The sequence below is a fragment of the Malaya genurostris genome, chromosome 1, assembly GCF_030247185.1.
Source record: "Malaya genurostris strain Urasoe2022 chromosome 1, Malgen_1.1, whole genome shotgun sequence".
In the NCBI taxonomy this organism is placed as follows: domain Eukaryota; kingdom Metazoa; phylum Arthropoda; class Insecta; order Diptera; family Culicidae; genus Malaya; species Malaya genurostris.
In genome coordinates, this window is record NC_080570.1 from 137735870 (window position 1) to 137874587 (window position 138718).

Here is a 138718-nt window from a genome sequence, read left to right on the forward strand (position 1 = left end):
ACAAACAAGCGTCAAGGGTTTTTCTCTTTAATACTCGGTGATACCAAACATTTCAGATTATTTGTGATTGTTTCATACTGCTGAAAGTTTCATCATAAATTGCTGACCATACTTTCGATGATATGGATAAAAAAAATATTGTGCTGCAGTAAATACAACAAGAGATTTCCACGATTGAGTTCTACCCATTCTTGTGCAGGGTAAATTGAAAAGGCGTTTAGTAGGTCATATTCTCTGACATTTTGCGTACTCGACGAACTGAGTCGAATGGTATATGAAAAAAAAACTTTCTATATGAGAAAAACAAAAATCTATGCTCTCAAACGGGGTTATTTTTGCCAACGGTTTGAATAACTACTCGACAGTCAGATTTTAACCTAAAGTATATCTTCTTCTTCTTCTTTCTGGTTGGCGTCACCTCACTTGAGATGACGCCGAATTGATGGCACAGCAACTAAGGCTATATTGCCAGTTAATTTTCGTTTATAGTCCAGTGGACTTTATTTTCACTTGACTACAAGCGAAAATCTCGCTGTGTGGCTGCGTCGAATCGTCAAAGTACGGCTGAAAATCCTTTCTTTCTGCCGAAATACTCGAATTTTCTCCGGACTAACACGATGCAAAGTGCTCAACAGTTGAGAGTTGCACCGGAAGTGCTAAAGTATATCTGTTTGTATTTGTCTGTATGTGTCAAATAGCGTCACTCATTTTTCTTCGAGATTGCTTGATCGATTTTCATAAACTTAAGCTCAAATGAATGGTCTTATAGTCACACAGGTTGCTATTGAAATTCAATTTGAAGAAAATAATCCATTCCTGACTGTATCGCTACTAACGAATTTTACCAAGCGTGGTTGATAACTGTTGCTTCGGTGGTGTTCGTTACATTTGCGCGCGCGCGGCAAGAGATAGCGTGCAGAGAATGCCTTCCTAGTCCTTCTGAATCCGCTCTGAGAAGTAGCTAGAAGCTTAGTGTGTCACGCAACTACGGTGGCGAGCATGTCGCGCAACATACAATACAATCGTGCAACTGTTGCTGCTAAAGATCAGTGTCAAACCAGGCAACAATCGATTCCGATTCGGTTAACTGGGCACTTTCGAAATAAATTATAGGTGAAGTATGAAAAATAGAACACAAATTTTAACCCACACAAAGGAGAATACACTAAGGTCTTTTTTTATGCGGTCTTTTTTATGCTGTTTTTATACGAATTTTTGTATGCGAATTTTCAGAGTTATGCGGTTTTTTTTTAAAGCGAAGTTTCAGAGTTATGCCGTTTTTTATGCTGTATTTTTATGCAGTACGAAAACTCGATGGAAAAAAGACTTCAGTGTACTGTTTTCCTTCGTTCACCGTTAGCAACATCTCTCAGTGAGTGATAAATCTTTCGGAAACGTTCTCCATTAGCGAATTTCGGCTCCATTATCGAGCTTGTATGGGATTTAGTATGGGGAGACTGACTTTTTACAAACAAAAAATAGTCTGGAGACTCTTAACATCAGCCCATGTGTTAGGTTGGTAGGTAATTTAACAAAAAAGAAAAGCCTCAAAGGCCGCAAAACAATCCGACACCTGTAGAAAGAGTTATCGAAGGAAAATCGATACAAGGTCCGAACAAAGTCTTATTTCTTATTATATGTAGCACTACTGCTGCACCTAAATTCAGTTCCAGAACTCAGAGTCTGCATAGCGGAACTGAATCTGGATCTTTGATTCTGGAACTAGATTTTGGAACTGTATTCAGTTCTTTAATTCAGCATCGAAATTCAGTATTCAGTTCTAGAATTGAATTCGGAAATTCTGAAAAAAAAAATGAGTTAAGTTTCAGAAGCTAAATTCATGAACTGATTTGGATTTAGAGCCTGAGTTTTGCTACTGAATTGGGAGACAGTCGCAGGTTCCGAATTCAGTTTTTTTACAACCATTATAATATTACCAAAGAACTATGTGAAGTTTTTTGTTTTTTTTTTGTTGCATTGTTTTACTTTCATTTGCTTAGCGTTAATTGTGTGGTAGAATATGTCTGTCATCAATAAGTCATACTTTAGCATATATGCACCGTTGCAGCAAAATTCACACAATCTAGTTGATTGATTCGGGATTGTGGATGAAGCAGGTCAGTTATGTTCGTATTCACGTCCTCCAGTTATGTCTCTGACATCACCCACCCACCTTTTTCAAAATGTCAAACCATGTTCCAAACCTCAATGTAAGAACGCAAAATAGTCTTAATTTTTTGTAATATGACAGAAAAAAAGATTTCTGTTGTCTTCGTCAATGTTTTAGATAAATTCAAATCCAATAACTTTGTCGAAAACATAAGCTCTCTATCTCATATAGTTTCGATGATATGGACGATCCTATTTTATGCAAACAGAACCGGAAGTCGGATTTGAATGAAATTGGACAGTACCTTTTAAGCCAGTGAGAGCTTTAATTTGAATCATGATTTGTGAAAAATGGTTTTTTACCGGAGACTAGTAGTCCCAAAGTAGATTTATAAGCAAGTTTTATAAAAAATTGCACCTCGTTTCGTCATCACTTGTGGAGAATTATTATAATATTAAAGAAAAATAGAAATTTTCATTTATCGCACTGTAATACCGGAACCGGAAGTCGGATCTGGATCAACTTTTCCGGGACTCTTTAAAGAATTTCAAGAACTTGCGTTTGAGTATAAGTTTGTGAAATTCGATTCAGCCATCCCTGAGAAAATGGAGTGACATTATTCGTCACAAACACACAGACGCAGACATTTTTTACTGGGATTTTTACCTTTCTGTATTGAATTTCCATTACGAGCTAAGTGCAAATGACAGACTCTCTGTGTTTGTTCCTCTTTGCGGCTTGGAATTCATCATGCCAGTCAGGCCCGTACCCAGGATTTCTCTTCGGGAGGGGCCCAAAGCTTGAAAAGTAATGTTACTGAAGATTGCTTATGTACCTAATTCTCGGTGTGCCTTTTACGGCTGTTTTTAACATACACTTTAAACATTTCCACTGGAATTGATATTGTATTACATTTCATTACGTTTACTGTCTTGTTATTTCTGTAACACACGTCTGAGACATTCTAAATAATTATATGTTTTTGATTTCGGGAGGGGCCAGGGCCCCTCGGGCCCCCCCTCTGGGTACGTGACTGATGCCAGTGTTAAAACCATCATTAGAAAGTTTGTAGAAGACTATTCTTTGGATGAGCTACCAGGAAGAGGCTGAAAACCCGGTTCTTCCAACCCGAAACTGGGCCAGAAAGAGGTATCTTTAATCATGAAGAACAAATCAATGTCAATACTTGATTTGGCAAAAAAAAACAGTAACGAGTGTCGGAATGATCCAGCGTATCAAGAGGCGAAATCACCTGAATACCTACAAGAAGCAGAAAGTCTCGAAACAAAATGTAGAATAATGTAGAAGCGAGCAGCACAGAAATGGTATTCGCGTCTTTTGCAGTGACCGGATGCATGCGTTTTGATGCACGATGAGACTTATGTAAAGGAGGACTCGAAACCCCTTCCAGATCCTCAATACTTTACTGTCGTCGTTGGGGAAGATATGAGCGATGCGGATAGGTCGATTCAAGTGGAGAAATTCGGTCGAAAGGTACTGGTATGGCAAGCAATATGTTACTGTGGTTTGAAGTCAACCATTTTTTACACCACCGGAACTATAAATGCAGAAATCTATCGATCTGAGTGTCTCCAGAAGAGATTGCTGCCTTTATATAAGAAGCATAGTACAACTCCACTGTTTTGGCCGGATTTAGCGTCGGCTCACTATGCCAAAACCACTCTCAATTGGCTTGCGGAAAAGGGTAAGGATATAAATTTCGTTGAGAAAAATATCAATCCACCAAAGTGCCCTCAGCTTCGACCCATCGAACGTTGCTGGGCAATCGTGAAGAGAGTTTTCAAGAAGACTGGTAAAGCAGCTGCGAACATGCAGGAGTTCGAAAAAATTTGGGCTCAAGCGTCCAAAAAATGCGATGCAACACTTGTGCGGAACTAGATGAAGAGAGCGTTTGATCGATAGTTCGAAAATTCGTGAAGAAATAACTTAAATATCATCCGGTTTTCATTATGCTCGAGTTTAGCCTCGTACAATAAAGGATAAATTTTTAGTTTGAATAAAATATCGTTTTCTATCATAATTTGAAAGAAAAATTTGTGGATAGCTTATTTTCGATACACTCATTACGTATGACACAATTCATTAACACGTAATCCGCAAAAATGACTGATTTTTACATAAATGATTCAAATATGTGTCAAACATAACCCTCATTTCAAGCAGACGTGTCATGTTTTTGCCCTTAAAAAAATAGCAGAATTCATTAAACATGTGTTAAATCGACTGGGGAAATAAGTCATTCTTGACGTTCGTATATGTTGATCTCAGAAGACTTCAATTTACACGATTTTTTCTAGGTGTGTATGTTTGTGAAAATCGATTCAGCCGTCTCTGAGAAAGGTATGTGCACTTATTTTAAATTTGTTGCACATATCACCGTGTAGTTCCGGACCTAGAAGTCGGATTCGAATAAAATTTGGAAACTTTGTATGAGATTAGAACACCTCTCATTTGAACCTAAGTTCATCACGAAAATCGTTTCGGTCATCTCCGAGAAGAGAGGGTGCAAAAAAATGTTACATACATACATACATACATACATACATACATACATACATAAACAAACGTATAAACATTATGCGGACCTCGGTGATTGCATAACCTTTCTGTATGAGCAAGGTAAAAACATGTAATCAATGTAAAATAATTTATACGGATTTAAAGACTGTCCCAAAAAGTATGGACGCACTTTGATTTTGCTGTAAATAATTCACAAGTGTTAGATATTCCAATTTTATTCGATATACTGATAATATTAGACTACAACAACAGAATATTATTCTCAACATTTGCTACTTAGCCATTGTAGACTAGCTGGCGCACCTTCTTGCGAACGTTCCTCATTAAATTCCTAACAGACTTCTTGACGATGAGTTTTGACACTTTTTTCCAATCTTTTTCGAACTGTTGAATGGTTTCGGCTGCCGAGACATGTTTCCTTCGTTAATGCCCAAAATTCCTCAATTGGTCGAAGTTGTGGGCAATTTGGTGGATTCATGTCTTTTGGGACGAAAGTGACATTTTTTGTAGTGTACCATTCTACCGTTGATTTCGAGTAGTGACAAGAAGCAAGATCTGGCTAGAAGATAACAGGATCCTTGTGGCTTCGAATCATGGGTAGAAGTCGTTTTTGTAAACATTCCCTGATGTATATTTCGCTGTTCATTGAAGCAGTGGTGATGAAGGGTTTCGAAATCTTACCGCAGCTACAAATTGCTTGCCAGACCATAGTTTTCTTACCAAATTTTTCGACTTCAATCGATGTCTCGGACTGGTTTAACACTTGCCCTTCTCGCACCGTACAATATTGTGGTCCCGACAAGGATTTGTAATCGAGTTTCACGTAGGTTTCGTCGTCCATGATTATGCAGTTCAAATTTCCAGCAAGAATCATATTGTACATCTTTCGAACCCTCGACCTGATCGATGCTTCTTGTTTCGGGCTACGTTTTGGTTGTTTCTGCTTCTTATAGGTTCGAAGATTTAAACGTTCTTTAGCACGAAGAACATTTGACTTCGAAGTGTCCACTTTTTTGGTCACATCCCGAACTAAAACCTCCTTCTTTTGCTCGAACGCCTTCAGTATACGTTTATCCAACTGAGGGTTAGCAGGACCTTTTTTTCGACCCGTTTTCGGTTTATCCTCAAAGGTGTTATCCTCACCGAACTTCCTGATTGCATTTCGCACGGCTTTTTCACTTACTCCTTCCATTTTTGCTACCTTTTCAAGTGACAGTCCGCGTTCTGTGCACCATTTGTACACAATTTTTCGACGTTGTTCTGTTGAAAGTCCACGCATTTCGAAACAAACTAATGAAAACGAATAAACAACTGCACAAGTGGTTAGAGAAGAGTGTAAACAACAGGACGCAGCCAGAAAAATTGACAGATTCTGAACCATTGCGAAATGGCAGCGGTTTTTGGTTGCGTCCATACTTTCTGGGACAGTCTTTATACCCCGATTACTAGATGGAATCAGCGTTGCCAGGTTTCCAGATATATCTGACAAATACCAGATTTTTCTCGCTTCGCCAGACACTCTACCTAACCAGATCTTTTACCAGATTTTACAAATTTTCCCATATGTTACCAAATCTCACCAGATATTTACGGTTTTGGCCTCTAGTAGAGGCCCTCTACACGATAGGTGATGCGATCTTTTTTTTTGCTCACTGAAAATGAAGCACGGTCAAAATTTTTTTGTACATAGTTAGACACAGACAAATCCAGATAAATTTTTGAGTCAAAGACAGATTTTTGGAAAAATTACATGGCAGCTCTGGATGGAATACGGAAATTCAGCGCGCACGATCTTCTGGCATCGCTGATCCACTACTCGGCCTTTTACACGCAGCGACCACCGATAAGGTAAGTCACAGTGTGATCGCGGTTCTCCCCAGGCAAGTGCCAACCAATTTCCACTCAATTTGCTTCGAGTCGTGGTCAGCGTAACATGCTTTATTTGCAACAGTGAAATTTTAATGTAGTGCGTGGAGAAGAAAAGAGTGTTGTGCAAGTGGTAAGTGAACATTGGTAGTGTGCAAATTATGCGAAATATTTTTCGAAAAACTTTGATCTCTACTGTCGAATATTCCTTGAATATGAAGTGTGACGTTCGCCGAATCGAGGACACTAATCAGAAACCACGGCACGATCATTGCACTTTTGATTTTAACTCTTCGTATTCAAAGTGTAATCTGCTATAAGACCGTTTGTGATGGTGGTTTGAAGAAACAGAAAGACAATTCCATTCTGGCGTGATCGCTATCCGCTTATTCCAGGTGGCACGTCAGCAATCTCGCAGTTCACTCGTCTGAAATATGATTCCCAAATTCAGCATGATTTCCAAATGGATTCAGAATCAGGTGCGAACCGAACCAATCCGAGTCGGTTGTAGGTTGTTGCATCAGTTTCGGAATACAGTTGGAAATCATACTGAATTCCGAATCAAATTCCGGACGGATTAACTGCGATGTCCTTCGATCATCTGGCGCCGCCGCGCGTTTCTGACGGTATTTCGGTTTGGTGGGTGACAATCACTTCCGGGGAAACTCTCAACGGGTGAGCACGTTGTGTCGTGTTAGTGCAGTGAAAATTCCAATATTTCGCAAGAAACAAAGAATTTTCTACCGTACCTAGCTGGCAATAGAACTTAAGTTGTTGTGCCATCAATCGGCACGTCCTCTCAAGTGAGGTGACGCCAACCAGCAGAAAGGGAAAGAAGACGATGGGCAACTTTTCGACGACTTTTCGGGCGCACGTAGTGGGAAAAGAAATAAAGGAGAGATAGACATGATTTGAAATTACGTACGACGGTGTTCAATTGGATAGCGTTGTCGTATCTAATTCTAATCAAATTGCTTTTCTTTCTATCTCTCCCACACACGCACGCACAACTTTTTTGACCTTCGAATTCTCAGAATTCGTTTGCAATTTACTTGCGTCAGCTGGTTTGATGTACGTTTTCTGTAAGCTTGAATTATTTTTAATATTAGATTTATGTTTTATCTAATTTTGCTACATGTACCCTACAATGAAAGATATTTAGATCTAAACAGATCTTATTTTCAAAATCGAAAATATGTTCCATTTGGTGTCAGATGTGTTAGAAATGCATGATTCGAATCTTTCCTCTCAGCAGGCCGTCCTATTTTGTTGGTCCTTGAGCGCTTGTTGAACGACATACTGCACGAAATGTTCGTTCAACTTGCTGGAACGCGGTTTGTTGTTGTTTTTTCTCTTGCAAAAATAGTGTTAATAGTGTGTGTTACCTTCATATCGAAAGAAAATTTATTGTTATTCTACGTGAAGTAGAAGAACTGTGCAGGTATGTAGTGTTAGTTAAAAAAAAAATAAGTTCAATAAATTTTAGAAATTCTCCAGTAAAACTAATCCAACGGGGCTCCAACTCCTCATATTAAAAATGGCTCAACGATGGACCACTGTCTGCCGGATTTGTTGAACGAAAAGAATGGCAATCGGTTCAACGGTCTGTTTCAAAATCGGCAAACGAATGTACCGTGTTGGCCTCCCGTTGAACGATTGATTGGACTTTCATTGGACCATTGGTTTTGGACCAGCGAAGGACCACCGTTGAACGTTTTTTCTAAGAGGGTTGAAACAACGGAGAATATCAACAAATAGCGGCCCTTACACGAGCATTAAAAATGTCATTTTAAATGATGACTAAGTAATGATGTATTTCAAATTTGTTAGAAATCTCCTCATTAGTGCACCATTACACGATCATTAAAATGATATTATTTTTTTGTAATGACATTTTTAACGACTCGTGTAAGGGCCGCTAATCGGGCCGCCGAACAGTGGTCCAAAACTGGAAAAAAGACGGTCGAAAGTCTGTACTGATTTTCACTGATTTTGAAGAGCTAACGTGTCTTCGAAGAAGTTTTACAAGATTAGATTACGCTTCTTTTGAAAGTGGCACCTTAATTTTTGTTAAGGGGGTAGCACCAATTTCGAATAAACATAATTTTTTTTCACTAAATTTTTTTTCTATCTCATTTTGAAGAAAAAACATTTGAAGTATTTTTGCTGAAGATATAAATAGTGTGAAAAAGTTATTTTTTGAAATATATTCACTTTATTTTAAAAACAATTTTTTTTGGATATATCTACGTAGAATCTATCTCTATTACCTAAGTATCTACCACAAAGTGCGCGTAAACACGCATAAACATGCTTATGCTTGCACGCGCAACTTAAGCAAATTGTTGGGATTTTTATTTTGTTTACTAAGTAGAACTCGATGCAATTTTTTTAGGCCTTTTCAAAGTGGGTTTTAAATATTGAAAACCCGAAAAATTATCAAAAGTTCAACACATATTAAAAAAAATGGAAAAATGTTTCCCAATCAGAACATGACAAAGTATTGCAAAAGTACAAACCTTTACGAAGAGATTTCATTTTTAAACGTGTAAATACAGCAAGGTGTTCACGTTAATTGTTTTTATCCTGCTAACTTCTCAATTTTAAAGTGTATTATTGATCGCCCAGCGGTAAAAACTAAATCAATTTGTTGCTCGTGAAGTGTGTATCATTTTGTTCGTACGCATCTGATCAGTTCCAGCTTATTTTTCGCTATAAGTTGCGTTAAATATTTCAATTTCGGTACGTGCTCCGATGAACAAAGGCTATTGCAAGCAGTGCTGTTTACTTTGAAACCCCGCACTCGGGCGAATCAATAGGAGTGACGCAAGGTCGCAACAATAGCCATGGCTTCTGTACAGAGAGATGTCTCAATTACAGATGTTGCCACGAACCAGCTTTGTCCTTCCAGGAGAATTTGTTGGTACTCCTGAGTGTAACTTAGAAACCAGTGCCAACCCTGGTTTGCCATGTAAAAATCAAGAGCGTATATGTCTTCCCGAAGCTAGGCTTGATACTTCACATACATTGAATGGAATAATACCGTTTCAGACTACTTTTCAACTTGCTTCTCAACAACATCTCAACAGTATATGGTTGTACTATCAAAACGTCCGTGGCCTGCGCTCTAAAATAGATGCTGCTTTCGTAGCTATATGTGACTGCAATTTGGATATCATTGTGATGACGGAAACAGGACTTGACGATCGAATTCAGTCTATTCAATTATTTGGCAGCTCGTTCAACGTATTCCGCTGCGACCGGAATGAAAACAACAGCCGAAAAAAGAGCTTTGGAGGAGTTTTAATTGCAGTTCGGATCGCCATATTAGTTCACGCCACGGTTTATCTCAGCTATCACCTGCTAGTTCTGCCTTGATTGATGGAATGGATTTCTTAAATCTCAATCAGTTCAATTTACATGCTAACAACCTCGGGCGTGTCCTTGATTTGGTTTTCGGTTCAACTGAACAAAAATTGTGTATTGAGGAATCAACTGCTCCTCTCCTACCGATTGATATCCACCACCCTCCATTGGTTATTTCGATGCAACCACCCACTGTTGAACCTCCTGTAAGAGCCGTAGCTAGTAATGTCCGGTCTCTGAACTACCGAAAGATCGATTTTTCAGCGTTGACAAGTTATTTACTTTATTTTTACGTTTCGTCTTTGACTCATCAGTGCAGAGCAGTTCAAATTGAACTGCTTAGTGCTAAACTCGGCAGTTCAATTTGAACCGCTAAGCAGACGTAAAGTTTCTGCTACTTACAGAACACTTTTTGTTTTGCAACGAAGTGCAATGTCTTTTCTGACGTGCCGAACGAAAACGTGTTTTCGACTATTTCTGGCCGATGTAGGTATGGTCATTTAGGGGTTAGCCAAATTTTGTGCTAGGGCACATAACCGTTTTCATTATTTTTACGTTTCGTCTTTGACTCATCAGTGCACGTTCGGCACGTCAGAAAAGACATTGCACTTCGTTGCAAAACAAAAAGTGTTCTGTAAGTAGCAGAAACTTTACGTCTGCTTAGCGGTTCAAATTGAACTGCCGAGTTTAGCACTAAGCAGTTCAATTTGAACTGCTCTGCACTGATGAGTCAAAGACGAAACGTAAAAATAATGAAAACGGTTATGTGCCCTAGCACAAAATTTGGCTAACCCCTAAATGAAGTTATTTACTCCATCTTGATTGGCAAACATTGTTTGGACCATCTGATATTGACACAATGACATTTCAATTTTGTAATGTATTACAAGACTGGCTTGCTGCAAATCTTCCCGTTACACGTAGACCGATTTCCCCACCTTGGAGTAAACCACTACTGCGTTCTTTGCGCCGAAAACGAAATGCCTGTCAGCGTAAACTTCGCCGTAGACGTTCGACTGTCACTGCTCACGATTTCCATGCCACTAGCATTGCATATCGGAATCTTAATGCTGCCTTATATAGGTCTTATGTTCTTCGAGTTCAATCTGGATTGCGATGTAACCCCAAAGGGTTCTGGAACTTCGTTAATTCGAAAAGGAAAACATCTAATGTACCTCCTAATGTCTACCTTGAAGAAGTGACAGCATCTTCTACAGCCACTGCTTGTGAACTGTTTGCAAAACACTTTGCCTCTGTGTTTACTTCCTGCTCTGCATCTGACTCTGAGTTGACCTCAGTATTAACTACTGTGCCGCACAACGTTGCCGATTTAAGCACCTTCCATGTGTCACCTGATATGGTACTTAGCAGTGCCAGAAAGCTTAAAAGCTCATTCTCTCCTGGTCCTGATGGAATTCCTGCTGTTGTTTACCGCCGCTGTGCAGCTGCTTTATCGGTACCATTACCTCAAATCTTCAACCAATCGTTTAATGAGGCAAAGTTTCCCGATATTTGGAAACAACCCGAGCAAAGTCAAACATCAAAACGAGAGCAAATCGAAATCTTATTATGATAGCAACATCACATTGAAATCTTAATTTGATCTCAGCTCATTAATTTTTCAATTGATATCACATTATGTTATCATTTTGCTGTTAATTTTGGAAAAAAAACTTGGGAGGCAAAAATTTTGGGAAACTCCCAAAATGATTATTCAAAAGCAACACCATAATAACTGCATCAAAATAGGACTAATTTCATTAGGTGATACAAAAATACAAAAATAAATTTTAATGGAACAATTATTCCTTTAATTTTATGTTGCGTTTTACAAAAATGCTTCCTGTGGCAGTTGTCCGGAACCATAACCGTGATCAAGGAAAAGATTTTTGTCAACACTTTTGCAACCTTTACATCAATAATCCTCTATATTTTTACTTGCGAGATTATTGTTGTAACACCACATATCTGGAGGACATTGGATAGGTTGACGATCATGGGTGCCACGTCTATCTGAAGCTAGTTCATCTCCTTTAGCGATCTTCTGGCATACTGGACCTTCACCAGATCCGGCCAAAAGGGGCATTCTCATCTCTCTGATCGTCAGCCACAGAAAGACCTTCGTCAGGAACTTGATAAGAAAAATACATTTGACGTCCACGATTTCCTTCTGGTGGGGTACGTTAAATATCAGATTCTCTAACAGTTTTCGCGTTTAGTTAAAAAAAAATATGTTAAATGTCCTGACTATTATTTTCGGTTGTTGTTTTGACCGTAATTTGTGATTCAGAATTCGAGTATCGGCAGGCCCGTACCCAGGATTTCGTTTCGGGAGGGGCCCAAAGATAAAAAAATAATGTTACTGAAGATTGCTTATGTACCTAATTTTCGGAGTGCCTTTTACGGGTGTTTTTACCAGACACTTTAAACTTTTCCACTTGAACTGTTATTGTATTACATTTCTTTACGTTAACTGTCTTGTTATTTCTGTAACAAATGTCTGAGATCTTCTAAATAATTATATATCTGTTTTTGTTTTCGGGAGGGGCCAGGGTCCCTCGGGCCCCCCCTCTGGGTACGTGACTGAGTATCGGTATTGCCAAAGTGATTGTTTTTTCGTGCATCAACTAACAACTCCTTTGAATAATTTGAATAAGTTGAATAAGCTGAATTACCCGGCGTTGCTCGGCAATAAAGATTATTTGATAACGAAAGGCTGTTCATAACTACGTTAGATAATACTTTCGTTCTATAGAATAACGATTCAGTTAATTCAACTGTTGTCGTAAACTTATTTTCATGAGCTTGGGTCGACAGTTTTCTCAATTTACCTAAAAAATGCACATTTTTTTATGATTTCTTCAACAATTCAGATCAATTTTACCTCCCTTGGTTAAGAATATTTATTCCCCTGCCTCTTGATTTGATGTGAAGGTAGTATCTGTATTAATCAAGAAGTATCTTTTCTCGTTCGATGAGTTTTACATTGAACTCCTCTTTTGTTAGTGAATTTGCAACAGCTCTCTGCCCTCTGAGTAGTGTAGTGTAGTGTGCTCGTCAAAAAAGAGAGGGGGGATGAAAATTGATTTTCCAGACTCTTTTTCTCCTAGTCTATATCCTCCGACTTCCCTCGTTTGTCGATAAATAAGATAAATTCAACAATAAACCTCTTTTTCGAGGCACTTGCTACAAACTCCAACCTTTTGTTCACTTGTACAATGAATATCTGATCTCGACAAGAAAAAATAGTTTTATTACCACCTCTGAATTGCAAAATGTACCTCTGCCAAGTTTGGTGAGTTGTTATGTAATTATTCCGATATTTACAAACAATTGAGCTGAGATCTTCTTCAATTGACACTTGTTATCTTTTCACGCGTATAAATATCCTTACGATCATCTCTTAGTTGTAATAATATCTGTGCCTGTCGAGAAATTTCGATTTCGTAAAACTCGAAACATTTTGCCTCAAATTCCCCCTGTTAGCAAACACATACTGCAACCACCACCTCTCCCACCCCCTCCTCATTAAAATATCTCTTATAAGAACCTATGAACAGCAAGAACTACTTGTGCCAAGAAAGTTAATAATCTATTGAGTTGTTTTGGAGTTATGTTCGATCATATATACAATTTATCCTTTGCATGTTTGAGTTTGATCTCCTGTTGAAGACCCTAGCTAGGCCTCCTTTCCCATAAAAATACACTTATGACCATCTCTGAAGAGCAAGAAGTATCTGTGCCAAGTTTGGTGGCAATCCGTTCAGTAGTTTTGGAGTTATGCTGTTACTAACATTACACCCCCGTTTTGTAGGCATTTGCTACATCTACCCCTCGTCAATTCTAAGGTATGCAAAATGTTTCTATGATCTTCAAAACCTGTCGATTCTCGTCAAGTTATATGAATTTTTTCATAACCACACAGCCCTCCCCCCCATCCCTTCTTTTTGACCCAACCATTAAAAATTTTCCCAAGGACCATCTCTAAAAAGTTTGAATATTTGATTGCATTTTAGCGCCACCAAATGAAAGAATTTTATTAACTCCAATCAACGACGTTATAAATCATCACGTTTCAGAGATATAGCGTAATATGTCTTCTATCAGAAACTTTCGAGTGCTGTAGGAGCGCTTGGCGAATAAATTCCTAACTAACATATTTTTCATATTGTAGACCTTGACATCCCGCACAACTTTTCTTAGAAAAAAAAGCTTTGAAGATTTCAGGTTCTGAGCTAGATCATATTATAGTCAAATATAGTCCATATAGTACAGCGATTTTGCATTAATCTTTGAAAAATTTAGAAAACTAGTTTTAAACCCTATTCTCTAAATAATCAGATTTCCATGAATTATCTATGTTTAATCCATTTTATCTGAAGCAAGCAAATGAATTGCTTAATGTTCGCTCCGAAATTAATCTTCATCGAATGATCCCGAATTTAAGTCTACACAAGAATTAAAAACTTGCTAAATCAGTGTGATGCTGTCTGTGGGCAGAAGTGAGATACTCGTTCATTGTCCCAATTAGTCGAAATAGGTAAGATTTTTTTTTTTTAATCGAAATAACATATGATCTGGGATTACTTATTGTCAGATTCCTAATTCACGTCTCCAGTAAGCCTTTGCTGTAAAAGACTTCACTCTAAAGCGCTCGCTCTTCTGAGCCTAGAAATTCGTATTTCAAAGTGATTACATACTCGAGTAGTGTGAGATCAAATAAATAACTCAATTTGATATTATGATGTTCACATGCTACAGCTTCTGGATACGAGAAAGACAAAGACCACGATTTCATACCTGTCAAATAGCCGCACTGCCATTCACGATGGCTGCGGGACGGATGCGACGAAACGACTGTACATCGGCTAAAACTACCTGTATACAGCTTCGTGAATCAACACTGCTTGTCAACAGTCGGTGTTGAACAGTCGTTCGCACCGCACGCGTATAGCTCTTGGCTCCTGGAATTTTTTTTCTGGCTACCTAGAGTTTCATTGATTCAAGGCTTCAGTCTTTTTCAAGGCTACCTGAATCACTAACTAAGTGATACAAAGAGTGATATTAGAGTGACTAAGTGATACAAAGAGTGATATTAGAGTGACTAAGAAATTAATCAGCCTTTTTTAAGGCTAGCTAGGAGTCTAATCGAAGACTAATTTAGCCTAGTTAATTTAATTTAAAATTTCATTAATTTCAAAAATGCCTGCGTCCAACCGGAAAGGCAACAAGCCTAAGGCTAAAAATAATTCAATACGGAATAAATCACAATCCGTTATTCAACATTTTTCTAATAACATTCACGATCTTATAGAATCTGAATGTAAAAATAAGAGACAACGGACGGATTTCCCTTCCGTTGATTCTATGCCGTCTAAAAATATTTACGAGATTCTTCCTGAATCCGATTGTAGCGACATAGAAGAAAATTCTTCAAAAATTCCCAAAATGGACGCTTGTCGTTCTGGGAAGAAACATCAATCTATGCCACCAGTGACGGTGATGATTTCCGACTTCAAAGCATTCCGTACTGATCTTTCTACTTTTCTCCCGGAAGTAAAAGTCTCATTTCAAATCGGACGAAGAGGAGAATGTCGAGTCTTGGTGGATGGATTGGAAGATTACGAACGTCTTATTCGATATTTGTCCGAGAAACTTCATAAATTTTATTCATATGATATAAAAACAGACAGACCCTTCAAGGCTGTCTTGAAAGGATTATCAAATGATCAAAGTATTGATGAAATTAAAAATGAACTAAAAGAATTGCTTGGTTTTGCCCCTTCCCAAGTAATACTTATGAAAAAAAGAGCGAATGGTACTTCTAAACCACGCTCTGGAATTTCCCATGAACTTTACCTAATACACTTCAATCGAAGTGATGTAAACAATTTGAAAACTTTAGAAAAAGTACGTTTCATTTCCCACATTAAAATTCATTGGGAACATTATAAACGGCATAATCGTATTGCAAACTTAACGCAATGTCGTCGTTGCCAAGGCTTCGGTCATGGAACCAAAAATTGTCATATGGATATACGGTGTTTGAATTGTGGTAAATCGCATTCGAAAGACGATTGTCCAACGAATGAAACCACTGATAAATTTTCATGTTCAAATTGCAATGGAAATCATAAATCCAATTATTTGAAATGTCCTGTCAGGGAAAAAATTTTAAACGCTCGTTCGCTTCGACAACAAGAATCAACGACCTTAAATTTACAGAACATACCTGAAAATCAGAAAACCGTTACAAATGCCACGCCTAATTCGGCACTGATTTCTTCGAAACAAAAAACAGGTACGCCTGCCAATTCGTCTTCTAACGAAAACAATTTATTGACAGGTAGATCGACCTCGTCATCATCTTCTTCTAATGTCAGTTATGCTGGTATATTAGGTAGAAATCTATCACCTATTTCTTCTAATGTAAATAATCAAAACACAGGACCGCCTTGCAGTTCTTCTTCTAACGAAAACAATTTATTAATAGGTAGACCGGCCAAATCATCTTCTTCTAATGGCAGTCTACCTACAAATATTCCTTCAATGCCATTCGCTTCTTTAAATGAAGTCGATTTAGGCGATATAACTGAAAATAAAATGATCTACCTACAAGATCAACTTTTTCAAATGATCATCCAAATGAATTCGACTTCATCACTTTTTGAAGCATTTCAAATCGGATGGAAATTTGCAAATAATATTATAATGAATTTAAAATTTAACAGTGATGTTAAATAATTATTTGAATATTTTAAATTGGAATGCTCGATCTTTGAAATCGAGTGAAGATGAATTTTATAATTTTCTCAAAGTTCACAAAATTCATATTGCCATTGTGACAGAAACTTTTCTTAAACCAAATGTAAAATTGAAAAGTAATCCACATTATGTGGTTCATCGATTTGACAGGTTTACTGGAATTGGTGGTGGAGTTGCCATTTTTGTCCAACGGCAAATTAAACATCGAATTTTACCTTCTTTCAATACTAAAGTTATTGAAAGCTTGGGAATCGAAGTTGAAACCATTCATGGAATTTATTTCATCGCTGGAGCATATTTGCCATTCCAATGCACCGGCGAACAATTAAATTTCTTTAAAGGCGATTTGCAAAAACTTACAAGATATCGATCGAAATTTTTCGTAATAGGGGACTTAAATGCTAAGCATGTCCAGTGGAATTGTAGGCAAAATAACAGTAATGGTAAAATACTTCATAATCAACTCTCAGCTGGTTACTTCACAGTTCTTCATCCCAGTAATCCGACTTGTTTCTCTTCCGTGAAAAACCCGTCTACAATTGATCTGGTTCTAACAGATCAAAGTCACATTTGTAGTGAACCGATTACTCATGCTGACTTTGACTCAGATCATCTTCCAGTAACATTCAGACTTTCCAACGAAGCTATAATTAATCCAATTAGTTCTATTTTCAACTATCATAGAGCTAATTGGTTGGATTACAGATCTCACATTGAAAATCATGTGGATCATGAAACTATTTTAGAAAATTCTGCGAACATCGACACAGCAATTGACAATTTGAATCATTATATTATCGAAGCTAGAAATCTTTCAGTTCCCAAAGCTCAAACTAAATTAAATTCTCCTATCATCGATGACAATCTTCAACTGCTCATTCGGTTGAAGAATGTTCGTCGACGACAATATCAACGTTCTCGTGATCCTGCTATGAAAAACATAGTTAAGGATTTACAAAAAGAAATTAAACATAGATTTTCTCTTTTGCGAAATGAAAATTTCGCTAAAGAAGTTGAACAAATTAAACCATATTCTAAACCTTTCTGGAAACTTTCTAAGGTTCTTAAGAAACCTCAGAAACCAATTCCTGCTCTCAAGGAAGGAAATCAAATACTTCTTACAAATGGTGAAAAAGCTCAAAAGCTAGCTCAGCAGTTCGAGAGTGTCCACAATTTTAATTTAAACGTTGTGAGTCCTATTGAAAATGAAGTCTCACTGAAGTATGATCATATTTCAACCCAAGTGTTATCACACGATGACATTATTGAGACGAATTTTGATGAAATTAAATCAATTATTAGGAAACTCAAAAACATGAAGGCTCCTGGTAATGATGGAATTTTTAATATTCTTATTAAAAATCTTCCCGATGTTGCCTTGAGACTCCTGGTTAAAATTTTCAACAAGTGTTTTTCATTAGCTTACTTCCCAAAAAGATGGAAAAACGCTAAAGTAATTCCTATCCTAAAACCTGATAAAAACCCAGCAGAAACATCAAGTTATCGCCCAATTAGCTTACTTTCTTCTATCAGTAAACTTTTTGAAAAAATTATCTTGTTGAGAATGATGACTCATATAAATGAGAATTCAATTTTTTTACCAGAGCAGTTTGGATTTCGTCATGAACATTCAACTACTCATCAACTTGTCAGAGTAACGAACATGCTAAAATCAAATAAATCTTCTGGATTATCCACTGGAGTTGCTCTTCTAGACATAGAAAAAGCATTCGACAGTGTTTGGCACAAAGGTTTAATAGCAAAAATGTCCGATTTCCAGTTTCCTATTTATTTGATCAAAATGATTCAAAATTATTTAACTGATCGTACTCTTCAGGTTAGCTATCAGAACTGTAAATCTGAATTGCTACCCGTACGAGCCGGTGTTCCGCAGGGTTCGAGCGTAGCTCCAATCTTGTATAATATTTTCACTTCTGATCTTCCAAATCTACCCGTTGGTTGTCAGAAATCGCTATTCTGTGACGACACAAGTCTGTTAGCCACAGGTAGAAATCTAAGAGTGATCTGCAGTCGCCTACAAAGAAGTTTAAATATTTTCAGTGATTATCTGTCAAAATGGAAAATTAAACCAAATGCAGCAAAAACGCAATTAATTATCTTTCCTCACAAGCCAAGAGCTTCTTTTCTTAAACCAAACAATAATCACATTCTTAAATTGAATGGCTTGGAATTGACATGGTCTGATCAAGCTAAATACTTAGGTTTAACGTATGACAAAAAACTCACTTTCAAGGATCACATTGAAGGAATCCAGGCAAAGTGTAATAAATATATTAAATGTTTATATCCTCTTATAAACAGAAGTTCTAAGCTCTGTCTAAAAAACAAACTGTTAATTTATAAACAAATTTTCAGACCAGCCATGCTTTATGCGGTACCAATTTGGTCAAGTTGTTGTTCCACCAGGAAGAAAATGCTTCAAAGGATTCAGAATAAAATTCTGAAAATGATTTTGAAGCGTCCTCCCTGGTTTAGCACAAATGAGTTACACAGACTCACAAATATAGAACCATTAGATGTAATGTCACATAATATTATAAGCAAATTCCGACAAAAATCGATGCAATCTTCAATTGAATCGATTCGCTCTCTGTATTAGTTAGTAAGTTAGTATATAAGTTCCTTTTCCCCATTACACAATACAAGTAGGTTTAGAATTTTCCCTACACAAAAATCTCAGAATTGCGGAAGCAAATAATGTCTTCATGGTAATAACCAAATCATATATATATATATATATATATATATATATATATATATATATATATATATATATATATATATATATATATATATATATATATATATATATATATATATATATATATATATATATATATATATATATATATATATATATATATATATATATATATATATATATATAACAGGGCTGAAAAGTCACCACTTGTGGCTGAACACCCAATTTAAATCTTAATAATTTAATTTTAACTCATATTCCAATGAATAGTTATTTAAAAAAAAAAAAAAAAAAAAAACACTGCTTGTCATATGATAGAAAATTCTCCATCTACTTACAGCTTAACGTCACAGTCCATAGCATTCGCAGAGAGTTCGAAATCCAAATCACCTAGGTTCGAAACCCAAGTCTCTCTCTGTGGAGGTGTTGTGCTTTTTGACGCTTTTTTATTATTGCAAGTAATATCGCCTAAAGGTATACTATCCCGGGTCTTTTGCCCGATTTATTTTTAGCTTATGCTCGCGACTTGTTTGTTTTCAGTAATGTCTTTTTAAAGCAAATCAATAACTGATTATGCATTCCAGGTTTGTTTTCGTTGTTTGAAAATAACTTCAAATTGAAAACTAGTTTTGCTATCAACAAGAAAAAATCTATATCTTATTTAGATTTCAGTTTGCTTTCGCTGTTAGCAAAAATAGTTTTCGTTTTGCTATCATCGGAATTTCTTTTTGCTTTCGATTTTGATGTTTTGCCACTTAAAACGACCAAAACAACAGCAAATTGAGTAATCGATAAATGCGAACATCACAACATCAAAATGAGTTTTCTATTTGATCTCACACTCTGCTCGGGTAATGACTTTTCATAGGAAGACCAATCCGATCATCTTCAGTTACAGCATTGATGGTATACCGTTACGTAGAGTCAATGAAATCAGTGATCTTGGCATTATATTGGACCACAAACTGAGCTTTAGCTCCCACATGGCTCATATAACTAAAAAAGCGAATCGACAACTGGGATTCATATCTAAAATATCCCGTGACTTTACGAATCCATATTGCTTAATATCTCTTTATTGCTCCTTAGTTCGTCCAATTCTTGAGTTTTCATCGCCAGTTTGGAATCCGTATCAGTTAACTTGGTGCCTAAAACTAGAAAGATTTCAGAAAAGATTCATACGATTAGCTCTCAGGAATCTACCTTGGCGTGACCCGCAGAACCTACCGCCATATCAAGATCGTTGTCAGCTATTAAATCTTGAATCCTTGGAACGTCGTCGTCGTATCCAACAAGCCTTAACAGTTGCGAAAATTCTAAATGGTGAAATTGATGCACCTGAACTACTATCCCGTTTGGATCTTCGAGCCACTAGAAGAACCCGCGATGTGTCGTTATTATCAACGAGGTTTCATCGGACGAGCTATGGATATCACGAACCAGTATCTTCAATGATACGTACTTTTTCACGAGCAGAGTGTACCTTCGAGTTTGGCGACTCATAAAAAAAATTGCATCCTCTATACCAGGGGTTCCCAAAGTGGTCGATATGGACCCCTTAGGGTCGTTGTCCAATTTGCGGGGGTCGACGTAAACGAAAACTGACTATGGGGGTCGACGAGATCTAAAGAACGACCAACTATTATTTGAAATAAGTTGTTATTTGAAATATTTACGCTAAAAAGTTGTGTTTATTGGACCATCTGCAGAAATTGGTAAGTTTTTACATCAATATTAAAAAAGCAAGAAATTGAAATTTCAGAGGAATTTGTTGATGGGGGTCTGAGGCCTAAGTTATTTTAGTAAAGGGGACCATGACCCATAATAGTTGGGGAACCCCTGCTCTATACGAAGACTACAATTACTGTGATATTTATGTATACTATTTATAGGTGTTTGCATGATTAACGTATGATGTTTGTACAGTTTTATTTATTAACAACGACAATTTTGTATGTATTATGTGTAAATTTTGGTGTATTGGAAAAGATAGTGGTTTTCATGCCTCTTTGAGAATAGTGCCATTGAAATGTTTTGGTACACTCAAACTGGCTTTTCCCCACTCATATCATTTAGACTGTAATGTCCGATGATAATAAATAAATAAATAAATTGAGCTATCGCGAAGCAACACGTTTTTTAAGATGATATATTCAAATACATATATCATCTTAAAAAACGTCAATGAAAGTCAATTCGAATGGAATATATTGGCATTGAATGTATTCGATAAGTAAATTCGACCGCGCTCTATCATGCGAGTCCAGTAAATACTTTTACGTAAATTCTATCTCATCGGCCTGGTGAACGACTGGCAAAGATATCGAAAATACTTGAATGTTATCTCGTCTTCAATCGTTCTTTTGAAGTAGAATCCATGCTTGCTACTAAACTCAGCCATATACATGGTTGGCAAGTTGGTCAATACATATACATATAGCCCCATGTTAGTCCAAGTCCCTGCTAGGCCGCCATGTTTTCGTGACCATCATCTTTTCCGCAAAAACGAAAACAACGAAGAAGTATATAAGTTCGTTGTTGCTAAATATCTGTGTTATTTAGCTGTGAAAGTTGATTTTTTTATGCTAGATTATAAATGTGATATCGTTATGAAACGTGCGCTGCCAAATTGTAATACTGACTTTCACAATCAATGAAGTGTTGTATTTTACTTCATTTTGTTTACTTTGCTCTCACTGACTTGCTAGCTTTGATGGCCCCGAAGGACTGAGATGATGGTTACGATAGCACTAGCTGGAGCGCCTTATTGTTGCCACCGGGCTGTGTTAGTCATTCATAATTACTCATGATTTATAGATCTAGGGTAAGAGTAATCACTAACAATAACGATTGAATTAGCATATATTCAAAGTGTGAAAGATTCAAAAATCCATTACGCCCAGTCATTTTTACAAGCCAATATAACGAGAGGTAAACCCACTGCGCTCAATCATTGAAAAGAGTTCTTGTTTCTATTGCCGTTTTTCATTGAAAAACACTGGTGGCGTGGATTGCTCTGATTTTGCACTTTCGAGCAGAAATGCAACATTTTGACGGTGTTTGTTGTTTTTTTTGTCCTTTGCCTCAAAATAGGCCTCAGTTTCAGCGATTACCTCTTCATTGCTTCTAAATTTTTTACCAGCGAGCATTCTCTTGAGGTCTGAGAACAGGAAAAAGTCACTGGGGGTCAAATCTGGAGAATACGGTGGATGAGGGAGCAATTCAACAGCTCCAAACACTGCTCAGAATCATCAATTCGTTGTTGTTTTTGATCGATTGTGAGCTCACGCGGCACCCATTTTGCACAAAGCTTTCTCATATCCAAATATTCGTGAATAATATGTCCAACACGTTCCTTTGATATCTTTAGGGTGTCAGCTATCTCGATCAACTTCACTTTACGGTCATTGAAAATCATTCTGTGGATTTTTTTCACGTTTTCATCGGTAACAGCCTCTTTTGGACGTCCACTGCGTTCATCGTCTTCGGTGCTCATATGACCAGTACGAAATTTTTCAAACCACTTACGAATTGTTGCTTCGCCCGGTGCAGAGTCTGGATAACACTCATCAAGCCATTTTTTGGTATCGGCGGCACTTTTTTTCATCAAAAAGTAGTGTTTCATCAACACACGAAATTCCTTTTTTTCCATTTTTTTCACAATAACTAAAGTAGCTTCACTTAAAATGCAATATATCACAAACTAATAATCAGACAGCTGTCAAATTTATACACGTATCTTTTGAAGGTTGGTACTAACTGAAAATGGTATGGATTTAATTCTAGTGGCGCCCTCTCATAGAAACGATACGAACTTTTCAGCCGATCTGTTACGTATCTGTGATGTAACGTTTATTATACACTTTCGAAGTGTTGTTGTGTATAGTGACGGTGTTAAAATATTATTCTAATAAAAAAATTTATGATTTGTTACCTTTTCAGATACCAAACCATCCAAATTCGTTGGAACCGAACCTAACGGAAGGACACTGACACAACATGGATGAGCTCACGGTAGACGGGCCGGTAGGAGGGTCAAGTGAACATCAAGTTTTAATTGCTTGTAAAAACAACGATCTTAAATCGTTGAAAAATCTTGAATCCAGAATACTACAAAACTTTAAACCGGCCAGCTGCGACCACGAGAATCATACCGCATTTTACTATGCTATCCGATCAGGAAATGATGAACTGCTCAAAACGTTGATTGAAATATGTTCGAGCGAACCAAATTATAGTCGGACGATGGACGATTTGCTTTCAGGTGCATACGAAGATTTAAAGCTAAAACAGATTCCGCTTACCTGCGAAATGGAGTATTCTGTGGTGAAGAAACTGATTGACTTGCGTTGTCAACCAATGGCAAATGAATCTAAATCAGGGCTGGATAAACCTGCACGTCGAATTGCTATGCTCAAAAATCATCCAGAACAATTGTTCGAACACTATTCCTCGGACGATGTGGAAGTAGATGGCAAGTTTCTATACCTGTGCAGGATCATCATGCAGAATATTCAGGTTTTACAGGTGGAGAAGTTGGAATCACCATGCAATCTGGTGCCATGGGAACAACTGAAATTTCTATTGTACGCTTTTAAATCATCTTGTACTGAAAAGGACGAAATTAGTTTTGTTTACAATGCAGTGCTAGATAAGAAAAGATTACTGGAACATTTGAAAAATAGCTACCAAATTTTGTGTCTTACTGGCCTACCAGCAAACAAAAGCGAAGGAACAGAGTTTGGTGAGTTGTGTACCGACTATACACAAATGAAAGATATTTACTCATTGGAGCGAATTGCATACTACATCAGGCAAGCGCTAACGGACAGCGAGAACAGCTACTTTGCTACCAAGAGAGCTCTGCAGGTCATGGGAGAATACGTGAAAGATAGCAAGGCGACACCGCATCTATCGGCCTCAGTGCACATCACGCTGTTTGATACTTTTGATAAGGACTTGAAAAAATGCATCGAAAGTCTACGTGATAAACTGTCACATGCCGCTAATATCTATGTACTAGAAAAACGTCAAAGTCAGTCTAGGTCAGATTTCAAGAATAGTCTGAACAAACTGTTGAGCGTCGTTCAAGATGTCCTTGTCGAAAGAAAACTTCAAATGGTAATGATGGTACTTAACAAAGTGATCACCGGATCGATGCGGCAGAGCGAGTTAGCTCGAATTATAAAATACGTACGTTTTGAGAACATAGATTTCACACAATATGCTTCCAGAACGAAACGTTTGGCTAGGGAATTCTTAGCTGACGTAGATGTTTTAGAGTTAAACAAAAAGCAACGAGAACAGTTCGAAGATATATCGAAAATTGTCAAATCCGATGAAAGCACATTTAGTCTTACTCATGGGAAATATAGTTTTGGGATGCGTTCGTTAAAAAGTTTACTTCCACACGCAATGGATTCCGGATGCCCTACACTAGCGAACCTCTTGTTGAAAACGATTCAGGAAAACAAAGACTCGTGCGATCCAATTTTAGCGAATTTTAGTGCGATGTACAAATTATTCGAGGAACTACGTCCAAGCCTTCCGAACAGCGACCGACAGAAATTGTTGCGTACATTGCTGAGTATTTTAAATATTACAGTTCTGAAAAATGATAACATTGATTGTATGGAGAAGTTTCAAATAACATCAAAACATGCATTGATGAAACATACACGGAAATCGCCATCGACTCGATATTCGTTCGAATCGCAGAGATAGCAGACTTTAGTCCAGCAGAGAACGAACAATTTTTGAAACAAAAAACGGCATTCAAGTATGAAGATAAAAGAAACTATGATAAAAAATTCAATTTGAAACCACTTTATAGTGCTGTTCAAAAAAAATTTTCTGATGAAACAAGAACTATTTCTAGAAAGGTTAGAGATGCTCTGGCTAAAATCGAGAAAGAAAATACTGAAATGTGGAAGAAATATTTTGATGAAAATTTAGAAAGGTTGAAAAATATAATTTCTACTAACAGTAACCTTTCCGATGGATTCATGCAGTCTGTACTCGAGATGCTAATGCTGGATATATTAACCTACATGGAAGCAAACTTGTCTCTGTTCGATTCCGGTGCTCGTAGTGTCATATCTTGCCTGGACCGAAATGCACCATTGTTAATTGCCAAACAGATGCGCAATCATTTGGCGCACGGCAATGTGCTGTTTCAAATTTTACCAACCGCTCCTTCACTGGCACTGATTGGCAATGCTCGTAAAATCATGGAACTCAAACCGAAGGATCTCAAACCCGGTGGTGGCAAAATTACTCAACCTTTAAAACCGTTCGACGAATGGGAAAAAGACGTCATGAAATGCCTGGCTGCACTTGATAATCAGCAAAACATGTTCACAAATGCCGAACAGGGTAATCTCGAAGAAGTCCTGAAATGCATCGAAAACGGGGCAGACAAAACCGCAAGAGATTTCAAACTGTGGAACATCCTTCACTATGCGGCCAAAGGCGGTAGGGCAAATATTTTCGAACATTTCGAAGACGACGACCGACCGGTCCACTTCCTTGAGTCCAAAGACCGGGACGGAAACCGACCAATACACATCGCAGCTCAATTTGGACACGGCCACCTCTTAGAATTTTTCGTACCATATGATTTGATTGAAGTAAAACAGAACGACGGTTGCACGCCGATGCACGTCGCAGCCCAAAACAAGCACCCGAATCTTGTAGAGAATTTAGTGAAAAAAGGTGCAAAAATTGATACTCCTACAAACGACGGATGGCTGCCCATACATTTTGCAGCACAAAACGGTGCTGTCGAGGTGATTAAAACTTTGCTAAACGAATGTGCCGATTTGAAAAAATATGTCAATGCTAAGGACAATTACGAATGGGCCCCCTTGCATCTGGCAGTGCTCGGTGAATGGACCTCAGCGGTCAGTGTTTTATTAAAGAATGGAGCGGAAATTAACGATACAGGACCGGACACTTGGACCAGTTTACATCTGGCAGTCCACAATGGACACGGCGAGATGATCAAAATTCTATTGGAAAATAATGCTGATATTAATGCTACGATAGACGAACATTTTACTGCATTGCACGTCGCTGCACAAAACGGGCACACGGAAGTGGTTACTATTTTGTTGAATCTGGGAGCCTATAATAAAGCGGCGGAAAGTTCCAATTTCACCCCACTGTGTTTCGCAGCCCAAAATGGGCACGCAGAAGTGGTACGACTTTTATTGGACAAAGATCCTGAACAAATCAATAGTGTGACAGCATTCCGATCCGCAGTAAAAAACGGTCACGAAACAGTGGTAACTATTATGATAGGAGATGGCGCTGATTTTAACGCTCTCGAAAACGACAAATCCACAGCATTGCACGTTGCAGCAGAAAATGGCCAAGAAGGAGTGGTTCGGATTTTGCTGGACAACAAGGCTCTCGTCGATGCTGAAACAGATGATGGAACAACACCTTTATATTTGGCAGCTCTAAATGGACATTGCGGAGTTGTCGAATTCTTACTAAGCAAACAAGCTAAAGTAGATGTTTCGAGAACTAATAATTACACGGCATTATCAGCTGCTGTAGAAGATGGGCACGAAGATGTGGTAGAAGTATTGTTGAAAAATAAAGCCTCCGTTGATGCTGTTCATCTTGTTCCAGCTTTGCACTTTGCCGTAGCAAGAGGGTACAAGGTTGTAATCAAATATTTGTTGGAAAAAGGAGCTGATATCGAGTCTAAGTATATTATGAATAACACACCGCTGCACTACGCATTAATGTATCGTCAAACAGCAGTCGTTAAAATGTTGTTAGAGAATAAAGCCAATGTAAATGCAGTAAACGACAAGCATTTTTCCCCATTGTTCATCGCAATCAGACACCGTCTAACAGAAGTCGTTACAGATTTACTGAACCGTGGCGCCGATGTCAACGCCCGGCTACCGGACAATTCCACACCATTGCACTACGCAGCGTTTCTAGGTTATACAGATGGCGTCGTGGCTTTGCTGAATGGAAAAGCCGATATTGAAGCAATAAATTGTGATGAATACACTCCATTGCATGTAGCTACCCAGTATAAGCACATCGAAGTTGTAGAATTATTACTGAACCGTGATGCTAACGTTAATTCAGAAACAATAAACAAACGCACTCCACTGCATGTGGCAGCAGGATACGATTTCAAAGAAGTGGTCGACATGTTGCTGGATAAGGGGGCTGAAATAAATGCGAAGGATAAACATAAATGGACAGCACTCAACATCGCCCAGCACTATGGTCACATAGAGGTAATGTCTAAATTACTAGAAAAAAATGCTGACCGCAGTACAAAGAGCAAACTTACACAGACACCGTTCGGCTTCGACGATGAACAAAACCATGGAATCAGGTTCACGTCGCGAAAAAAAATGTGAAGATAACCAAACTTGGGTTTTACACAACGATTTTTTTTATTGAGATAGTGACAAATGAAAATCTGGTTTGATATAGCAAACATCACTGCTTTAACCTACAAAATATGATATTTAATTTTTATCAGTGGATTAGTTTGTTTCGATAAATATTTTGATATAAAAACAAATATTTTACTTTTGCGTTCCTTTCAAATTCTTGACAAACGATTTCACAGTAAATTCAATTTGTAAAATTTGTTTTAAAGAAACGAACTCCAATTAAAATTGATAGTTGTAGCGCTTTAAATTTAAATTTGATTTTTTTATTTCGATTATTATTCGTTTTACAATTCTTAAAACTCAATACCCGCTTGTAAGGAATTCTGGCAACCGTCAGAGGGCTGGCTACATTCCGGCAGCTGTCATCATCGTCTAGACGAAATTACGTCATGACCTCGCCGCACGTGTCTTGTTTATTTCTCTCTTCCTTCTTTTTTCTTTTTTTTTATTCGACTTCATTTGATATTCGTAAATCCCGCATGTCCATACAAAAAACGAATCTTGAGACGAGGTAAATGAGATTGGAATATGGGTATGTTTGGTAGTGAGAAAGCAATGTTATTGGCAATAACATTTTATATAATTAGTATATATGAAGGGCAATAACTGATTGTACTTTTTATTGAAAAAATAAAATCAATACGCTAAAAATGTAGAACCGATTTAAAACGGTTCTGCCAATCTTGTATGGCAAGAATCCGACAGAAAAGAACCGTTAATAACCGCTAAGCGAAATTCTTTGCCGGAAACGGTTGTTGCATTGTTGCCAGACTTTTGCCATTTCTCTGCGTGTTCTTAACAGATCGGCTGAAAAGTTCGTATCGTTCCTATGAGAGGGCGCCACTAGAATTAAATCCATACCATTTTCAGTTAGTACCAACCTTCAAAAGATATGTGTATAAATTTGACAGCTGTCTGACTATTAGTTTGTGAGATATTGCATTTTGAGTGAAGCTACTTTTGTTATTGTGAAAAAAATGGAAAAAAAAGGAATTTCGTGTGTTGATGAAACACTACTTTTTGATGAAAAAAAGTGCCGCCGATACCAAAAAATGACTTGATGAGTGTTATCCAGACTCTGCACCGGGCGAAGCAACAATTCGTAAGTGGTTTGCAAAATTTCGTACTGGTCATATGAGCACCGAAGACGATGAACGCAGTGGACGTCCAAAAGAGGCTGTTACCGATGAAAACGTGAAAAAAATCCACAAAATGATTTTCAATGACCGTAAAGTGAGGTTGATCGAGATAGCTGACACCCTAAAGATATCAAAGGAACGTGTTGGACATATTATTCACGAATATTTGGATATGAGAAAGCTTTGTGCAAAATGGGTGCCGCGTGAGCTTACAATCGATCAAAAACACCAACGAATTGATGATTCTGAGCAGTGTTTGGAGCTGTTATATCGAAATAAAACCGATTTTTTTCGTCGATATATAACAATGGACGAAACATGGCTCCATCACTTCACTCCGGAGTCCAATCGACAGCTGATTGGACTGCACGCGATGAACCGAACCCAAAGCGTGGAAAGACTCAACAATCGGCCGGTAAGGTTATGGCGTCTGTATTTTGGGATTCGCTGGTATAATTTTCATCGACTACCTTGAAAAGGGAAAAACCATCAACAGTGACTATTATATAGCGTTATTAGAGCGTTTGAAGGACGAAATTTAAAAAAAACGGCCTCATTTAAAGAAGAACAAAGTTTTGTTTCATCAAGACAATGCACCGTGTCACAAGTCGATGAAAACCATGCTGAAATTGAACGAATTGGGCTTCGAATTGCTCCCTCATCCACCGTATTCTCTAGATTTGGCCCCCAGTGACTTTTTCCTGTTCTCAGACCTCAAGAGAATGCTCGCAGGTAAAAAAATTTAGAAGCAATGAAGAGGTAATCGCTGCAACTGAGGCCTATTTTGAAGCAAAGGACAAATCGTACCACAAAAATGGTATCGAAAAGTTGGAAGATCGCTATAATCGCTGTATCGCCTCTGATGGCATTTATGTTGAATAATAAAAACGAATTTTGGCAAAAAATGTGTGTTTCTATTAAACGATACGAACTTTTCAGCCGAACTGTTATGAACAAAATTTTTATTTCAGTGTAAAAAGAACTGGTTATTCACTAGTTCTGTATATCTGAAAAGCATGAAGATTTAAATTTGTATATTCAGTTATGTGCTGTTTTCATTTAAAAATAAGCTGAAAATCAGCACGAAAACGTGCAAAATCGGAAAAGAAGAAGAAGAAGAAGAAGAAGAAGATGAATTGACAATTCAGTCCGCATCTTCTCACTCAATTCCGACAGATTTCCGAATCAACCGGTTGTAGGCGAAATTCATACGGAATCGGTTGTTGCACTGGAGTTGGAAATGATTCGGAATTTTACATGATCTCCACATGGAATTCCGAATGAAAATTTCTCGCCGATTCGGAATCCATTCGGATTTTATAATGTGGGTTATAGCTACTCTACAGTTGACTCGTAATGCCGGTTGATACGGTTTACTTGTTTAACAGTTTGCGTTTAGCGTGCACCCAGAAGTGAAATCGCGCGTTTTGCCTTTCTCATATAGAAATGCTATGCAATCACTGTGAAAACCGACTTTACAACCGAGGCCCGGAGGGCCCAGTGTCATATACAATTCGACTCAGTTCGTCGAGATCACAAAATGTATGTGTGTGTGTGTGACAAATAATGTCAATTTTCTCAGAGATGGCTGTTCCGATTATCACAAACTCAGATTCAGATTTTAGTCTCATCCAATTTTCTTGCATTTCATTTGGATCCGACTTTCGGTTCCGGAATTACAAGGAAATATGTGCAAATTTATTAAAAAATGTGTACTCATTTTTTTAGAAAATTTCTTACCCGTTTTTTACAAACTAAGGAGCAAATAAAAGGTCTTAACATTTTTTATAAAGTCCCAAAAAAAAAACGATCCTGATCCGGCTCCGGAATTACAGTGCGATTAGTTAAAATTTTCAATTGAATGTGTATTTTTTCACAAGCGATGGCGAAACGAGGTGCACATTTTTATAAAACTTACTGCTAAATTCATCTATTTGGCACAAGGATGGCTTTTATCGTATCAAAGAACGTTCACTGGCAACTCTTCAACGATTTAATCAGTGCCATCAAAGAGAGACTAATATCATCGCAACAACAAAAACCCGGCATGGCTCATTTAACATAGAATCGACACCAGTGCGAGAGCGAATTTCTCTCGATGACATTTCTGAGAATCAAAGGTTAGCACGCTGCTGTGGGGATCTTCTCTGAAGCAACAAACGGTCGCTTATTCTCGTTTCGCGATCCGATTCTTTGTGGACAGTTGATAATTGCGATAGAATCATTTTACTATTGCCGCTTATTCTAACTATGTGCAACTAACCTTTGTATTAGTGGTGTCTATGAAAATGTATGTGAATGCTCCATACAAGGGTTTCGAAATATTGCAACCTAGTATGAGAATCATCATTTTCTGCGATAATTGTCAACTTGCGATTCTCTCTTGGGATTATCAGACTGTAATTTTTTATGGGCCGTGAAATACTCAGAGTATGAAGTGGAGCGAAGGAATGTACAAAAATTCTCTCGCGGTTCATGCATTGAGAGACTCGAGTTCTTGTAGCATCTTCTACCGGATTGAAAATGTTGTATACCATATAGATAGCAATATAGCAGCTTCTGTCAAATTTTCGGCAATCACCAACACTGATTTGGCATACCTTGTTAGTTGGTGGGTATTTAAATCTACTTTGGGACTACTAATGCCCGGTTTCTGCTTCCAAACGCACCGGTACTAGTGAAGAAAAGGTCCAAAACTGGAATTCGCTTCGTTACAAATTTCTCAGTAATGATTAAATTGATTTTCACAAATCATAATTCAAATTAAAGCTCTCAGTGTCATAAAGGATACTGTGCAATTTCATCCAGATCCGACTTCCGGTTCCGAAATTATAGGGCTTATTATAGTATCAAAACTTTTAAACTGTTAAAAAAAATATGCAAAATCGGTACGTGCTGGTACGAAAGAAGAAGAAAACGCATACGCCTGCAACACAGTGTGCTTTGTTCAATTTTGTATAGCGTGCAGGGTTGCCACATTTAAATCTATATTAACTTGACATAGCTGTTTATAAATCGAGAAGGTGATGTTAGTTTTAACCAAAGAAAGATTTCGATTTTATTCAAGTTTGAAAAAAAATCTTGACAGAATATTCTAGTGATGTTTTTGGAAACATAGGTAATATGGGAAAGGTCATTACACCACTGGGTTGATTAAAAAAGTTTTTTTTCAATATGGTACATGAAGTTTTCAAGATATGAATTTTTTTTTAGCTTTCAAATCAACGATTCCATAAAACAACCTTTATAGTTTATTTAATGAAAAAAGTTCAAAACTAACAAACAAATAAAATGATTTCAATCAGTTCGTGCTCGCATCTCACCCAACACAGTCGAAAATCGTTTGCGGTCGAAGCAAAAGAAACAAAGACAATACAGTGCAGTGAACAATAGAGTGTACGAAATGGTCAAATAGGATTTAACAAAGCCTGGAACTTGGCCTGCAAGACCGAATTCAATTTGTATAGATTTCAAGCGTTGCTAAGTTAGACCAGCAGCAAATGAAATTGAAATCTTACTTAAAGAACGAATACATCTAGACGCTAATAATGTAAGTGAGATTCAATTCAACAAGGCGTCTAACTGTGTGTACATTATGTTTAAACGTGAAAGCGATGCAATTTCATTCGCTTCGGTTAACAATGAGGTGCACAGCGTTGAGTGTGGTATTATTAAATATAAAATCCCTGTGCACATGGTGGACAATGCCATAGAAGTACGCGTGCATGATCTTCATCCGCATGCCAGCGATAAGTTCGTTCGGGATAATATGACGCAGTATGGTGAAATCCTTTCCATCGAAAGGGAAGTTTGGCGGAACTTTTTCCCCGGCATCCGGAATGGCATGCGAGTGGTACGTATGCAACTACGTAAGGCAATTCCATCTTACATCATTTGTGGTCAAGGTGGGACACATCCGTGTAAAACGCTGATTACCTATGAAAATCAGCTGGTTACATGTCAGGTTTGTGAACAACCTGCACACTACGGTAAACCTCGCACTGAAACTGCGAAAAGAACATCTTCAACCAAAACAAGGTCAACCGTTCAACAACGAAAACTAGTGAGCGCAGTACTCCTGTTTCACCATCAAACCAACCAGCAACTGCAACCAATGTACAACAAGGCGCATCTACAGCAACTAACAACGAGCCCAAGACTGCGAATTACAAGGAAAACGAAGAAAAAACGGAAATCAACAACGATACCACCGATGCGGCAATGGATGACGAGACGAGTCACGAACAAAGTGCCCCTCAACCCTCGCAGGAGGGAAATGGAAGCTCCTCTCCTCCTAGAAAAAGAGTGACAACGAGATCCACTTCAAAAAACACATTATTTAAAAAATCGGCTAATTCGGCCACGTAAAGCTTGTACGCAAATAGGCCTGAATAAAAATATCTTTTAAATAAAAAAAAACGATTTCAAACTTGGGCCCAATTTTTTTTCTGTTTTCAATTGAAAAAAGAAGCCTTAGGGGTTTAACTCAATCTTGGCAAAGTTTCAGTGAATTTGTCAATCACGACCCGCACGCGCGGAGCGTACCGCTGCGCAATTCGCTCGGATACGGCCCAGGGATGCCAGGTCATTTTTTCAACAATCTGTGATCAAGCCAAAAACCTGTTTGTGAAAATCTGTGCCCGTTTCCCGTACCATAATAGCAGATCGAAATCAATTTGGTGACCAAAAAAAACAGGTCTCACTACCAACACGCTCTGTACTTTTTGGTACTAAACTGTGCTCGATTTAAAAAATCGGTGATTTATTCTAGAATCTGTAATCATTTTCAAAAATCTGTGGAAATCTGTGTCATTTTTAAAATCTGTGCAAAAAATTGAAAATCTGAGAAACACAGATTAATCTGTGAACCTGGCATCCCTGATACGGGCTTAACTTGTCGGCACTTGAAGTTTTGAGCATTGAAACCAAATCATAGAAAAATTGCAACTGTTTAAAAACTGTATGTCATCACTATTTTATTACTTACGCAAATCCTTTGTACCCATTTTACTCGCTTTCTGTCTGAAACGTTGCTAACAATGAACTGACAAAGTTAGGATTCAATCCGTGGCGCGACATGTGTCGAAAAGTTAAGCCCACATCCGAGCGAGTTGCGCTGCGGTACGCTCCGCGCGTGCGGAAAAAATCATTGCTTCGAAAGTATTGATCTTTCCACTCTGAAACTTTGCCAAGATTGGTGACCAAAAAAAACAGGTCTCACTACCAACACGCTCTGTACTTTTTGGTACTAAACTGTGCTCGATTTAAAAAATCGGTGATTTATTCTAGAATCTGTAATCATTTTCAAAAATCTGTGGAAATCTGTGTCATTTTTAAAATCTGTGCAAAAAATTGAAAATCTGTGAAACACAGATTAATCTGTGAACCTGGCATCCCTGATACGGGCTTAACTTGTCGGCACTTGAAGTTTTGAGCATTGAAACCAAATCATAGAAAAATTGCAACTGTTTAAAAACTGTATGTCATCACTATTTTATTACTTACGCAAATCCTTTGTACCCATTTTACTCGCTTTCTGTCTGAAACGTTGCTAACAATGAACTGATAAAGTTAGGATTCAATCCGTGGCGCGACATGTGTCGAAAAGTTAAGCCCACATCCGAGCGAGTTGCGCTGCGGTACGCTCCGCGCGTGCGGAAAAAATCATTGCTTCGAAAGTATTGATCTTTCCACTCTGAAACTTTGCCAAGATTGAGTTAAACCCGTAAGGCTTCTTTTTTCAACTAAAAAAAAAAAATATGCAAAAGTATTAAACTTTTTTCTTTGTTTATTATTTTGATTTTTTTTTCATTCAATAAACTATAAGAGTTGTTTTATGGAATCGGTTATTTGAAAGCTAAGGGAAATACGCACATTTCTAGTCTTGGACGAATTTTTACATCTCTTTTAGATTTTACAGTTTAGGCTATTGAAAAAAGGCTCTTTGTTTTAAGCGCAAAACTATAAAAAATCATATCTCGAAAATTTCACCTACCATATTGAAATAAAAAAATACGTGTTAAATATTTTCGAGTTCTTTACCGAAAAAAAAATTTTGGGTGCTGACTTTGCGTGGAATGCTTCATATACATTTAAATCTTCAAGTTTTCCGGATATGCAGAACTAGTAAAAAACCAGTTTTTCTTAGAATTCCAGCAGAGTAAGTCACATAAATTTTATACTAACACATTCATCAAATTAGCGAGATATCAATGACATTTATAATGTCACTGTCAATCGGGTTGATCGAGCACCAATTAATTCATTACTAAATCCGTAGCTGCAAATGTGAACAGAAAAGGAGTTTCTCACTGATAAAAACAAAAAAAAATCACTTCTTATTGTTCGACGTTGTTTATATCATACTAACATATATTTTTACTGATTGATTATCGCTCTAGTTTTCTTCTTGGTTTCAGTGTATTTTTTCAACTGTCGTTTCTCAAACTCAGATCTGAACGTTGCATACGGTAAACTAATAAACAATAACTTATTGCTCGTAAAAAAATAGTATTTTTTGCCTTTTACAAGACAATATTTAACAAATTAAAACATCCATCGAAATATTCAACACACTCATCCGATTCAGTCGGTCACCTTTAATATAAGGGTGATCATATTTTTGGTTTTCGTAAGTTGCACAAACCAACTCGAACATTCACAGATAGCCACTGACAGTAAACTATTTACAATTATTTCAAACCGAAGCTCTACCAGAGGTCTATAAGTCAAGCTATGTACAGGAAAACTCTGCTAGCAAATAATCTAAGTAGGAAAATTTTACCAAAGCTTCCTGTTCGAATAGCTCCCTTAGCCACCCATCTCTCATCCCGGATGACACGAACTCTAAGGGATCGAACGGAAGCGTTAGTTTCTTTTTGGCGACGAGAACACTGACATTTGGAACATTTGGATTTCATCTTAACCTATTACTTTTGTTGATTGTGGTTTGCTGTTGCAGGAAATTTGACCTAGCTATGTACAATTGGAACCTAGAACTTACAGCTATCTATCTATCTATCTGCCTACTGAAAGTCGTTCGTTAACTGCCTTGTGAGCATCTTACCACTACTAACTAGCTGCTATGATTCTTTGGAATGTTTCTAACATTTGTCGACTGTCGGAGTACGGCTTACATCATTGTCTTACATTCGTCGACCACCGCAAGCTGTTCCCTGATAATACTATCACTTTCATCGTACCGCTGCGACGGTTCAGCGATCGGAGTTCCGCTGTTCCCGTTGTAGTCTGTCGGAAGCTCTTCTGGTAGCTTGACGGTGAGAATCGAACTCATCGGTAACAAAGCTTCCAGACTTGAACAGTCGTCTAGTCGTTCTTGATGGAGCTGCTGTTGTTGTTGTTGTTGGTGACAAACTCCCGAACCGGATGCAATCGTAGACGCTGCCATAACCGACGGCACTGTACTAAGGTTGCTCACCGTCGACGAGCTGGAAAATGTACGTCCCTTATTGCTATTGCTACAGCTAGCGGTCTGCTGCCGTTGGAGGATCTCGTTTATCGGGATCTCATATCCATTATCGGTTAAAGCTGACGGCGATAGACTACCATTCACCAAACCCACCGTCAGCGGAACTTCCTCACCGGTCGAGCACTTGCTGTTGTTACTGTTGCTATCGTCGTACACCAGCTCTAGATACTTGGGTATTGTTGTGGTCATCACCGTAGCTCCGCTGCTGCTGGAGGAAGTCGCCGGAGTAATGATGAAAGCTCCGCCACTACCACTGTTTCCGAATTTAATATCTTTGATTGCCGGGACGAAATGAATAAGGGAGTTCTGGTTATTCGGGTATTCTAGCGAGTTTTGTCTAGCAAGTGCAAATGAAATGAAGCTTGATATGTACCTGCCATGAACGGGTTGTGATTGATGTCGGAAAGCAGATAGGATCGGTTAAATACCGCACCTAGAAAAATGCAGAACAAAGCGAATTGGTTTAGTGATGCATTTGACAAGCGGAGATGAGTGGTTGGTTAGTTGACGAGCTCGAAGCAAACTGTATAGAACCGAACGACTCACCATTCTGCACCTTACACGGGAACTGTGATGTGATTAGTATTGAGTCACTAGTTCGCTCCTGTAGTGATTTCAGTTCTTCCAGGCAGTACCGGAAGGTCGGCCGATCCTCCGGCGAGTAGCTCCAACATTTAAGCATCAGTTGATAGCTGAAACGAATACAGTTTTGCTTTACCTCCCGGACCAGGGTTTAGCATAAACTAGACAAACTTACAGCTCCTCGGGACAATCCTGCGGTCGAGTGAGCCGACCACCGTCCCGCACGTAGTGCAGAACCTCCAGGTTATTCCTGGCTGGATATGGCTGCTGTCCCAGTGTCATAATTTCCCACAGTAGAACGCCAAAGGCCCAGATATCCGATTGCGAGGTAAACACTCCATCCACCAAACTTTCCGGAGACATCCATCGCACCGGAAGCAATCCTTCACCTTCCTTTCGATAGTAGTCGTTGTTGTAAATGTCTCGCGCCAAACCGAAATCGCCAATTTTGACGACTCGTTCTCGGGGATCCGGAGAGGATACCAAACAGTTTCGACACGCTAAATCGCGATGGACAAAGTGCATCTCTTCCAGATAGCGACAGCCCGTAGCCACATCCACACACATCGTAATCAGATCCAGTAGCGTCAACGGCGAAGGATTACCCGGTGACGGGCGATTGGAGCGCAGGTAACTCAACAGGTCACCACCTCTCATCAGCTCCATGATTATGTACAGCGAATCCAAGTCCAAACAGATACCGATCAGCTTCAGAATGTGTTTGTGTTTGAAGTTGCTCATCAGATGTGCCTCTTGGAGGAACTCGGCCTTCTCCTGTTCGGTAGCTCCCTTTCGTAAGGTCTACAAACAAAAAAGTAACTTTACCCGCATTGGAAATCATCCGTCATAAGCTCACCTTGATAGCCACTCTTGTCTCCGCTTCACCACCGACTCCTTTGACGATTCCTTCGTAAACCTCGCCGAACGCACCGCTACCCAGGAAGGGTGAACTGGTCATAGTAATCTACGAATGAAGAAACGAACGAATTCAGTTCCATTGTTTCTCATTTTGTAAAACTTAACCCCCCCCCCTTTTCCCGCTTGATTTCGATCAGTTACCTGTTCACGGCGAATTTGCGGCAACAGTGCTATCTCCGAATCCGTGAGCGGCCCCGAAATGTACAGGATGTTATTGCTGTGAATGAAATTGCCACGCCGGGGCAGCTCGCGGAGGTTCGCTAGCTCCACATCTGGAATGCGAGTAGTGGTTGCATCAATAAAAATTTTCTTTTCTATCTCTGCTCGACGGCACGCTGCAAAAAGACACAAATGATGCGCTGATATCGGTTGCGTATGATGGTAGATTCGAGGTGTGAGGTGTGAATTCAGACATGCAGAGATAGATTTAGAGAGAGAGAAAGAAAGAAAGAAAGCAACGAGTATCAGCTGTACTTACCACACACGAAGATCAGGACGACGAAAATGATGAAGATGGCCATGACAAACATGACGGCGATGATTACGTAGTTTCCGGTTTGTCCGGAAAGTAGCGGTTGACTGATGGGCTCACTTTCGCCACTGAACGGACCCCAACCGCAGCTGTTCCGTGCCCTCACTCGGAAGGTGTGCTTGTGGATAGGCTGCTTCTCCGGGATGATCCAATAGACGTCCGTTCCGTTGTAAACGAGATCCCAATGTTCGTCAAAGGTTAAGTACTCCTGGCTATCGGTGGAACCGACATCGGCTCGAGTCGGGATTGTATTGTTCATTTCCTCCGAACTATCTTCTTCCAGTTCTTCGACACTGGCCGATACGGCGGCACGCTCAACCCGATTGGTGCTGCGGGGTGATCGCACCAGTGCTTCGAGTGCGTACTCTAGAATTGCGGCTCCGTTATCTCGCGACGGTTCCCAGGAAACCTTATAGACATCCTGCCGAATCTGTGTCACCAACGGTCGCCCGGGAGCACTCGGCCGATCCGCTTCCGTTTCGTAGATGAATCGGGCGTCCGGAGGCCATACGTACGGATTTTTGCGATTCGGATAGAACAGCAGTACGATAAACCGGTATTGGGTCTTCGGTTGAAGTCCAGTTACTTGAAACAGACCCTTCTCCGGGGCCGTACTGTTGACGCCAGTTTCAAAGACAGTTGTCCACGTTTTACTACCCACGGCCGAGTACTGCAGTTTGTACCTGTTGAACAAAAAAAGTTGATGTAGAATTGTTTTATTGCACTAGGAAACAGGGAAACATGGTCATGAACGGTACGTCAAGAAATGATAAGAAAAATAAAGCTATTAAAATCAAATGGCTGAACGTCTTTCTGCTGGACTATGCCGGTAACGTTGTTCAAGAGATATTTTCAAACTTGCGAGGAGAGGCTGAGATGGAAATTCCAGAGGGATCGGATATTTATCAAGAGTCGGTAAAACTACTCGACGACTAGACGACGATCTTCTTCCACTCAAGTGCTTACCGAGAAAACGTCACATATTCCGGAATTTAGAACCCAGAGGCACAGAGGAATCAATCGGAAAAATTGTTCTGCAACTACGGGAGCAAGACAAAATTTGACAGCTCTATCAGTCGAATTCTAACTGTGATGTCAAATACAGTGAAGCAGAAGTGTGCGCGTTCAAAGAATGAAACCCCGCCGCGTCGAAAACGGCCACCATGCGGCTCTTTGTGGATACCGGACACGCCCGTTCCGGCAGCTGTAACATCCTGGCCCTGTTAGACAACAAACAGAGCATCCAAAGAAAGTCCGGCTCTGGACGGCCTGAGCAAAAAGAAGCTCCAAATAAAGAAAAACCGAGGGAAAAGTGGTTAAATCGCTTCGTAAGCTTGGCCGGAAGGTCGGTGAATCAGGCCAAACAGTAAAGAAGTACCTGGCGAATATGTACAAACACTTCATGAAGCAGAAGTCGCGTCCACTGATTTCGGAGCTGCAGGCAGCGACTGAATAAGATGGGCAACTCGATTTTCCCGGCAAATCGCGATGTGGTGGTGGTGATGATGGACGAAGAGATCTATCTCACCCTGAATGGCAACGACTGCCCGGACACTTCGTATTTTACTTCCCCCACGAAGGCAGTGAGCTCCGAGGTGAAGCTCATTTCACACACCGAATTCCCCAAGGTGGATCAGCTGAGGCTGACAATCAGCGAGAAGGGGCCGTCAAGCTGGTTTTCTTTCGCTTGAAACTTTATAGTACGAAATGCCTGTCGGAAATCTCATGTCTCATCCAAAAATACGGCGAATACGCGGTGTTCTGGCCGGATCTGGTGTCGGCCCACTATTCGAAGCGATCGTTGGAGGAGATGGAGCGATTGAATATGACGATGCGGTACTCAAGTTGGCGAACCCGCACAACGTCCAAGAAGTTGCGTTTCATCGAGAACTCGTGGGCCAACCTTAACAATTTTGTCGCGAAAGCTGGGGAGTAATTGCCCTACACGCATGTTTTGTTCCGGTTAACTGCCGGAAAGCTGCTCGCTATGGCTGCTCCTGTCCGGAATTTAGATCTAGATTGCAGTTTCAGAATTCAGGGCTTCAGACCGAAATCCAGAACCAATTTAGATCTAGATTACAGTTTCAGAATTCAGGGCTTCAGACCGAAATCCAGAACCAGAATCCAGATCCAAAATCAAGTTGTATTTCATTAATTCAACTATAAACTGCATTCCTGAGTTCAGATTCAAAGATCTAGACCAGAATGCAAGTTTAGATTTTGTTTCCTAAGTTCAGTTCTACAATTCTAGAAGAGAGCCTGAATTCCGGATCTTCTGAGATGAATTCTGGATCTGAATTTGAAAACGGAATTCTGAACTGGTATTCTGTTGGTCGGCAAAGCTGTATAACGTGCAACTTGAGACCCCACTATGCGGTCATTAACCTCTTATACAGAACTCCTATATTTCCTCCCCGCGGCGCCGGCTGGGGTACGAGCAACCATAGTGAAGATCGGGTAACCAACCCCGGTGGGAGCTATGGTCGTAAGCTGACAGGGAAGGGGAAATCGAGCGTCTGTTTCCCCATGTTAGGGGCGGCTCAAAACAGCGTCTGACCCGGAGCGGACGTCTGAAGATGAAACGTGGTGTCTCGTCAGCTATAACTGAGGGGGCAGCCCCATCACGAGGCTAGGTATCGCAGCCCTGGTAAGGTGGCATACCGAAATAAAACAAACACCAAGAAAAACGAAATACAGGATGGATAAATCGACAACCGACACGGTAACGTTTAAAGGAATCTGATTGGAAACTCGGTACTTGGAACGTCAGGACACTGTTTGAACCTGCGCGAGCCAACCTTCTTGCTCGAGAACTGCAAAAGGTTAATGTAGATATTATTCACGAATATTTGGATATAAGAAAGCTTTGTGCAAATTGGGTGCCGCGTGAGCTCACAATCGATCAAAAACAACAACGAATTGATGATTCTGAGCTGTTATATCGAAATAAAACCGATTTTTTTCGTCGACATATAACAATGGACGAAACATGGCTCCATCACTTCACTCCGGAGTCCAATCGACAGTCAGCTGAGTGGACTGCACGCGATGAACCGAACCCAAAGCGTGGAAAGACTCAACAATCGGCCGGTAAGGTTATGGCGTCTGTATTTTGGGATTCGCATGGTATAATTTTCATCGACTACCTTGAAAAGGGAAAAACCATCAACAGTGACTATTATATAGCGTTATTAGAGCGTTTGAAGGACGAAATTTCAAAAAGTCAGGTGGGTAATACCAGAGACATAACTGGATGACGTGAATACGAATAAAATGGATCTTTCAGTTTCTTTGACGTTAGAGATTCTGAATTCTTTAACTGGAATTCGGGAACCGAATTTTTTATCGAAACGCTAGAATTGAATTCTTAAACTCGATTTCGATGCTACATTCAGGAATTGAACTCTGAACCTGAACTCGGTAACTGAGTTCTGAATAGTTAAACTCATCACTGAACCTGTGTTGTGGAACTAAATTCAAGACCAGGATTCTTTTTCGGCTCCGAGTTCTGAACCTGAATACTATCACTGAACTCTGGATCTGGATCTGGTCCGCAGCTGAATTTTAGTTACAGAATTCCGGTTCAGGATTTCGTTTTCAAATTCGGATCTAGAATTCAGCTCAGAAGATCCAGAAGTTAGTTCAAAGTTCTTCCTAATCTAGTTTCTAAATTTAGAGTCTAGAACCTCTAGAGTTGCCGAACTGAACTTTGGAACTAAATTCTAGTGAAACAATATTTTAACACCATTCAATTCTACTATATATATTAGTGACAACTTACTGACAAAATTCTAGACTTGCATTCTGGTCTAGAACTCCGAACCTGGACTGTGGAATGCAGTTTCGAACTCAATTAATGAAATACAATCTAATTTTGGATATGAATTCTGTTCCTGGATTTCGGTCTAAAGATGCAGATTTTCAGGTTCAGAATTCCGAACCTGAATTCTGAAACTATATTCGAAATCTAAATTCCGATCAGAAATTTATGAACTGAATTCTGATCCGAACCTCTATTTCAGTTCCAGAATTCAGTTTCAAAACTGATTCAAAGTCCAGGTCTCGATTCAATCCTGATTTCTGATCCAGAATTCGGTTCCAAAATCCTGGCTTAGAATTAAGTTCAGAAATTTGGTTTCAGTTCCAGAATTATGGCACTTGATTCTGGTCTTGGATTTTGGGCGAGGAACCGAATTTTAGATCTGGCTTCTAGAAATGAAAAAAATATCCGGTATTTCATTCTGAAACTGAATTTCAGAACTAAACCCTAGAATTGGATTCTGATCTGAACTAAACGAGACAACTACGTAGGCAAAGAAGTATCAATTAGAAGGGCTGGTTTTGTATAATGCTCCCCATCGTTTTTCACTTTTTGTTGTATTAAACTCCAATGCAAACGACCAGCAGCAGGATGGTGCAATAGCTCTTGTTTGAAACGAAAGTGGCTCTGCGAACGTCCCGCAAGTGATACGAGACTGAACTGAGTTCCTAATACTAGAACTGGAACTGAGTTCTGGACCTGAACCAACCGGAATGATGCACTTGTTTTACTTCCTGCTCAGTCAACTGCGTAGGCTAGAATGGACGAAATATATCAAGTCTTAACCTTTTATACCTACCCAGGTAGGAGAAAGGCGTCATACTTTCGTTGATACCAAACGTTACAGAAAACTTTTTTTTATTGTTTGTGATTATGTCATACAACTGAAAATGTTATCATAAATTGCTGATCATATTTTCGAAGGCATGTAGCAACAATTATGTTGATACGTTAAATAAAGGGTGATTTTTTAAGAGCTTGAGAACTTTTTTAAACAATAAAACGCATAAAATTTGCAAAATCTCATCGGTTCTTTATTTTAAACGTTAGATTGGTACATGACATTTACTTTTTGAAGATAATTTCATTTAAATGTTGACCGCGGCTGCGTCTTAGGTGGTCCATTCGGAAAGTCCAATTTTGGGCAACTTTTTCGAGCATTTCGGCCGGCATAGCCCGAATTTCTTCGGAAATGTTGTCTTCCAAAGCTGGAATAGTTACTGGCTTATTTCTGTAGACTTTAGACTTGACGTAGCCCCACAAAAAATAGTCTAAAGGCGTCAAATCGCATGATCTTGGTGGCCAACTTACCGGTCCATTTCTTGAGATGAATTGTTCTCCGAAGTTTTCCCTCAAAATGGCCATAGAATCGCGAGCTGTGTGGCATGTAGCGCCATCTTGTTGAAACCACATGTCTACCAAGTTCAGTTCTTCCATTTTTGGCAACAAAAAGTTTGTTAGCATCGAACGATAGCGATCGCCATTCACTGTAACGTTGCGTCCAACAGCATCTTTGAAAAAATACGGTCCAATGATTCCACCAGCGTACAAACCACACCAAACAGTGCATTTTTCGGGATGCATGGGCAGTTCTTGAACGGCTTCTGGTTGCTCTTCACTCCAAATGCGGCAATTTTGCTTATTTACGTAGCCGTTCAACCAGAAATGAGCCTCATCGCTGAACAAAATTTGTCGATAAAAAAGCGGATTTTCCGAATGGACCACCTAAGACGCAGCCGCGGTCAACATTTAAATGAAATTATCTTCAAAAAGTAAATGTCATGTACCAATCTAACGTTTAAAATAAAGAACCGATGAGATTTTGCAAATTTTATGCGTTTTATTGTTTAAAAAAGTTCTCAAGCTCTTAAAAAATCACCCTTTACAACAAGAGATATTCGCGATCAAAAACTTATCACTCTCTCAGAAGGTAAATTTTGAAAAGGTGCCCCATAGTAAAGTAAGTCGTATTCACGACAAAAAACGGCCTCATTTGAAGAAGAAAAAAGTTTTGTTTCATCAAGACAATGCACCGTGTCACAAGTCGATGAAAACCATGCTGAAATTGAACGAATTGGGCTTCGAATTGCTCCCTCATCCACCGTATTCTCCAGATTTGGCCCCCAGTGACTTTTTCCTGTTCTCAGACCTCAAGAGAATGCTCGCTGGTAAAAAATTTAGAAGCAATGAAGAGGTAATCGCTGAAACTGAGGCCTATTTTGAGGCAAAGGACAAATCGTACTACAAAAATGGTATCGAAAAGTTGGAAGATCGCTATAATCGCTGTATCGCCTCTGATGGCAATTATGTTGAATAATAAAAACGAATTTTGGCAAAAAAATGTGTGTTTCTATTAAACGATACGAACTTTTCAGCCGAACTGTTAGCTGTGTGTTGAGGATGAAGGGCATATTTTGCAGCTACAGTTTAATCAACGCATACGCACCAACCAACGACAAACCCGACGATGTGAAAGACGAATTCTATGAGCGTCTAGACAAGACCTACGATGAGTGCCCTAAACACGACGTTAAAATCATCATCGGGGATGTAAACGCCCAGGTCGGAAGAGAAGTATTCTTTCGCTCAGTTTTTGGTAAGGAGAGCCTCCACTCATCTACCAACGACAACGGCCTAAGATTGATGAACCTCGCCGCAGTCAGAGGAATGGCGATCTGTAGCACCTATTTTGCGCGTAGGGATATTCGTAAACACACCTGGAGACACCCAAATGGTGAAACATGCTCCCAAATCGACCATGTTTTGATAGACGGCCGTCATTTCTCCGATGTTATCGATGTTAGGACTTTTCGAGGGCCAAACATAGATTCCGATCACTATCTGGTGGTATGCAAGATTCGAGCACGATTGCCCAGCGTCACAGGTCCCAAACGGGAGAGAGCCATGCGTCTGAGCATACAACAGCTTTCGAGTTCGGCTGTATCTGAAGAATCTAGAAACGACGCTCAGAGGTTCTATAAAACGGTCAACAGCATGAGAAAAACGGGTACACCCGTACCAGTTATGATCAACGACCGAAACGGAAATCTGTTGACCGATCACACATCAGTGGCTACCAGGTGAAAGGATCACTTCGAGCGACTATTGAATGAACAATCAATGAAAGAAAGCATGAATAGAATAAGGATTGAGGATGATGGACAAGTTGTGGACCCACCAACGCTAGACGAAATACGAAAAGCGGTTAGACAGCTTAAAAATGGAAAGGCCGCTGGGAAGGACGGCATCCCGGCTGAACATCTCAAAGTCGAAAGCGAGGTACATTCTAGAGTTCTGTTCGGCAGACTGCGTCCATTGGCAGAATCCTTCGTCAGCGAATACCAATGCGGCTTTCGAGAAGGACGTTCAACGACGGACCAGATATTCACCTTACGACAAATTCTCGATAAGTTTCGAGAGTACAACTTGCGGACTCATCATCTGTTTGTAGATTTCAAAGCTGCGTACGACTCAGTGAAACGTAACGAATTGTGGCAGGTCATGTTAGAACATGGCTTTCCGACAAAGCTAATGAAACTGATTCGTGCGACGCTCGATGGATCGAAATCAAGCGTCAAGGTAGCTGGTACGACATCCGATGCTTTCGTGACATTAGATGGATTGAAGCAGGGCAACGCACTCTCAAATCTGTTGTTCAATATAGCGCTCGAAGGTGCCATACGAAGATCCGGTGTGCAAAGAAACGGTACCATCGTCAATAAGTCTCACATGCTTCTTGGTTTTGCGGACGAAATTGATTTTATTGGTGTGGATCGTAGAGCTGTGGAAGAGGCTTTTGTGCCCTTCAAGAAAGAAGCTGCGAGAATAGGGTTGACGATAAACTCTACCAAGACTAAGTACATGGTGGCTGGTAGAGAAAGAGGCAGCCCAAACGGCGTAGGATCCGAGATGGAGATAGATGGGGTACAATACGAGGTTGTTGACGAGTTCATATATCTTGGAACACTAGTGACATGCGAGTGCCGCGAGATAAAATGGCGTGTTGCAGCTGCTAATATGGCTTTCTACGCGCTCCGTAACCAGCTGAGTTTGCACACACGCACCAAACTTGATCTATACAAGTCATTGATACTACCTGTTGTCATATACGGGAACGAAGCATGGTCGTTGAAGGAAACAGATGTTCGAGTACTCGGCGCCTTTGAAAGAAAAATCCTGCGCTCATAACTCGGCGGCAAAGAAGAGAATGGAGAATGGCGCAGACGTTTGAACCATGAGCTGTACCAAGTATACAAAGATGCGGAAGGCTTATTAAACACGGCAGACTACAGTGGCTGTGCGCAATCGAAGAGGATGCACGCGCAGCGGGAGTACAGAACGACTGGTAAACGGCGGCTCAAGATCGAGTATCCTGGAAATCTACAATTCGTTTGGTTATGTTCCGAACACGGAATGCGCACCATTTAAGGAACGTAAAGTAAGTAAGTATTCTGTACCTAAAACTCAGCTGTGGATCAGAGTCCAGGTCCAGAGTTCAGAGCTAGGATTCACGTTCAGAATTTATAGTCGAACAATAATCCTCGTCTCGAATTGAGTTTCACAACACAGGTTTAGTGATCAGTTTAACAATTCAGGTTCAGAATTCAGTTCCCGAATCCATCTTCAAAATTGAGGTTTAAGAATGCAGTTCGGCCCAAATACTCGACTCCTGAATTCCAGCTTCAGGAATTCTTTGACTGAAAAACTGAATGATCCACTCTATTCGTATTCACGTCACATCCAGCTATGTCTCTGACATTACCCCACCCACCTTTTCTGCAAGTAAGTTTAAATAATAACTACCTTCTAGGGGAAAATTTCCTTTTTTATCATCGCCTTCACACGCACAGAACAAAGGAAAGACGCTGGCGCTTGTTTGGGCAAGATAACGACGCATGAGATTCGAAGAATGCTCCAACTCCGATCCAAATGGTTTCGGACTTGGTTATGCCATCAGCATTGCGAGTTGAAGCGATCGTTGAGGTTACAGTGCAAGATAGTGAGCTAGTTGAAGTCGAAGAGGCGTTGATTACAGGTCGATGGAAGGACAAACTGAAACATGTTTGCCGTTTCAAGAGTTAACAGTCAACGTAATTGTTATGAGGAATGATCGGACAGTAGCACCGACCAATCTTCGAAAGGGAGTAATGAAATTGGCTTGGCGTTGGTCATTTAGGGATCGAGAGAACGAAGCAACGCATCCGAAGCAAAGTTTGGTGGCCGAACGTTGATAGAGGAATCGGAAAGATAGTGAAAGACGGAGCTCTTGGAATCCCAGTCCAGTTGGTTAGCCGTTCGGTACGCTGTTTTCCAGAACTTCCAAATCAACCGTGGCAGATTCCCGCGATGGACAGATTAGGACCACTTCATTCAGGTGATCTCTATATCTTGATCTCTACAGCCGTTACCGTAGTACTCATGGAAAGGCTTGATAAAGTGTTCAGAAGAAGCTAGTCGAAAACCGGGAAGAAGAGAGCAGCTCCAAAATGCGAAATAAAACAACCATTGCGCTTTGAAGACTTCGACCTAGCAGGATGAAGGGATGTAACAAATATGAAAATGAACGTCGTATAACATCGATCACTTACGTTGTGATATTCCGGTGTGGTTTCCAACTGACGCCCAGCTCATCGGACGAGATGGTAACCAGGTGAATGTCTTCTGGTTCCGGGAAGGTTACGATATTGACGTGATCGCTTTCACTGAAGGTCGCCTCGGTGGAATACGCCATTATCCATATGGCGTAGGCTTGATTGGGCTGCAGTTTAGTTAGGTTGATCGAAAGATTGTTTGAAGTTTCGTTGAAATCTACACATAAAAGACAACTAGAAAAATCATAAACAGAAATCGTTTCACTTCCACCTACCAGTAACCAACTGCTGCTGTCGATTTTTGGACCCATCGTGAATGTACTCCGTCTGCCAATGTATCTCGTACCACACACGATCACTGTTCTTAATCAACGGAGGAGACCAATGAACCACGGCCTCCGTGGGGCTAATCGCTAGCACACTGACATTGCGAGGCTTCGAAGGGGCACCGGCAGCAGTCGAGAATATCGCCAGTGAACCAAGCTGGGGGCTATCCATCGAGTCCCTAGCTACTCCAAACAGAAGTTCCTGATAGTAGTTCATCAGCAGTACCTGTAACCGATACTTGGTGAACGGTCGCAAACCTCGAATGGTTTTACTTCGATCATAGGAAGTCACGTAGCTGCAGCTAGTAGCATCACAATCTTCCGTAGCATTCGAATCAGTTTCGTTGAGTACGTCATAATAGATGACGTATCGAATTCCACTCGGTTCCGTCGAACAGTTCGGATGAACTTCCGGTTTCGGTAGCAACAGTGTCAGCGAATTCTCCGTTCTCTGTAGCATCTTTGCCTGGTAATTTTGATTCCTCTGCAACGGAATCAAACATCGTCTTTCCGGATAGTACTGCAACTGAAGCGGAAGCAAGATCCGTGCACCGGCAACCGTTTTCGATATGATTTCACCCTTTTCATCCGTTCGAACGATCGCTTCATCATCCTCCAACCAATAGAAGTGATCGCTATCCTTCGCAACACTCTTCATCTTCGGGTAGTACTCGAAACCAAAGTTCATACAGACCCTACTGCTCAATCCCACACTTCGGAACCCGGTCTCGGCCCAGAACAGCCTCGCCTCCTCGTCGACCGATGTTTGCAACGCTAACAACGGATACACCGTAATTCCCGCCGTTCTATTCGGGCACTCCTCGAAACTATCATCGAAAAACTCCTCCGTTCGGTTCTCATCGAAATCGTGCACGTAAATAACATCCTCGGGAACCTTTTCCGTCCAGAAAAGCTTCCGGTTGAACGGTGCCACCACCAGGTTCGTTATGTTGCTGGCACTGTAAACGATCTTCTCCAGGTGTACTCCTTCATCCTCGAATCGGTTCAGATCGAAAGCGTAGATCGCACTTCCGATCACCTCCTGCTGTGACCAGTACAGTATTCTTCGGATCCAGTCGACGGACAGTGACAGCACAGGGCCCCCGATCGAGTAGAGCTTCGTTTTCGCTGAACCGTCAAACTGAAACAGTTCATTGTTTTCGTCCACCCAAATTAGTTTTCGTTCTCTTGCCAACCGAACCATGAAACTAACTGGCGTTGAAGTACCCACAATCTGATGGGATTCTCCCGAATCGAAATCCACCTTTATGATGTGATCAGCCGTAGCAACCAACGCCTGCGGAATTGGGTGATCTTCGGCGGTGTTCACGGTTAGCACTGCCGTCATATCGCCCTCTCGAGCCTTCGTGAGTGCCTGAACCCGGAAGAAGTAACTCACATTGTGTACCATGTTCGGAACGATGAGCTCGGTACGATTTATCAGTTCATTCTGCAGCACTTGGTTATTGATGCCATCCTCTTCGTACCAGCAGTGAACTTTGTACCCGATGATTGGTCCATTCGGAGTTTTAGGCGTCGACCAGCGGAAGGTAGCCTCTACGGTATGCGTATCCTCGATTGGATCTTGGCTATGTCTGATAAATACTCGAGGCCTCGTTGGCTGCGATGGTTTACCGGACGGACTAAATAGTCTGGCAGCGGAGAACACCGACGATCTCCAATAGGTAAAGGCATTGATGGTTATGTTGATTTCCGTATGCGGTGGAAGCAAGTTGGCTCCCGAGCTGTTGTACGGATGGAAAGGCTTGGACAGTTCGTGAATTTCGTCTTTCTTACCCTTTACTTTTATGGTAAGTTTATAGAATACTTTGCCGTAGTTGACGTTCGTTACCGGATCCCACACGATGCTGAACTTCTTCCAGGTTCCCTGAATGCGGATCGAGGTGTCGTTGATCTGCGTTGGAAGTACATTCACATTCTGGTTATCCTCCGGATAGACGTGGTGCGCCGGATCTACTATCGTGAAAGCCCGCGTTCCGTTGAGCTTTTGGTTCCGGATGTGAGCCAAGTTTTCGCCTCGCAAATCACCGACCACCACCTCGTCCTGTTGAAGCCACAGTAATCGATCACTGAAGTGCGACAGAGGACCACGAGGCGACTGTTCGGATAATCTCGTAACCAGGGAGGTGATTTTTGCCGAACCCGTACCGGCCATATGCGCACTGAATAACTCCGAGTTGCTGATACTCCTCACGATCCAGTACACCTTTTCGCTGTTCATATCCAGTGTCAACCCAATCACTCCCTTCCCGGTGAACCGATCATTCTCCAGGTAGTAGCTGTGTTTATCCTTCCCGTTCAACCGAAACGCTTCCATTGCAAACTCCGACGTGTAGTAGATGTACCCACGTAGGGCATCGAACTTGATCTCCCGAACGTTCTTCACGTTATGGATCGGTTCGTGCTGTTCCCCGTGCAGGCTGCTCCTCATGATCATCTGTTGCGAGGGATTGTAGAAATACAACCTTCGTCCGATCCAGTCGACCGTCACACACTCCACCGATTCCAGCTCCCGCAGCTTGCTGATCTGTCCTTCGCTCTGATTGTAAAACATCAGTGTCGAATTGCTAACCACATACAGGACACTTTCGAACCAGGTAATATCCGTGACCACTCCGTCTTCCAGGTCTGTTCGGGATATCAACATCTCGACACTGTCGCCAATGACATCGCTTCGCATGATCCCTTCACTGCCGGACCAGAGCAAATGCCGTTCGTGAGCGTCCTTCAGGGTGCGCGCGTGGAACTCCGTACTCCATGGCCCACGGCCCGCATTGGTATAGGCAGCGGCCTTTATTACGTACTGTTTACCAGGTGCTAGCAGCTCTCCATCTATCGAGGTAAACGATGTGCCGCTAATTTCCGGAAATGTCAGTACAGTTCCACTGTTTTCCTCACTCAATGCCAACTCGTATATCCACTCCTGCCAAGCGCCTTTGCCTTTAATTCCCAGTAGGTGCGGTTCGTTCCAGAAGATTTTGATTTTATTATTAGTCAGCAAGGCCTGAACGTTTCTCGGTGGATTAACCGGTATCGGCACTGGCTGAGCTGACGAAAGGTTCACGCATATGCTGAAATAGGTGTTGTTGGAGGCGATCGGAAACGCATTATGGTAGTAGCTATCCTGCCTTCGGTGATAGTCTTCGGCGAGGACTTCCTTGCCGTTGGTCCAGTAGAACAAACCATTGGCTAAGGCAATGGAGTTGACCTTTTCGAATCGAGGCCGTTGCGTATTGCTACGAATATTTTCGGTCGTTTTCCCATCCAACGAGACGGCTAGGACCGTGTTGGCGTCCTGGTCGGGAACCAACACCCGAAAGCTAGTGTGATCGATGGAGAACGCTCCCAGGTTGTGGTGATTGTTTAATTGCAATGGTTTTATCTCGTGCTTTACGCCATTGGAAATATCACCGAGATCAAGCCGAAAGAGCCCGGCATCCGGAGTGCGACTGCTAATCACCCAGAACAGATATCCATTGAAGGGGTCTACTTCGAAGTGTTCCGGTTGCCGCTGTAGACCGGCAATAGCAACTGTCATACGATCGCCACTGAAATCGCATCGAGAAATCTGCCACAACCCAGTTGTTTTGGCTTGTCCCAATATGTACAAATGGTCGTTCAGCCAATCCACGGACAACAAGGTCGGTCTGAAGTTATGGCCAGCCTCCGGAGTCAAGATGGCAATACGACCTTTTTCCGCTCCCGATCGTAAAGGAGCCTTGTAGACGAACCCGGCTTCATCGGAAACGAAGATTAGACTTTTTCGGATATGAATAGCCGTTCCCCGAATTCTGTGGTTGGGACTACGATAGAAGTTAGTCGGGGGGTCCGAAAGGAGATCCGATCCTTGCGAAAGCACGGAGTGTTCCGCACCGAGGATAAGCGTCGGTTGAATGTCCTCCTCCAGATCCAGTGGTTGAGTGGGAGTTTGCACGTAGGTCACCGAAGGTGGACCTTCTCCTTCCGGGTTGCGCATCGTTACCGAAACGGAGTAGTTCCGTTCGGCGGTTAGCTTCTCGAAGATGTAATACCGGGAGGAATTGGACTCCGGGATATCCTGCAAGTGGAAGTTAGGAATTAATTTTTGTTTGATCAATCAGTCTAAGCGATTGGTGTTAAGAGTGCGACATTTAGATGGAAAGTGCATGCAGTGGGCGGGTGCGAAAGCTTTGCCTGTGTCTCTATTTACAAGGGCCGGGATGTTGCAAAAGCATAGCGAAAGAAGAAGTATTCGAAGAAAGCAAACGAGTGACAATTAAGGGTGGGAACCTTGAGGGCACTGTAGCCTATGGGGTCGAGATCTTTGATCTGTAGCACGTATGACAGGACGGGACCGTTCGGGAACGGACCAGGTTCCCATGAGATGGATATTCGTGAATGATCTACCGCAACGGCGCGTACAATTTTCGGTTCGGATATCGGTGGACCTTGGGCCAAGGTAAGAATGATGACACTCTGCTCCGAGATGAGTACTTCGTCGTGCCGTGGTGACAGTAGCAGAGCTACGCGAAACTGAAAAGAAAACGGATTCATTAGCTGGCATGTTGACAGCGCATCTGTCTGAATATGAAGCTTACCCGATATTTGGTGTATGGTTGAAGATTATCCACTCGTATCGTGGAATTATCGCCCATACTCTGGTTTCGACAGAACTTCCAATCCCCGGCAACTTCCTCGTAGCGCCACTGGACTAGGTAACTGCGTGGACCATGGCTCTTGTGCTGCGACAGCTGCACCAATCGCTCCGGTACTTCCCACTCCAGGGAGAGTGATGTGGCCGTGAGACTGTCGGCCACCAGAGCCGGAGCCGACGGTGTACCGATTTCGGTTTTGAGCCACCTGAAGTACCGATTGAGAGCATCGTTGCAACCCATCACACAGTACAGTTCTTTGGGCTCCAGCAACTCCTGATCGGTTTTGTTCTGTAGAAAAGAAAGTGTTTGAGTTGTGATTATTTTGAGAAGATTAATTTCGTAAGTTCTGAATACTCACGCAAACATTTTGGCAGGAAGATTCCAGTCCTAGCTCCCACAGGCGACAACCGACAGCGCACTGAAAAGAAGCGATGAGTTTTTGTTAGTTTGATTTTTCCGAACAGTTGAGATATCTAATAAAAAGTTGAACCGATGACGGTAAAATCAAACAGAAGGATTTGATTTGATAATCAATTTACGACTAAGGAACAACATCATCTAAAACAAACCTGTTTTAATCCACCTAGTGTTGTAATGATGCCTTCCTCATAGCCATCTTACTATCGATTCTTGAAAGAATAACTGGAATCGGTTTGTTTGGCCGTATATTGATAATGGCCACCGATTGGAGTTTCTATTGAGGCCGGTCAGAAAATATTTTGTGTTTTTTGCCCGTTTAAGTAATGGTATGAAAATTTTTACACACTTCACTCTGTTATTCCGGAATCGGGAGTCGGATCCGGATGAAATTCAGGAATTGAATTGAACCTAAATTATTTGACAACAAACATTCATACACAGATATTGTTTAACTAGATGAACTGAGTCGAATGGTATATGACAATTTATACCTTTCTATGTGAGATAGACTTAAAAACAGAGCCCCGAAGAACAAGTTGCGAGGAAAATTATGACCCAATTCATTCGGAATCGGTTGTTGCACTGGATTCCGCATTGATTCGGAGTTCATACTGAATTCCATATGGAATACTGAATAAAAATTTTTCGCCCCGATTTGATTCGGAATTCATTCCGAACTGGTAATGTGGGGTAGTTTTACTGTGCCGCGTAGGTTTATCGGTCCGATAATCGGGTCAATGTGGTTTAACAAAATCAACTGGGTAGCTTCTTAATAAAAAAAAACGTCATTCGACGTCCTTCGTGTAATTTAGGTAATTTAGGAAAAAAATCAATCTATACATTTAGAAAAAGTTCTTTCAAATAACAGATTATTTCGGGTTAAATTGAGTTTATTAGTCTAATATAGTTTAGAATGATTCAGAGGGAACTGAAATTAAATACTTCTGAAAAACTGCCAGTGAGCCTAAACAAAAATACTAGGTGAACTGCAAACAAAGCAGGCCCTGTCAGCTTAGAGAAAAACTAACATCTCGGACCGAGATTGTCGATTGATTTTTCAAATGGCCGTATGAACAAGTGACAGTTTCTCTTTGTTCACTTTCTGTTCCGATTATTGTGACGAGATTATAATTTTTTCTAGGATGTTAAGTAACCCATGTAGCATCAATTTGAAGCTAATCACATTAAATTACCGAAGCGGAAGAGTTTTTCAAAGATATTACAACATTTGTTGGATATTTTCACAAAGTGGGCCAAAATAAAATCAATCCTAAAGTGGGCCAAAATACCTCTATTACCCCAAATGTTGGCAACAATTCAAAACAATTAATCCGAAATGTTGGTAGCAGAGATGCCAGATATTTTCATAGAAAATCTGTATTGATTCGTATAAAATATCTGTATTTATCTGTATTCTCTAATAAAATGAAATTTCTACAATACAATTATGTTAAAAGGTGTTATTCCAATAGATTATGGTTATAGAGTGGTAGATTAAATTTCATATCTTATATTATATTCATCGACGAAATTTTATAGTTTTTTCCTATCAACAACAATTGAATTATGGTGCCATATACTTGTCTAATTTGAAAATGTTCACTTCATAAGTTGAGATGGATTTCCAAAACCCAATATGCAACGTCAAGTCAGGTAATACAACTGTCAGTCTGGCAATAGTGTTTCATGATGCCACGACCTGTCTAACTTTTGTTCAATTTAGTTACAAATTTTAATATAATATAGTTTAATTTTTTCCTTAATACTTTTGGTGAAATCTGTATAAATCTGTATTAAATTTAAGAAATCTGTACTCTGTATTAAATCTGTATGCGCATGTAAAAATCTGTATAGAACAGATAAATCTGTATAAATGGCATCTCTGGTTGGTAGTGTCATTAACTTTATAATGTAATTGACAGGTCGTTTGCTAGTTTGGAACTGAAAGCTGTCATTCCCAACGAACATCTGTCGTCACTCTGGTTATATGTACTCTACGAACGAAATAAACGAAAGTTAAAATAACAAATTTTTATTTTCAGACGGGAATTAAAATGCTTTCGGGACGCTCAAACGCAAAAATTACGTCCAACGTTTTTCCTTATACATAATAAAATTCGAAGACGAAGAAAAATGTTTGTGTTTTTAAATTTGAGTTCTAGAAGCTATTTCATTTTGTTTTGCTTCGATTTCTTATCATTTCGATATACAGATCTACGATTTCTCGAAACAGATTTCAATGTGGCAGCCCTATATTATAGATGTTTGACAGATTCTAGGTTGGACAAATGCGATGCACAGTTCAACAAGTCCTTCAATTCGGAACTTGTATGGAATCAATAGCGGTGGTGGTTGGTGGTTCTTTCTCTTATGTTTCCAGAATTAAAGCGTTTCTGATTCTCAATATTGCTACTGAATTTTGAAACATTGTCGAATTGATGAGCAGTTTCGATTTTTTGACAACATTTTCGTCAATCCGATGAAGTTTTCACTACACTATCAATAGTATTGTCTCGTTTGAGGGTCGCTTTTGTCTAGAAAAAACACATTCGACACTCAATTAATTTCAACAAATCTCTATGGCTTGATTGAGCGGATAACAAAACCATTATTTGTCTGTCGAAATAAAATAAATTCATATATTATATATCGATATGGATCATTCTGGCTATTCACGTGGGAGATCACAGTAACCAGGGATGCCAGGTCATTTCTTCAAAAATCTGTGATCAAACCCCAAACCTGTCTGTGAAAATCTGTGCCCGTTTTCACAATAGCAGTTAAAAATCAATTTGGTGAGTAAAAAAGGTCTCACTACCAACCAACCGCTCTGAACTTTTTGGTGCTAAACTGTGCTCGATTTCCAAAATCTGTGAAAATCTGTGATTTATTCCAGAATCTGTGAAAATCTGTGATCATTTTCAGAAATCTGTGAAAATCTGTGTCATTTTTAAAATCTGTGCAGAAAATTGAAAATCTGTGAAACACAGATTAACCTGACATCCCGGACAGTAACATTGCGGTGACAAACAAGGTTTTTAATGCACAACAATTTTTTTTTTTTACACATATGACAAATTTTCCTATCAGTACACTGAATCAAACAACGCAAACTGTTAAACAATATTGAATTAGTAACCTTTTCCGTCAAGAGATGGTGTAACCGCGACATCTTTTTCGATTTGTATTGGATTCCCTGGAGTGATCAATTTTGATATCAGTGGCGCACCGAGGAAATTTGGCGCCCGGGGCAAAATAAGATTTGCCACCCCCATCGGAATTGAGTGAGAAGATATGGACTGAATTGTCAATTCGTTTTCTTCTTATTTTTCCCGATTTTTCACGTTTTCGTGCTAAATAAGTTTGTTTCTAACTGACGATATAAATTTAAATCTTCAAGTTTTTCGGATATACAGTACAAGCAAATAACCAGTTCTTCTTAGAATTTCAGCATAAACTGTTGAAATTTGCTGGAAATTAACAAAAAGGCCTACCTTAGTCTGCATAATCCATTCCTCTAGATGGAGTGTAATGAAATGGCGTGAGTCACCCAGCTTTAACACTAACACATTCATACAATGAGCGGAATATCAATAGCAGCCCTTACACGTGACAATATTATTGTCAATCCAAAGTATTGTCAATACCGTCAATCCAATTGACTTGGTAACTTGAGTCCGCATTTTTCGAGAAAATCAAGCGTTTGGAGCTTCAAATATTGCAAATGAATATTAAAATATAGAAAGAAGAGATTATTGCACATATTTAACAGTTTCTCTCTGGAGAGAAAGTATTGTTGGATTGATGAGCAGTTTTGATTTTTTTGACAATATTTTCGTCAATCCAATGAAGTTTTCATTACACGATCAAAAGTATTGTCAATACTCCTTGTATTGACAATAATATTGTCTCGTGTAAGGGCTGCTAATGACATTTATAATGTCACTGTCAATCGGGTTGATCGAGCACCCAGAAACGAACAGTCGTCTAAGAATTCATTGCTCATTCCGTCATTTCGATAATGTGGGAATTCATTAGAACTATTCAGGTTTATTTTATTTTGTTTCCGTGTGGTACACACTGAATTAAACAGAAATTGGGAAATTATCAAATAATTTTACGCCATTTTTATCTGTCGCGTCAACCATCGAACTTGTGACACGCAGTGTCACTATCGGGTATGTTCACGTAATCGGACTTATATTTGTCAAACTTATTGATTTGGGTGATCCGAACGTCCGAGCTTCCTTAGATTGATTCAAATTAGATAAATATTTAAGATTATCGATTTCTCAAAACTGCATCCAGTTCAGTGTTAAATGCATAGAAAATATCCCTTTCTAATTCGTTGAAAAAGTGTGCTTGATACATTGAGAATAAATCCTCGCAAACACAAATATTCTGTTGTCGAATTATTCCACATAACAGTAATTTGATTTAATTGCCCCTAATTGTAAGTGTCCTTGTCAGTGGCAGTAGCGCCATACACGCGCACCGGTCCTCGCGAGTGTCAAAATTCGGCAGGAGATAACCTTGTTGGCATCGGTCCGTATCAGGCACTTGTCGGTGTGCCGGATTCCGTGACTGAGATTTTATTTTGAGCGTTGAATGTCGTGCCTTAATACACAATCACTAACTGCACGGGTCCGTAAGTCCAACACTCGCCGCATGAAACATCACCCGAAAGCTCGGCAAGCATGCCGTTTGATAATCCGTATGCAACGGGAACTATCTAAATTATTCCCGTTAATAGACCTAACGATCCGAGCGCTGATTACACACGGGCAGTCGCTTCAATATAACAGCAGTCTCTACTCTCGAGACGACGATGACAAGAGCCGGAAGGCGTGGGTAGCCCAAGATATACGTGATAACTCGATTCATCCCCGTGTGTGTGTGCCTAATCTTTGTCAGAGTTAACTGATGACAAGTCAATTGTTTTAGTCGCATCACAAACAGACACAGAGGACTTCTCAGTTAAACCGTTCCGAAATTTGATTTGGAATTTGTTTCAGATTCCGATCAACACTATCATCCATTCAAATTGGAAACAATTGAACAGGGGTTTCGGTCCGAAATTTAATAGGACCCATTTAAAATCCATATTCTGTCAAAATCGAGTTGTATTTGTGGTGACAAACTAGAAACATTTGTCAAATCTGCGACGCAACTCTTTCATTGCGCAATACGAAAAAAACAGCCTACTTGATAGCCGCCATATAGCATAGACAACTGGGTACAGTGTGTGCGGAACATGTGATCGGCCGCTGGAATAGATAATGACATCTGGCTATTGTAGTAGCCTGGGAATTTTGCTACCGGACTTACTGACCGGGTCGCTGTACGTACAAAGACCTCGATCAGTTGTTTTTTTTTTTCATTTCTGCCATAATCTTTTCACTAGTATATGCGACTTACGTCAAGTTCACTCTCGTAGTAAATCCAAGCATGGCGTCTGAGTCTGGTAGGCAAAACAATGCTTGATCGGAGAAATAGGTATAAAGCGAGAGGACTAGTGTTTGATGAACAGAGAAGATGTTTGGATGTGAGATATCGGTCGGGTGAGACGGCCAGGATGTAGACCATGTTCGATGTACGTTGCTACTGTGTCTGTTTCGAGTTTTGCAGTGGCTAAAACAAGATCAGAGTGGCGAAATGGTAGCGCGTATGCACGGAATGCATAAGAACGCAGGTTCGAGTCCTGTCTCTGAGCGTATCTTTTTCCAAAAATTCATCTTTTCTGTTAGTTTTTCTTTCACTTGGCTTCTCCAATATATATTTCCGCTCAGTCATTGCAAAAACAAAACAAAAATGATCCAGAACCGAATTATTTCTGGTCCAACGATACTATCTGAAACACCAAAATTCATGACTTGTTAACATACGCGATTGTGACAAAACGGATCGTAACAGACGAAAAAGAAAATACCAAATTAGTATTTTTTGTTATAAAAATTTCAACTGAGTTGACCACCGCAACTTGATTCAGTTTTCCTCGCTGCAGAAACCTAATCCTACATAAAAGATACAAACAAATGTGTGTTTATATACGAGTTTGGCCAAAAGCAGAAACATGTGTCCTACGGCAAAGTGACTGGAAGCCACTTGTCATGTTAAACATAACCCTTTTCTTCGTCACTCCGTCGCATTAGATTGTAAACAACCGCACTCACTCGTTTGGCTACTGCAAACTACTCGCCAGTCACGAACTGAAAACCCAGAAGCGATGGGACAAAAACGGTTTTCTTATCTTCCTCGGAATGTGTCCTAAAATATGGGAAAAATCTCCTCTTGCATAACGAACGAAACCAATTTTTTCCCGCGCTAAACGCAGACGCGCTTGCGGCACGTTGACATTCCTATGCGTTGCTGTTTGAACGTCATTCCCCGGAGAGAATTTCCCACCAGCAAACCATGCTCCGGTAGAGTCAAGTGGATTTCAAGAGCCTCGGGAGAAAACTCTGCTCTGCGAGACGATAAGAAACAGATACCGCTTGTATCGATCGAGTCGATCAGTGGCTGTAATTAGCGCTGTGTCGAGTCGGGACTCAAGCAGTTGTAAATAAACCGCATCGGTGATGTGGCGTCACGGATTACCGCAGTAGTTGACAGAAGACCGAACAAGCATGTTTAAGTTGTTTGTTTATTTCATTGAACATGCCATTGTTTACGTGAAGTTTAGTCGACTGAAAGTTACACTTCTGGTGTGTTTGATGACAATCTAAAATGAAAAGCATTTGGCCCGTTGAGAAATAATTCAATTAATTTTTCCTGAATACATAATTTATATCTTGCTTTTATATCTTCGCTGTATAGTGATTTTCACTGGTGGTTAACAAAGATTGAGATGCGACAAGATAGCGACAAAATGCCGCAAAGATAGCAAAACTGTCATTCGCATCTATTCAACCCCTTCGAGATCACAGATCACTCAAATATTTTTTTTAATGGCCGTTAAATGACAATTGATTTTATAACCAGAGAATATACAATGGTACTTTGTATTAATTGACGTCTTTGTCTTTAAAACCTTGTGCTTCACTCAAAACATTATTAATATTAACCATAAAAAAGTTACAAAAAATGTTAATCGTCTACTTTAAAAATTCAATCGTCTTTGACAGATGCATACTTGTTGATGCCTTTATTCAACAAACAAATAACTCTTGTTGCTAGAAAATATTACCTTTTAAATCTGCAATTGCCTTTAATCCATCAGACGATTTATTTCTCTATTCGCTCTAATTCTTGATTTGAAAGTGCTGTAAACTCCGGTACAATAGACAGTAGTTAAAATAACTGTTCAACTCCTGGCAGAGATGCCAGGTAAAATTTTCACGACTGCATACTAAAAATCCTCCAATGTAAGTATTAAAGCTTATAAGTATGAACTAACGAGAGAAACTAAACAAGAAGCCCGACGCAATTTCGAAAGTCTATAAATTGGACGGCTGTATATAAAAGTTTTGAAAACCCTGTAAAAAGTCTGCAAAATTGCTTACAAAAGAAATCGGCAAATTTACATGCAAATCAGTAACCTGGCACCTGTGATTCTCATTATTTCGGTATTCTGCGGCGATTCCGTCGCATTCTATGCAACGCTGAAAACCACAATAGTTCCAAATTGTAAAAGACTGGCCGGACAATCGGCCGCTGAATGTCATCAAATCAAGATTCCATTGATAGACAATGTGAAAATTGCCGATAGAATTGCAAGGAATCACTTCGCATTTCAGGTCCAGGGCCGCCGAGAGAAAAAACGGGCCCAGGGGATTGCAATACGGGCCCGTTTCTTCACGCAGAGAAATTAGGCATGTTTAAAATAACAAAACAGTTAGTAGTTAGTAGTTTTGATTTATATTCATTTCAAGCTAGAATATGATTGTTACAAACCAATTTCTCCCTTCAACAAAAACAATGATCTTTGTTTGATTTGAATCAAAATTTTGGTCCAACCAAACCAAAAATATATTTGTTCCCGCTGAGTTTATTGTTGACATAAACTAACAATTTTTTACATGTCAACCAAAGTTGAGTTAATGTTATCGGCAATGTTCTCGTTGACTCAATCCTGCTATACCTTCATATCAAGAAAAAACTTGGTTCTATTTATCTATGATATTATTTGTGTAATAATACAACTAAGTTTACTGTTTAAATGAACCGCGTTATTTCATATAAACCAGAAAATGTTTTTTCTCGCGCGTATAAACCACTGCATTTTTGTCTCCCGCGTAAGAAGTTTGCTTCTTTCATTTCCTAGGAGGTTTTCAACAATTCAAGTGTATGTATTGATGATAAAGTATATTTTAAAAATTTGCATCGTATTACATAACACATTTTCTTTACAAAAAATATTTGATGCAGGTTCGCTGTTTTGGCCGGACTGATGGAGCACCGAGCACCGGATGCTATAAAAATAAAAAACATTGCTTTACAGCGGCATGTAAATAATTCGATCGTGTAGCAACGGAATGATCGAAACGATCAAATGTCTTAAAAATATTCTAAATTAAAGATAAAGTTTTCTAGAAATTTTCGAACCAATATAAATCGAAATAAAAGTAGTATAAAATATAACCCTGTAAATTAGTTTGAAAGAAATCATTTTATTTTTTAAAACAAACAAAAATGTATGATTTCAACAAAGAAAAGCGTTTGTTGAAATAGCTAAATTTAAGGTAATTTATTTCAACTAAATAGTTTGTAAATTCAAAGCGCAACAATTCCTAACTTTATCTAAAGTTTGTTCATTCATAACAAATTTTTCAAATTGAATTCACTGTAAAATTGTTTGTCAAGAAATTGACAGGAACGCACAAGTGAAATATTTGTTGTTTTTATCAAAATGTCGTTTGAAACAAGCTAACACACTGAGTAAAATTGATTATCATGTTTTGTAGTTTCAAGCAGCAATATTTTCTATATCAAACCAGATTTTCTTTTGTCACTATTTCAACAAAATCGTTGCGTGAAACCCAAATTTGGTTATATTTAAAAAAAATTTCTCTGCGTGTTTAGTGAGCAAGAAAAATACTTCACTCCATCTCCAGAACAAAAACAAAAAGATCTCAAGGAATGATTTGATAAAGAAGAATAACAAATCTTATTAAACCTTGGATCTTCGAATATTGGTGGATTTACGTACTGACACTGACGTAGCTGTCAAGTATGAAACATTTCGTACACACTTAGATTTTTTTCTCGATATTTAAACAGCCGAGTGCTCGGCAGTTATCTTGGCAAAATTTTAAAACAACTAAAATTCACGTTTTTTTTTATCGGGCAAGTAATTTGTGTTACCGAGATTTTCGGTTTCGGGAAGACTATAAATTACCGAGATTTCCGTCGTTTTTGGAAAGAAATTACCGAAATTGTCGTTGTTCATGGAAGCGAGTTATTGCCGAAATTTTAAGCAATCAATTAAAATGAACTTCTAAATATGAAATTTGCATTGCAGTAAAAACTCTTTATCATAGATTTATTGATTTCAACATTATGTTAGCGATTGTACCGATAAGCTCGGAAATGTAAAAAAAATGCATCAGATGAAGAAAATACTGTAAAACATTTACACTGTAGATTGGATGCCTCTTCATGTCATTTCTAGTAGGGAGCACAATTTGATTTCCCGCAGAAAATCAGATTCCGGCTACAACGAAACTAATGGCTTAATAAACCATTGAATATATAAGCAAATATAACATGCCGGACTCCAATTAATAATTTCCTGCAGTAGATTAGCGTTACAATCGATTCCGAATCAGATGCATCAACCAATTCCGACTCGGATCGGTTCGGAATCGGTTATTGTGTCGGATTCGGAATTCATTTGGAAATCATACTGAATTCCGAATCAAATTCCAGACCCGTACTTTTCTTAACTATCTTCATCCTGCACAATACTTCATTGAATCCACTAGTGATACAAAGTACTTCAAAAAACTTACCTTAGCCGAGAAAAAATTGGACATGACGACGTTTAGAGTAACGTTTCCATTGGTAACATACGTTTTCCTATAAGTTCAGCTTAAAAATCGGTCAGTTTTTTAGAACATTCTTTGAAAGTGTATGATCAATGATCGATTTTCAAACGTTGGAAAACCAACGCTCTTTGACATAAACACCTTGAAAAAATAGTGTAAATTTTCGTCATCTGAGACCGACAAAAACGAGCATCAAAAATGACTTTTAGATCGAACACATATTCAATACATTCTGCTATACTTTTATGTACTGAAACTTAAAAATTTGCACGTCTGCCGGTAAATCGGGGTATGTTTGACACATATTTAAACCATTCTTGTAAAATTCATTCATTTTACGAACTACGTTCTTTAGAATTGTGTAATATGTGGATTTGCGCCTGCTGTAAATTTAATAATTTTTTGGTGTGTAGAATCTGTGTAGCAATGGGGACTTAAAAATCTGAGATTTTGCTGGAATAATTGTAAATAGAAGACGAATATTAGAAAAGGTTAGCGCAAGTGCAAATGACAGTTTCTCTTTGTTTACTTTCTTCTCTTTCGAGTATTACGGTCCAATCAGCAATCCTTTCATCTAACATTTCACCTAGGATAATAGATAAAATCATCAACTTTCGATATGCACTGTAGAATTTTTTGTAAATAACTGGAATTTATCGTAATAGTTGAAAGAGAAAGTAAACCAAGAGAAACTGTCATTTTCACTTGGGATTTTTTCTAATGTTCATCGAGAAAAGGATAATCCTTGGCTACATTCGTCAAGTTCTCATTTTAAAGTGCTTTTTCTCTCGCGCTGTCACAGTCATGGATAACTGACCGTCGACATAAGTTTTACGCATTTCTGAAGTAGATATTCGCGCACAACGTCAACGGTACCTACACCCTCATTCAACATAACTCAAAATTGAGTGACACACCTCTCAAATTCACAAAAAGTGCAACTTGAGTTACCACCTATCTACTCATTTTTGAGTTAAGAGACGAAGCTTTCAAAATTTGAGTATTTTTTACTCAAAATATGGAAAAAATATTGTTTTCAAAAATTGAGTGAGTTTTACTCAAAACTTGAGTTCCTTGCACTCAAAATAAAGACATTCTTATTCATAAATGTTTATATACAAAGTCATTCTTCATTTTTTTAATGGAAAGCCCAGAAGAGTGATTCAAAACCTTTTGACCGGTTTGGAATCGAAATTGAACGATGTTGATATCCTTATGTTGTACTTCTCACTTAGCATAATTCAAACCACAAAATTTATATTGAAAATGAAAAACGACGTATTCTTGCATCCTTAAAGTATTTTTTTTTCACTCAAACGCTTACTCTATTGTATGAATAAATGCGAGAGAACTCATGGCCTGAGCAAATTTTACTCAAATCCATACTCAAATTTTGACATATTGTTCCAGTTTATGAATTTGAGTGATCGAAACTCAAACCATGAGTTATGTTCAAAGAGCGTGTAGTCGAATTGCAATCGCACCCGCTTGTGAGGAATTCTGGCAACAGGCAGAAGCCTGGCTGCATTCCGGCTGCTGTCAAAATTGCCCTGGCGAAATAACGTTATTCTCTCGCCGTACGTGTCTTGCTTATTTCGCACTTCCTTATTTTTTTGTTCGATTTTATTTGATACTCGTCAATCCCGTATGACCATACAAGAAATAAAACGAATCTTGTGACGAAGAAAATGAGATTGAAGTGTGGGTATGTGTGGTAGCGAGAAAGCAATGTTGTTCACAATAACATTTTCCATAGTAAAATGAAAATTAAAGTATCTCCTTTCATATTCATTTTCTATTGAAAAAATAAAACCAAAGCGCTAAAAACGCAGAACCGATTCAAAGCGAATCTACCCGCTGCGTACAAGTGGGTAAGTTTGGCGCAAGGTTATCTGGGGCGGAATCACTGAGTAGAACGTTGACATTTCATCCGTAATACTGACAACAAATCGAAAATTTCAGCCGATATGATGGTAATTCCATACGGGGCAATTTTCTATCGTAGAACAGCCATTGTTGCAAAAAATAGAAGCAGTTTTCTTCGCTGAAATTCAAAAATGAATCAATTTATGTGGTTTCGTACATTTTCATAATAGACTAATGATTTTATCGTGAAGATTCATTTTTTTAATTCGCATGACCCAAATTAAAAATCGTGGTTCGAAATTTGAATGGTTTTTGAATGAGAAATAAACTCTCCAGAATTGTTTGACATTGGGGTGTTGCGAGAATTATTTTATTCTTTTCATAAAAATGTATGGAGTAAGAACGATGTTTTAGAGTTTAACAATAAACAGGAAACGGCTTTAACTATTCATTGATAATTGATTTAGCGTGATCATGCGCCAGGTTTAAAGCTAAGTGGATGAAAAATCATGCCGATATAGACTGTACTTAGACATATCATAGTAATTGTGCTGGTTATTTTGATTAAATTTCAAATGTAGAATGGAAAAATTTGAGCAGTTTTGTAAAAACATCGAACATATTATCGAAAAATTTTTGTCATAGCTATTTGATTGTATTGCAAAATTTTCACGAACATTTCCAACGAGGTATCCTATATTGTTAATGTGTCTCGAATGTAATTATTCTTACATAAATGTGCGTATTGTATTTAACAGTGAGATGAGATTTTTTTGACGAGAATACGCCTTACTTTACTATGAGGCGCCTTTTTAAAATTCAAAATTAACGTGCCAACATGATTTTTTCTCCTCGTCATCCAAGATATGATCTGCAATTTGTGATAGAATTTTCAATAGTATGAGATTACCACAAATAACCCGAAATTGATGTTTGATAAGTAAAGTAAAGAAAGTAAAAATTTTATGCTTCATTCATTCTTGCCTACGTAGCTCAGACCAGAATCCAGATCCAGAATCCTATTCTAGAGTTCAGTTCCGAAATTTACTTCCAGAATTCTAAGCTAGATTTTTTTCTCATGTCCGGTTCCAACCTTCCTTTCTGGATGTTAGGTTTAGAATTCAGGTTCAGAATTCTGAAAACGAGGGACAATTCAGGACCTGAATTCGAATTAAAAATTCAGTTGTTTTTCAAGAATTCAGTTCTAGAAGGCATTCCAAAATCCATTCAGTTCCAGAATGCAGGTCTAGAATTTGGTTCCAAGATTCAGTGAATTCAAGTGTAACTGAATTCAAGAACTAGCTTCTGGCGTTTCTTGTACCAAACTCCGGAATCATGATTCTAGAATCAAATCTCGAAGGTAAGTTTTGGATCCGAATTTGAGAACTGAATCCTGGACCTGAATTCTGTAACTAAAATCCAACTGCAAAGCAGAATTCAGATCCAGAGTCAGTGCTAGCACTCAGATTTGGAATTCAGTTCCGAACCAGAACCTTCTTTCAGAATGATCACTGATTTAATGATCAGTACTACAATCCAGAATCAGTTTTCGAGTTCAGGTTCGGAATTCACTTCCTGAATCTAGCATCAAATTTGAGTTTGAGAATTCATGCCCAAAATTCAGTTCTAGTATTCGACTCATTAAATCAGTTTTAGAACTCCAGAATTCAGATTTTTTTACACATCACAAAATATTTTAATTGATGCTAGAAATGTTTCTAATCAGGAAGTCAAGAAAAAGTATTCATGCTTCATGTTTCAAATACAAACAATATCGGCGTTAAACGGATTCCAACAAATGTCGCTGAGCTAGGTTTTAACAACTTCGGTCGTTCTGCCCTGAAGATGAAATTGAATAAGACTCAGATTGGCGAAAAACTGTTTGGCCGCAACAAAAGTTTCCGAGTAAATTGATTTCGGAATCAATACACAAATCATTGTGAAGTACAATCAACTTCAAAATGTTTTACATGTTTTCCTTCCCTATCGATATGTACTTGTAGGGTGGTCTTCGCTAGAAACAAGAAACCACTTCCAAAGAATCATATCAATGGCAAGAACCAAAACAAAAACAAACGAAGACATACGGCACAAAAAATAAACCACCGAAAAACCGACACACTGCAATTTGTTTTTGCTGGTTGGCATTGTCTCTCTGCCATAAACCAAACATGGTCAAAGTGCAACAGCAAGATGCAACACATCCCCGACACAGCCTCTTGACTTTATGGAAGGTGGTTCTTTTATGACTTTTTGAGAGCGTATTTATTTATACTGCGAGCGCATCGATGCGATGCAATGTGGACGCGGCACACGCATCCGATGCCTTCCGATGTCCGCCGGACTTCGGATCGTGCGCGCATCGAAATTTTTTCCGAAGGATGTAACTAATTCAGCCTAAATTGAGCACAATTAATGTGCAATTAAAATACACATAAACACAGACAGCGCCGCCGTGGTGGGAGACGACTCTGTACATCGAATGACAGCTGTCAGAAAGCTGTGTTTTGTTTATGTATTGCGATAAAATTATGATATTCTCAGTTACAGTCAGGCTAGATTTTATGTGGCGCAATCAAACGGGTAAGGCACAATAAAACGAGCACAACATTGAAGCTATGACGATTCCGTCGGAAGCTCTGTCAACCATTCGCATGCAGCCTTCAATTCCATTGTTAATTGTCCGACTGACAGACTGATGTGCACTATATTCACTGGGAAAAGATTAAGTGCATTCGTTGGTCATATCATAAAGGCAAGTTGTGTTTCAAATATGAATGAATATGCACAAATGCACAACCCCTTGCTGGCCAGCAGGCGGGGCAGCTGGCGATGATGGAGGTGTTTACAGATGTCGACGGGATGACGTACGCAAAGCGCATCGCAGTTTAATTGCGCGCTTTGCTTCCTTCTGACAATTACAATGTTCGAATCATCGCCACCGCTCAGACAATGTCCGTTGAGTTGGGTTCCATGTTTTTTTTTTATTTTGTTTTTTCGAGGAATGCAATAGCTTACATTTGATTGTGGATGACATCCCGAAAAAAAAAGAAGTACAAAGACAAACAATGTCATTCGTCGATCCGATTTGGTTCTGAAAAGCAAATCGGTTGAAAGTTTTATAGGGTACCTTTGAAAGTTCGCGACCCAGTAAGAAATTCGGAAACTGTGTCGAAATCGCTCAATGGGCCGTATGAATAAAACGTAGCATGCTTGAATTTCGGTAGTAAATGCTACATGTGGATCACGTTCCTGTCAAAAGCAGAGACTTTACTACACAACAACGTTCGAACATGTAGTATTTACTACAATTTTTCGGTAGGTAGCTCCAGAGGTTGCTACTTGTGTGTTTGCTGATGAAGTGAAGTAGAATAATTAAAACCAAACCAAACGTGTTTTACTCTGTGGACTTTGTTTTTGAGAGGATACTACAAACAACAGACTTTACTACATTTTATTCATACGGCCCAATGTCGCGGGTGTTGGGCATTGGACAGCTTTCGTTTGAATGTCTAAAATTTGTTCACTATTCCGAACCGATTACAGACCTATTTACATGGAAATCTGTCAAACTGACAAATCACACCATTTCTCTAATAGCCAAGGCCACAGCTAGCAACCTTCAGCAAACTTTCTTTGATTGATTTAGATGAGGTCAATATTCGAATGAATTAGCAATTCCCAACAATCATCTTTGCCGTATTCATATTCGCCAGAGTAGTATAAACAAATGAAATATGATCTGGCGAATGTAAAACGCAAGCTGCGGTCCGGCTGTGCGGCAGTCTTAATTACGTTTGGAAGGCGGCAGAAGGGAACAAAACGCTCTTCGATCTCTGATCACCATTTACTTTTCAGTTTCACTAGATTTTGGTACAACAATAGCAGAGTGGTATTTTTTACACCAGTGCGCCCTTCTAAACTTTTTCAAAGGTTAGAATGCCGCCAAACAACACAGAACTGCCCCCGGAACGGGATCAATTAATTTACGATCATTTGATGGTTGATAAAACGTTCCGGTTTAGAACTTCAGCAAATAATCGAAGCCGGCTTTGTTTCGAAAGCATCTCGCTTTGCTCGATCTACAGTCGCAGAATTAGCCTTACAACATCCAGTTCCCACCGGATCTGACTAATTAAGCACGTGTCCACCAAGTTAACTGCCGAGAACCGAACGATCGCCACCCCCACGAAACCAGCTTAATAGTTGTTCAAATCTATTCTAAATTTAACGAATCCATTTTCGGAGTCTTTGTTTTCGTTTCCTCCCGAAACGAGTTGAACTTCAGGACGGGTCGGGCCGGGCCGACTAGACCATGCCGAGATTCAATTAGGTTACAGAACCAAACATGCGTTAATTGAGCTTAATTTGTTCCACAACTAATCTGGCCTCTTTCGTCACCAACACGGATGTGCGGTGACATTCACTGAAACCCCCTTTTTTCAGTTCAGAACGAGAGAAAAAAAACATTCATTTCAAAACTAATCACTTCTGAATGCGATCATACCAGCCAGCCGACAGGTTGATGTTTTGATAATCTGTCAAGAATGGTGCGTTTGTTTTTCAGCCAACGACGTTTTGTTTTCATTTGTATTTGATATCGGTTTTAAACTCCCTTTGCTTAATCTACCGATCTGGTCTCGAACGCTGTGGGATGTTTTGGGACCCTTCCTTTCTGACTCTCGCCAGTTGACTTCCTAATTATCAGCATTCGTCTACCCTATTCCGGATGTCGTGGCCTTCTAGATTAAACTTTCGATGTTGATTTACTATCAGTTAGCTTCAACGACAAACGAAAGTAACTCGATGTTGTTAATTCAGTCCCGAAACGTTTTTCGCAAGGGTTTTATCGATCACAATCTAGCTACCCCTCAGAATCTTGTAATGTCGAAACGAAATCGCTGGAAAAATGTTAGAAACTGGCAACTCAGCCTGAAAAACTGTTGTTTTTAGAATAACAGTTAACGTTACCCTATAATTACAGTGATTTACCTTAATCTTTTCACAGCAGTTGAATCTAAATATTTTATTCAACAGTGAAACTTTCACTGTGAAAAAAGTTGTTTCACTACAGAGCAGCTCTACCATCTTTACAGAAAAGCCATTCATTTGAGGATTGTACAAGAATTCCGAACCTGAGTTATATAGTTCCAAAATCTAGTTCGAGAACCCAAGATCCGAGTTCAGTTCCAGCATGCAGATTCTGAAACTGAATTTATGGAGTGTATCGAAAATAAGCTATCCACATACATTTGAGTTGTACGCATGTATTTGTGATGGTGTTTTATGCTCAGATCACAGCATGCTGAGCGTTTGGCTGTCAGCTTCGTTTGTTTACTTGTTTGTGTGGTTGAATTTCTGCGTTTTCAAAATGTCGTATTGAAAAGGAAGTGAAAATTAAGGTTCTGGCCACATGGCTAATTGATAAGGGTATTACTATGCGAAAATTGGCGAAGCGGTTTGGAATTCATCATGTCAGTGATAAAACCATCAATAATAAATTTGGGGAACACTTTTCTTTGGATGAGCTACCAGGAAGAAGCAGAAAACCCGATTCTTCCAACCCGAAACTTGACCAGAAAGTGGTATCTCTATTCATGAAGAAGAAATCCATGTCAATACGCGATTGGCCCTAAAAAGTAGGAACGAGTGTCGGTATGGTCCAGAAATAACCTGAAGACCTACAAGAAGCAGAAAATCTTGAAACAAAGCGTAAACAGCAACAAGGGCCCGGAAATTGTATTCGCGTCTTTTGCAGTGTCCGGATGCATGCGTTTTGATGGACAATGAAACTTTTGTAAAGGAGGACTTAAAAACCTTTCCAGGTCCACAATACTTTACTGTTGTTGTTGTGGAGGATGTGAGCGATGCGGACAGGTCGATTCAAGTTGAGGAATACGGTCGAAAGATACTGGTATAGCAAGCAATATGTTCCTGTGGTTTGAAGTCAACCATTGTTTACACTGCCGGAACTCTAAATGCAGAAATCTATCGATCTGAGTGTCTCCAGAAGAGATTGCTGCCTTTATATAAAAAGCATAGTACACCTCCACTATTTTGGCCGGATTTAGCATCGGCTCACTGTGCCAAAACCACTCTCAATTGGCTTGTGTATACAATTCGTTGAGAAAAATATCAACCCACCAAATTGCTTTCAGCTTCGACCCATCGAATGTTACTGGGCCATCGTGGAGAGGGTCTTCAAGAAGACTGGTAAGGCAGCTGGAAATTTGCAGGAGTTAAAAAAATTTGGGCTCAAGCGTCCAAAAAATGCGATGCAACACTTGTCCGGAACTTGATGAAGAGCGTCCGATCAAAAGCTCGAAAATTCGCAAAGGAGTTACATAAATTTCATCCGGTTTTCATTATGCTCAAGTTTGACTCATCAATTTTCAGTTTGAATAAAATATCGTTTTTTATCATAATTTGAAAGAAAAATGTGTAAGCTATTTTCGATATACTCCTTAGGAATTGAATTCTAAAACTGAATTCAAGAATAAAATTCTGAATCATAAGACAGTTAAAAAATTATAGTGCGGAGTTCAGATATCAAAATTTTGTTCCAGAATCCAGATCTAGAACAAATATCTTGAATTTTGTTCCAAAATTGTTGCTGATTCAGAATTTTGGATACGTATTCCGGACTTAAATAAAGGTACTAAATTCAGTTCGAAAATCTAGTCACGAGCAGTGGTGGTAAAGCAACGATTCCGAACACGCAAAACGTGTTCGTTCCGAACCAAAAAGCGAACCACCATCGCGAGTATGAATTTGCCGATACCATCGTTCGAGCAAGCATCGCCGAACCAAGAAGCGATGCTGATGGTGACAGAACCGATGCTTTAGTTTGTGAGCCTATCGTTACTAGTATGTTCATGAACATCCGATTCGAGTACTATAGGCTGTTGCTTCGGATGAACCGAACTTTGTCAGCTGCGGCTGGACGTTTCAGTTTTTGGGTAGCTTAGCAGAGTATGGTAATTTTGTACATTTCCAGCGAGCGTAGGGTGGCTCAATATGATAAATTGAAAATGTTTTAACATTTGCAAATTCGATATTGAATAAATTGGTGAGTCAATAGTTATTAAAATTGAGTAATTTTGGTCATTTACAACGAGCGTAGGGTGCCTGTATATGGAAAATAGGAAATTTTTTGACTAATCTCATTTCGATGCTCTATTGATTAGTGGATAAATAACAGTTCGAATTGGATAATTTTTTACATTTTCAGCGAGCGGGGGTGGCGCAATATGAAAATTTGTAAATTTTTTGATTTTTACTAATTTGATGTTTTATTAATTAATTGATTCAAAAGCAATTAAAATTTAACAATTTTGGACATTTTCAGCGACCGTAGGGTGTTTCTATTTGAAAAATCGACAAAAATTGTATCTTAGACTAATTCGATGGTCTGTTGATTCTGGAAATAATTTTTTACATTTTTATCGAGCGTAGGGTGGTGCAATATGAAAATTTGCATATATTTAGACTTTTGCTGATTTCATGTTCCATTTAATAGTGAATCAAGAGCAATGTAAATTTGATAATTTTGGACATTTTCTACGAGCGTAGGGTGGTGCTATTTGGAAAATTTTAAAATTTTTGACTAATGTCGATTCAATGTGCTATTAATTGGTGAATCAATAGCAGTTCCAATAGGATTTCCAATTTACAGCGAGCGTAGTGTGGTCCTATTTCAAAAATGTTAGTATTTGAATTTGCAGATCCGAAGCTTTATTGATTGATGAATGAATTAAATTCGAATAGAATAATTTTATAATTATCTTGTGGGCGTGGAATGGCTTAATATAAAACCTTTTGCTAATTCAATGTTTAATAGATAGCAATTGGAATATTAGAATTTTAAGCATTTTATTCGGTGGTAAGGCTGCTTTATATGAGAAATTGTGAACTATCTTTCCAAATCGGATGCTGTATTGATTAATATATAAATAATAGTGGTGGTTAACCATCGGATTTAAACATGCAAATCTTCGAAGTGCCTGTGATTTTGATTGTAATTTTTAACGCGCTATTGCTTTGCTCATCAACTGAAATAGAATTTAGTTTTGATGCTGTAGGTAAGCATTTCATCGAACCATAAATAATAAAACTACGCATCGAATAGAGCTCAATTGACCTTCGCCGATGGTCTGCCAACTGAATGGTTTGGTACATATTGCTCCACCGAACAGCAAGCGAACTTGACCATAAACCGAATGAACAGCTTTTGCATATTTTTGTTAGGAAAACATTTTTAAACGAATATGTATAAAGCATTGGTGCTCGGTTCCCGCTTTACCGCTGGCATGAAATTGTAAATAGTTTAAAAATTATAATTTCTATATTAAGCCATCCAGCGCTTACTGAGAATATTCAAAATTAACAAACATCGCTCGCTCGCTAGAAACGTCCAAAATCATCCAATTCTACCTGGTACTGATTCGCTCATCTATTGAACATTAAAATACCAAAAATCAAAATATTTTCAAATTTTTATATTAAACCCCCCTACGATCGCTGAAAATGTTCATCATGAAAATCATCTTATTTGAACTGCTATTAATTCATCAATCAATAGAGCATCCAATTGACATTAGTCAAAAACTTTACCATTATACAGATAGAACCATCCTATGGTCCCTGAAAATCTCAAAAATGAGCAATTTGTAATTGTTATTAATTCACTATTAAATGAAACATTTTAGCAGTAACAGTCAAAAAACTTACATGTTTTCATATGTCGCCATCCTACACTCACCGAAAATGCCCAAAATTATTCAATTCGAACTGCTATTGATCCAACAATCAATAAACCGTCGAATTAGTATTAGTCAAAATTTTTACAATTTTTCAAATAGAAAAACCCTACGATGGCAGATAATTTCCAAAGATTTTTTACTATTTAATAAATCATCGAATTAGTAAAAAAATCCAAATTTTCAAATTTCGCCACTCTACGCTCTCTGAAAATGTCTAAAATTATCCAAGTTGAACTGCTATTGATTCAACAATCAATAGAATATCAAATTTAAATACGCTCGTTGAAAATACCTGAAATTACTTAATTGTCTTTGCTATTGACTCACCAGTTTATTAAACATCGAATTTGCAAGAGTAAAAAAAATCCCTTTTCATATTGAGCCACTCTACGATTGCTGAAATGTTCCAAAATATTCAATTCTTATTGTTATAGATTCTATAACCAAAACCATAAAATTTGCAAAAGATCCAAAATTTACTATTTTCCATATCGAGCCACCCTACGCACACTGATAATGTCCAAAATAATACCATTTGAATTGCTATTGATCGATTTATCAATCGAACAAAAGATTTTTTTTGTGCTGATCACGTGTGCATTGGTAATTTCAAAACCAGGATGCGAGACTTGAAATCAACAAAGCATCGTATCGAACGCAGTTTACTCGACCCTCGCCGATGGCCCACCAACCGAACGGTTCGAAACAGATTGCTTCGGCAAACACCGAGCACAGAACACCTTCGCATTAAACGAGGGAATAGTTTTCGAACCTATCGCATGCTTATGCTCGGTGAACATTTTTGAGTAAATTTGCAGAAGCATCGGCGTTCGGTTCGCAATTTACCACCACTGGTCACGAGACGATTTCCAGTATCTATTGAGCTAGGATTCAGTTTTAGAATCTTTGTTTTAAATTTTAAACCTGAAACTAATTTCAAAAGTCAGGTGGAACAGAATCCAGCATCTGAATTCAGTTCCAAAATTATCTGTTGGAAGGTACTCACCTAGACGTCCAGTTCCGTCTAACGAAATGAACGGTTTTTGAAATGGTTTTTGAACCATTTTGAAAACATTCTTTTGTTTATTTATGGTTTTCTCACACTATTGAAAATTGAATCATAAATTGCTGACCATATTTTGGATGGCATGAAGAAAGAATTCTACTGTTGCGTTTCGTACAACTCGAGGTATTCACGATTAATTTCTGACCCATTCTGTCACTGGGCGAATTTTGAAAATGTTTCCATAGTCAGATTGTCAAATTACACAAAGTATTCACTAAAAATTCATGATAACAAAGAATCAACAGACAAAGAAATGCAGCGAATCAAAGAGAATATCTCATTGTGATTAACCTTCATTAAGATGATAACAGCTAGATTTTCTATAAGTCACTCATTTCAAAACGATTACAAGAGTTTTATTTCTGATTTCATTGTTTCGTACATCTTTTTCAGGAGGATTTGAAATTTCAGGAAGTACTTCTATACATCCGAAAAACGAAGATTTATGTTGAGGCTGTGAACCATTTCGCGGTTAATTTTAACTTTTGGTTAAAATTTGACACTCAAGTGGTTAATTTGATGTTGTCAAAAGTAATCCTGCTCGATAGCATGGTTATTTTTGACAGATCGATGGTTATTTTCCGACACTGAAAACATCTTGCAATGAAAATTCTAATATTAATTCTTTAGTTCAAATCATTTCCAGTGAAAAATAAACCCAAATAACTTTCCGTCCGTCAAATTTTGAAACGGACCGCAGTTTTAGTTAAATTTAACTACTCGACACAAAATAACCGTGCAAAATCAGAAATGAAAAATAACGAATTGACAGTTCAATTTTTCTCACTCAATTTCAACAAATTTCCGAACCAATCGGTTGAAGGTCCGCATTGATTCGGAATTCATAAGCGGCCCTTACACGAGAATTATGTTTGTCATTTTTAATGATGATTAAGTAATGATGTATTTACAATTTGATAGAATACTCGTCATTACTGCACCTTACACGTTCATTAAAATGATATTATTTTTTAGTAATGATATTTCTAAGGACTCGTGTAAGGGCCGCTATACTGAGCAACGTTACAAGGTATACCGATTTCTCGGTATTTATATAGATATTTGACCTCTATACCGCAATACAGATATGTATTCCCAAAATACCGATAATTCACGGATCGTACAGATAAATACCGATTTTCGGTTTTAGCTTGGATAGACATGAGAAAAGGTTGCTGTGGGACCTTTTTTTTACTCGCCAAAATCAGCTTTGTTGACATTTTCCTGATACTTATGTTACGGGATTCTGATACCGATATGGTACAGATAGATTTTTGCGCCAAATACAGATTTTTGGAAAAATGACCTGGTAACGCTGACACTGAGTTCCACATGGAATTCTGAGTTCCACATGGAATTCTGAAAATCTTCCCGAATTGTACCCAGTGAACTTTATCGAGCCACGTCGGTTCGATTATCGAACCGATTGTGCACACAGAGAAAAATATTGTTACAGTAACGAAATTTTGGTTTCACGCAACGATTCATTTTATTGAAATGGTGGCATAAGAAAATCTGATTTGAAATTGCAAATATTTCTGCTTGAAGCTGAAGATATTTGATTTTGCTCAGTGGATTAGTTTGTTTCGGTCAATATTTTGTTAAAAACAACAAATATTTTACTTGCGCGTTTCTGTCAATTTCATTTTAAATGAAGCTAGCAAAACAGGTTCAAAATGAACTAACTTTGAACTTATAAACTTATCAGTTGAAATGAATGATGAGATTGAAACCTAAAATAAATAATAGTATTTCGACATACGCTTTTGTTTGTTAAAATCATTCATATTTGTTTGTCATTATTCTTAAAAAGAGATTCCATTCAAACTAATTCTCAAGGTCATTTTTCAAACTAACTTTTTTTCGATTTTTATCAATCACGCAGAGAAATTGAGCTTGTTTAAAGTAACAAAACAGTCAGTAGATTTTAAGATATGATTGCTGTTGTTTTCAAGCTAGAATAGATTGTTTGTGTAAAGGCAACTAAGTTTATTGTTTGAATTAACCGTATCAGTTTTGTTTCTTATAAGTCAGACAATTTTGCTCCCGTGGATGATCAAAAAAGTTAGCACGTGTTTTAGAAGAAAAAATTTAAGTGTTTCTTTCGTTTCCTTGGGGTAGTTGAAGTGTATGTTTGGATAATTCAAAATATTTCTAAACTTGCATTACATTACATAACACGTTTTTTACAGAATATATTTGATGCAGGAATTCTATCTTGACCAGATTAATGGAGCACCGAATCATTGATTGTTACATGTGAAAAATTTGATCGTCCCACTACAAAAGGGCCCAACAGCTATTGAAAGCAATTAACGATTTGAAAATTGATAAAAATCTAAATAATATTAGTTTAAAAAATTACCTTGAAAATTAGTTTGAAAGAAATCTCCATTTAAGAATAATGACAAACAAAAATGTATGATTTTAACGAACAAAAGCGTTTGTTGAAATACTAATTGTTTTAGGTTTGAATCTTATCATTCATTTCAACTGCCAAGTTTATAAATTCAAAGAACTAATGATATTATCTTTGTCTACAGCTAGTTCATTTTAAACTTATTTTGAAAGTTAAATTTACATTGAAATTGTTTGTCAAGAAATTGACAGGAATGCGTAAGTAAAATATTTGTTATTTTAAACAAAATATTTCTTGAAACAAACTAATGCACTGAACAAAATCAAATATTTTATTTTGTAGCTTCAAACAACAATTTTTGCAATTTTAAACCAGATTTTCTTTTGTCACTATTTCAACAGAATAAATCGTTGCGTGAAACCAAAATTTAGTTATTTTTACAATATTTTTCTCTGCGTGATTGTCAAACGGTTAATTGCTTTCAATAGCAGTTGGGCCCTTTTGTCGTGAGACATCAGTCTTGTCAAGATAGAATTTCTGCATCAGATATTTTCTGTAAAAACGTGTTATGTAATGTTATGCAGGTTTAGTAATATTTTGAATTACACGCAGAGAAATTGGGCATGTTTAAAATAACAAAACAGTTAGTAGTTAGTAGTTTTGATTTATATTCATTTCAAGCTAGAATATGATTGTTACAAACCAATTTCTCCCTTCAACAAAAACAATGATCTTTGTTTGATTTGAATCAAAATTTTGGTCCAACCAAACCAAAAATATATTTGTTCCCGCTGAGTTTATTGTTGACATAAACTAACAATTTTTTACATGTCAACCAAAGTTGAGTTAATGTTATCGGCAATGTTCTCGTTGACTCAATCCTGCTATACCTTCATATCAAGAAAAAACTTGGTTCTATTTATCTATGATATTATTTGTGTAATAATACAACTAAGTTTACTGTTTAAATGAACCGCGTTATTTCATATAAACCAGAAAATGTTTTTTCTCGCGCGTATAAACCACTGCATTTTTGTCTCCCGCGTAAGAAGTTTGCTTCTTTCATTTCCTAGGAGGTTTTCAACAATTCAAGTGTATGTATTGATGATAAAGTATATTTTAAAAATTTGCATCGTATTACATAACACATTTTCTTTACAAAAAAATATTTGATGCAGGTTCGCTGTTTTGGCCGGACTGATGGAGCACCGAGCACCGGATGCTATAAAAATAAAAAACATTGCTTTACAGCGGCATGTAAATAATTCGATCGTGTAGCAACGGAATGATCGAAACGATCAAATGTCTTAAAAATATTCTAAATTAAAGATAAAGTTTTCTAGAAATTTTCGAACCAATATAAATCGAAATAAAAGTAGTATAAAATATAACCCTGTAAATTAGTTTGAAAGAAATCATTTTATTTTTTAAAACAAACAAAAATGTATGATTTCAACAAAGAAAAGCGTTTGTTGAAATAGCTAAATTTAAGGTAATTTATTTCAACTAAATAGTTTGTAAATTCAAAGCGCAACAATTCCTAACTTTATCTAAAGTTCGTTCATTCATAACAAATTTTTCAAATTGAATTCACTGTAAAATTGTTTGTCAAGAAATTGACAGGAACGCACAAGTGAAATATTTGTTGTTTTTATCAAAATGTCGTTTGAAACAAGCTAACACACTGAGTAAAATTGATTATCATGTTTTGTAGTTTCAAGCAGCAATATTTTCTATATCAAACCAGATTTTCTTTTGTCACTATTTTAACAAAATAAAACGTTGCGTGAAACCCAAATTTGGTTATATTTAAAAAAAATTTCTCTGCGTGTAGCCATGCATGCACGCAGAGAAATTTTTTTAAAAATTAACCAAATTTGGGTTTCACCCAACGAATATTTTTGTTGAAATAGTGACAAAAGAAAAACTGGTTTGATATTGCAAATATTGTTACTTGAAACTACAAAACATGATCGTTTATATTTCTCGGTGGATTAGTTTTTCTCAATCAATAGTTTGATAAGAATAACAAGTATTTTACTTGTGTGTTCCTGTCAATCTTTTGACAAACAATTTCACAGATAATTCAATTCAGAAAATAGTTTTAAATGAAACGAACTCTAGTTATAGTCAATAATTGTAACGCTTTAAATACACAAAACCTTCCAGTTGAAATAAATTTCAAAGAAAATAAGTTATTGCAACTAACGCTTTTGATTGTTGAAATCATACATTTTTGTTTGATTTTAGGAATAAAATGATTTCTTTCAAAACAAATTTACAAAGTAATGTTTGATACTATGTTTATTTGTTTTCAATTTCCTAATATAAAATTTTTTTAAATTTTGGATTTTTTGTCGCTAGATGATCGAATTATTTACATACAACAATTCTATATAGCATCCAACGATTCGGTGCTCCATCAGTCAAAATAGAAATCCTGCATGAAATATTTTATGCAAAGAAAATGTGTTATGTAATGTTATGCAATTTTCAATATATTCCCAATTATCGATACATACGCTTGAATTATTTGAAATACCTAGGAAATTAAAGAAGCAAATAAACGTTACTTCTAAAAAGCTTGGATTATTTTCGCGGGGAAAAATGCTCTTGTTTATTAGAAATAAAACTGTTACGGTTCATTTGAACAGTAAACTTAGTTAAATCAGGAAACAAATAAGATCATAGATAAATTGAACCTATTTCTTTCTTGAAATAAAGATACACAGGGGACGGGTATAGCGTGATGGGATTATCGATGCCTTTCACGCAGCCCGCCTGGGTTCGATTCTCAACCCCGCACATAGGGTCAGAAAGATTTTCTGGTCCGAAGAGGCGAATGACACAGATACACAGGATTGAGTCAACACGGATATTTCTTTGGTTGACATGTAATAAATAGTTAGTTTATTTCAACAACAAAATTCATCGGGAGCAAAAAAAAATTTTTCGTTTAGTTAAACCAAAGTTTAGATTCAAATCAAGCAGTAAGTACTTTTTTTATATTCAAGGGAGAAATTGGTTCAAAACAATCATATTCTAGCTTGAAATGAACATACGTCGTTTTAAAAATTCTACTAACTGTTTTGTTATTTTAAACATGCTCAATTTCTCTGCGTGTACAATTGAAATGATAAAGACAGCTCAAGTAAAACAAAGAAGCACATAAATTTCCTTTCTAAAACACGTGCAAGATTTTTTGATTATCCACGGACGAGAAAAATTCTCTGGTTTATAAGAAACAAAACTGATACGGTTAACTCAAACAATAAACTTAGTTGTCTCATTACACAAATAAGATCATAGATAACATGAACTAATTTTTTCTTGATGTAAATGTAAAACACGATTGAATCAACAAATACGTTACCAATAACACCAACTAAAGTTTTGTTGACCAGTAATAAATGGCTGATTCATTTCAACAATAAAATCTGTCGAAACACACCATTTTTTTTTCGTTAGCCAGGATGAGAATATTGCTTCAAATCAAATAGATAGAATTGTTGATGTAGAAGGGAAAAATTAACATGAAATTAACAGAAGTCATATTTAAAAATCTGCAAACATGCTCAATTTCTCTGCGTGTACATGAGGCCGATGGATCCACGATGGAAAATGGACAGGTGGCGAAATATTTCTATGCGTGAGAACGGATGTCAGTTTTTTTTTTGGAAAAACGAATTCAGGAATTAAAATCTGGCACTGAATTCAGGAAATCATTTTTAAAACTGAACTTACTTACTTTCTGGCTCAGAAGTCAAATCCAAAAGTTAGGTTCAGAGTTCATAACTGACATTTAGATCTAGAATCGAGATCTAAGATGCTGAGTTTTGTCCCGTAATTCTGATGTTGAAATCTAAATCTATGTTCTGGACTCCAGTGCCGAACATAAATTAACAATTCCGAACAAAAATGTAGTTCCCGAATCCAGAATTAGGATTCACTCCCAGAGTCTTTGTTTTAAATTCTGAATCTGCAATTTAGAACTAAATTTTTGAACTTGAGTTCTGAAACTAAATTTTAACCCTAAACTTGAGTTTAGGATTCAAGCGGACCAGAATCCCAGTTCTAAATTCACCTTTATGCCCCGTTTACACTTCTGCTGGCTGCCAGCATGCTGGTGTCAGTGTACTGCCCTCTGAGGAAAAAAACGTTTAACGGTGGTCCTTCGTTGGTCTAATACTTTGGATCATTGGACCACAGTTGAACGTTTTTTCCTAAGAGGGCAGTACACTGACACCATCATGCTGGCAGCCAGCAGAAGTGTAAACGGGCCATTAGAATTAGCCCGTTGTAATTCCATGCGAAAAATGATCCAGTTTTTTTTATAAAATGATGCATAATTGGAATCAAGTAAGTCATATTCACGACAAAAACAAAAATACATTCCATCGCATCACGCACTTCACCACCTACATGCGCAGGGCCGCTGGGCTTTCGATTGCTGTTACCCATCCAAAATCGTCCCTCGGCTTGTACGGTTGCCGGTACAATGGTGGTGATTACTATAGCAACGATTCGAACGAAATACAGAAAAAAAAAACATGAATGACCGACGACGACGGGTGATGACTTATAAAATCACTCGACCGTAAGTCCGGACCGGAAGGTTCTGCGCTCTTGCCTGCGCGATTCTGGCCGGGTTTGTTCTGTCTGTTTGCTTGCGCGCTTTGGGGTTTTGCCGTCGTTTCGCCGGATGAATCGCTGATCGGGAGGAAGAGTGTCCCCTTTATTATTGGTATTATTATGTGCTTTTCTATTTCGGTTGGATTGACTGTAATTGACGGACATTTGGAGCGGTCTTGCACCTGATCAACTGCCGTTTATTTTTTGTATGCTGTCGACTATGCGATAAGCAATGAAAAAAATTCGAAGCAAAGGGAATTCGAAATCTGTTGTACGGTAGGAAATAAGCGATATTTTTTAAATAATAAATACGGCTGATATCGGGTTATTGTTTCTACACACTTAAAAAATCATGTGGAGTTCGGTAAAACAAATTACCGAATATAACCAGTAATACGAAAAACACCGAAGGGTCCGCGATTCTTTTAACAACGTCTATCGATTTAACGAATTCAAATGTAAATTTCATTGCCGAACTAGTCGGTATTGGAACATATTCCTGAAATCTATAATCATATTTACCAAAAGTGTTGTACTTGAAAAAATATTTTATTTTCCCGCGGAAAAAGTTGTTAGTCTCAGTGCAAACCAAAGTTGTCAAACTCAGTCTTTTAAATCATTTGACGCATGATATAACAGGAGTTATACTATCTAAGTTAGTTATGTATTAAACTACATATATAAAAATGAGTCTGTGTTATTTATTTCACAGGCAAAAGACGAATTACCAAATGAAGAATTTCCCCCTAAACTGTCTGTACGAGGCTCCTTATTGCAGGATTCAAACGATTGCACAATATGCATTGGAATGTACAGAAATCCTGTTCTGTTAGAGTTGAGATCTACCTTCAAAATATTAATGGAAGCATACATTGTTTTCAATATTCCACCGGCGCCATCCGATTAACAATTTTTTTTATTTTTATTCAAAGTGTTGTACTGAGAGTAGATGAAGTTGGTACCACTGGAACAACATTTTTACATGGAACACATAATTAAGCGCTATGGCTTACTTATTTTGTTGTTAGTTTGTGAAGCATTTACAAAAACAACGAAGGTTTATTTATTCAGTTTACAAAAAATCATGTTTACAGTATATTTAATATATGTACAAAAATACAGATATATTTTACAGAGCGATTCGGTTATTTCTGGCGTTCATTTCAACTGAAATGTTCGGTAACATTTGACAGCTTCTCATCTATCGAACTACAGATTTAACTGTATTATTTACAGAGCACTTCGGTACATTTGACGTTTAATATGACACTTAATTTTACTGAAATGTTCGGTATTCATGACAGCTTAGCTATTTTCGGATTACGAATTAATTCGGTAAGCACATTTTTACCGAAATCATTACCGAACGTTCAACTGTTGAAATTTCGGTAAAAAAGGTAATAATATATCTCATTACTAGATTGATCATGTTATTTTACCGATTTCTAGACTTTCAATCAACGAATTGTGATAAAATGGAATAGAATATCTTTGCTTCGACTCTAAAAAGCGTTACCGCAGGAAAAATAGTTCGAAAATTGTGCACAATACTGCTGTTATAGCGATGCTTAGATTTGAGGCGAATGTAGGGTAAGGGCTCCCTATTTCATCTCATTTGTAAGGACGTCGCCTCAAAACCCCGATTTAGCCACTAAAATCACAATAACAATTTCATATTACTGCTTCATTCGCCTTGCTCCACGTTGAGAATTGATTCACATTTCTTGAAAATTTAACTAATATCCATAAAAAAGCAAAAAACACTTATGAAATGTTCACTACTCTGCTCCTAATTCCATCTCAATGGATTTTTATCCATCCTATCGTTGATCCTTTATTCATCCTATAAATTAGCAATGGCGACAGCAATCAAAACAAAATATTCCACTATTACACTCTCAGGTTCAAAATGTCAGAATTCTTCTTAAAAACGGCCTAATGCTAACTATGTTACGAGACAGCACACGATATTTTTAGAGCCAGTTTGAAATCATTTCAACGTTTAAAAATTTTTCGGTCGTTTCCGTTACCTTTCGCTTTGAATTTAAAACTTTATTGTAAAGTTCATTTGGTGAACTTTAAACAACAACCCAAATGTAATTGTTACTATTCATTCATTAGCCCTTCTTAAAACAAAGTGTAGAGCCAGAGATGCCATTTATACATATTTATTTGTTTTGTATAGATTTTTGCGTTCGCATACTGATTGAAATCAAAGTGCAGATTTTATACAGATTTCCTAAATTGAATATTCTCGTGAGCGGGGCAATGACTTACGGAGATATAAAGAACTATCTGTTAACATCATTTCATTAGTGAAAACAGATAGCAGATATCGACTTTCTATGCAACGGAATACATATTTTCTATGAAAATATCTGGCATCTCTGTGCACAGCCGATGAAACACACACACTTCACAGCCCTATGTTGACGTATAGCGGAATGAAACCAGTGCTACTAGATTTCCCACAATGGTTATTTCATTAGTATTTAACACGCTCTTTCTGGTAATATTCGAAGCCAAAACAGTTCTATTGAAATATTAATATCAATAATCTAATTAAACTAATGACACGGATACCAAAAACATACTTTTTGATAATAATTTGAAGAAGAAAAACAATTTATTTTTTGTAACAAGATGAGATAACTTGGCAACTTTGCGAAACCAAATGAGATGAAAACAAAGCGCAATCAAGTGAACTAAGTGAAAAGTTTTCATCTCATATTTTTGAAGACTTTTATTGTTTGTCGGGTAATTTTTTACGTTTTAAATCGTTAATTAAACAAGTGGCAAGTGAACATTATTAATTATAAAGCCACCCAGCATTCAATGGTAGTGTAATTGTGCGAAATAGTGATCATGTTTTGAGACGAATCGATTAGTAGATTTTTAGAAACATGACGAACTGTAAACCTTGAGACGAAAATGTGTCCTAAATTGAAAAGTGAGTTCATTTTAACTAAAAAAAACGATAACCGAAGAACTTAAACCCATTTCTTTCAATGGGAAAGTGTGACAATAGCATTTATAATCATTTTAAAACATTTCACAGTTTGGTTCAGGTAGGTTGTAAAACATTATTCGTGTTCAAAGTAATGAGGTGAAGGGATGAGATGGAAATAGGAGCTCAGATGAATTAGGGAGCCCTTACCCTATTTATTTTCATTTTTTATTAGAGACAGCTGATCTCACGAACTGTGTAGTCTTGTAAACCATGAGTATTTTCATTTGACTGTTGAGGATGACGCATTTGTGCATGTTGTGAAAGATCATCAATTTTTACCCACAATGCTCTTATTATAGATTTCTCGTCTATTGCGAAATTGTTCATTTCTCGTTTAAAATCAAAACTGAGCAATGTTTTACCATTTTTCATGATTTTTTGGAGGAATAATGAATTATTGTTGTCCACGTCAAAAATTTATATTTTAGAAATCCTAAATTCAATTTGTGGATAGTCCTTCAATTCGCTATACAGTTTGTCATTTCAAGACGGGTTTGACATCTCACATCTTAAATTTAGAGATCCTAGATGGCAAGAAAACGATTTGTTGTGGATTTTTCAATTTATGAATGAAATTGAACATTGGATTTTTGATTTAATCGGTATTGTCCCCTACACAACCCCGTAACTTTTTGCTTTCCTGTGTTGCGCCTCATAAGTGTAACGTTGCAATCATGCAATTTAGAGTTTGCAAAACTCACACAATCAATCAACTAGTATATGCGATTATCGGTGCGATTCTAAAGAGTTGAAAAACCATATCAGTTTCACTCGTATCCACGTAATCCAGTTATATCGCTGACATGACCCTCCCGCCTCATTTATCAGTGTGATTCACTGATGTTGAACTTTCACACTCAAATAAAAATTCACGCTAGAATTACTTGAACAGTTTCAAGTGACAAATTGAATTTATTTACATGACTAAAATGAATGTTACTCGAACATCCCCTAAAATGAATAGAATCCTCACATACATTTTACGTGAATTGACCAATCGTCAGATAATCTACTTAAGTTTCCAGAGTGAAAAATTATATCTTGAAAATGGTAAGCAATGGTTTTCAGTATGCCGAGCTCGAGAATCGGTTTTAAGTGTGTAGAAAACTGCACAATCTCCGTTGAGTCCGCTCGAGATTGCTCTCGAACGTTAAGTGTTGACAACATGTGAACACTGTAATAAGTGATTATTTACTGGTTCTTAGTATACACGCAAATTGAGTTCTTCTGTTTTAAAAATATATGCATATGTACCTCAATCTCTTCGAAGATTTTCTATTCCTGCTTCGTTTGTCCTCGATCTTATACTAGAGTTTTCAGTGATTGGCAGTGTGTTTTTTATTAATTGTCATATTTACCGAATATTTGTATGTTTATATCGTACTCGGCGAATATTCATATTTACCGAGTCCATTGTATATTTATTTACAGTATTATGTAACAAAACTTGCGTTTAATGAATAGTCGGTAAAAAAGCCTAATTTTTGTAAAATAAAATGCATATACTGAAATATCGGTTATTTCTAATGATTACCGTAAATTTTAGTCTATAAAATTACCGAATAACGGAATCAAATCTTAGTGTGAGGAACGTGAATAGTACGTAAATTACATGTTCATTGCATGTAGCTTTTACCAATGTAAAAAATAACAATTTCCTATCTAAACTTTTACCGGATTCTTCATTAAATAGGTCAGCCTATTAAAAGCTACGTAAAAAGTAGGGTGTAAAATATTCACATCGCTTTTTACGTAACTATAATGTAATCATTTTGTTTAGTGTCGGTAAAGAAGCGCAATAAATTCAAAGGATGCAAAACTTATGCCCTGTATACACTTCTGCTGGCTGCCAGCATGCTGGTGCCAGTGTACTGCCCTCTTAGGAAAAAAACGTTCAACTGTGGTCCAAGGATCCAACGTATTAGACCAACGAAGGACCACCGTTGAACGTTTTTTTTTTCTAAGAGGGCAGTACACTGGCACCAGCATGCTGGCAGCCAGCAGAAGTGTAAGTGCCAATTCAGCAGCTAGAAGTTCTATATGGAAGATCTATAATAGAACAGAAACTGGAACAAACATATCCCCAGCAAGCCGTTCTAGTTTTATTTATTCGACCAGTTCTTCTGTCAAACTGGTCAACGATGCACTCAGAAAAATATTATGGTAACAGTTACTATATAGAGGGCCAACCTGACCATGCGAGTATAGTGGTTTTCAGCCGACTATTAAATCAGATGATTTCAACAATAGTCAAGTTCATGTTTACTATAAATGCACGGAGAACCCTTCGATCATAAAATTGCGATATCGCAGTTTTTGATTTTTGCGATACTTGATTTAACTAATTTCTTTTTGATTCAACCAATATGGTTTTTGATTTGCATATATTCAAGTAGTTGAAAAATATGTTATTTTGAATGCTGTCAAATGCCGGAGACAGTTGAAAGCAAAACAATAATCGCAATGCAAAATCTACAACATTTTTAATTGAAATCTGTTCGCGTCGCTTCAAAATGTCAATGAAAACAACATCGATGGTTAAAGCGTTTGGTAAAATTGTGTTTATTCGATTTGAGAAATTTATGATAACAAGTGTTTATCTAACAGCGGTGTTGTGATAAAGTTAACCTTGTTTAAGATGAAAAAGATTTGGTGACAAATTAGAAAATGTTAATGAATGATCATCTCGTAATCTTTCAGGTATGCGCACAAATTTTATGCTTCAAATTCGATCATTGATTTACTTCCAGCAGACTGTTTTACTTCCTGCTGTTTGATACCGATGATGATGTTCACGCATGAGCAATAAAACGCTTTTTGACATGAATTTAATTTATAAAAGTAAAAGGAGCGAAGGGTTTCAAACACACAGAACGCGTTGCGATTGAATGGCGCGTTTGCATTGCCGTCGCAAAATTCCAATTCCCAGCGGTTGTTGTACCCAAGCTCATATAAATTGACTAAAATTATCAGTGCATAACTTTAGTTCAATCGATTGAAGGCATCATCTTTCAATACTCATTTCTGTAAATTTAATAATTTCGCTAATTTACTCGCCCCTCTGAGCGCTTTATGCTGATTAAAAATGTTTTTCTACATCAATCATTTCCGATCGAATTAGAGGTTTTTTTTAGAATTTAGATCTTTACTGATCTCGACTTGACATGATCATGATCATACAAAAATCAAAATCACTTAGAGATCAGATCAGTTCTGATTTCGTAATAATAATTAATTCCTCGGTTAAGATCACTTGAAATCATCAGTGATCGGTGGTTTTCCCAGCCCTAATAATGTCAATATAAAATACTGTTTATATTTTAACAACGATATTCATTTCATGAATCTCAACATACCGAACTTATTTCAAATAGATCATGACGTGTATCAGTAAGTATATTTTGATTATTTTCGCAAATCAATAACATTGTTCGAGTTGATTCAACTATTTGAAATGTCTAAAACAAATAAAATCGATTTATTTTTCAACTAACAGAATTTTGTTTCAATAACAACACCAGTTATTTCAACTAAAATATTTGTTGAAATTGAAAGGTATGTGTCCTCACTAATTGACAGTATTTTTTTTCAAACAGTTAAATTAGTTGTTTCAACCATCGTTTCTGCTAATCGAAAAACAAAAATGACAGTTTAGTTAAAACAACAATCGATTAGTTGTACCAAATTTTAACCAATCGAATTCAGAAAATCAACTAATATTCTGGTTGAAATGGGATCGCGGGTGGTTCCGTGTGGTATCGGCTCTAGAATAGTAATATTGAACAGTATATTGTATGAATAACTAATACGATTGAGATGGTTAGGCTAACCATGACATTTACATTGTGGTTTTCGCTATAACCAGAGCCATGGTATTTTTGACATTTCACTTCTAGTTATTTCGAAACTGAAGGCAGTGGTTGATTCAACAATGCTGAAGATCAGCAAAACATGTTAAAAAGTTTTAAGAATTTGAACTCTAGAACAAGAACAACAAAATAGTTTCATTGAATTCTATTTTATATTTGCAATTATTACAGTTTTATAATGATGATGTGCCTGGTGAAATATTGATTATCAACGTAGACATGGAGCAGCATTGCTTGGTTGCAACTGTTGATCCCAGGCTCTGTTCGGTGAAGTTTTTCCTGAAGAAGAAATGGAAGAAATTAATAGCCAAGAAACAAACCTCAATACCAACCTACCATATATTGTTATTTTTTCCGTCGGATTCGAGCGATTTGAATCCGGGAATCGGATGATGTTCGTCGTTTTTAATCAATCGCTTGATGTTGTTTCTACAGCGACCGATAACGAATAATAAAAATTATACAAGACGTCGATTTCAGTAGAAAACAGCCATTACTGGTAAAATTGTTGAAAAATTTAATTTCAACGACGGAAACTAGTAAGGGTACAAAATTTACTCGCCTGCAAGACCTTCCAAATTGCACAATATAAGTCACAATATACATTTTTTTCAAATCATTCACTGATGTGTTACGAAATTGTCTGCTGTATTGTAACTTTATGTGACAATAACAAAGTATATCCGTTTATTGACAATTTGTATAGTCAGCACAAATGAAAAACATAGTCGGTTAAAAAACACTATACAATAATGTGCTTACTACATAAATTCTGTTGATATGGACTACATGAATAGTGTTTTCAAACTTCATAATTTCATTTAAACCATGTATCTACTTATGGTAACATTATTATACTGTGTACATATTTACATGGTAGCGATAACTATTCAGCTCCTCATATATATCAAGGCTCGAGAGCAATTTCACCTTACTAGAAATTGTGATTTTAACTATTTGTTCTTATATTTGAGATGACTACCATTGTCAGGATGACCATGCCAGAAAAGTCATAAATACAAATAGTTTAGTCAAGTCGTAGTCTTTGTTGTCTAGTAATTTATACAATACAGATGGTGAATAGTCATATATCATGATTGTTGCTACTATTTAAGCGTATAGTTGAAATGACAATGGAAAACAGGCTACGGTTACTATGGTATTTTGCTCAGTGTGCCGTTCTATCTTTTGTATATTTGAAACACGAGTAAAACACTGCTGGGACTGCCAGTTTTTCTTGTTATAAAATCTAGATTTAAATTTTGTAACTGGCATAAATTATGCACCTAGAACTAAAACACTACTGAATATGCCCTAAACGGGGCATTAACGTTCAGCGGCCCTTACACGAGCATTAAAAATGTCATTTTAAATGATGACTAAGTAATGATGTATTTCAAATTTGTTAGAAATCTCGTCATTACTGCACCACTACACGTTCATTAAAATGATATTATTTTTTAGTAATGACATTTTTAATGACTCGTGTAAGGGCCGCTTTCGAAACGTTCGATACCAGTCGATAACAGAGATGCCAGGCCCACTGATTAATCTGTGTTACTCAAATTCTCACTATGCTGAACATATTTTAAAAAGGACACAGATTTCTGAAATCGATTACAGACTGCTATCAGCTCCTCTAAGGCTGTGAACCATTTCGCGGTTAATTTTAACTTTTGGTTAAAATCTGACACTCGAGTGGTTAATTTGATGTTGTCAAAAATAACCCTGCTCGAGAGCATGGTTATTTTTGACAGATCGATAGTTATTTTGCAACACTGAAAAAAATCTCGCAATGAAAATTCTAACACTAATTCTTTAGTTGAAATTATTTCCAGTGGAAAATAAACCCAAATAACTTTCCGTCCGTCAAATTTTGAAATGGGCCACAGTTTTAGTCAAATTTAACTACTCGACACCAAATAACCACTCAAGTGTCAGATTTTAACCAAAAGTTAAAATTAACCGCGAAATGGTTCACAGCCTAAGTCGTCAAATTGCTAAAAAAATCGCAGTGCAAATGAATTTCCAACAGGGCGTTTTGAAGTAGTGTGACCTTTATTTTTGTGTAAACAAATTTTGTACAGACTGATTTTTGGTACGATCACATAGTTTTGAAAACATCACCTGGCATCCCTGGCAGAGAAGTTTTCCGTTTCCGCCTAGTTTCCGCTAACATATCGCAACCCAACGTGTTCTCATTCAGTCCTTAGCAAACGAATAAGTTTCATGTGTAGTTCATTGAGGTAAGTTTTTCAAAGCCTATATTTTCCAGCTTTCTATCATCTTCGTCATTTATAGCCAATTCGATACAGGAACAAAATAATTTACTTTCTAGTGGCTATTTACTGTTAGTATATCCGCACAATAATGGAGAGCAGTGAAACATCAGTTCCAAAACTCGAAATAGCAACTGATCCGATCCCCAGTTCGGTGCAGATAAAAACGGAAACCGACCGCAGAAAGTTCCTTTTTAACAACCAGTTCATGTCGGATGTAATCTTCCTGGCGGGACCGGACAAGCAGCGAATATACGGTCACAAGCCGATCCTATTGAGTGCATCGGATTACTTTTTTCAACTATTTCAAAACTATACGGCCAATGAGCTCCCGGTTGAAGACAGCGATCCGAACATTTTCCTGGAATTACTACGGTTTTTATATTACGGAAAGATTGAGCTAACCGCCGGCAATGTGCGCGAAATTTACATTGAATCGAAAAAGTTTTCGATGGAAAAAATATTGGAAGCGGTGGAGAACTTTCTTAATCAGACCATTGACTCGAAAAATGTGCTCTGCAAACTGATGGATAATCGATTCTACGAATTTAAATCAATCGAGCAGAAGTGTTTAAGAATAATTTGTGACGATCCTTTCTCTTACATCAATCAGGAAGACTTTACACGGCTGGACCGCAAATCACTCGGATTAATTGTAACTGCCAAGACAATCTGCTGTTCGAACGATCAATTGCTAGGAATCTTGGATACGTGGCAAAAAACGAACAACGAGGAAAATGTTTCAGATTTAAGATTAGACATCAGTTCAAAATCGATTGTCACGTGGAAAAAACTATTGTTTTTCGGGGCGTTCTCTTCTAATCCTATTTCGGAATCGCTAAGGTTTACAGTCAACAAAAAATTTGGTGTAAAAATTACTGGAATAGGACTTTATTACCAACCTATCGACGAAATAATGAAAGTGCATGTTTTTATGACTTGTCATAAAACATGTGTCCCAATACATGTGCCGATAAAGATTTTTGTAAATCAAGAATACACTTTTTGAAATGCTCACGTCAAAATAATGCACATAGCTGATATTTTTTTTAAACCGATTGACATTGAACCTAATGCATTGTATAGTATAAAAATAGAGTTTCAAACAGATGTAAAGTAGTTCGGCTTCTGTTCTTATCAACCAGCTCCCAATGACATAAATCTTAACTTTAAACCTGAAAAATCCAATGTATATCCACCTATCGCTTATTTATACTACAAGGAAAATGTGTAATCCAAACAAGTCTCGTCATTAAAACGTGTAAAAAGTTATTCCTAATTTACAAAATAAAGGAATTTATTGCGGAATAATTATATAAAATAAATCTGTCTGTTTTGCCTTTTTCTATGAAATGCGATAGAATTGCTGTACAAACCGACTTTTGATCGGAGCTCTGGAGACCCCTAGTGTTTTGTTCCATTCGACTCAGCTCAACGATATCGGCAAATGTCTGAGTGCGCACCTTTCGAAGAATTATTCTATACGCTCCCTTTCCTCGGAGATAGCTGAACACGATTTCAATAAGCCTGCTGATTTGAAAGCTTTTATTGGATTCCGGTTCCAGAGATATCAGCATATTACTTTAACGTGTGCTCGAATAGTATCCACACTAAAAAATGTGTAAAAATTGAGCGATAAGAATTATTCAACGGTTGGAAAGAGCACATCGTAAATGAAAATGATCAGTTTAGTGAACCGTTCGCTGTGCGAACTTTGTACCAAACGCGAATAAACGTCGCCACTAACACATTCAATGCCGGGCAATGACATGACATGAAATATGAAATATGGGTATGTTTGGTAGTAAAAAAGCACTGTTATTGGCAATAACATTTTCCATAATTAGTATATATGAAGGGCAATAACTTTTTCCTTTCAAATGTACTTTTTATTGAAAAAATGAAACCAAGACGCTAAAGACGTAGAACAGATTCAAAACGGTTGTGCCAATCTTGTATGGCAAGAATCTGACAGAAACAGAACAGAACCAGTCTACCAGACAGACATATGCAGCCGTCTGGAGGGAAATCTGCCCGCCGCGTACAAGTGGGAACTAACCAGATCTTTCGCCAGATTTCACAAATTTTACCAGATTTTGTTAAATCTTTACAGTTTTGGCCTCTATACGGTAGGTGATGATACCTTTTTTTTTGGCTCTGAAGCCTGAAAATAAAGCCCGGTCAAAATTCTCTTGTACATAGTTTGACCCAGACAAATCCAGATAAATTTTTGAGTCAGAGACAACTCTGTAAACAACCGAGATTCTTAAAAATTGCGTAATCAATTGGCCTTCTAACGACAGTTTGACAAGTAGACAACGCTATAGTTCAAACAAGTATGAATTCGAATGAAGCTGTCAAAATACATAGAAATTTTTATTCTCCAGTGAATTTTCATTTATTTTCGGTTGAAATTCGAATGATCGAAGAATATTTCGCTTAAAAATAAATCTTATTTTTTTCGCATTCGGAATGACCTACAGATTGATAATGTTGATTGTTTTTGTTGCCTCTGTACTGAAATAATAGGTCTGGTCGTTTGTTCCACACAGTAGTTGTTTGAACCTTTATTTCCGAATACGAAAATTGACCTCGCTTTGCATCAATATCTAAGTATAGTGCAGTAGTAATGAAGTTGAAGGTTTACTTTGAAGCATAAGTCTTAGGAATGCGAAAGTTTCACTCATTCCGAATTGTTTAATGAAATATTGCATTATTTGTAATAATTTCCGCAATTGACACTCGGTTCTTATATTGCTGTGTGATGTGATGTGATAATTTGCTAACATCATCATCGTTTTCTTGGTTCATAAAGTAAAACATAGAAGGCCCTGAGTTGTTTTGAGTGTTGCGTTTGAAAGCCATTGGCACTAAACCAGAGAGAATTTTCAGAATTTTATTCTGAATTCTTTGAAGCGTTTTCTTCCTTTCGCGAAAGTTGATACTGTGTTTCATAAGAACTCAATTTCAGTTTCAACGAGCTAATGTTATTCGTATTCACGTAAATCCGGGTATGTCTCCGACATTCTCCACTCATCTTTTTTATAGGGAACTCAATGACGGTTTGACAGCTACACATAGCAACTGGGGTTTACAGGAATGTTTTTATATTATAATCACGAAAAAATATATTATCGTAGTTGAAATATTTGTGTCATTGAAGTGGACAGTTGACGGTAGTGAAAAAAAAAGTTCAACGGAAGGTCCTCCATTGGTCCAATACGTTGAACCGTTGATCCGATGAATGTTCAATAAAAAACGTCTAACGGGAGGCTGATTCGGGACTCGATTTTAAAACGGATCGAGCACCATTTTTTCCGTTCAAAAAACTCGACAGACAGTGGTCCATCGTTGAGTCATTTTCAATTACAAGAGTTGGAGCCCAGTCAGACTAGTTTTACTGGAGAATTTTGGAGTTTTCCAAATACCTATTTTTCTAAACAAAACACTACATACCTGTAGAATACTTCTACCCCAAGTAATCGCGACGCATTATAACTTTACATTATTTCAGATTTAAAAATTCACGTAAAGGAATTGATTAAATGCAGCGGAGTTACACATGCTTTTACAATGCTATTATAACGCTGGGAAGGGCGATTATTAGACTCTTATAGGATCTGACAGGTGAAGCAGGAATTGCGCATTATTAAAGTAGCTATAATGCAAATATCTACTTTATCGATGGTAACGACTTCAACTGTAGATTATAAATGTCACAAAGCAATAAGAGTGCTCAAATAATCAGTTACGAATGAAATTCAAATATTGAAAAAGATTGAAACAGATATTTAATATTCAACATAAATAAATAACGATCACTATTAATGTTGTTTATGGTGTATTATTTTTATAATTTTGGATATTTATTTTGATTTGAACCCATAAACCGTGGCTCTCTGGTTTCATAGTTAGCACCTTTCAGCTGGAACCTGGACATGTTTTGTTCGCAGATAAGAATCTTATTTTATCTCGGGTAGCATTATAGTCTTTTCACAATTTTACATAATATTTATGCATAATGTTAGCAGTGTTGTTTTCGAATGTTTCGATGTAAGTAAAAAGCAAATTTTCCTCGGTAATAAAGGTAAACTTAGACTAGCTTCAAATGATAGATCTACTCCACTTTCTGTCGATACCAAGACATTGATTTAATGCAGCTATTCAATTTCATTGCACTGTTATTATTAAAGTTTCGTTACTTCAAAATAAAGCATTGAATGTCGATATATAGCACGGCGGAAGGTTGTTGTAAGATAATGTTCAGTTGCATTTTGAATGCCAATTTAATGCACATTTCTTTAAAATATGTAGGATTAGTGTAATTATACATTAACAATGTAAAAATAGAGTTGTAAATGTGCAGTGATACAATGCATATCGACAGTCCCACGACAAAAGCGCCTAACTGCAAATGAGAGCCTCTCTTTGTTTACTTTCTCTTCTGATTATGACGGAGCCATTACTACAAATTCTTGAAAGTTTCCAATATAAATCGAAAGCTTGCAGTTTTAATTTGAAAGTTTTGCAAAAAGTAACTCGTCATATATAAAATCTATTCGGTAAATCGCGAAAGAAATAGTAAACAAAGAGAAACTGTCGTTTGCAGTTGGGCCCTCTTGTCGTGGGAATGTCGATATGGTTAAACATGGAAAATCTTCAGATAGGTGTAAAATTGGGTAAGGTTCGGATCCACATATTTTTTAAACAGAAACCAGTGTAATGTTGATTTCTCGAATACTAGAATGCATAGCGATCTAGAACTATTTATTTTGGATACTTTATTTGTTATTTCCAGATATTTGAAAAATGGTATCAAACCAAGTTTATTGCTCCATTCTGAATAAACGGTTTCGTACAATGAATTAAGATCAACATTTCTCAGAGTAAACAATTTTTCTTCAATTTCTACATTAATTTTCAAAAGAATTTGCCCGTTTTTATGAGAAGTCGTTGAAAAGGTGGAGTAATAAAAAATGTTTCTGCCGATTTGACAGCTCTTGCTGAAAGTATCCTCTCTGAACAAGCAGCGCCTCTACATTTCAGTTTTGCGACAATGTACCAATAGAACATTGTCGAACCGAGAGGCACGTCATCTAAGGAGTTCTGAAGTGACATCTAGCCTGTGATAAATTATCACAGCACCTCCTATAATGCGTTTCTTGAATGTCTGCGGTGGAGCTCGAGGGGAGAACAAGTTGGACTTGACCAGTGAATTTCCAATAAGTGAATAAATATGAAATATTTAATTTTGTTCTGATCAATGTAACTGTTTGTTCCAATAAGGCGCTTCAGGTTAGGTACCTTTCACCAGGTCCTGTCGACTACTTGCTTAACCACATTTACCTGCATATGACAGGTAAAGACATCAATAAACGAAACAAATCATTACCACATGTTCAAATGGTTTCTGCCAAAATAGTGTGTCTGACCCCCGTCACATTCTGATCTGTTTCCAGTCGGATGACAATCAGCCGGTGATCGGATGGAGAAACCCTTAGCTACGGAATATCCGCTCCGAAATAAAAAAGGCACCAGATTGGAAGCTAGCAGTCATTTTTTCAATGAAGGAAGCCACAAAATTACCTGCGTGAGGTAGCAATCACTGCCGCAGCTGACGTCGATGTGCTCATTGAAGCCGGTTCGGTTCTGAAAGGAGAAGAAAGATGAAAACAAACAAAAAAAAGCGGAGATTAAAATTGATTCCCTTCTGTTTTTTTTTTCTTGTGTTGCTAAACATAATTCTAAAGTCAAGTTGACAATCGCAGTCAAGGCGAACACGGGCAGGCAACCGGCGAAAGTCGTTAGTATTTATTATTTTTTTTCTTTTGCCGAGTTTCTTCCGCCTGGTCGTTTCATCCAGATGCGAACTCACGCATGCACATAATTTTCTCCGGTTAACCTTCGTTATTACATCGATCAACAACAAAAACAATCAGAAGCAGAGCAGCGAGAGAGAAAAAAGAGGCAGAGGCACGCGCGACTGCGCATCTTTGCGGCCACGGCTTGATGCGCCCAAGTGCAAGTGCAGTCCCAAAGCCGGAAGACTCGCGTGCCAAACCGCTCGTTACTACGCTCGTTACATCTCGCCGGTCGATTGGCCGATCTAACGACGATGCTGGCTGATTTTTCTTCTTGTCACGCCTTTGCACAGTAATGAACAACAGAAACAATAAAGCACCGGGGGGTCCCACAGATGGCAACTTCTAGAAACTAACGTGACATTTGAGCATCAAAAACTTGGATTGCTACGATTTTGGATTGGTATCGGTGAAAAACACTTCGCCGGAAACTCGAATCGGCGGACCCCTTCTCGTTGGTAAACCAAACTGACCGTATCTCAGCCAGGTCCAGAATCAAACGTGCGGAAAGTCGTTACTACACTTGCTTGCGGGCGTCCGTCATCAACTCACGTATGGATAGCCGTTAGTTAGCGTCTTCCAGTTCGGACGGAGGCATCGTTGCACGACGCCCAAGCGCTTCCCGTGTTGATTCTGCAGACCCTTCTCTTTTTTTTATTTCAAACAACAACTTGGTGGGACGGAGACCAAGGGCTATCGGGTACAATATTAGCTTTTGAATCGGAAGCGGTTCCCAGCCAGGCGAAACAACGTGCACTAATTAAGCGATCCCGAAGGTGTTTGCAGTTGGCAGCTACATCAGAAGATTACTTTCTGCCAGATATTTGCTTGCTATAAAAATATGACAAGCGATCATAATTTTATGGCACGGCTCAGAAATAGGTTACCGTTGGTTGGAAACAATGGTGCTACCTCCAGGGGGGACAAAAACAAAAAAAAAACAGTCCGAACATTCCCCCGTCCATGACCGAACGACAAACAGTGGTTGATCCGGACCGGAAGATTTACTTTAGGGTCAATTAGAATTTATAACGCACTGTGGCATGGGGTACTACACACAGGGACGGAGCATTACTTGTGCACTTGTACTTGCTGTAATATGCCATCAGATCTGGCAGACCGACGGTTGCACTTGTTGTGGGGGAATCTGCCTCATTCAGTTCGTCAAAATTTATGTTCATTTCCATCTCTTGTTTTTTTTTTCATTCGAGATGTTTATTTACTGTCATAAATCCCGGAGTAAATATTGGAATAGGGTTGTTTACCCAAAAAAAAAGTAACTACACTGGCCTGTGGATGGTTTGCTTTGTTTGATGGCCTTCGCCCACAACCTGTCAACAAAGCAACCCGATAATTGCAGGGTTCAAATTTCAAACCTATTCAACCCGAACGGAAGACAAAAGTCACTTCGATCCTGACACATTCAATAATTGTCCATTGTCTGCTTTGTTTCGGCATTTCCTTTTCCTATCATCCATCAAAACGAACGGGAATCGAATTTGACAGAACACAGTAAAAGGGTCCACTTCATTTCGCACGCTTATTATACGTCGTTGCCTTCCATGTCCTGCCGGACTTGCCGTCGGTCATCATATCGGTGTCTGCTGGGAACAGGGCTTCCTTCCACTTGTTTTGTTGTTCACGTTGCGTTCTCCCGCCTGCGTGAGCCATGTTTTGATTCACTTTCGGTCTAATTTGTCGATTTGTTTTCATTGTGCACTTGTTTCCCAAGATTTAGGGCGATTTTTTCCTCTTCTTCTTTTCTTCCGTGTTTTGTGTGGTCCGTTCCGAATTCCTGGTTGTTGATTTTTTTTCTTCTGTGAAATTGCGGTGGGTTAAGTTTCCGTGTGGTAAACTTTTTTCTTCGACCGGGTTGCGGTTCCTGATACCTATTTTGCATAGTGATTTAATTTGAATTAATTGTCTGAATAATAAAACCGGTACAGGGTCAGAAACGTTTGGGACATTGTGGGAAAATTTGGCTTGGGCAGGTTGAGAAGGGAAAGTATTTCCTTTTGATAGATTGAAGTCGGTTTATTCAGCTAACGAGTCTTGATACCTTTAACAAAGGTAGGACATGTCAAAGTATTGAAAGCGTTCGAATAATCAAATCGGAAGTCGGATAACAAAAATTCGGTACAAATCAATTTGAATCCAATTTCTCATGTTCTCTACTTTGAATCTAAAAGCGAAGATCGAAAGATTAAAATCTAAAGGTATTTATTTAAACCAAAGACATCATATTGACAATATATCCCGCTCTCACATTTCCCGAACAAATCACTGTCAACATCTTTTTTTGCGAGCATGGCGCCCTCAGACAAGTCCACATCGAATCTCGTACTTAGAAGTAGGGAAGAGAAATGTCAAATTGCAGTACAGCGCACGCGTACAATTGACATGATATGTTCGATGTAATGCCATGCGATGGCGTTGCTTAACTGAAGATTACTTTCGCTCCAAGCTGACAGGGTCTGTTTAAACTGAATTGGTAAGTTTCAAGTTTTAAATCTTAAGTTTAATGTACGATGCAGACGATCCGGCTTCTTACGTCACCGTCACCGGAACGTCAGCCTCCGTCAAAATTAATCAAATGAGTTTTCCCTTTGCGCATTCACACGATCCAGCAGAGATCCGGAACGTCAACTGCAAGCTCCGTCAACATTTCGCCGAAAGAATATTTGACAGACTATGATTATCGCACTCATGCACGATTCATATGATTACGGTATTGATCTGACGTTTGTTATGTATGCATTCGCTGTCAAGATCCCACTCTTAAACGGAATTTACCACATATAAGAAATTAAACTTATCAGTAGATTTGCAAAGTACGTTACGTTATTGAGTGGAACTGATTGTTTTGTTTTTTCCTCTTTCTAGTTAATTTTGAAAGTTATTTATTCGATTAAAAGGTAGGAAAATAACAGATCGATTGGCTTCAAAAGCTCCCAGATTTTGTATTAGTGGAATCAAATTGTGCGAAACTAAGTTCTTCAAATTCTGCGTGTAAGAAAATGACATGACGGACACGGATAGGAAGCCGGATCGTGAGAAACAGAATGACGGTGACGGACGTTGACGCTCCGGAGACGGTGACGGAAGAAGCCGGACTGTCTGAATCGTACTTGAAGCGAAAATTCTAGTTAAAAGACTTAAGTTAAGAACTCTAAAGTCTCGGTTGATTTTTCAGAAGGCCGTAAGAGCAAGTGACAGTTTCTCTTTGTTTACTTTATCTTCTATGAATTACCCCATGGTTTCCGCGTTTATCACTCAACTCTTTGCATAAAATGATAGCCGAAACTTTCGACTTTCAAACAGAATTGTGAACCCCAAGCAAACCTTTATGATCACATCAAAATAATCAAAATAGAAAGTAAAAAAAGAGAAACTGTCACTTGCTCCTACGGCCTTCTGAAAAATCAACCGAGAATTATGAAGTCCAAAGTCTTAAGTCTCGAAACTCAAATATCTAATCTTACATCTAAAACCTAAAATCTAAAGTCTATAGTCTAATGTCTAAAGTTTAAAGTTGAAACTCTAGAGTCTTATATCTAAACTCTTAAGACTAGAGTCTGAAGTTTGCAGTCTGAAGAACCAAATATACAGTACAAAGTAAAAGGTCTAAATCCTAAAGCTTATAGTCAAAAGACTTAAAATTTAAAACTAAAAATCCAAGGTTTTAAGTCTAAAGTCCAAAATTCGATGTTTTAAATCTAAAATCTGAAGTCAAAAGTTTAAAGTCAAAAGTTTGAAGTCAAAATCAATAGTTTAGAGTACAAAGTTGAAAGTTTTGGTCCAAAGTCTAAATTCCAATAACTCTATAGTCTAAAGTTCAAAATCTGACGCCTAGAATCCAAAGTCTAAAGTCCTAAAATTTCAAATTTAAAGTTCGAAATGTTAAGTCTAAAGTAAAAAATTATAGAATTTTGAAGTCTTAAGCCTGAAGTATAAAATATGAAGTCCAAATTCTCAAATCTGAAATCCAAAATCGAACGCATGAAATCTAAAGTCGAAAGTAGAAAGCCGAGAGTCGAGAATCGAAAGACGAAAGTCGAAAGTTTAAAGTCTAAGGTCTAAAGTCGAAAGCCTGAAGTCGAAAGCCTAAAGTTTAATGTCTAAAGTCTAAAGTCTAAAGTCTAAAGTCTAATTCCTAAAGTCTAAAGTCTAAAGTCTAAAATCTAAAGTCTAAAGTCTAAAGTCTAAAGTCTAAAGTCTAAAGTCTAAAGTCTGAAGTCTAAAGTCTAAAGTCTAAAGTCTAAAGTCTAAAGTCTAAAGTCTAAAGTCTAAAGTCTAAAGTCTAAAGTCTAAAGTCTAAAGTCTAAAGTCTAAAGTCTGAAGTCTAAAATCTAAAATCTAAAGTCTAAAGTCTAAAGTCTAAAGTCTAAAGTCTGGAGTCTACAGACTAAAGTCTAAAGTCTAAAGTCGAAAGTCTAAAGTCTAAAATCTAAATTCTAAAGTCTAAAGTCTGAAGTCTAAAGTCTAAAGTCTAAAGTCTAAAGTCTAAAGTCTAAAGTCTAAAGTCGAAAGTCTAAAGTCTAAAATCTAAATTCTAAAGTCTAAAGTCTGAAGTCTAAAGTCTAAAGTCTAAAGTCTAAAGTCTAAAGTCTAAAGTCTAAAGTCTAAAGTCTAAAGTCTAAAGTCTAAAGTCTAAAGTCTAAAGTCTAAAGTCTAAAGTCTAAAGTCTAAAGTCTAAAGTCTAAAGTCTAAAGTCTAAAGTCTAAAGTTTAAAGTTTAAAGTTTAAAGTCTAAGTCTAAAGTCTAATGTCTAAAGTTTTAAGTCTGAAGTCTAAAGTCTAATGTCTAAGGTTTAAAGTCTAAAGTCTAAAGTTTAAAGTCTTAAGTGTAAAGTTTTAAGTCTAAGGCCTTAGGCCTAAGGTCTAAGATCTAAGGTATAAGGCCTAAGGTCGACGGTCTAAGGTCTAAGACCTAAGGCATAAGGCCTTGGCTCAAGGTTCCAAACTCAGAGGTTGTCTAAGATGTTAGGTCTCCGGTCTAAGGTCTAGGGTCTAAGATCCAAAATCTAAACTCTAAGGTATAAGATCGTTAGTCTAAGGTTGGAGGTAAAAACTCTAAGCTGCAAGGCCCAAACTCTAAGGTCTAAAGCATAAGGGTAAAGATGCAAGGCTTAGGTCTGAGGTATAACGTCCAAAGCCCAAACTATAAGGTCTCATGTCTAAGACCTAAGATCTACGGCCTTAGGTCCACGGTCTAACATCTAAGGTCTAAAGTCTAAGATCCAAAGGTCAAACTCTCTCGCTTGTGAGGAATTCTGGCAACCGTCAGAAGGCTGGCTGCATTCCGGCTGCTGTCAAAATTGTCCAGGCGAAATTGCGTCACTATCTCGCCATAATGTGAAATGAGATCGAAATATGGGTATGTTTGGTAGTGAGAAAGCACTGTTATTGGCAATAACATTTTCCATAATTACACACTTAAAACTTAATTTTGACCTCGACGAAAAAAAATGCTGAAAACGAACGGCAAAGCGAAATTTTACTAAAATTTCGGCAAATATAGCTTTTCCAAAATTCTCGGTTTATTACTTCCAATTTCTCGGCAATTCAAAATGTTATACTGATATTCGCTTTTGCAAATTACCGTGTTTACCAGCAATTGGTCGTTTTGCCGAAATCAGCAAATTAATGATATCAACTTACCAACATCTCGGTAAACAACTTTTAGACAACCGAAATTCGGTGAATCATCAAAGTAGCCATTTTTCTTCAGTGCAAAACTGAGTGATGTAAATAAGTGCATGTGTTCATATGTGGAATCAGTTGCAAATAAAAATTGAATCCGAATATAGTGATGTTTCATGATATTAAAAACAAATTTGTTCAATGTTCGACGATTATTCGTGACAAGAAATCCCCCAGAGCATTCTTCCGGGATAAAGATCCTCGCAACGCTAATCTACTGCATGAAATTGATTGGACTCCGGTATGATATATTTCATTAAATATACAATGTTTTATTGAGCCATTACTTTCGTTGTAGCCGGAATCTAATTTTCGTCGGAAAATCGAATTGTGTTCTCTACTGTAAATAACATGGAAGTGCATCCATTCTACGGCGCATATGTTTGGCAATATTTACATCATGGGAAATATTTTTTCTTATTTTACATTTCCTAGCCTATTAGCTCAACAGCCAACATAATGTTTAAATAAATCAATCAATGATAACGAGTTTAAACTGTAAGGTTTATTTTATATTTATATTTTTACTTTTATTATTTGCTTAAAATTTCGGCATTAGCTCACATGCTTGAACACCGATAATGTCGGTAATTTGTTTCCAAAAGCGACGAAGATCTCGGTAATTTATAGTTTTATCGAAACCGAAAATCTCGGTAAAAGCAAATTATCTGTCAAATGAAAAACACTGAAAATTTCAGTTGTTTTAATGTTTGCCGAGCACTCGGCTGTTCAAACCTCGCAAATGAAGGGCAATAATTTGTTGCCTTTCATATGTACTTTTTAATGAAAAAATGCTAAAAATGTAGAACCGATTCAAAACGGTTCTGCTAATCTTGTTTGGCAAGAATCCGACAAAAACAAAACCGTTAATAACCGCTAGGCGAAATTCTCTGCCGGAAACGGTTGTTGCATTGTTGCCGGACTTTTGCCGGAATTCTGGCAGAATTCCGGTAAAAATGGCTGGCAGACATAGCCAGCCGTCTGGGGGGAAATCTGCCCGCCGCGTACAAGCGTGCTAAGTTCTAAAGTCTAAGGTCCAAGGTTCAAACCTTAAGGTCTTAGATCTAAAGTCTAATGTTAGAGCTTCAAGATCTAAAGTCAGAGGTTAAAAATCTAAGGTTTAAGGTCAGAGATTTACTTCTTGAACTAATCCAATACTGAAAACGGCGGAAGCTAAAAACATTACGGAAGCAGTCGGTACGAAAGAAGATATAAATGGCGATCTTGATGACCTGCAACCTCACATTAGTTTAATGCTCATATTTTTGCAGGGTGTAGTGAGAGTGTTGTCAGGTTCACCGGCACCCGTTTGTTCTGTTTTTAAAGTGAGAGAAGCTACGTTTTATTAATCGATTGATTTATGTCAGGCTTAAAATTTAAATCTGGAAATTATTACAAGAAAAACTGGAAATCCCACCAGAGTTTTGCTCGTGTTTCAAATACAGAAAAAAAAACTGGCAGCAAATACAGAAAAAAAAATTAACGTGGCCGTTTCAAATCTGACAGAAGAACTGTTCGAATAAATAAACCAGAAACGTTTTCCTACATTATCAGATCCGAATGGATTCCGAATCAATTTCGAATTAGCGAGAAATTTTCATTCGGAATTCCATGTGGAAATCATTCCATGAATTCCGAATCAATTCCAACTCCAGTGCAACAACCGATTCCGAATGAATTTCGCCTACAACCGGTTGATTCGGAAATCTGTCAGAATTGAGTGAGAACATGTGGACTGAATTGTCAATTCGTCTTCTTCTTCTTCTTTTGCGATTTTGCACGTTTTCGTGCTGATTTTCAGTTTATTTTTAAATGAAAACATTATATAACTGAATATACAAATTTAAATCTTCATGTTTTTCGGATATACAGAACTAGTAAATAACCTTAGAATTCAACATAAACTGTTGAAATTCGCTGGAAATTAACAAAACGGCCAACCTTAGTCAGCATCATCCATTCCTCTAGCTGGAGTGTAGTGAAATGGCTTAAGGCGCCAAAATTTTTCACTAACACACTCATAAAATGAGTGAACATTCAATGACATTTATAATGTCACTGTCAATCGGTTTGATCGAGCAGCCAACTCAGGCGAAAATTCTAGCACTGAACCGATCGAGCACTGAAAAATCATGCAGTCGAGTAAGAATTCATTGCGCATTCCGTCATTTCGATGATGTGGGAATTGCAGTGGAAACGTTTGTTCCAGTCAGTGATGCCAGGTTCACAGATTAATCGCTGTTTCACAGATTTTCACCTTTCTGCACAGATTTTAAAAATGGCACAGATTTTTGAAATCGATCACAGTTTAACACCAAAAAGTACAGAGCGGTTTGAAATAGTGAGACGTTTTTCATTTTGCTCACCAAAATCATTCCGATCAGCAATTCTGGTGCGGGAAACGTGCACAGATTGCAAACAATTATAACTTTCATATGACAATTACATAAATATTTATCATGTTTTCTTCTGAAAGGTTTTTCTTATTCACAACAGGGATCCACTAAAATTAGAAGATACATTTATTCTTGTAAAAAGAAACCAGTTGCCTGGTCCTGTCCTAGTTCCCTACAAGCTCTTCCTTATAAATTGAGCAACTTTTGACACACATTCCGAATTCTTATACACCCCACGCAACTTTATGGCATATTCATTGCTCCGTACTCTACTTGGCCGCCTTATTTATAGCAATATTATCAATCTACTCAATTAGTTCTAATTCAATTGCATACCACACCCGTAAATTCCCAACATCTACATAGACCGACACAGATCAATCTACTGAAGATCGTGACCGCACTCTGATAGGCAAATTAGAGACCGAAACAATTCGATTGTACCGATCAAGCGATTAAAAATCGCGGAACCAGATTAGAATACTTTTTCATACGAACCCATAGAGATTTGGATATTCTGGAAGTATGACATTTAGTTGTGATCTTGCACTCAATAGGACCAGCTCTGTTTCGAGTCTCGACGTTCAATTCAATTGTTGCTCGAATGTTGACACTGTCGGCGCTTGCCGAAGTGACCCCGTTCATGCGGCTTAATTGGATGCCGTTCCGAACCGGTGGGAAAAATAAATGATTGTTCTAAAAATAAAAATGATCGTAAGATCGAAAAAGTTCGCTTTTCAGATACGAATTGAAAAAAAAAACACCACCCAATGCCAATTTAGACACGATATCCAGTCGCTGTACACGGAGAACACAGGCTACCGGCGACACCGTGAACTATTTTGATCGCGCACTTTAATGGATAATAATGGCAATCATAACAAATGTGAAATGACATAGTTTAGCCCTCGCAGTAAATAGCGAATATCGCACATAACTCAACTGGATGCTGACCGGCTTGGACCGGCGGGGCCAATCGTCCGGACGTTCGTTCTAGATGATAGCAAAAATGCAGCTTTATGAAAGGCCTTCCTACCTAATTTACCCCGTCACGTCAGTGTGCTTGTGTTTGTGGTTATGGATGCTACACTACAAAACATACACTTTGACACAATAGCTACTGGAACTTCGCAATCGCGATTTTTGGAGCGGTTCCATCACAGTAGGCGATGTAAACAAAAAGCGACAACTCTAAACAAAAAAAATAAAGGTGGCGCTCAAACGACGACGACATGTCGGTCGGTTGTCATCATCGTTCAGTGTATTGACCGTAAGTTTTCTATGGTGTTGGTTTTGAACACATGATTAAATAACTACCGGATACATTCTTCCTGCCCGGACCATCGCGGGATGGTCGTCGTTGGTTTTGGTTGACAGAGGTATTATTCAAAGTAAGCGAATGGAAAATAGCAAGCGTGCTATGCAGACGAAGCCAGCTTGGACTGAAGTTAACTAATAACAAATAATAAATCTATGAAACGTGAATACATCTCAATTTACTATGGGGCGCCATTTCAAAATAAGCCTTATGCAAAAGTGATATCAGTGAAAATTTCCTGATATATTTTCGACTCCGTACTACACTGAGCCAGCGATGCCAGATAGTAGTAGTGTCATTTCCGTAGATTGGCATTTTGCTCGGAAGCTCTCACGGTGAAAACCTGTTTTTTTTCTTTGCTCGCCAGACAAAACTAGTTTCCGTAGTTCTCCGTTGATAAATTGTAATTTCCGTAGATTTCCGTACATTTTGTCTACGGATCTACGAATGTTCGAATCCGTAGATCTACGGAGATTTCCGTAGATCTGACATCGCTGCACTGAGCCAAAATCTCCCATTAATTTTACGTGAAAAGTCACATACTTATTGAAAAAAGTCAACCACATTATATTCATAAGCATCATGTAACCAACTTTACGACCAACATTAAATTTATTCGGATGGAATGAATTCCGCTGTGAATGTTTATTCATAGCCAGAATTTCGGCAAAAGTCTGGCAACAATGCAACAACCGTTTCCGGCAGAGAATTTTGCCTAACGGTTATTAACGGTTCTATTTCTGTCGGATTCTTGCCACACAAGATTGGCAGAACCGTTTTGAATCGGTTCTACATGTTTAGCGTCTTGGTTTTATTTTTCCGAAAAAAAGTACATATGAAAGGCAATAAGTTATTGCCCTTCGCATATACTAATTATGAAAAAGGTTATAAAATGAAAGATAATGACGCAATTTCGCCTGGATAATTTTGACAGTAGCCGGAATGCAGACAGTCTTCCGACGGTTGCCAGAATTCCTCACAAGTGGGATAGCGCAAGAATCGTTGATGTTAGTGTTCAATGTGATTATGCATACTTCGTACAGCCTTAAAGTAGTGAATTTTAGGAATTTTATAATGTTGACAGAACAACACCAGTCAGCACCGATCAAACCAACAGACATAATTTTTCATACGGTTAGCTCAACTAACCTAAATATCCAACCACGCCGAAGTGGAGGTCAGTCCGAAGACAATTAACAATGATGAAAGAATGCGCTTCGATTGTTCTATAAATAATAATTAGACTCGGAACTGAATGTGAGGGCAGCGCAAGTAATAAAAAAAATGACCGGTCCAACAAAACAAAACAAAAAACAAAAAAATGTCACCGAGCGTGACCGGTTTACGTGATAAATGACCTACAGAGAAAGTGCAAGATAACAGACATTTTTCAGGTTTCTTGTTTTGCTTCTGTCTTCAGCCTGCTTCCGTTGGGAATCAGTGGGACTAATTTTAAAACAATTTACGACTCGACAGTGCACTGAAGAGGCAATGAAAGAACATTGAGAAATTAATGGTAGCTGAATTTGCATTTCGGCTCTTGCAGTTTTTGTAACTGCGATGGGAGGTTGAATTCCATTGACAGCCTTGCGTTTCGTGAAGTGTAGTTCGAAAAAGTGAGTATTTTAATTATACAGAAATATCGTACAGATAGACTCTTCAAAATCATTCGACTATGGACCAAAACAGGGATTGTTTGGAATGTTCTAACAGTACACACTTGGAAAATTTCGTGAAATTCGGTAAATTTTTACCGAATTTTCAACAGCTGAACGTTCAGCAATCAGTTCGGTAATCAGTTCGGTAATTAAATTGATTACCGATCGTTCGGTAATTGCTGAACTGTCAAACAACTACCGTAAACTGTAAACCAAATGGATCTAACTGATGGTTCGGTAACTTTTTGTTTGTTTCTTTTGGTTAAAAATTTCAAAAAACAACACTCAACAATTCCAACCTGTTGTGGCTATGGTTTTCGAGTCCACCAGAAATTACACTCGAACGATTTGTGCAAATGATACAAAATTATTTTCTGCCTATAAGTATACAAAAAGCTTTTAGCGGTTCTAATGTTTTTAAATCTTTAGCACCTGTGCCTCAATCCATTCGATGAACTCCTCAAGATGTTTTACCGAAAATGGTAATAACTGTTTAACAGTTAGTTTCACGACAATCAGTCTTCACCGAAGTTCGGTTATTGGTAGATAATTTTATCATACGGACAGTATGGTTTTTACCGTACTCGGCGACTATCCAGATTTACCGTATGAATTGCATATCTATATACAAAATTCTGTAATAAAAATTTACGTAAAACTGATCGTCCGGTAAAAATTTGCATAATTATTGTAAAATTAAACTCATGTACCCAAATATCGGTCATTTCTATAGATTACCGAAATTTCTCGTCAAAAATATTACCGAACAAAGGAATTAAATCTTAGTGTGTAGCATTGAATCAAAATTGATCGATTTGACAAACTTTCAATGATAGTGATGTTCAAGTATCGGATCAAATGAATTCTGAACCAAATGCATCGAAAACTCTAAATCGATCGATTTGGAATTTAATTTTGCTGGTATGAAGAAAAATAAGTCGGCAAAATCTACCAAATGTCAAATTCTGCAAGTGATGAAAATTTGCAGACAAACAAAATCTGGCGAATCCAAAAGAAATTCGTAAATTTGCAAACTACAACTGCATATCTGCAAAGCCTACTTGGTATTGTAAGAATTCTTTTAGTTGAAATCGGATCAGTTCGAAATCGATTGTTGCATCTTATTCGAAATCCATTCGGAAATCATACTGAATTCCGAATCAAATTCCAAACGATTTAGCTGGGTTGTTGCTAATCTTTTGTCAGGATTCCACCAGAAACCTGGCAGACACAGTCAGTTGTTCGGGTTAGAATAGCGGCCCTTACACGATCATTAAAAGTGTCATTACTAAGTAATGACACTTCTGCTCTAACGCTCGTCATTACTGCATTACTGTACATCATTACTATTGAGCATTACACGTTCATTATTAATGATGATTATTTGTAACTAGCAATAGCAATAGCAATAGTTTTATTTTCGTTTAGCTGTAAATAAATTTGATTTGCCATTGAAACGTTAAGGTTAATAAAATATTAACAATTTAAATCTATACTTTGTCATTTTTTCGCGTATAGTTCTAAATATATTCAGCACTTCCACAAAAAAATAAGAAGAAGTAATGTTGGTAATGATGGAAAATCCGGAATTCCATCATTACTCGTGTCATTACTGAACTCGTAGACCTTACACGATCATTAAAAGTGTCATTACTTTTTAGTAATGACACTTTCAATGATCGTGTAAGGGCCGCTAATGAGTCAGCACTCTTAACCAGGAGAAACGGGCGTCGTACTGAGCTTTTTATCAATAGTGGCCCTTACACGAGCATTAAAAATGTCATTTTAAATGATGACTAAGTAATGATGTATTTCAAATTTGTTAGAAATTTCGTCATTAGTGCACCATTACACGTTCATTAAAATGAGGGTTCTGGGTTTCAACGTTTATGATTGATTGATGAGTATCTCCGGTGACGCTGTCGAAAACTGGCGAACCTGCCACGGCGGGCTTAAACAGTTCAGTTCGGTGACAGAGAGCAGTGACGTTTGGCTTTTGTTCAGTCAGAAATTATTTTGCTTTTCTTACAGGGATTAAATATGATTTTCAATTGTTTTCTGAATGTTATTGCAAGAAAATTATAATTGAATTATTTTTTAGTAATGACATTTTTAATGACTCGTGTAAGGGCCGCTAATTCATTGTGAATACTAAATGCACTCTATGAAAAAAAAGTTCTTCAATCAACGGTTTTTTGAAATGTTCTGTCAAATTCATAATAATTTTCTTGCAATAACATTCAGAAAACAATTGAAAATCATATTTAATCCCTGTAAGATAGCAAAATAATTTCTGACTGAACAAAAGCCAAACGTCACTGCTCTCTGTCACCGAACTGAACTGTTTAGGCCCGCCGTGGCAGGTTCGCCAGTTTTCGACAGCGTCACCGGAGATACTCATCAATCAATCATAAACGTTGAAACCCAGAACCCTTGTCTGATGCTGATCTGTTCGGGAAGGGGACTTTGGACGGCCATCATCTTTCCCGGCTGCTGTTTTTTTTCCCGCTTATGATGAGATTCAATTGCAAATTGCAGAATCCGTGCAACTGCCGCTGTTGTAAATTTGTACTTCCTGTCTGGGTGTGCGCGCATTTTCGGCTATCTTGATTATTGATAATGCTGAAGCTGTTCCAGAGTACGATTTAAGTATGACGGTTCGCGGATGACTGTTTTTTCGCGTAATATTACGACCAACCAGTATCTGGCACAGTGTGACATTGGTTCGTGCGCTGAAATTTTTTATATGACGGAAATCCTACCAAGCAAAATTGTGGAAACTAGTTTATATTTCAATTTTCAATTTGTCAATCATCCTGGATTGCCGTCAGGTGAAGATTGTGTCACACGAGTTTAACACCGTCATATGAAAACCGCTTCCGAGGACAAAGGCTTCCCCGCTAACCAGCGAAAGAATTACTTCCCAACCAAATTTGTCAGAAATAGTTCGGAAAGAATTGACATGCACGGAATCAGCACCTCTATTCTATTGTCGGCAAAATCAAACTGACTAGCAATCCGCGACTTTATGCACAAGCACATCATTTCTATAGCAACCGCAGTCCGGTCTGATTGAAATTTCCTTTCATTTTTTGCGCTTTTTTCCTCCGAGCTTATTATTATTATTTATTTGGTCGGCAGCTCTCGTTGGCCGACGGAACCGAACCGAACCGAACCAACCTACTGATAGTGGTAGTGTGATAAAAACTATGCAAGATGAGCTCCGAGACCGGACCGGACCGGTGCAAGGGCTAGCCGCGTACGTCTTGCGATTCAATCTCTACCGTTAAGTCGCCACTGCAATGCCGCCATAGCCGCCGCCACAGCCGCCGTCGTCATAATCGTCAGAGGAAGCCAGATTTGAATAACAAATGATCTATTATGGCGAGATGCGCGATTTGTTATCTATTGTTGTATGTGTTGGAGTTTTGTGCGTGGTGTTTGTGCTTCGATCGTCGGTTTTTCGATGACAGTAGTCAACGGTTCTGCAAACCTTGCCCGGTAGGGCTCCAGTGGGAATAAAATCGATAATGTCAGTGAAAAAGTAGTCCGACAAAAGTGTTTCAACTTTCAAATCGTTTCATATTCGAATCATGTAGAACCCGATTTGGAACACACTTTTGTTACACTCAATTCGTCGGTTTGAATTCCGTTGATTTATCCGACCAAATCCGATTTAGTCTGAAGCAAAATCGGAGGATTTTGTTATTGAATGAATAGTAAAAAAACATTCTAAAAATCTCGAAATGGAATGCGAGCAACGCACTGATCAGAACTGTTCTCTTATAATCAGCTTATCGTCAGTATTTATTTTGATTGACCTTTCAATCTATAAATAAATTCAACGTATCGAGAAAGAGGTGGGAAGCTGTCACATGTCACTCATAGTGCCAATATAGTCGCGTGACATACTGCGATCGGTGACACGTTGTGAAGCTCGCGCTGTTTTTCTTTTTTGCAACCTGACAGTTTCATAGACGTTCGACTTCATCGCTGTTTCAGAGAATCGCTCATCGAAGACTTAAGCGGGAAATGATTATCAGCAGCAGGTTCCTATCGGACCATGAAGCTTCTCTAACTGATTCAATCGTGTTATTTTTCCCTCTGCTTGTACAAAAACAAATCCATATCATGCACACTTTATGAAGTTTTGTTTACTATGCACACCAATACCCGTTAGCCAGCGCTATTCTGGAACGTGTTTTTGGTCTGAAGTTGGAAGAAAAAAAAAGTGTGGCAGCAGCTGATACTGGCGGCCAGTCGCTGGACATATCAGCATCAAACCTTCGATGACCCTCAACTAGTGGCGATAGAGCACTGGAGCTGGAAGCCGAAGAAGACGCGACTGGTTGAGGAACAAAAACTTTTCAGCGTAATATCTCCCGTTCAACCCAAGCTGATTAGTTGTTAGTGTGTATGTTTTTTTTTCGAAATGACACCCTGGTCGATAAGAGGTTCCCGACCTCGTTTTCGTCCGATTTGAAGCATCTGAGTGCAAGGATAATTATTCAGACAAAAATGTAGCTTTTTACCATTTAATTATTGCCGTGCTTTTGGTTTCAACGCTTGCTCATTTTGAGTAAGTAATGTCCTGGTCAGAGTTAATATAGTTAATAATCATTTTCAACTAGCAACATTGTACGATAAAGAATGGATAGCTATCATGTTAACAGATCGGCTGAAAAGTTCGTATCGTTTCTATGAGAGGGCGCCACTAGAGTTAAATCCATACCATTTTCAGTTAGTACCAACCTTCAAAAGATACGTGTATAAATTTGACAGCTGTCTGATTATTAGTTTGTGAGATATTGCATTTTGAGTGAAGCTACTTTTGTTATTGTGAAAAAAATGGAAAAAAAAGGAATTTCGTGTGTTGATGAAACACTACTTTTTGATGAAAAAATGTGCCGCCGATACCAAAAAATGGCTTGATGAGTGTTATCCAGACTCTGCACCGGGCGAAGCAACAATTCGTACGTGGTTTGCAAAATTTCGTACTGGTCATATGAGCACCGAAGACGATGAACGCAGTGGACGTCCAAAAGAGGCTGTTACCGATGAAAACGTGAAAAAATCCACAAAATGATTTTCAATGACCGTAAAGTGAAGTTGATCGAGATAGCTGACACCCTAAAGATATCAAAGGAACGTGTTGGACATATTATTCACGAATATTTTGATATGAGAAAGCTTTGTGCAAAATGGGTGCCGCGTGAGCTCACAATCGATCAAAAACAACAACGAATTGATGATTCTGAGCAGTGTTTGGAGCAGTTATTTCGATATATAAAACCGATTTTTTTTATCGATATATAACAATGGACGAAACATGGCTCCATCACTTCACTCCGGAGTCCAATCGACAGTCAGCTGAGTGGACTGCACGCGATGAACCGAACCCAAAGCGTGGAAAGACTCAACAATCAGCCGGTAAGGTTATGGCGTCTGTATTTTGGGATTCGCATGGTGTAATTTTCATCGACTACCTTGAAAAGGGAAAAACCATCAACAGTGACTATTATATAGTGTTATTAGAGCGTTTGAAGGACGAAATTTCAAAAAAAAACGGCCTCATTTGAAGAAGAAAAAAGTTTTGTTTCATCAAGACAATGCACCGTGTCACAGGTCGATGAAAACCATGCTGAAATTGAACGAATTGGGCTTCGAATTGCTCCCTCATCCACCGTATTCTCCAGATTTGGCCCCCAGTGACTTTTTCCTGTTATCAGACCTCAAGAGAATGCTCGCTGGTAAAAAATTTAGAAGCAATGAAGAGGTAATCGCTGAAACTGAGGCCTATTTTGAGACAAAGGACAAATCGTACTACAAAAATGGTATCGAAAAGTTGGAAGATCGCTATAATCGCTGTATCGCCTCTGATGGCAATTATGTTGAATAATAAAAACGAATTTTGGCAAAAAATGTGTGTTTCTATTCAACGATACGAACTTTTCAGCCGAACTGTTATGTAATGGAAACTGCGAAAATGTTACCGCAGAGCCCGTCTCCACTTATCGCGCTGTGTAGTGCGCATTTTCTCATCGATTTGCCTATATTACTTTGTAATTCCGTAACCGGTAATCAGATGAAAATAAAATTCAATAGCAAGTTATGAGACCATAAGACCTTTCGTTTGAATCTAGGTTTGTCAAAATTCGTTAAGCCATGTCTGAGAAAAGTGAGTGACATTTTTTCCATTTTTTTGTGGATATCACCCTGTTATTCCGGAACCGAAAATCGGATCGGAATAAAATTCAATAGCAGTTTATGGATTTTCATTTAAATCTAAGTTTGTGAAAATCAGTTTAGCAGACTCTGAGAAGATTGAATGATAGACATTCTTACACAGACATTTTTTCAGCCCTCCAATTTTTTCCAATCTTCAAGAAAATTCTGGAAACTATCAACAAGGGTTGATTGGATTCTTTAATAGAACTAGAAAATGATCAGTTCTATCGGGAATTCTGTTGAGTTTTTCAGGAAACCTATAAAAAGACCTACCTTAGTCAGCATCGTTCATTCCCCTAAGTGACGTGAGTCGCCTGACTTTCACACTAAAACATTCTCGAAATGAGAGAAAATTCAATCACATTTCAGCTGTTTTTAAAAGAAGGACGAATCTTACAAAAGTAAAAAACCGAGTTTCTCTCACCTATCAATAAATGCTTCAAAATCCTACATTTTTTTCCTAAAAATTAAGATTCTATAAAAATCTCAATCTTAGTAATACAATGAACAATAAAGGGTGATACTGTCATTCCATTGGTTTACATAAGTTTCGCCCTCTGTGTTCCATGCCAACAAGCAGGGTGATACTTCAATTGCTAGTAAGGAAGGGCGAAAGAATTTTTTTTTTCAATTTCAGATGGTTTCCGAACCTTTTACTACTGGGAATCAGCGTTGCCAGGTTGTCATATTTGTCTGGCAAATGCCAGATATTTCTCGTTTCCACAGACACTCAAACTAACCAGATCTTTTGTCAGATTATCCAAATTTTCCCAGATATTCCAAATTTTTCTAGATTTTGTCAGATCTCGCTAGGTCTTTACGGTTTTGCCCTCTATACGATAGTTGGGGAGACCTTTTTTTTACTCACTGAAAATGAAGCCCGGCAAAAATTTCCTTGTATATAGTAGACCCAGTCAAATCCAGATAAATTTTTGAGTTTTGACAGATTTTTGGAATAATAACCTGGCAACTCTGCTGAGACGATAAAATAAACCGCAGATTTCTCTTAGTCGCGAAAACCATCCAATTTCACAAAAGATGCGCAAGGGCGTAGCTTCATAATTCACACATGAAGCATAAAAGTAAACGAATCGAAAAAGGGCGAAACTCTTTTTGTGTTGATTTATTCAGAAGATATAGAAGAAAAGTGGTACAATTTGCATGCCTTTTACAGTTAAACCAACAGATCATCGACTAATCAAAAATTGATCTCAGAATATACGATAATTTCTAAATAGGATTTGAAACCAAAGTCGAAACATTTATCGACGTTTTTCTCCATTTGCTGTCAATGTTAGATTCGCCCTTCTTTGAAAAACAGCTGATTTATGATGTCACCGTCGATCGGGTTGGTCTCGAGTACTCAGAAACGAGCAGTCGAGAAAGAATTCTTTACTCAGTCCGTCTTTGAGACAATGTGGGCCTCATCCAGTACTGAAATCGATACGAAACTTTTGACAAATTCTATCTGAATGCTGACTCAGCAGAGTATGGGACTATTCTTGATCAAATTTGTTCAGAAATCGTACGTAGACGTGATCGAACTCGTACAAAGCGAAAAGACTTCCCCCTGACGACTTAGCTACGTCTGCCAGAAACTTTCGACATTCAGTCCAAATTCTGTCAATACTGCTGGCATCACTGCACCGAAAGATTCCGAAGGAGAATTTTGTCAATCGACTATTAACGGTACTACGACAGCCGGATGCTTGCCGTACGAAACCGAGAATCGATTCAGACTTTTTCAGTACCGTGTTCTGTTTCCTTTTTTTCATTAGAAGTCTTTATGTACACTTTGTTTTCGTTGACTCTCGGCAAAATAATGACCGAGACTTGCACCGCTGAATACTCGGTAATCATCTCGGCAAAAGATAAAATTGCGAAGTCTCGGTAATCTCAAATTTTATAAATGTCAGCTATTACCGATATTGTCATCAAAAAGATTGCTATCTCTTCGGCATGACCTTTACCAAATGCTCGACAAAAGCAACGAAGGGAAATTTATGATTTACTGACGCTTCAGCAATTGAAAGTAAACAAAGGATTCGTTTATTTTTAGTTGTAAACATTCAATTGGGGATCAAGATTTCAGCACAACGATTTTTCCAAACTTCGGCACAAAGATGCATTTTACCGAAAAAACAGTAAATTTACTAAACGAATCTCGGAAAACAATAAATTGATTACTGAAAAATCAGACAAAATCGTGTGCTGCCGATCTGTGTGGGCATTTTACTAAACCGAGCTCGAGAGCTGATTTTAAGTGTGTAGAGCAATGGCACTGGTTTGGTACTTCCAAGCAGGATACACTAAACTTCTTCTCTCGAATTACAATACCCACATCTGTATCGCTTAGTCCGATTTTTTGCACTTCAAAAAATATTCCAAATTTAAATTCTTCTCAGCAACTAATATTTTGAGAGCTTTTTGAAATAAGAAGCGGAGTACTATTTGCTTAGTCCCTTTCTTTAATTACGTTCGCAAATGCACGGTTGCTGAAAAGATCCTGAACGAGAATGACACAATACCGCTGTTTTCAAAGGAGGGCGAAAGTATACACAAAAAAAAATAAAATTGCGCCTATAAAAATGTCACACTTTGCTTTTGAAAGGTTTCAAAAAGTCAAAAATTTAACCAGGAAAACTTTCAGAGTAAGTGAAAAAAATTGCAGTTGAAGGTTCTTCTGATTTCGAAACTTTTGAAATAAAAGTGATGAAACTTTTGAACAAACAAACAACACTGAATCGTAACAGTGTATGTTTACACAAAAGTGACTAAATGCAGTTTCGCTCTGCCCCGCTTGCATGTGCTTGGCAGATTTCCCCCCAGACACCTGGCAGCGGCTGCCAGAAGGATTTGCCGCAATGCTGGCAGGTCTGGCAACAATGCAACAACCATTTCCGGCAGAGAATTTCGCTTAGCGGTTATAAACGGTTCTGTTTCTGCCGGGTTTTTACCATACAAGACTGACAGAACCGTATTGAATTGGTTCTTCATTTTTAGCGCCTTTGGTTTTATTTTTTTTTCCTTAAAAAATCAAATGAATGACAAATACTGCTTTTGCACTACCAAACATGGTATGGAAAGCTTCTTATTCTTTCGATATACCAGTATTTTCATTTCATTTACCTGGTCTTAAAACTCGTTTTCATTTTTGGATGCACTTGCTGGATTGACGAATGTCAAATGAAGTCGAATAGAAAGGAAGAGCGATCTTGCAAGACGTGGCGAGAGAAGGACGCAATTTCGCCTGCAAAATTTTGACTTCTGTCGGCTGCCAGAATTTCTCACAAGCGGGGCACCATGGAGATGTTGCTTCACGAGAAAAATGAGCTAGAAGCAATTACGGTTTGATTATTACTGTCTGGTGAGGGTTTTTGTAATTTCTTGTAGTTGAATTATTAATAAGTTATTATTTTAGTTTTATATGTCTTCAAATATTCACTGTGCATACCGATCAGCGTTGCCAGGTTGCCAGATTTGTCAGGCAAATGCCAGATTTTTCTCGCTTCGCCAGACACTCAAACTAGCCAGATCTTTTGCCAGATTTTCTAAATTTTCCCAGATTTTCCAAATTTACCTAGATATTGTCAGATTTCGCTAGATCTTTACGGTTTTTGGCCTCTATACGATAAATGGGGAGACCCTTTTATTATTATTTTTTGCTCTCTGAAAGTGAAGCCCGGCAAAAATTTCCTGGTATATAGTAGATCCAGACAAATCCAGATAAATTTTTGAGTTTTGACAGATTTTTGGAAAAATAACCTGGCAACTCTGATACCGATGACGAGTTTGATAGCTTTATGCAGCTCCGAGGATTTTTTATACTGTAGCAGAAAAAATTAAATACGGACACGTAGTTTTCGCACGGACTTTATTTTACGTGTGTGCGCGATCGAGGTTAACTGTACAATGATTTTCTCTGACTTCCTTGTAAACACAACTTCCGGGGTACAGTGTTGCTAGGAAGGTCAGCTTCTCATACACGCTGATTGCAAACAGGTAACATAGCAGTACATCCTACACTCTAATCCTAACTGCATAAGATTGGTATTAAATATGATTTACATTACATCGGAACTATACATTATACTACAATACCGATAAAATGTAAGGAAAATGTTTCCAACGAAATGTGCTGATTCCATCTGCCCAGTGGCGTGCCGAGGAAATTTGGCACCCGGAGCAAAACAGAAAATTTGCGCCCCCATCGTTGATTTAGTGAGCAAAATAAAAACAAAGCTGAACTCCATCTCTGGAAAGCGGACTTGGGCGAGCAAAAAAAAATGTCCCAAGGATTACTTTGCGCCCCAGTAAATTGTTTAAATTAACCAATGTTATTTTAGTGTGTAATTTAGACAGCAAATGGAATGCTGAATGTTTCGATTCTGGTTTCAATTTCTATTTAGAAATTATCGCATATTCTCAGATCAATTTTTGATAAGTCGATGAACGGTTGGTTTATCTTTAAAAGGTTTGCAAACTGTTCCGTTTTCCTTCTATATCAACTGAACTGAATCAACATGAAGAGTTTCGCCCTTTTTCGATTTGTTTACTTCTATGCCTCCTGTGTGAATAATGAACTTACGCCCTCCAGTGTTTTCCGTAAAATTGGCTAGTTTTCGCGATTAAGATGAATCTGAGGGTCTCTTTTATTATTTACAGTAATAAAAAGTTCTGAAACGATCTAAAATCACGAAAATAAATAGTTTCGTCCTTTTTTCTAGCAAATGAAGTCAAGTATGTTGGCATGGACCACAGAGGGCGAAAACAGTAGCATTTGAAAGCATTTATTGGTAGAAAACTCGATTTGTCTACTTTTGTAATTTGATTCACCTTTCTTTGAAAAACAGCTGAATATCGCTCGAGTTTTTTGGACAGCTGCCTGTCAGGCTTCTAGCGGCTGCCAGAAACCTTACGAAACTGTACCCACATCGGTTAATATTCGTTCCGTGTAAGTTCCAGCTCAGTTCCCAGTTTATCCGTCTGGAATTTGAATCGGAATTTAGTATGGTTTCCAAATAGATTCCGGATCAGATGCAACAACCGATTCCGAGTTGGTTTTCTACTGTCGGAGTTGGAGTTTTTTTGGAAATCAAATCCACTTTTCTCGGTCCAGAGGCTCTTATGGTTATCCCATTGGTAATATTTTGCTGATTCAATTAAAAGCATACTCAAACCTCTCGGCATCTCATCTCATCTCGAATTGTGGACATTCATTGGATTCTCCGAATTGTCACACAGCTGGGACTGATTGCGACATCAGCAGCAGTAGCAGCAGCAGTCAAAAAAAAGTGAAAAACGTACAATCTTTCAATTCAAATTCTTTCGGCCGCATCGGTCCGCATTCTAATCTCTAACACTTGTTTATTATGAGTTTGGGTTTGCCACATTTGCTAAGAACCGATCCGATTAATGGTCGCGGCATTTTGCGCGCCACATGTTTACACTACCATTCAATGCTCTAACAGAGATGTCATAATTCAAAGACAACGGCTTTGGCGTCGTCATTTTATCACACCATTGTTCAGGGTGTATCTTTATCTGAGAACCAGTGGCACCACTGGTTTCGGATTCAAACAACGTTTGGTAAGCGATTTGAAGTTACGGCCACAAGCACAAAGTTTGCAATAACAATAACCCTTCTTCCGAAAAGTTAAAGGCGATCACGACCGGCTGCCTCGAGGATCGCGTGCGCTTTTCTTCACCAAGCGCCAACGCAAACCTTCGACTCATCCTTATCGCCCCGATGGAGTGCACGCTAGCCGTTGAGTTGGGAAGTAGAAGACAGTTCTGTTCAGTGAAAAAAATAAATAAAACCGTTTTGTTTTCATATTTTTGTAACGTTTCTACTGACAACTGAACGTATTTAGCCGATTGCTTTATCACTGCTCGGCTGTTGAAGATTGTCAGTCTTGAGAGTCGTTTTCTGTGGAAAATAATCTCACCCAGCTCTTTGGAAGAAGAAAAAAAATACAGTTCAAAACTTATCACCAAGTCGAGTTCAATTCCGTGCGTAACTAACCTGATCGGGACAGCGATGAATACACTGCTGCTCCAGTTCGTTAGTGGCGACCAGGTAGTCGTCCTCGAGTTCTACCTCTGTCAAAGTTGGCGCCACGTGTCCCGTCCAGCACTCGGAAACTAACGTCAGGATCAATACTGCCCACAAGCCCGTGTTGCGAGCGGTTAAAATCCGTTGCATTTCTAATCACACCTTTCACCGCTCCCGCTTCTGGTTTCAGATCCTATTTCTTCCGTCGATGATTTGAATTTTTTCTTCCAATTCACTTCTTGCACTGAATCAACATCGCACCTGTTTTTTCTTCTGTACTCGAAGTTGTCCAGAGTAACCGCACTGAATCTTTTCTCACCGTCTCGAATTCACACTGGAACCTGAACACTGTGGCTCCTTATGACACTCCATACTTCCGGTCCGGAGCTCGATAACCGCGCGGCCGCAAAATACCTGATCCTGTTCGATCGGTAATCGAATCCTCTTCGGCGGCCTTCCAATGTCGAACCAAATTTTCTCACTGATCCTCTTTTCTCCACTTCAGTGCTTCCTACTTATCACTACTTTAATCACTGAACCAATGTTGCTCCAATTTGTCCGTTATCTGAAAACTCTACGAACGACTTAATCCGACGGTGGTCAACCAACGACTGACGGTTCGATCGAGCTAATCGGCACATTCGAATCACTCACTCACAGCCCCAAAACAGACAACCGATATAACTGACTTATAGATGGCGCTTCGGAAGCAATACAAAAAGATCCACACCACATCTACAACAAACGCACCAAAAAAAAAACGTCCGCGTCGAACAAATGCCGATACACGACTGACTTAAGCGAGCGAGTCAATAAGCCGCCACTGAGGCCGATGCCGATGCCGTCCGAGCGATCGTGTTTCGGAAGCCTGCTTTTTTTTCTGTTACTGCCTTGTGCCACTTGTCTGTTGTTCTGCTCTCGAGAGCGTTGCCGATATGAATGGGGTAGAATCCGAGAAAAAAAAAAGAATGAAATGATCGGACATACGAAGGGGGAGAAAAGGAACGATCGTTAGAGTTTAGATGGGCATGCAGGCGTGCTACAAGTGGCCGTGCGTGAAATTATTGCACATTCGCGGGAGGAAAACCGAGAGGATTAAGCAAAGTGAAAAAACGAAATTAAATCGTTGTTGTTGTTGTGTTTTAGTTTTTTGTAATGCATTTCATTAAATTTGCATTATTTATAATGATTTTAATTATTACCTTTCGATCTAGTTTGAACAGAGTTCGTTCATTGCTTGCAATATTTCAGTAAACACGAAATTTAATAAAATGGCTTAAATTAACAAAATAAAAAAATTTTTTAGCAAAGTGTAGAAAAATTCAACAAATTTTTAAAAGTTTGTTATTATTTCAAAGTCTATTGGAAATCTAAGTCAAAGCTAATTTTACCTGACGCGCCATCTTATTTTCATTATTTGAACCTTACTTAGGATGACGATTGAATTTTGAATTTTACACAGGCTGCTATGGAGAACTCAAATAATTTCAATTATTTTGTAGAATTTTAGGACCTGTCTTAAGAACTGCTTTAATTGTTTTAAAATGTAAGAAAAATTATGTTCTTTTGTTTGGTGTAATAATTTTTGTTTTTATAAGGTGATTGACCAATATCGAGATCCGGAATTAGGTCGGTTCGGTTGAGGTTATTTTAAACGCTAGAGGAATAAATCCAAAAAGCGGTAAACAAACCGGATCATAATATCGCATATTCGGAAATGAAAATTATCTTTGTTTAAAACAGAATCTTGGGTACTGTGGAAAAACAGAGGTAGAAAATGATTTTTCTCACACTAAAATTAACTTTTCATTTGAACAAATGACGTTGTAAATAAGCTATAAATGATTTGACAAGTAGAAATTTGTTTTCCCTTGTATTTTAACAGCTAAAATTGCTTATCCTCGCACACGTACGTCGCCTCCAGCTGTGAAACACAACGCTAGATCGTCCATATTATCAATATTTGCATAATTTAAAAAAAAACCATAATTTTTAAACTTCGCAAAATTCACAGTATAACACGAAATCATTAAAACATTCCCTGCATTTGTTACAGAATTACGGAATTACTGGAAAAATTTACCAAACATAAAATTAAAATGTATGACATCTGCTAGAAATATAGATATTCTGTCAGAAATACGGTTATATTCCGGCAACTATATGCGAAATTATCTGCCAGCATCTTTGAAGGAATTCTGTCAGAACTTCAAGCCGAAATTTTTGGTTCACGCAGTCAGTTTTTCATGTGAGTCGTTAAGATACGTGCCAATTTCTTCCACACTATCAGATCCAAATCGATTCCGAATCAATTCCGAATCGGCGAAAAATTTTCATTCGGAATTCCATGTGGAAATCATGTGGAATTCCGAATCAATTCCAACTCCAGTGCAACAACCGATTCCGAATGAATTTTGCCTACAACCGGTTAGTTCGGAAATCTGTCGAAATTGAGTGAGAAGATGCGGCCAGAATTGTCAATTCGTCTTCTTCTTCTTGCCCGATTTTGCACGTTTTCGTGCTGATTTTCAGTTTATTTTTAAATGAAAACATTACATAACTGAATATACAAATTGAAATTTTCATGTTTTTCGGATATACAGAACTAGTAAATAACCAGTTCTTCTTAGAATTCCAACATAAACTGTTGAATTTCGCTGGGAATTCATAAAACGGCCTACCTTAGTCAGCATCATCCATTCCTCTAACTGGAGTGTAGTGAAATGACTTAAGTCGCCTAAATTTTACACTAACACATTCATAAAATGAGCGAATATTCAATGACATTTATAATGTCACTGTCAATTCTAGCACTGAACCGATCGAGCACTGAAAAATCATGCAGTCGAGTAAGAATTCATTGCGCATTCAGTCATTTCGATAATGTGGGCTCGTTAATTTGAGTACCTGAAACGCAATTGTACCCAATTTGAGACTCAATTCATTACGAAATCTAACAGGATTTCGATTCAGGTGCAACAACGGATATCTAGTCCAAATCGGTTGCTGAAATTGAATCGGAATCAGTTAGGAAACGCAATGATTTTCTTTTTAAATTTCAGTTCGGTTTGAAAGAAACAATTGAGCTTCGACTCAAATTGATCATTTTTGAATGTTAAGAGCAAATTCTGCAGCCAGTTTTTCTTGTTATAATTTCCAGATTTAAATTTTAAAACTGGTATAAATTATGCATCTTGAACTGCACTCTTACCAGTCGCATCCTAATTTTGGTTCAAAACCTACCCAAAATCAACTAAAGTGCATCTCCACAATTTTGGATAACGAAAAAAATAGATAGAAATGATTCTTAGTGTGGAACACTCCTAACGTGCCCTTAAAAGATAGAAAAGTTCCCACCTCTAAGTGGGCATCATGCTTAATTAGTTTTGACATTTCTCGGTTAGTTTTTCGAAAGAGCGTGTAAGCAAGTGACAGTTTCTCTTTGTTTACTTTCTCTTCTATTAATTACCAAGCGGTTTCCACGTTTATCACTCAACTCTTTGCATGAAATGATACCCGAAACTTTCGACTTTCAAACAGAATAGTAATATCAAAGAAAATTTTTTTAATCACATCACAATAATCGAACGAGAGAGTGATTAAAGAGAAACTGTCACTTGCGTATACGCTCTTTTGAAAAATTACCCGAGATTTCTGATTTTGGTGCATGCTAAACGGAAACTGTTGAACAGTATTGAATTCGTTACCTTTTTTTTAACGAGATGGTGTATATGATGTTTTTCTCTATTTATATTGGATTCTCTAGAGTATTTCAAACGCTAGAATGAAAATAATACTTCTTTTTTTTTTTTTTTTTTTATTTATTTTCGTCAAGCAAATGTAGACTACATATAAATTGTTTACAATGTTCACTTACATACTACGCATTATTTCTACGACATAGCTGAGATTTGATTTGATTTTTTGACATAGTAAGGTCAAGATGTTCGCTGTATTGATTGTAATGGCGCATTATTCGATTGACTGGACTGTATTTTGCATAATTTGTTCTAGCTTGTTTTTCTAAAAATAATTTCCTGGAACGTAGTTGACGGCTAGGTATATAAAAATTTAATTGCGATAATAATGGAGCTGATTGAATGCGTTGAGAAATAATGTCGCTGATAAAATAAAGCATTGCAAAGTCGCGGCGTTCTTTAAGTGTTTGTATATTGATGAGCATGCAGCGTGCTTCATATGATGGTAGAGGGAATGTTGTCCAGTTTAATTTACGAAGTGCATATAAAAGAAATTGTTTTTGAATAGATTCGATGCGTTCTTCGTGAATAATATTGTATGGATTCCATACTAGACTGCAATATTCCAAAATAGGTCTGACATATGTAGTGTATAATAATTTAATTGTATATGGGTCCTGAAAGTTATGACTGAAGCGTTTAATAAAGCCCAGCATGCTATTAGCTTTATTGATTATGGTATTGTAGTGTTCAACAAAAGTGAGCTTGGAGTCTAAGATTACGCCTAAATCTCTTACAATTTTACATTTTTCTACAAGTTGATTTCCTAGATGTATGTTTGTGGATATAGTTTCATTTTTCCTACTGAAAGTTATTGAGTTACATTTTTTTACATTGAGTTGGAGTAGACTTTTGCAGCACCAAATGTGGAATAGATTGATTTCGTTCTGGAATATTACAGCGTCGTTGATATTTTTAATTTCCATGAAGAGTTTCATGTCGTCTGCATATATAAGCACTTTCAGATTTTTGAGTATGAAGGAAATGTCGTTTATATGTAAAATGAAAAGGAGAGGCCCTAAGTGAGAACCCTGAGGTACGCCAGAAGTTACATTAATTGGTTCAGACAGAATGTTTTGGAAGCGGACTACCTGTACACGATTCGTTAAGTATGATTTGAGCCATTCAAGAAGAGTATGTTCTATGCCATATTTTTGTAGTTTGTGTAGAAGTAAAGGTATGTCAATACGGTCGAAGGCTTTGCTAAAGTCAGTGTAAAGAGTTTCTACGTAGTTTCCGGCGTCCATTGCATTCAGAGTGAATGTCATAAATTCTAAGAGATTTGTTGTAGTTGAGCGGCCTTTAAAAAAGCCATGTTGTTTGTTTGTTATTACATTTTTAAGTTGATGAAAAAGTTTTTCGTTTACAATTTTTTCAAATAATTTTGGAATGCATGAGATAATGGCTATTCCACGGTAGTTCCGAATGTTAGATTTTGCACCAGATTTAAATATTGGTACAAGAAAAGAAGATTTCCATGCTTTAGGAAAAGTACATTTATTAAGTGATAAGTTAAAAAGTAGTTGTAGTGGTAGTGTAAGTTCTTCAGCAAGATTTTTTAAAAATATTGGTGGTATACTGTCAGGTCCAGGCCCTTTTGAGGCGTCTAAGTTTTTCAGTGCTGTCGAAATGTCATGTTCTGATAGATAGTTTACAGAGATGGAGTTGGAAAATGCAGGTATGAAAGAGAAGTATTCACGGTCACGGTCAGTTTCTGAATAAGATGTATATACTTCTTGGAAAAAATTTGCAAAGTGATTGCAGATTTCTGTACTATTTGTCCCTACATGTTCGTCGAGGTGCATTTGAGATGGAAAATTGTTGCTTTTTAGTTTAGTTTTTGTGTAGTTAAAAAAGTTCTTAGGGCAAGTCTTTATTTCGTTTTCAATTTTGCGGTTGTATTCTTCGTGTGCTGTGTTAATTGCTATTTTGAGCTGATTGCATAGATTTAAGTAATTTTGAAGATGAGCGTCACTTTTTTCTTGTTTGTAAGTTTTGTGTGCTTTTTGTTTCCTATTTTTCAAATGTTTTAATTGTGAATTGAACCATACAGGTAATTTGCTGTTATGATTTTTTCTTCTTCTTTTCATGGGCAAAGTTTCGGCTAATATTTTGTTTATAATGTGATAGAATTTGTTTACTTCGACGTCGACATTTCCTTCTGTACTCAGTATGTTCCGCCAATTTATTATACTTAGTCTACACTTGACTTCTTCAAAGTCAATTTTATTGTATTCCGGCACTTCCTCATATTCCAAGTCGTAGGGAAGGGATGCATTGTGTGTAAATAATGAATATTCAATTGCAGTGTGAAACGCTTCATTTTTCCATAATGGCAGGTTTGATGCGTTCACACAAAAGTCTTCTGTGCAATTTGTGAAAAGAAGGTCTAAATATGCATTTTGTTGATTTTTTACGGAGTTTACTTGATGCAGGCCAAAATTAGAAATTTTGTCGAAAAAGTAATGCAATGTTGCGTTTTCTCCTACGACTGGAAGTAAGATTGATTCATTTTCAATGTCAGAAATGAAGTCCGCATTACGTTGATTGAAGTCGCCAAAAATATGAAGCTTTACTGCAGGTTCCATATTCGAAATAATTGTGTCTAAAGATTGAAAGAATAATTCAAAAGCGAATTTGTTCGCATTTTCGGGTGGGAAGTAGACAGAGCAGTAAATATGTTCTTCTCCCAATATTGAGACTTTGGCCCATACATGCTCAAATTCTTTATATTTAGGAGTAATAATTTCTTCAGAAGTATAGCAAGAGTTTATGGCTATGAGGACTCCACCTCCAGATTTTTTCTGACAGAGAGATAAATTTCGGTCGTGCCGGAATACGTTAAAATTATTTCCAAAGACTTCTTCGCTTCTAACACTTTCATCCCAGCTGCTTTCAGTTCCAAGTATTACGTCGAAAGAGGAGGTTATTAAATTTTGATGAATTTCTTTCATTTTGGCTGGGCTTTTCATGCGGTTGAAATTTTGGCAATAGACCAAAATTTCAGTCACATTTTGTCTATGAAGCGAAGAAGTTTTTGAGAATTCTGGAATACTTACATTACTAATTTCTGTGTCTATTCCTTCGTCAAGGGGCGTCGTTATTTCCGAAAATTCGGCCTTGTAAAATTGTGTTCGGCTTCCCGGATTAGTTGGAGTCGGCGGATGCGTTCACTTGTCAAAAATTTCCCATAAGAGTCCAGGTCGGCCAGCGCTTCCTTAGGTTTCATTCCATATTCCTGATGCACTTCGATGAAGATTCGTAGGAGGTGGTCAGGTGTTGTTGGAAGACCTTCTGATGCTAATAGCATTTTTATACTAGTTGGTGTCATACCCTCGATGCATACTGTAGGTTGTTGATTTTTCATGTACGACAAATACAGACGGACGACGTGCATTATTTTCGGGTCACGAAGTCTTGCTTTCAAGAAGCGTTCGTCGCCATTTGCAGATTGTGAAGTAAGACGTACAATGGGAGGACGCATTGGATCAATTTCGAATTGGCTGTCTGTATTCATGTCCTGTGATATTGCAGACGTATTTATATTCTGTGATATTGGAGATGTGGGTGGTGCAGCTTTGATGTCATTACTTCCTAAGACCGGAGTAGTGTTGTTTTGAATACTTCTTGTTCCTTTGTAAGGGTTGATTGTTTCACCTTTTTGAAAATTTATGAATTTTGAGGCAATATCTGCACCTGGATTCCCGGAGAATTGAACCCGTGCAGCTGCTAGTAAGTCTTTGTCCAAGGGTAAGGTATATTGTAATGACATATTATTGTTATTGTTGTGGCAGGTATTGTTACTATTAGTGTTCAAGTTGCTGTTGTAGTGCACATTATTGTCGTTGTTGTTGTTGTTGTTGTTGTTGTTGCTGCTGCTGTTGTTGTTGCTGTTGTTGTTGTTGCTGTTGTTGTTGTTGTCGTGTTTGCTGTTGTTGGTGTAGTTGTTGTTTTTACTGCGTATACTGTAATTTGTATTATTTTGTTGTTTCCGCTTCCGATGTTTTCGTCTGAAGTTTGCCTTTTCTGCTTGTTTTTCCTGCAGCCGTCGAGTGCGCTGTTTCTTGTCATACTCACTCCAGTCTCGTTTCCAGATTTTTTTACCACCAATGAAGCGCCAGCCACTGTCGCATGTTTGAATTTCCTTCTCTTTGAGTTCTTCAGCTAGAGACTTAGGTTTGGTATTTTGGTCTTTGGTTCCTATACTGGAGATTGAAGTCGATATTGCTTTGACTTCAACTCTCAATTCTTCCAGAATAGTGTTAGGTATTATTGCAGGGACTTCAGATTTGGTAGGTCGTAAGAATTTTTCTTCGAGGCGAAGAAGCCGTTCGCTCATTTCCTTGATATGCTGGTCATTTACTTTACTAAAATCGCTAACGTTTTTTATGGCACTGTGTAGCGAGGCCTCGAATGACTGCATGCGCTGACCTACTTTACCGCAAATGTTGTGGTCGTTTCTGCTGATACTGGACAATGACTGCTTCACGTCGATGAGCAAGCGCTCGACACTGTCGAATATTTCCAGGTAATGTGTTTTCATGTCTGCAGTGGTCCGGTGATACGTTTCCGTTTGATTTTTTGTATGCTTTAGAAGTTGCTCCTGTAGATGAAGTAGTTTTAGAGTTTCAGCTCCTGTCCTTATTAAATGTTGACAGTCGGCACACACTGGTACCATAAATGCCAGAATAAAGTGTTCTTGATGCCGCTGCACGCCGATGCAGGCTGAATGGTACGATTTTTCACAGAATTCGCATTTCCAAAGGAAGCGATCGTCAATATTAATACACGATTTTACACCGCACTTCATTATTCTAGATAAAATTTGTCCGAAAGGCTATATAAAAAAAAAAGGCCCGCGCGCGACGTAGACTACGCGTCAAAAAAATAAATAAATATAAATTACTTGCGGAGCGCTCGAAAAAGCGAACCGCGCCCGATGACTGTTCGAGGCGAAAAAACGAAGATAAACTAAAGATTACAATGTCCCATACGGTCCATAAAAAAATGTTGGATCAGTAATCGTAAACCAGCGAACTTATGTCGTTTTCGCTTGAGAAAACAAAAACTGATCCAGGGTAGTTTCATCAAACAAACACTTTTGACGAAACTATGTTGGGTTCGCACTTAGCAACGGGGGTTTGAGCAAACCTGATATAAAAACCAGGTTCGAAACTGACTCGATTTTCAGCTCAACAACGTTAAAACTAGGTTCGAAACTAACTTCAAACAAACGGTTTGAAAGCAGTTAGAGTGGAAACTGGATTAGGTTTGGCATCAAGCGAAAACGACATTAGTAATAATGCAATTTTATTGACCGTTCGTTAAAAATCGTCGATAAACATTGAATAATGCCGGTTAAAATCAACAGTGCATGTTTGGAAGGAACACACAGACTAACAGACAGGACACTCAAATTAGATTCTTCAATCATATTAACGGTCATTTCGAATATTCCTTTGTTTGGGACAGTACTCACATGTGTCATGATGGCGCCACGTTACCCTATCAAAAACATCTTGTCTGTCATCTAGACTGTGTTTATTTTTTTCATTTACCAACAGAGTTGCCATTCATACAGAATTACCTGTAATGTATTGATTTGTATACGTCCATGCGAATTTCATGCAGGATACAGATTTAATACATATTGCCAAAACTATATACATAATTGTGCCTACTTCTCATCCTCCAACGCAAGACAAAATCGAACCCGTTTTGTTACAATATTTACTTGCTTCTGGTCTGCCGCCACTTAATTTCGGGTGAAAACTACCAACACAATGAAAAATAGTCTAGATGAACAACGTTGAGTCAAATAAATGATTACCTTCCAACATCGCGAAAAAGTTAAATATATTATCAATGTAATCCAATAATTTATTGTGACGATTCATTTTCAAATATTTCGATGAAATCAGGCATCCCTGCAAGCAGCTGATCGGTGTTGACAAACGAGGGGAAACCAACTAGTAAAAAACTTTTACATAACACAAGGGGTGTACAGATAGTAAATAGTTCGCGCAGTAGAATATAGATGGAGCTAGTGCATCACGAAAAATTATTTTTTATAAGAATTTATTCATACTGTCATGTCTGTTAGTCTGTGGTAAACATATGTAAACATATCGCATACAATATTTCGTAACTTCCATTCACTAGAATGCCTCGTAAGATAACAATATAACGATTGAATAGATTTGTAGTAATAATTTTGCTTTTCTGTTTCAAAATTTACTCGATATGCAGCAAAATACAGAGATTTTTTTCATATTGCAACTTATGTCGTTTTCGTTTTTAAATTGCACTACACCGGTGTAGCGAAAGCTGCGCTGAAACCGTTCGTTTTTGCCAATTGCACTACACCAGTGCTACACTTTTTCTGCCCCGATACCACTGGTGTAGCACTCATCAAAAGTTTGGTGTAGCTCTGTGCAATGGAATCGTTTATTGTAGTCAATGGTTACTGTTTATGTTTTCGTCATTTTTGTTCGTTTATTCATGCCTCAGTGTAGCACTGCACCGGTGTAGTGCAAATCAAAAACGAAAACGCCATTAGACTGTGAACCATTTCGCGGTTAATTTTTACTTTTGGTTGAAACCTGGTTGTTTTGGGTCGAGTAGTTAAAAATAACTAAAACTGCGGCCCATTTCAAAATTTGACTGACGGAAAGTTATTTGGGTTTATTTTCCACTGGACATAATTTCAACTAAAGAATTAAAATTAGAATTTTAATTGCAAGATTTTTTCCAGTGTTGGAAAATAACCATCGATCTGTCGAAAATAACCATCCTCTCGAGCTTTACATATAGCTCGAATGGCATAACCTACTCCTAATTTTTCTGCCAATTTGTTTTATTTGGGCACCAAGTCTAAGCGTGCCAATTAAAAAGCCATTACCAAATTCAAAGCTGTAAACGATAAGCGTTATGCATCGATTCTCTGTCGGTTCGGGTCACTTGCGCTATTGATAATTGTTGCGAATTCCGAATCAATTCCCGGAAGCGTCGAACGAGATGAATCGAGTAAGTACTGATGATAGACACGCATAGTTAGTTTGATGTGCTAAAACAAAATATAAAATGATTAACTCGATGACGTGATTTCGGTATAACTACAGAGCGGCCAAGCATCTACCTCGTTCCCTTCTAACTGAGTCCTGAGTTCTGTTCATTGAAATGAATGAAAACAAGTGGAGTCGAATTAAATTCCATCATATTTTATATTTGGGAAGCCCCTCCCGGCAACCGCATTTCGGTTTTCCGAGTATCACATTTAGTTGGACGATCGAAACCCTAGCTGCTGGATGATGTTGGATGCTGGATGCAAAATTGGTCCATAACGCAATGCTATTTCGCAATAAACCGAGTGAAATTCGAGAGGTTCCCTAGAGAGCGCGTGTGTTTGGATGGGTCTGTGTGCGTCGGTATGGAACTCAACCTCGGGATGCGGGACGGAATCAGTCGCAAATTCATGAGTACAAAAATTCGGAATCAAACCAATGTTTCTGTTTCATCGTTATGGCATTTGCAAAGACCCGTAGTCCCACAAAACGAGATTTGGCACTCATCAATTTGATTAGATTTTAGACTCCGATTTTGATTGCCTGAATAAGGAGGATGAAATCGTCGGATTGGATAAATTTTATAATTCTTTGGAGTACATTAATTATTAACGAAAGGGAAAATCATAATTTCGGATCAGAATTACTTTAAGACAGTGCTAATTGATGCTTTGATCAGTTCTTCAACTTTCATTTCTATAGCCCTGAAACCTAACTGTCAAAATTTACAGGGTGCGCCAACAGGATGTATCCTATTTCAATATTGAATAACTCTGCCATTTTTCAACTGATTTTCACAAATAAACCACCAGTTTTGTATGTCATTTATTTCGAGTTCTTCGATGTTATTCGGCTTGTTGAAATAAATTGTACTTTTCAATTAACCCCAACAGAATAAAGACTGGTTTGTTGGTGCCGAATGCCTGTCATATTTTTTATAATACACGCGCACAGTTTTCCCAATTGTACGATCGTTTTCAATGTAAAGCGCGATACGATTTCAGTGCGTTATTTTGGTGTGTATCGACTTAGAGCAGAAGTGGCACTGAATGACGCTTTGAAAATGTGACTATCGGTCAAATTGGCTGAAATTTGTGGATTTATTCAATGTTGGAATAAATTATATCCAGATATCGCACCAGTGAATAGTAAAAGAAGCCTTTGTTTTGATTAATATAAAATTAGTTTCAAGTAAGAATTTATCTTAATTTAATTCTTTTTCTCGCCACACTAAGATTTGATTTGGATTTTCGGTAAATCTTTTCACGATATTCTTCGGCAATTATCAGAAATAATCAACTGTTCGATAAATGCAATTTATTTAACTGAATTTGTGTGATTGATCACCCAAAGTTCAGTTTCACTCAAGTCGGTTTACAGAATTCTGTAAATAAAACAATAATTTATACGGTAAGTCTGAATAGTGCTCATGAACGGCAAAAAATATCGTATTCGAAAAATTCGAGTATCAAGGGAAATTTGCTAATAAGCGGGGAGTAAGGGATAATTGAATCAAAAAAAACTTTTTTTTAAGCAAATTTATTAAAACTTTTTTTCCATTATAAAGCATCATTTAAAAAATATTAAGTCAAATTTCCGAATAATATTACTTTTGAAAAAAAAAATGCGGTAACAAAGCATTCTCCAAAATCTCGATAACTCGGCGTAGAATTATCTAAAATCAAAAATGTTCTTAAACTTACCCAAGGTACGAGTTATTTAATTTGATTTTCTAACAGTTCGTGGCATATATATAAGCAAAAAACGCGATCTTACGCTAAATTTTCCGCCAATTTTGAGGTGAAAAACTACCATAATATGAAAATGGAAAGAATTCAAAAACGTAGCGAGGAGACATTTTTACCAAGAAAGTATGTTCCAAGTTTGAAAAGAATCGGTTCAGTAGATTTTGCAGGATCGTGTTCACGGACTTCGATAAATTGGTTTTCAGTAAAACGCGTTTAAAGTTTTTTTTTCACAAGAAAAACAACTGGGAAATTTATTCACACATAAAACCATCATACACCCGACCCGGCCCGATGCGAGTCCGTGTTAAACTACAAGAAAATGTAAAAAAAAACGATTATCTGGCAACCGCAGCTGCGTTTTACTCGTGTACACATCTGAAAATTCGGTTGCATGTTGTTGGCGTTGAGCGTTTGTTGGACAGCAAACTGAACGAAATACTCTTTCTGTTGTTTTTGTTTCATACAAAAAAGTGTGTAAATTGGAGGTTTTCTTCATACAAAATATAAAATGTGTTGTTATTCAATGCGGAGTAGAAGTATTCTACAGGTATGTAATGTTTACTTGAAAAAACTGAAGCACTGAAACTGGAACGAACATATCCCCAGCAAACCGTTTTAGTTTTATTTATTCGAGCAGTCCTACCTAATACGAATAGTACACTGTCAAGGTACACTGTCATTGTGACAAGAATGTCTAGAAAACTGGCAACAATTCAAGGAGAAAATTATAATCATCATAGAAATATTAAACTGTATTTAGAAACATGAAAAATTACTAGAACTCATATCATCTGCTCCGGCATTGCTATAAGTGAGATACTTTAAATCACGCGTAAAACACCTGATATATTCTAATATTTTACAAATGGAACAACGTCATTAAGGTCTGATGAAGAACATTTTCGACCAGAGTATTTCATTATTTTGATCACTTTCAGCATCACGAGTGATATGAAAATTTGAAAAAAACGACAAATCGATTTTGATATGTTCGAATCACAAAATTTGTAAACAAAACTATTATAACAAAATAGGTATAAGCATAATAACCTTAAGTAAAGTTGCCAGTTAGAAACATTCTCGCCTAATTCCCCTTTTCAAAGCTGGACAGACCAATAGAATAGGCTAGGTTTTAGAGAACCAATTATTAACAACACATATGTATGGGACCCAGGCGTATTATATTTATCTATATTTGAAACATGACGTAAAACACTGCTGGGGTTGCCAGTTTCTTTTGTTATAATTTCCGAATTTAAATTTTAAAACTGACATAAATGATGCATCTAGAACTAGAACACTCCTGAACATGGCCTAACCGTGTTCAAATATAGAAAAAAATGGAACCAGTCTTAAATTTGACAATAGAACTGTTCGATCGAATAAATGAAAACTAGAACGGCTTGCTGGGATTACGTTTGTTCCAGTTTCACATCACGACGCCGTAATGTTTTGCTTTTGCGATTCCTTTTCGAAATTTGCTCTGTGGAAGAATGGGTAGAATTTAATCGTGAACTTCGAGTTGTACTAATTTATGAAATAACCATAAATAACTCAAAAGTTCTCAAACTTTTGGAAACAATGAAGAAAATTCATGACGCTGCTTGCTTAGTGATGATACTTACAGTATGAGCTGTCAAATCGGCAGGAACATTTAATTACTTCACTTTTTTAACGATTTCTTTAAGAAACGGCCAAATTATTTTGAAAAATTATAGTAGCAGTGGAAGAAAAAGTTTTTACTCTGAGGTGGTAATGTTGATCTTAATTTGTTGTGCGAAAACTAACGTTTATTTAGAATGGAGAATTATACTTGGTTTGTAACGATTTTTCCAATGCCTGGAAATAACAAATAAAGTATCCAAAATAAATAGTACTCGATGGGTTTACAGTAGTACTCGAGAAATCAACATTGCACGGGTTTCTGTTTAAAACAATGTTGTTCAGAAAAAAACCCAACCTTATCCAATTTCACAAATTTCTGAAGATTTTCTATGTTTAATCGTAGTTTACAGTAAAAAAAGTAGTAGTAATCACTTTGAAATCGTTTTTCTTCTACTCCGAGTTTACTTTTATTTCTGACATCTCTCGGTTGATTTTTCGGAACACCGTAAGAACAAGTGACAGTTTCTCTTTGTTCACTCTCTCTTTCGATTATTGTGATGTGATTGAAAAGATTTTCTTGGATTTCACAGTTCAGTTTGAAAGTCGGAAGTTTCGGACATTCTGTGCAAAGAGTTAAATGATAAACGTGTAAACCGCTTGGTACTTAATACAAGAGAAAGTAAACAAAGAGAAACTGTCACTTGTTCTTACGGCCTTCTGAAAAATCAACCGAGATCTGTTTGCACTATTGATTAAACGAAAAAATCGTTGTAAATCACTACTGCCAATGTGAAAATTTTCGGAAGAACTGAGTTCAGAATCTGGATTATTGTCCACCTGAGTTCTGAATTTTATTTATGGTTTATAACTTGTTTACAGGATTCATGTTTCAGCATTTAGTTCCAGAATATATTGTTCAAACATTCAAACTAAAACTCTGGAACTAAATTCTAATTCTAGATTCTGGAACTAGACTTTTGGAGTTGATTTCTTGACTAGATTTTGGAGCTGAATTTATTTAAGTTCGCATCCAGAATTCTGACTCAGGAATTCAAATCTGGAGAATCCAAAGTTTTGTTCCAGAATACAAGTCTCATATTTTGATTACGAGAGTTGGATTCTTTGGATAAAACGTCCGAACCAGAACTTTGGAACTGACTTCTGAGCCATATTTTAATTCCTGAATTCAGAATTTAATTTCTAAATTTAGTTTCAGAATTCTTTTGCAGAATTCAAAACCTGCAATATAGAATTTAATTCCGAGCTTGGGAGTTTCTTAATTCAGGTTTGGAATTCAGTTCTACAAATAGATTCGGAAACTGAAATCTGAAAATGAGTTTTGTTCCAGAATTCTACAGCAAAATTCATGAACTGAATTCTCGATCTGGATTCCGAACCATGAATTTTGCAACTGAATTTGGAGCGTGTATCAGGTTCCGAATTTAGTTCTTTAATTCAATTTAAATTTTATCATGTTCCTGAATGTACAGAACTTAGGTTCTGGTAATGGTAAATGGTGGCCAAAAGTACTCAACAGTTGTGAACGTGGGATGAATTTCGCAAATCGGTTCTTCTTAGACTGTGGACCATCTCGCGAATCATTTTAACTTTTAGTTAAAATTTGACAGTCGAGTAGTTATTTTATCGTAGTCGACCTATCGAACTATCGATCTGTCAAAAGCATGGTTATTTTTGACAGATCGATAGTTGTTTTCCGACACTGAAATAAAAACTTCCAAATAAATCTAATTTCAGACCATTAATGAAAATTACTTCTGTGAAGCTTATTTTAAACTTTCAGTCATAGAAAATGACCCACTAAAAAGTTGCAATACATTGTCAAACGAAGTAAGTTTTTCGACTGTCAAATTTTAACTAAAAATTAAAATAATTCGCGAAATGGTCCACGACCTTAGAATCATTAAAATATTTCCAAAGAACTATGCGAAGCATTCCTCCACCGAGTATATTATTATAAAAAAAACAACATTGTTGTATTGTTTCACTTGCCTTTGTTCTGCGTGATTTGTGTTGTAGAATATGGTTGTCGTTAATGAGTCAAATTTTAGTGAAAATGTACCGTTACAATGCTGGAAGTGAACCAGTAAAAGTGGCAAGATTCACACAATCTATCAAAGAATACGAACGGTTATTGATATGATAAAGATAAAGCAACGTGTCCATTTTATTCGTGTTCACAGTTTTCATTTATGTCTCTGACATTACCCACCCGCCTTTTTCGATGTGTTTACCTCATTTAAGCAAAAATCTATACAGGATGCAGTGTCATCCAAAGAAGTCATATTTCATATTTACCGTTAACAAAATTATCAGTTTCCGCGTAACAATTTCTGAAACGAATGGGAAGTAATTTCTAGTATTTCAATTCTTGGTAAAAATAAAATCAATCTGTTTTTCTCCACCCATTTTCAGTTGTGCTGCAGAGATAAAACAATCAATCTATTCAAACCTGATTGGTAGGATGAAAAGAAAACACCGAAACCATGCAACAGCAATCCCGTAGATTGCGTTTATCTCTGAAAATTTCCAACTGAAACCGTGCCTCGCCGCAGAAAAGGACGAACGTCGGAGTCGCAAGGAAAAAGAAAGGGTTTATCAAGTAGGAAACCGATATGTTCATTAGCGGCTGTGACAAGGGTCGATTGCTAGCGGCGGATGATACACCCACCGAGCTGTAGTTGAGTAAACTAATGTAATAATAATTATCTTTATTGTTATATTTTTTTTTTTCAAAAGTGGGTGGATTATGGCACAAGTGCGGTGTACTTGACAGATTGTTTTTTTTTTTTCTGTCGACATCCTGATGGAAGAACCATCCGACCGAAGATTTACATCCTATTTGATTACCGTCGGCTGGTGGTCGGCTTCGACTTTTACCGATGTCTGGTTTTTTCAACGACCGCGGAAGTGATTATTGGATTAAGCACCGTTTGAAAACCAGACACAAGAACAGGTTATTTTCCCCTAGAACGACTTGGAAAAGAATGTGCTTACGATTATGGCTGTTTGATTTGGATCGAACGGCTCGTTTTCTCACCTCCAATCGTTCAAATTTTTATGGTCAATATTTGTATCTGTTTCATGGTCCGGTACACTTATTTGAGAACCCCTTTTCTGGTTGGCCCAACCTGTTGATCTTCGACACTTTAATGGGTTCCTTTTCCTGGATTGGAATTCTTTCATGTGAGACTTTTGACTTGTTTGGTTAATCCTAATTCAAACACGTTCCTTTCGGAGAATTATTTTGGTTTGTTTTTCTTCCACCATACAGTTGAACGCAAGTTTCGTTCCGCTAGGCAACAGAAGATGTCGCTCGAAGAATTAGTTCTCCGAATTTTGGTTCTTCTCTCTCTCTCTCGCTCTCCATGCAGTCACTCGCGTAAGCATAAAACCATTCGTATTTCGAGAGTCTCTCATGAATCGTGCGATTCTCAAAGGGCATGCGCTCTTACTCTCAGAGAATCTGATTAAATTTTGAGCTCGGCGGAATCGAGTTGTTTTGGTTTCGGCTGTGATGTTGAGTGTGTTGAATGCAGAAGCATATCAATCCGATTGAATGGTATGTCTTTAACATGATCACGCGCCACGATGGCTAATGGGCAGGTGGCGCATTTTTCTGTGCGGTTGTCATTTTTATTTAAAAAAAACAGGAAAATATTGACAGCTCACTTACAACCACAAATGCAAATGAGATTGGTTTGTTTTCATCAGGAAACGCCTGCATTGAACACGATTCAGACGATCAATCAACTTTATTTGTTTTAACAGAATATTACTCACGTTACTTGTATTCCTTCATATGAATTGCTTACAATTAATGTTATTGTTCCGTAACCGTTCCATGTCAGTGAAAGTCGACTGATGCCACTTGTGAATCGCTCTTACATATTGTTTTGTTTTTAATGTGGAACACGTAGAAATGTGGTCAGGTTTTCAACAATTACAGCCCAGTCAATTTTGTATCAATTAATAATATCATGTCACCATTTGATTGGAAATATTTCTACGTATTGATTTGAATATTCATAGCCATGTATTTTTAATTGTATATCATTGAAATGTTGAATAATAGCTAGCAGTGTCCTATTTTGTCTGCAAAAAATCTCCGACATACCGGATTTCCCTGCCATAGTCGACGGTTTTGAAGGAGTAAGCGATATATCAAAGGGGAAGCAGCGCTCTGATTGGTCAATTGATGCAA

General features: G+C 37.8%; 3 protein-coding genes across 6 annotated transcripts; 2 read left to right on the forward strand and 1 right to left on the reverse strand.

The window, feature by feature from the left end:
- Positions 1-23369: 23369 nt before the first annotated feature.
- Positions 23370-27763, forward strand: LOC131428291 (ankyrin-1-like). Its single transcript, XM_058592123.1, has 2 exons — positions 23370-24563; positions 25382-27763. The coding sequence occupies exons 1-2, from the start codon at positions 23370-23372 to the stop codon at positions 27761-27763; spliced, it is 3576 nt and encodes a 1191-aa protein (XP_058448106.1).
- A 7513-nt stretch (positions 27764-35276) lies between these two features.
- Positions 35277-121096, reverse strand: LOC131425897 (protein sevenless). Of its 4 annotated transcripts, none has more exons than XM_058588173.1 (14): positions 120292-121096; positions 96690-96752; positions 53213-53272; positions 52798-53142; positions 52622-52732; positions 48149-52277; positions 47871-48090; positions 38409-39145; positions 38072-38265; positions 37869-37976; positions 37188-37813; positions 36977-37122; positions 36804-36863; positions 35277-36702 (listed from the first exon to the last, which is right to left on the reverse strand). In XM_058588173.1, the coding sequence occupies exons 1-14, from the start codon at positions 120469-120471 to the stop codon at positions 36074-36076; spliced, it is 7608 nt and encodes a 2535-aa protein (XP_058444156.1). In that variant the 5' UTR covers positions 120472-121096; the 3' UTR covers positions 35277-36073. The 4 variants fall into 4 exon arrangements, with proteins under 4 accessions (XP_058444156.1, XP_058444155.1, XP_058444153.1 ...); XM_058588172.1 differs by having other exon boundaries at positions 38072-38202; positions 52490-52732; XM_058588170.1 differs by having other exon boundaries at positions 52490-52732.
- On the forward strand, positions 90372-92586 carry LOC131425904 (kelch-like protein 41). Its single transcript, XM_058588183.1, has 2 exons — positions 90372-91070; positions 91126-92586. Exon 2 carries the CDS (start codon positions 91195-91197, stop codon positions 92110-92112), a length of 918 nt encoding a protein of 305 aa, XP_058444166.1. The 5' UTR covers positions 90372-91070; positions 91126-91194; the 3' UTR covers positions 92113-92586.
- Positions 121097-138718: the final 17622 nt, after the last annotated feature.

Coding starts and splice junctions, on each gene's coding strand:
- LOC131428291 (XM_058592123.1), top strand. CDS start 23,370: ATGGATGAGCTCACGGTAGACGGGCCGGTAGGAGGGTCAAGTGAACAT. Junction 24,564..25,381: donor TAGCTCGAATTATAAAATAC/GTACGTTTTGAG, acceptor GGATTCATGCAG/TCTGTACTCGAGATGCTAAT.
- LOC131425904 (XM_058588183.1), top strand. CDS start 91,195: ATGGAGAGCAGTGAAACATCAGTTCCAAAACTCGAAATAGCAACTGAT.
- LOC131425897 (XM_058588170.1), bottom strand. CDS start 120,471: ATGCAACGGATTTTAACCGCTCGCAACACGGGCTTGTGGGCAGTATTG. Junction 53,143..53,212: donor CTTCCTGCCAAAATGTTTGC/GTGAGTATTCAG, acceptor TCTTTTCTACAG/AACAAAACCGATCAGGAGTT. Junction 38,266..38,408: donor CGTCCTGATCTTCGTGTGTG/GTAAGTACAGCT, acceptor GTCTTTTTGCAG/CGTGCCGTCGAGCAGAGATA.